The 112,913-nt window shown below is 41.6% G+C and overlaps 1 protein-coding gene across 3 annotated transcripts; it reads left to right on the top strand.

The window, feature by feature from the left end:
* The first annotated feature begins 11,992 nt into the window (after window positions 1-11,992).
* Window positions 11,993-97,510, top strand: PID1 (phosphotyrosine interaction domain containing 1). 3 transcript variants are annotated; one of them, XM_027740115.2, is made up of 3 exons: window positions 11,993-12,065; window positions 45,666-45,812; window positions 95,539-97,510. In XM_027740115.2, the coding sequence occupies exons 1-3, from the start codon at window positions 12,036-12,038 to the stop codon at window positions 96,013-96,015; spliced, it is 654 nt and encodes a 217-aa protein (XP_027595916.1). In that variant the 5' UTR covers window positions 11,993-12,035; the 3' UTR covers window positions 96,016-97,510. The 3 variants fall into 3 exon arrangements, with proteins under 3 accessions (XP_027595916.1, XP_039240888.1, XP_027595943.1); XM_039384954.1 differs by lacking the exon at window positions 11,993-12,065 and adding an exon at window positions 12,405-12,418; XM_027740142.2 differs by lacking the exon at window positions 11,993-12,065 and adding an exon at window positions 13,215-13,237.
* Window positions 97,511-112,913: the final 15,403 nt, after the last annotated feature.

Genomic DNA, 112,913 nt, shown 5'->3' with positions numbered 1-112,913 from the left:
CAGTACTTTCCAAGTTTGGTTATTTTTTTGTCCTCTTCCATCTGTAAATAGGAGAACATCCCTGAGTGTGGCCAGATATGACATTCCTGAAGATGTATATTTTCTCCTTTGATAGCAGTAGACACCTGATGAGGAATAAACTCAACACCTCTGGATATTATCCTTTGTGGGGATGGCTGAGGGGAATTGAAGAGCCCCTCCCCACATGTGTTGCCAGGGGGAACTTCTTTTTCCCTTCACGTGGCTAAATCCTTCTTTGTCCAAAATTTGAGATTCCCTTCTCGTGTTGCCCACAACCACCCAGCTTTCACAGAGCAGACAGGCACATTGCATTGGATAGAGCTGCGACCCTTCCTTACAGCTGAGCAAATCCAGCCCCGTCCTCCCTTTGGGTTCCTCCAATCTGGTTTCTGTGTCAGGTGTTTGCTGAGTGACCAGTTTTGGGAACCCTTTTTTGTTTCTCTACTGCCACATTTCTGCAGTTCATGTGCTGCTCAGTATTGGCTGGGCTGAAATTGCTATTTGTGTGTTACTCTGTTCTTATTCCTGACCTTAGAGGGGATGCAGAAGTAAGAACTTCTGCTTCCTCCTTGATCATGGAGGGTAGATGAAAGCCAGAGTAATTCAGCAAAGGGTTTAGTCTCCCATGCCATTTCCTGCTATGAATAATCAAAATAATTAGTGTATTATCAAGAGCTAATGAGTTCATGTTCCAAACATAAGAAATGGGAGTGTCAGGGCAGTCCAGTGTATGTCCAAACCTTCTCTTCAAACCTACTGAGAGAGATGTGCACTGGGTTGTGATTGTCAGGCACCTTTTATTTTATAAGAAAATATAAACAAAATTTTTGTTTAAAATATATTTTATCTCTCAGCATCCATCAGCGTTGTGAAATGCTCTCACGAGCAGTGGAGTAGTGAGAGAGAGGTGAGGCACACAGCTAATGCCAGATGAGAGACAGGGAACTGATCTGCTGTATCTCCTCCTTGCATGTTTGTCCTCTGCTCCCTGAGACTTTGGCTGAGCATCTGCCAAAACATTGTAGTTGTGTGGGGTCAGGAGGGTTGGCATAAGGCAAATTTGACTCTGAGACACTTTTATGTGTACATTTTAAACATCTCATCAGGGAGATGGGACCAGCCAGAGTCTAACACCTAAGCAATCAGAAAACTGCTGCTCCCTGAAAATGCTGGAGATGGTTCCAAAGATGGGCAGACTGTGATGTGCTCTCAGCTCTTTCTCAGGCTGATGTGCTGGTCACTGCAGAGGCGTCGCTCAGAAGTTGTCTTTGTACTTCTTGACTCCTTCTGCTGTTTTCATTAGAGGTGATCCCTCTTGTGTAACTTCTGTGTTGCAGAGTCCCTTTAGTGGACCCAGCATCTGAATCCTTTATATCCTTTTTCCCCTCTCATATTTTGGAAGAGCTCCAAATAGGTGAAGGTGATCCCTTCCGGCAGAACATGGGTCACCCAGTGAAAACAAACAAAACTTCAAAGGGGTTATGCCACAGCTTCATCTGGGCTCAGCTGGTTTCATTTCTTCTACAGTGCAAAATGTATAACAAATATGACCTCCATGGAAAAGTCAGATTTCTCTGTTATTATGAATTCCAGTTTCAAATCCTCCTTTTAAGAAGTTTATGATAAGATGATTATTGTAAATAAGCTTCCCCTTTAGCAAAGAATAAATCATCAAATAGGCTTTGTTTGGTGAGATCTTTGGCAAAGGAATGTAAATAAATAAGCTAACTGAATAAACTTCTTTATCTGACACTCAGAGCAGAAAAGGCAGCAAAGTTAATCATTTAGGAAAATAAGCTTGTCTGCTGTGCTTTCTTCAATAACAGACCAGGAATAGTTTAAGGGAAAAAATCTGCTCTATATCATTGACCCTAGGCTCTTTGCTAGCATCCCACAGACCAGAAGAGATCATGTTTATCACTCTGGAAGCAATGCTATCTTCTCAAGGAGATGTCCTTCACTGCAAAATTTTGACTTATTTCTTTTCCTGTGGACTGGTCTACTTCCTGTCAGAGTAGCTCCTTGCAACAGAACAGAGATCTCTTATGAAGCCAGCTGGGACTTCTCTTCCATCTCCTGGGAGTAGTATACACATGAACAATAATCAGAATCTGCAGTGTCTTAAACTTTGAATTCCATTCATGTTTCCATATGAGCAAGTTTGCATGTGCCTATACATTGATGTCAGTCCAGCACCGCTCAAGGAAAGCAGAGTGTGACTGTTCTGATCTTCACTGCAGTTCTTTACTCACTTATGTGGGTTTGAAGTAATGTGAAGTAAAGCTGCCTGGAGTCTGAGCCTAGAAACCAGATACAGATTGCACAAGGTAACAAAAATACGTGTAGCTTCTGTGGAAAGAGAAAATAGCCTAATGCAATTTATATTATTTTAGCATGTAGAAGCTGCAATAGCAGTTAGTTTGTCAGCAGAATACTTTGTTCTCACCCTCAATTGTAATGGTTGGTTATGTGATCATTGCTGTAATGTATCTCACCATCCTTTGCTTTAATCCTTTGATCGTGCAGTATATTCTGCCTTACTGCTCTAGGGCATCTTATGGAGAAACTTAACCATTGGCATCATAGCTGAAGACAAGCAGGAAAAACAGCTGTAAATTGGTCAATGGAGAGTTCCTGTGTCTGAAACTCTTTGGCCAGATAGAACAGGATGAACTTATGACACTCTCCTGACTCATCCGTCTCTCTAAGTCTTTGATTAATTCAATCTCTTCCTCCCTTCTCATAAGTGCTTTGGTTGATGAAAGACTGCATCTAATATTGCATCAGGACAGCAATATCACAGCATGGCATTGCTCCACCAGGACTCTAGTAAGATCATCAAGTCCACCTTTGACTGATCACCACCATATCAATTAGAATAATAGTATATTTTTTTTGTCTTAAGCCTATGAAACCGAGAAAGAGAACCTTTGTTCTTACTCCCTTTCACCTGCACACCTGGCCACTGTAAGCTTCAAGAAAACACTTTCTTAATGAGTATGAGGACCATGAGGGCAATTTCATGCATGATAAAGCTTCATTTACCTCAGCCACCTGCCGGAAGGTTAACTTTAACTTCTGGTTTGGAAAAAAATAATGGCTCAAGTGTACAGTTTCTGTGCTGTCCTAGAAGCCAGCTTATTTTCTATACTGTATTGAGACAGAGAGAACACAAAGGTTCCAATTATTATTCTTTCTCCCTGAGAACAGTGCAACTCATGGATAGGTTACAGGGAGCAGAAATCAGTATTAGCTTGCTGAATACTGTGTTTGTAGATTCCCAGGGTATGGCACTGATATTTATTCTACAGAGCAGTCTGTGGTTGTTTGAGTTGTTATACTGCATCTGTCATGTGAAGAAGGCAACCAGGCAATAAGTGTCATGATGCAAAATAATTTATTTCAAGGATTTTGTACCTAAAATGTGCTGTCCGTATTGTCTTATTTGTGGTCTGTACCTGACACCAGTTCCTCCTACTAATTAATTTAATTTGAACATTTATTTTAGTTGTTTGCCCTTTGTATGGCATTTGCTAGAAAGGTCTGTCAAAATGAAACTGGCAAAATGTCATGTAAATAAGGATGGATCTGCTTTTGCATGTGCCTGTAATGCCATTCCATTTTCATCTTGCTGTGAATTTGAGCTTGAGATTGTTCTCCATATGATGACCAGTTATTTTTATCTCCAGTACTCAGCACACTGCCTCCCCTCTTTCCCTGTGCCCGGTGTTGTCTGTGTGTGATAAGGACAAAGATGGGATGAGATTTTTAGAGCATTGAGTTACATACAAAATTTATCAGTTTTTCTCTGCCTTTCACTTGTTTCATTTCCATGGGGAGAATATTTTACAATTCCATGGAGATGCTTTAATCCCTGGTAGCTTTGAAGGGTTATTATATTTTAATACATGTGAGATTTAAAATAAGGTAGTAAGCTAGCAATATTGACTGACGTGTCAGGTTTAAATCAAAAGTGTCTCACAGCTGTGATTTACTTAGTGATATATGTTGCTGAATTTTGAAAGATTTCATTTGGAATAGATTATTGAATGGAATAGATTATTGAACGGCAAATATGGTGATGCTTTGATGACATTTTAAAGTTTCATGCAATAAACCAGGAAATTGCTGTAAAAATAGTTAATACCATCTAACTTTCCATCACTGTAGTGGACTACTGTCTGTAGAGAAAACTAAAATTCCCAGCAAAACCACTGCCCTACCCTGGCATTAGGGCTGGCATGTTTTCTCAATTGATTTTCGAGAAGCCCTGATTTTGCATATGCAATATAGTCATCTTCTCTTTTCCCATCTGGCAGTACCTTTCAAGAAGGGCAGAAATTGTGGGCAGAGAAATAATATCAGACTTCAAATCAACAGTTAAATGTGCTCTTTATTCAGAAGCAAGTCAGCTTTGAGATTTCTGAGAATTCATTGTCTCGCTCTTTTTCGTTTATGTGTTGTCTCTGATTTACATCCCTCTTCTTCAAACTTCAGTGTCAAGGGTGATTTATGAGTGCAATTTTCTGTGTAATATTCTGCAGCAATAGTTGGCAAATCCCTTCCCTCAGTATAGGGATGTATTCTCTGTTACACAACAAAGAGGAACACAACCCTTAAATTTCTTTAAAAAGACAATGCTTTTTGAAAGAACAAATGCAAATCCTATCTCATAATAATTAATTTCATAATTACTCATAGATATGTTACTTGCACAAAAACTGCTCTATGTGGCATTGGCATTTTATGTGAGAGACCCATCGAGGGTCCCTCTGACTGCCACAGGTCCAGCTATTTAACCATCTCTTGCTTGTGGCTTGAAATAAGCTCCTGCAGGGCTCTGAGCAAAGCATGTAAGTCCAGCTGCATTGCCATGCTGGGGAATGCTCCTGGTTAAATTTAAACATGAGCTTAATGAAGAACTTTTGAGCTTTGTTAACTTTCTGTTATGTATTTTTGCCTCTTCTAGGGTTGAAGACATTTTACATGTTTAAGACTTCATAAAATCTTAGGTGAAATATTGATGGTGTCAGCCTTATACCTTCTGTGAGGGCTCTCTGCATTCACTCTGGTTCCCAAAAACTTAGAAAGGACTCAGGTCCCACTAAATTACTGTACACAAGAGGGTGATTCTTGTGCATTTCTGGATGATTTGTAAATCTCTATTTACAACCTGCATGGGTATTTGGCAGAAAATCAGTTCACACCCACCCAACAGCAGATGTGTTAAAAATCTTCCTGATAATCGGTGCAGTGCCCAGGCTGGGGACCAAGAAGGTGGCTCTTCCCAGCTACCTGTCTGCCTTTTCTTAACTGGGACTCTGGTGAATTGGAGCATGTTTTCATCCCTGAACTCTGCTCTATTCTCTGTCTCACATTCTACAGTCGAGAACCACTGGAGAACAGAGAATATGTGTCTCTTGTCCTACGGTGGTTTTGGTTTTCTGCACCTTTATGTGCCTGGATGTACTCAACCATTAGGATTTTATTGGTAGCAGTTGTTGGTTGTGAGGGACAGTGACTACATTAAGCAAATGACACCGGTGCTGTTACACACTCTGCCAGGAACATCTCAGCAGTGTAATTCGAAAATTATCTGGTTTTAGCCCTCAAACAATGTTTGAATGCACAGCTGCTTCCAGGAGAATTTGGGCTGCTGTAGCAGCGGCTCTTTACCTTCCTGTACACAAGTGGGGGAAGGAGAAATATCTCCCAGATTGCCACATAGCTGACCAGCCTCCTTAAGCTTATGAATAACTACTGGGTACGTGTCACTGAAATAGGAAGTGTGGCTTCTAGTAAACTTCCTATTTCAGTGGATCAACTTGAGTAGCTGAAAATTGTGAAATCTAGATGACAGATTGCCAAACCTCCTTCTTGCTGTAGTGATGCTCTGCAAACAAAAATTTTGATTGGAGACTGTAAAAAGTCTCTTTTCTTGGTAAATTTTCTTAATCTGCAGAAATACCCAGTGCATGTAAAATTGCCCGAAGTGTTATTTTTCACTCAGCATTCTTCATTCCTTTTTATAATTTCATTCTCCTCAATGCTCACTCTAAAACCAGCTTCTCTGTATAGACATAATTCTTCTCTCATTTATGTTGTTAAAAATCAGATGTAATTTAAATTAAATTCATTGAATCCCATCTGCGTGACTCAGAAAAGTGTCATGGACAGGAGCTATGGAGATGCCATGGATTTAGCTTAGTGTAAAGCTGGTGTAAGGGTTGTTGTGATCTCTGTACAGATTTGTGGAGGTACATATTTCTGTTTATCCCAGACAAATAAGTATTTAATAATCATCAGGAGTAATTGACAAATAAAGACAATACAGTCAAAGGTGTACAGGGCTGACAGGGGTCTTAACGGGTCTTGCTTCAAGTACTTCTGGGCCTAGGAGAGAAAGGTATAAGCATCTGGCACATGTCAAAACGAGAATTTTATGCCAGTCTTTTTCTGCTGCTTACAAGATTAATTGGTGCATTAAGAGCTGGACTTGAGCTTCTTTGGTTATGTTAATGCAAGATTTGCTGTTAGAGGCTGCCTGGGAAATATCAGTGTTCCTGCAAGGAGGTGTCTGGCCAGCAGCTGTGTCACTGCTGACACAGTGGGAGCACTCCTTGAACCTCGGGTTTTCCCCCTTCCTCATCCGTGCTGCCTCTCTCCTCAAAGTCCCGTTTCCTCCCTGGACCCTGGATTGCTCACCCTCACCTGGCACCACAGCGGGAGACTGGTGACACTCAACATTTCTCCCCGTGCCCGCCCTGCCCTGTCCCTCCCCATGCCCCCGTGTCCCTGTCTCTCCCGGGGGCTGGAGACCGGCTGCATCCCCTCCTCCTGCTCTTTCCAGGCTCTTTTTTCCTGACTCTGTGGCCCAGATTCAGATGGCCTGAATTCCCCGCAGCCCAGTTCTTCCTGCCGGCTGGCGAGAGGCCGCCGGGGCGTGGAGCCAAGGGGCCGCCTTCGCCCGGGGAGCCGGTGCCGCCGCAGCCCCCGCAGCACGGCCACTGCCAAAATCCACACATCCGCCCGTCCTTTCCTGGTGCTGGTTAGGAAAAAAGGGGCATGGTCGTTACTGCTCTGAGGGGGTTGGCATCTCCAAAAGACCGACTTTGTGTTTGCTGGGAGGCTGACGTGCCCGCTCCCCTCGCTCACCCAGGCTCCTGCCGGAGCGATGGAGGGGCTGCCTGGCAGAGGTGACGGGAATACTAAGAGTAAAACTTGCTTGCCCTTTTAGTATCATATATTTTGTCCTTCGCAGAAGTGTTGCACCCCTTTAAATCCATGCAAGACCTCTGCAGTAACCTCCCTTCTGCTTTTATTGACCTAACGTGGCTTTAGTGCTTTATTTTTACTGCTGCTGTGAGCAGGACCAGTACAGTGCCATCACAAAGGAAGGAGAAGTGAGACCAAATATTTGCCTTTCTAAAGATGAGGCCACCAGGTGACAAGAAAAAAGGAATATCACATTAATATGACCAAATAGGTCTCTGCCTGTGCATTGCATGCTTTTATTTAGTTCAGCCACCTTCAAAATCCAAGTTACTTTTGGAAGAGGAAGAGAAGTAGCTGTCCTGGTACTCAGGGAAGGCGGTGGAGTAGTTATAGCTGAGGAGGGAATCAGAAACACAACCTCTTCTGGCATTAAAGGTCATTAAAGAGACCTGGTCACTATGGGAACCTCAGCAAGAGCTTCTCAAGCAAATTGGAAATCAGGACTTCATTATCTCTGGCAAGCCCAGCCTGGATAAGTGGGAAAATATGGTATATTTGAACCTGAATTATCCTGCTTACCCGGGATACTTACTGCTGCCTCAATTTCACAAATCATTAACACCACATTGCCTCGGGTTATAGCATCTCCTGATGCCATTTTAAAACACCTGTGAAGGGGATGATGAGCCAGATGCACTGTGAGCAGAAGTGGCCTCAGCTGAACCACCTTTGGTGGAGCTGCACTCCTGTGTCTGCACAACAATCTCAATGCACCTACACAGTCAGAATGGAAATGATTACTTAAATAACATTAGGGATTATACGCTAAGCAAGTATGTCAATAAATTTCCCTTTCAAATTACCAAAACTCAATACTGAAAAGAAATCAAGGACCTTTGGAGACAACATGGTCTGCATTTTGCCAGTATTTTAATGAAATCCGTAATGTTGAATTGCTGCTGCTTTGACAGTGACCATGCTTGAGGCAGCTCCCAGGTAAAGAGCCAGATCTTTAGAGGCTGCTGTACCTATCAAAGGGAATATATCTGCCAGCAGCTGTAAATTTAAATTGCTTCTCAATAGTCTCTGAACCCTGCAAATGATTGAGTCCCCTCAAAACCTACGTTTCTGCTGTCAGCATTTGCAAACTGCTGATGCTCTGATGCTGCCCCTACCTACCCTTGCCTGCATCCCATGGCTCGATACTGGATACTGGAGACCCAGGCTGACTGTGTCCTTCCCAAGCAATGCCCACTCTGTGGCTCCCTGATACCAAGACTCCAAAGTGCACACCCTGGATGGGAACTGGAAATCTCTAACTTGGGTATTGCCTCTGATACATTTCTGTGGCATAAAGTTGAGATCATGCCATCCTATCCAGCTTTGTCATCTTCATGAGATGAAGTTCTGCATAAAAATATGTTTATTGTTAACTTCAGTGTTAAAAAATGTGACAGTTGTCAAAGAAAACAGCTTGAATTACTTGGGTAGTATCTTTTGGGTTGCTTAGGCACTAAACATTTTTTCAGAAAGATATTGGAAAGCTCACACCTTGTGTCTGGTGTCCTTCATCTGTGCAAGGAAGCTGCACTTGCTTTGAGTGATTTGACAAAGTGTTTAAGAATAACAAGAGTATTTAGAGTTTGGAAGTATGCTATTAATTACAGCACTTTACAGAACTTTAAATTTGTTAATTAGGCAAACTCTTACTCTACAAAAGCAAATCCAAGGTAAACTGAATTAATAATAATAACAATAAAAATGTGGTTAATGACTTCTGTATGCTTTTTAAACTTGTGTAACCAAAAAGAGGATCTTGGAAACAGGACTTGTGAAGTCTGCAAAATATTTGGGGAAGCAGCATTTAAATAACGGACTGACTCTTCTAATCATGTTTCAGTGAGAAATAATAGTGCTCCTAAAGTTAAATGTAGCTTCTAAAGTGAAAGAATTAATTGGGGTCAGCAATTGGATAAGTTTAGTTAATTAAAAGGCAATGTTAGAGTTAAAAAAAAGTTTATTTTTGTTTTCAAATGCAGAGCAGCTATGTTGCTATAAAGACCTTACATTAGGGGATGAGATAGTACAAAAGGAAGACAAATTCAACAGCTAAAAGTCATTAAAAGAGGCAAAATATCCTGGAGTCACTGGAAATGCTTCAAATTTACTATGTGAATGGAAGTGAAATTGGTCCTATTGCATCAAATATTCCCTTTTGAAATGCAAGATCTCCCCTGGCTCCACTATTTCTGTCCTATGAGCACTGGAGTGAAGGAGAGTGAGAGAAGTGGGACCAACCTGCATAATGTATTGCAGTCTTTGGAAAGAATTGTCTTATTATTAACTCATTCCGAGAAGAGAAACTCCACAATTTGGCCCAATAAAAGGAAAACTGGTAGAAAAAACCCCTTCGTATCTTCTTACAGGCACATTCTGGAACACAGTACATCCTGGAAATAGGATTTCACACTATTTATTTAAGTGAAAGCTAAAGATCTCTGACTGGCTTGCAGCAGGACTTACCTAATGCAGAACAGCTTAAATACCAAATAAAAAATGATGCTTGGATTAAAATATTAGAAAGTCTAGGTAAAAATTACCTCATCTTAATGAGATTGTGACATGAAGTCACCCAAGTTTAATGGATCATTTCCTGAGCCGGGCTCTGGCTGGTGCCTGGCCACCCCAGCAGCACCCGGCATGGCTGGAAACTGAGTTTCCTGCTGAGGGCTCGTGGGGCATGTCCAAAATGGCAAAAGCAGCTGGATTTACTGAGGCAGCCCAAGTGATGCTCAAGTACACCTGGAGGCTAAACAAACACAAGCAGAATGACTCTGTAGCTCTCTTGTCCCCACAGTGCCACTCGCTGCCTTGGTGAGGGGTAAGGCTTGGGGAAGATGCTGCTGGGGCTCAGGGACTCACAGATTGCTTTTTAATCAGCCAGTTTGATTTCAGAAATTTGCAATTGAGCTGCTCCTCCCCACGTGTGAGCATATTTCTACCTTCCTCTCATATAACTGCAGCCTACAGCATTCATATTCTCTTATTTTCATATCCTTTTGGAAATTGACTGGTTCTGCTTGTTTGTTCTCATAACATGCCACCCATTTTGCAGCAAATGCAGATTTCCCTCTTCAATTGTTTTAGTTAAAAGTCGTGTAAACTAAGAGAGAGGCAGCCTCCAGCCACAGGGTTGGTCTCCTCCTGCTAATTGCAGATCCTGAACTTCCTTTGTGTGCCCTGCTGCTGACAGCCTGGGTTGTGCCAGCTCCCAGTTGGTTCAGGCAATGATGGTGGGTGGATTTACCCATAAGGGAAGGATCAATGAAACTGCTCCAGAGCTCCCTTGAGGAAGATCAAGACTTTTAGAAAATGCCCTCACTCAGGAGTGTAAGCATCAGTTGGAAGAAATCAGAGAGTGACAGGGACACAGTGTTGGAAGAGCTCTGGTGAGCATCTCGGCCAAGAGCTGGTGTGGGGTTAGTGCTTGCCTTCCTGGAGAGAAGAGGGTGATGCATCAGTAAATGGAGCTGCAAAACCTGAATTGCTTTAATTAGGCCATCACTGCCAAGGGATGTACTGGTGGAGTCTTTTCAAAAACAGTTTAAAAGTTCACGTTCATTGAGGCCTCTCTGATCACATACAGCCTCACCTGGATCCTGCAAAGTCTCTCAAGGGGTTGGTCTTTGAGAGAGACCCCATGGCAGAGCTGCTCTGCCAAAGGTCATGGTTTCTCTGCAGGTGAGCCTGATGCCCGGCTGTTTGAGAAGATTCCCTTTAGTATTGTTTTGCTTTGCTGTCTAAAACACTGACAGTCAAAGGATACCACATGTGCCCCTGGGGCTTGTGCACCTACAGCAGGTTGAAGCCTGGCTTGCAGGCTGTGGGGTGTGGTGGTCAATGCTCGGGACAAGCATGACACAGGCTCCTCTGGGTTTTTAACTAATCCTTCCTCATCCAAGCATGAGGTGCTGCCCAGGCAGCCCCAGGTCAGCAGGAAGGGCCAGGGACAGCTTTTGTGCCTGGGAAAAGTGTTCTTTGGTGTGGCTCAGGAACCTGCAGAGACTTTCACTATGCCGTGGCATTTTTGTCTCCACAGGGAAGAGCAATGCCTGCGCAGCGTTTGCGCGTCCTCGTAATTGCCGGGGCACAGCTGGTCGTCCTGCTGGGGCTGTCGGTACCCAACACTGTGAAACAGCTGAGTATGGCCTTGATGCTGGTGCGGGCCCCCCGGAGGACCACCCCAGCACTGACAGGGCTGGGGGGCTCCTCACCCGGTCGGTGGCTCCCTGCGCTTCACGCCCCTCCACTGCCACCAGCAGCCCGGGCATGGGCACGGGCAGGACCTTACAAAGCCGGGCAGTGTCCTGTGTGCAGAACAGGAGGAGAAAGTTTTAGCTGTGATGAGGAAAGCTCCTCAGGGGAAGGCTCCCATCGGAGGGGGCCCCCGATCCTCCCAGGCGGCGCACAGGGAATGCCCGCGGGGACGCCGGCGATGCGGTGGTGCGGGCAGTCGGGGGTAGGCGCCGTCGCCGTCCCCGCAGGTCCCCCGGGGTGTGGTGTCTCCCGGTCCCCGCAGGTCCCCCGGGGTGTGGTGTCTCCCGGTTCCCGCAGGTCCCCCGGGATGCGGTGCCTCCCCGTCCCCGGGATGCCGTTCCCGGTCCCGGCGGGCCGGCGCGTGGCCCCGCGCGCGGGCGGGGCGGGGCCGCGGGCGGGGCGGGGCGGGGCGGGCGCGGGGGGCGCGCGCCCGCAGAGCCGCGCGCGGTGCCCGCTCGGCAGCGCCTCCCGCCGCCGGCACCATGTGGCAGCCGGCCACGGAGCGGCTGCAGGTACGCGCGGGGCCGCGGGCTCACCGGGGGCCGGGGGGACATCACCGCCGTGCCGGGAGTTTGTTGCAACTTCTCCCCCCGCCTGCGCGGAGGGCGGCTGTGCGGGGGACACGGGACACGCGCACACACATTCACGCACGCACACACACACATACACATACAGGGTGCGGAGGGGACGCTGCTCCGGCGGCATCCCGGGTCCCGCCTGCCGCTGCCCGGCGGCTCCGGGGCTCCCGGCGGGGCTCCGGTGGCGGCTGCAGGCAGCGCGGCCCCGGCTGCGGGGGGCGGCGCGGCTCGGCGGGGCTTCGGCGGGGGATGCGCCGTTCGGGGGCTTCTCCCCTCGCCCCGCTCAGGTGAGCGGCGCCCCCGACCCCGCTGTGCAGGAGGGTCCCTCGGAGCAGGGCGCGGGGCACAAAAAATTCCGCGGGAGTCCTTTGCCACCTCCACATCCATAGGTCCGGGTGTCTCGGGGTCACGGGCGTACCCCCGCGCCGCACCCTCCGGCAGCGGGTCGGGCTCTGCGGTGCCGGTGTTCGTGTGCGCTTGTACGCGTATTGCATAGTCCGGGGGAAATCCGAGACAGGCAGGGAGCGAGGTGAAATAAAACTCACTTTGTGGTTCCACTGCGTCGGTTTCATGTAGTTTTCCAGAGCAAGTGTCCAGTGAGAGAGAACTGGATATTTTAATAAGAATCAATGGGCTTAGCAGATGACAAGAAAAGGTTATTACTACTTTTGCAGTTCAAATTGAAAGTTTTCTTTGATGTCATCAAGCCGAAAATTCAGGGGTTTGATTGGAGTTGATAGTAGAGCCAAGCTGAGAGATTCGTGAGCTTTAATCTGCACCAGCCAGTAATAGGAATAATTCCTGTTCTTAAGAAGCCATACTTTTCTCTACAGTAAGAAACTTGATTTTTAGTGGATAGAAATTATGTACCACGTCCGTAGTTGGTGGACTCAAGGGTAAAACCATGTGAGCGTATTATTATTTACTTGTTTCCCTGTGTTAGTCAGAAACCTCTCTGTGCTAGACACAAGTGGCAAGATCACCTGTCTGAGGGAGTTAATCGTCTTGGGCAGGTTGTGGAGGTGGGAGTGTTCCCTGGGGAGATGCTGCTGCAGGGGGCAGACCTCGGGTGAGGCTGCACCCAGCAGCTGGGGGCAAAGGAGAAGGTAAGTGAAGGGAAGGAGAAAGGAAAAGCCGAGGTTAGTAGTGTTGTGTTGATCTGGATTGTGTGGAATGGTTACATGTCCCCTTTGTAGAATTGGGAGGTGTTGAAATAATAAGATACTATTATCACAGATATCTGATACTGCCTACAAGAGCATGCAAGGCTAAAGACAGCTAAATGCTTGTGTTTTGCAGAGTAAGGTTTTGAGTGTGACCTTGTTTAGCCTTGTCTGGCTGTATCCCGTGCACCATTAGAAGTGTTGCCTTAGGGAGCGGGTAGGAATGGCTGTGTGCTGTGGGGAACCAGGCTGCCTGGAGAGGGGGTGCTCTCTGAGCCTCTCACCTGTTGCAAAACAACACAGGCCTGTAGTGAGGGGAGCCCATGCTCCTCCCTATTGCTGAAGAAGAGCCACAAGCACCAAAGCTTTCAGCAGTGGCCACTAACTTTGTGCAACCCACTGTTGATTTCCTCTAGCTGGAGGCTCCAGGCATCCTTAGGCTCCCGAAATGCTGAGTGCCTGTAAATGCAGTTCTTGCCAACAGGAGTTTCTTGTGAAGTACATGAATTGCTGTAAGTGCTCTAAAAAACAGACCGGGGGGCCCAAAATTGCAGAATTAAATGATCCTTTGGACTTGTACCAGCTCTGGAGAGATAGGGAAAGCCTTGGAGAAGTTGCAAGAATCCCATAATAGTTCTGTGTTCACACAAGGGGTTAAATAACAACACAGTGAATGGTAGACAAAATGAGTGCAGTGAGAGGAAGGATTCCCTAGCTGAGAATAACTAGGATGAGACCCTGTATTCGAAAGCTGGATCCTAATCTATACATGTGTGAGCCAGAGTTACGTGGGCAATATCCCCAACCCCTCTGAATTTTTTATCTCCAAAAAAATGTTGAAGCCTGTTCCTTTCAAGTAGCCTGATCTTCCCTTTACATGTTGTGAGTCACCAGCCTGGCCAGAGCTGCTGGCAGCGCTCCTTGGCCCCCCAAGGAGATCTTGTGCAAGGCATAAATGCATTTTTTTTCCCTTCTTTCTCCCCCTCAACATCTTAATTCAGTTTCAGGTGTCCCATGTTGCTCTCTTGTCCCAGGCTCCCTCTGTCCTGGCACCTGGCTGCTATGAAACAAATGTTGGTGCCATTGGGGTGTTGAAGGGGGCCCTCTGCTTGCCCCTGGCATTACAAGTGCTCACCCTGCCTGACAAGCAACTGTTGGGAGGGTGCTGGGCATGGGATTTTGGTTGCAGCAGGGTGGTGTTTGGTCACTGGGTAGAGTAGATGACGTCTTGTGGTCTCTATTAATATATTCTGGGATTACGGGTTATGCCAAGTCACTGCTGTAAGATATTTGGGGATCTATGATGGCAGATGCAGCCCTGTCTTTTATGTGAGGCTGATGTATGGATGCAGAAAGTGTGGAACTGGCGCTGCTTTCTTGATAGTCTAATGTGTGCGTGGTATGTGGCTTAATTTTGACCCACATGTATCTTGTGTTGATATCCAGCTGTGGCGAAGTGCAGGTCTGTTGTTAGTCCGTGGTGTAGCTCTGTACTAAGTAAATGGCAAAGAAAATATTTTCATCTTTCAGAATATTTCTTTTGGCCTGGTTTAGTAAGGGAAAGTATGAACTGACTTTGGAAGTGGATGCCTGTTGGTACAGGTCAGTCCTGCACTCATTGCTGAGACAAGCTGTGTATGTTTAACTTAAATGGCAGCGAGCATCACGGTGTGAAGGCTCCTGTTATGTTCTGACAAAGAGTGCAAGGGTCATCTATTCTCATGAGTCTCCTTTCCCAGTTCCACACAGTGTATGGAAAGACTGCACATTCCTGGTCTGTGGCCATTCATTAAAATCTGCTTTTGTTCCAAATGTGCTCAGTCCTGTCAAGTTTCATAGTTTGTGCTGAAATTTTTGGCGTTGACCAGATGGGTACAATTCCAGTAGTGAGGTCAGCAGCAAAGCTCACGCATACGCAATAGGAATGAGGTGTCATCAGCAGCTGGGCTGCAAAATGCAGTGAGCTGGGGCACGAGCTGGACTTGCCCCCACTGCTGTCATGGCCACTTGCTGCTGAAAGCTTCATATGCTCCTAAAATATGCCCCCCTTCCCAGGGCCTTGCTTTTTGGCTTTGCTGGAATAAGATGTGATCATTTGGTTTTTAGTTTTTTGTTGTTGTTGTTGTTGGTTGGTTGGTTGGTTTTTTTTGTTTTTTTTTTTTTGTTTTTCTCCTCTCAGCCTGTTTTGTACTTCCCTCTTATCCCTCTGATGGAAGGTTTTCCTGTTATCCTGCTGCTTAATGAAGAAGCCCTGCTGTTTCTGGAAGATACGTTGAATTGAATTAAATGGATTAGAAGAGTAAGCTAGAAAAACGTAAATATCCAAGTTTCTGGAATTTTCTTGAAAATATAATACAGTGAAGCCTGCTTTTCACTTATAGCAACGTTGAAATTTCGTCCATTTTCTCCAAAGTTAGTGGGACAGTCAGTTACAAGGGAAACCACACAGCTGGGATGTTACAGGAATAGACCACAGGGATCAGCAAGTCTCTGGTGTGGTAAGAAGATTGTGATTTTGCAGGTAATACAGGATTAGCGTTATTCACACTTAATGAATGAGGTGATTTGGGACTGGTTTTGGGAGACTTTTTCCCTTGTAATTTCTGTGGTGGCATTCCTGGTTCGTGTTCGGTAAGACGTGGGTGAATATACCAAATGTGTGTGTGCCTTCTAGTCTTTAATTCAGGTATTTAAGGGTTGTTCTCCCTGCAGGGAATGCTGGGACTCCAGCCCGGGGCTCACAGTACCTTCCTGGTATGGTTTTCATTGCCGTGTTTGCAGCAGACCTTATCGATGGTTATAAGCAGTGTGCGCTGATTTGTGGCTTGATGCTCGCAGCAGCGGCACTTGTTGAAATGATGCTGAAAATATTCCGAAATCCTTCTTTAAAATGATTTCCAAATGTACCCTCTGTGCCTGGTTCAGCAGCCCTCGGCAGTGCAGCTGGGATTTTGGAGCTGTTGGCCTCACTGATGCTCCCGTGAGGACTCTGAAGTGATTTTTGAAACCAAACAAGGTCTTCACACGGTTTCGTGTGCCTGCCTGAGAGATGGCTGCTGTTGGCTTTGAAACCTACATTTTCCTGGAAGCTTGGTGCCAGACATTGTTTCTAGATAATAAATCCCAGTGAGTGCATAGTTTCCGAGGTCATGCTGTTTATAAGCCCTGTTTATAAGTTTCTCTGCTTCTCTTAACACATGTGGGTAATAGGGATCGCCGTGTTCAAATACGTTTTGCCCTGGAGCAGAGGTGCTGCCCAGCCTTGTGCTGCATTGCCAGGTGTCCCTGAGCTGAGCCAGGCCCATGAGCCCTCTTTTTAGAGAAGCTCCCACTTTTCTTCTGCAAGTGGTACAGGTGGTGGGCTCACATGGGCGGGGGGTGAGCTAGACAGGAACAGACAGGCGTGCTGTGTCACAGATCTTTGGGGCCGGATATGGTTTGGTGAAGTAGCTCCATACGGATGTGCAAAAATGTTCACAGTAGGACTTCAGTGATTCTCTGTCTGCTCATCTGGAAATTGAATATTCTCATTGAAACCCACAGTTTTGGGCAAGGATTTAAAAATAGATGGCTGTAGTGTATTCTCTAGAATTTATTTCTTTTGTAAAGTAGAGTTCCACATCTCTTCTAATGTGCTGTGAAATACTATGCAGGAGAGCTGCGGGTGGGCAAGAGGAGATGAAGTGAAGTGGGTGATGGAGGGCAGGAAACTTCAGGTCCTTTACTGGGGCAAGTTTGATTTTCTGAACCCTGAGGCTTACTTCTGCCATTGTGTAACTTGTGCAGCTCCTCTGAAGTCCATGAGAAATAAGTTTGTGTAAGGTTGCTTTACATAGTCTTTGAGTTGCTGATGTAATATACCTCCACATCATTAAGATATAGCAGTAAACACACAGTGTAGCTGTTAATGGAAGTGAAAAAAGTGAGAGCAGCAGTACTGGGGTGTTGCTCTCCTTCCAGCTGGCCTGTGAGCACTGCTCTCCAAGGCTTCATAAACATATTGCTTGTTTTGCTGGGATTTGTTACTGTACCCTCTAACCTTGCCTCTTCGATCTACTGATACATTTGGATTTTGGGATCATTGACTCTGTTGCTAAATTCATGTATATTACATGCATCTGCTACCACTAGTATACTCATCAGATGTCTTTCCCATATCAGGAATATTGGAAAGTTCTTTCACTAAAGAAAAGTCAGCTCAGACTTACACATGTGTGATGGCTTTGAGGTGATCACAGCCACAGTAGTTTTATGACATTTGCATGTGTTCAGATGTAGTGTGGCTTTAGGTGCTATTGGTGCTTTCAAAATCAGATCCTCATCCTTCTTGTTGTTCAGATGCATACGTGTGTTAAAAATGCAGCATACGGTCAGTTGAAACAATAGTTTTCCAATTTTTAAAAGCATATGGAAAACCTTTTTAAACCAAACACAAGCAAGTTGTAAGCACTCAAACAGCTGTCTAGGCAGAAACCACTGCAAGGCATGTATAGCAGCACTGATACTGCTACTGCACTCTGGTTTCATTAAATATTATGTCAGAAGGAAAAAGTGAAAAGTATTTGAAATTTAAGCCTGAGTCATGTGGGTGCAAATGTCTGAAGTCTTACAGCCCAGTGTTTTGGCACTGTATAGCTTCAGGATATCTTTCAAGGCATCAGAGTTTTTGCACTAGTTTTCTGCTATGACTTTACAGCAGTCAGGAATCTTTAAAACAAAGCCCCGTGATTCCAGCAGGCTCATCTGGCACCACTTAGCTTGGGCAGTTCCTTTTTTCTACATTATTTATTCTTTGTAGAAAATGAATGGCTCTGCAAAAATGTTAATTTTGGGAAGCATTCTGTGACCAAAAGAAAATCAAAATCAGTGAGTGCCTTGTGGAAAGTCCCCTGGGAAATGAATCTTCAGGGTTCGTTTATAGTGTACTACTAGTTTGTGTTTATGAGACTGCCAGCCTGTTTGATGACCAAGACAAAAAATAAAGCAGTGATTTCCTTGAAGGAAGGCAAACTAAAGCATTCAGTCTAAGTAGTTCAGCATTTTAACTGCCTGTTTCATATTTTCTGCGTCCCTGGTGTCAGCCAGCAGGACAGTCAGCAGTGGTGTGCCCTGAGCGTTACCGTTTCCTTCCGAGCATGGCTGTGTTCCCAGCAGACGGACCTTTGGCTGGGGATGGGAGGTGTGCTCTGTGCTGAGGTGTTGGGCTGGAATCCTCACCCAGACAGGAGCATGGTGGTGACTTTGTTCGTGACTAGCTCTCTGTATAGGCAGGGTGAGAGTCTGGCCCAGAGACATGTAAATATGTAGCTGAAAGGTCCCTTTAAGCAATATTTAGTACTTACAATTTTTTTCCCTCACGCAGTGCTTTCATGTATGATAATTGAACTTATTGACACTTCAAATAGTAGCTGGAAAAGTTACAGGTGATAGTGTTAGTCTTCTGAGATGTTTCTCAATAAGTGCATCAGAACTCTGAGACCAAAGATTTTAAATGTGGGTGATTGTAAAAGTGTCCTGACAAGACCTAATATAACTTTTTGTGATTGGTTTTTCCTGCTGAAATACTGAAAATATGGAGTGGTAGATATAAATCTTAGATGCATATTATCTTAAGGAAAAATAAAAAGTTTTGTATGGCTGCTATTTATATTTTTGTAATGATGGTGCATCAACAAAATTATACACAGCCTCAGCAGATTAAGTTAATCTCATTGCACTGACACTTACCTTAGCAGTTTGGGGATGACTTCTGGAGTGTTGATCTTTCTGAAGAACCTCCATACATGTTTTCTTTGGGAACATTTAAATAAGTGTTCCTCTCACAGCTTAATGGCTGATTTTGCTTCCAGGCAATGTGAACTGCTGCATTTCTAACCTGAGTTGTTGATGACGTGTTTTACTGACTGAGCCATGCTGGGAGCACAGTGGTGTTGGGTTTGGGATCTCTGTGCTATAGCACCAGTGCTGTCAGTGTTCTTGCACCATACCCCTTTGTGGCACTAGGCCTGTGTTATGCCAAACAATTTTCAAATGTCTCCTCATGTGAAAACATTTTCTCCAGATATATTTGATGGGAACTGCCAAGAACACTGAGAGCAGATAGAAAGTTAATTAAGTGTCCTGAAGCTCAGATTTGTGGCCACCTCTTTCTTCTCATTCCAGGTTCCCCTCTGTATTTGAGAGGTGGTTATTCCATATGTCTCATGGGAAGCTTTCAGAATGACCCTGGAATAAGTTTACAAGTATTCAGAGCTTCCATTTAGGGCCAGGCTGTTCCAGAGAGTGTTTTACCTGGTGGACTGTGCTATTCTGAAAACTCACCCACTCACTGAGTGCCTGTAGAGGAGAACTGATATTCAGTCTGGTCCCACTGGTGAAGTAGCTGCTCTGAAAATCTTGCAGTGGAGTCTGGTCCAAACTCCACTGGGATCAGTACCAACCTTGAGCCTGGTGATTGTAGGGCAGGGCAGCAATCCCATCCTGGGCTGCTATGGGAGATCCACAGTGTTCGTACAGTCTCATTTGAAATGAACAATTCTCCCTGCTATGGAGCTTCTTCCGGAGACTGACTGCTGGGTGGGAGGCAGGATAAGAGTTTAAGGTTTGTGGGGGATCAGTGGCATGGGACCTCCATGGTGATGGTGGCAACATCAAATACATCATCTGAGCCTGCAAGTTTCTAGCTCTCCATTCCTTCCCTGAGCCCAGGTGTTGGGAGACAGGAGGGATGGTTGGATGCAGCGTTTCCTCTCTCAGTGGCTGCAGGGGGAGGCTCTCCAGAGCAGGGACCAGCTTTTCCTGCTGTCAGGATTAATCTGTGCTTTCTGAGCTGACCACGATGATACTGACCTGAAAATGGTATAGTTTGTTGGAGAGAGAAACCACCCCGCCCTCCAGTCATTCTGGTTAAAAAACAGGCAAACAAAATTTCTGTTATTATTTATCAAAACTGTCCCATCCAAATTAACATGCTGCACTTGGTTTCTAGTGTCATATTAAAGAATTTTGTCCTTTGTTTTCTAGTATTTCCTTCTGCTGGGGAGAGGAACATGATGAGAAGAGTTCTGTTATCGTGTACTGGTTCTTCTGCTTTCAGCTTTGAGCTGGAGAGCATAAAGACAAGCAGTAAAAGTGTTAGAAAAAAAATATGCCAGACTTCAAAAACAGAGTTTTAATCCTTTTTCCCCTTATTTGAGGCTATTTATTTAACAGAACCCTTTGTCCAATTTTAGCTTTTCCATATGGAATTTATTATATTTTTTCCATTTTTTGACCAGAAAAATACTTTTTGGAACTTAAGCAAACACCAAGCTACAGCTCCCTGAGCTGCCTGGGTGTTGGGGCATAGCGTGGACCTCTGCCCTGGCTCACTGCACAGTGTGCCACCAGAAGACAGCAGTGAATTTCTTCCATATTTGAGAAAATTGTCAGCTTAAGCATTTTTCTCTTTTCCCTAGTCCATGGGAATTTTCTGTGCCTGACTATAAATCTGAATCAGAAAATGTAGAAGCTTGAGTCCTGTCCCAGTGCTTTTAAGAAAGAGCCTGTGCAGTGCAGATCTGCACAGGCTTCAGTTTTCACAGCTGTGCTCTGTTGTTTGGATTAGAATTAGAAGGAAGGATATTTTGAAAATTTTACATCGGTCCTCTTGATAGTGTGGCTGAAAGGGCCTATTGAGCCTGGTACTGCGTGTTTGAGAAAATCCTGATAGTAAAGACAGCTTTGGTGCCTCCTGCTAAAATGAACTGCTGGAGAGATGTGCAGTGCTGTTAAAGAGTGCTGGGTGCTTGTTTTTCTGGTAGGCAACGAAGAGCAAACCCATCAGTGATTTCTGAGACACTCAATGCTCAGTGATCCTCCAGTCAAGGACAAGGCACAGAGGCTGACTACGCTCTGAGCTGGGGTCAGGTTCACCCTTCATGAGCTGGGCTGCCTCTGGGAACTGTGGGTTTGGGGCCCTGGCTTTTTTTTTTTGCCACCAACAAACCTGCCTGTTGGAATATGTGGTTGGGGTGATGGGGGAAGCAGAATCCTCTCTGCCACGTTCATGTTGATGGAGCACCAGTGCTGAAGTCTGCAGAAGGGATGTTACTTTCTATCAGATTGGATAGTTCACTTTGATAAATGTGTGTTAAATCACTCAGGTTTAGGCATGCAGCCTTATCTCCGTGCATAGGGATATGCCTTTGAATTCATTAACTTTTATCTTGCCATTTGAGATGGCAATGTAACTTTTCTGTGGTGTATAAGGAATGTTAGGAAGCATTTGTTTGTGAGTGACTTTTGTTTTGATCTGGTGTTTAGAGGCTCTTTTTTCATTAAAGAGCCTGAAGCTTGTTATTGGGACATGTAACATTTTCAAAGGGCAATGTTTTAAGCTTGTAGCTCTAAAATACAGAGTTGGTATGAAAGGGCAAGTTGCACAGTTTGAAAGGTTACAGGAGCAAACGTGGGTTCTCATGTTGCCTGTTCCCACAGATTACTATTGCAATATTCAGTTCTTTCTCTTTCTTGTAGCTTTGAGGTCGTATGTGACTCCTTGTACCTGCCCTGCCCAGTCCTGCAGCTACTGGCTCGGTAACAGGACACTGGGTTCCCAGGACTTACCCCACTGCCACGACTTGGGATTTCGTTTCCTCAACAGCTATCACACACAAAGTTCAGATCATTTCCTTGGGGCTGTCCAGTGAGAACTGGGGCTGCCTGGTGTAGGAAATAGCCCTGTCGGAAATACCAGACTTGCTGCAGGGTCTGCTGAGGCAAAGGGCAACCTTTCTGGGCATCCTGGGCATCCTGGGACCAGTCTCTAAATGAATGAGACCACTGCCTTTCATAATCAAGAGTGATGATAAACCCTGGCACTTCAGAACAGTGAAAAATATTCACTGAAATTCTACTTAGTCACTGCTTAATTGTTCCTTTTGTGAAGCCACTCTCCCCCATCCTGCTCGCGTGTAAAACGCTGACAAGTTTCAGGCTGCAGAACTGGTGGAGCTCATCTCCCCTAACTTTTGAAGAGATGTTGAACTGCAAGTGTGAGCTGAAATGAGTGATGGCCAGATCTTCACCTGTAAAGAGACAACTGCAGCTTAGGGGTTTCACCCTTGTGGCCAGACAAGCTCCCACTGGTTTTCTGAGCTTGGGACTGGACTCCAGCAGGTCAGAGCAGGGTCCAGCTCTGTGAGGCAGTGAGGTCTGTCTAGGTGAAGGTATCTACAGGTGTTTACCAGAAAGATAGAATCTAAGGAGGACTAAGTTAAGTGCTTTGTGGTGGTGTAGAACTTTTGGGGGTAGGAGGAGCAGGTCATCAGCTGGGGACCCAAGAGGTCCATGAGTAGTCAGGCATGACCTGGAAGCCACATCTGCAGAAACCTTGCACCGAAACAGGTCACTTCTGGTTGGTTTAAATTACTTTCAGAGGGTATTTATATTGGGTTTTTTTCAGTTTTTTTTTTTTTTTTAATTGATTTATCAGAAGTTATTCATGCTGCTTATTCATGATATTAGAAAAACAGCCAGCTGGAGTGGGCAGCATTGACCAGGGAAATGCCCATGTCTTGTTTGTTTTATGTTTACTGCATTGGTTCTGGAAGTAACAGCCTGATTTTTCATTCCTCTTATGGTCTGAGAGTGTTGTTACGTGGATGTGGAGCTTTCCAAGACAAATGGAGTGAATGTGGTTTGGCATTTAAATCACTAATGTTGTATCAAGCTAGAGAGTTTCAGAAGCATTAATGTCTACAAGAGATGTCATTTTGTTCACCTGGGGATAAACTTTGCCCTTGTCTACATGTGGGTCTTGTTTTTGGTCCAAAGTCAGATCTTGGGAACGTTGCTGTAAATCTAAGTGCCAATACTAATGCTAGTGGAGTTACCATGTGTTTCTTTTACGCTGATTGAGTAAAGAAACTTCATGTGTTTTTAAGAGTCCAAATTTTACCTGATTTTTTTCTTCTTTCTCCTTTTTTTGAAGAGTAGATACATGAGACAGGATTTAATGTCTAAGAAAGCTGAACTAAACTTTTCTGTATGACTCTTTTTGGAAAGTGTGTGTTATTGAAGTCATTCTGGACCAGGCTCTAATGCTGTTTGGATAAGGGGCTGCTCTGTATCCGACAGAGGAACGTCTGTGTCACGCAGTGAGTGCGCCGTCCGCTTGCTTTGGGGTGGGGGGGAAAACCGCTTTACAAAGTATTTCTGGAAGTGTTAATAAGCCTCCCAGTTGCTAGATTCCTCCCCTTCTTAAGGTGAAAAAGGGAGTATGGGTCCCTCACAGGAGGGTCGGTGTGGGGCCGGGGTGGCTGCCTGGCAGTGGGCTCAGAGCATCACCAGCCCCGGTGCCCCACGGTGGCCGCAGCTGCCTCCTGGCACAGCGTGCAGCCACCACACGCCCTCAGGGCTTCAGCAAATATTTTCAGTTTTCAGCCGAACACCTTACTTCTTAGCTGTGAATCCAGTCAGTTTCTGAGACCTTTTCTTTTCATATTTTCTTGTGAAAGCTTCATATATTTGTTTCTTCAAAGGGTTTAAAATGCCCACTCTGCTTTTTATTTTTTTTTTTTTAGCATTTCTCAGGAACAGACAAGTGTTTCTTATCCAGCAGTCAATCCTCACAGAGCTGAAGTTAGAAAGCAGTCTCTCTCATCCTGGGAAAAACCCCCATTGTTCCCAACATTTTGTTATTTTCAAATCCATACGTGTATGACAGGAAAGTGCAGTCATATTCTTCCTCATTTCCCCAAAATCTATGTGGTGATTTTTAATTTTTAATTTTTTTTTTTTTTTATTTTTACACAGCTTTCTGGGAGGTTTTTAAATCTTGCCTCCACTGAGCTCTACGACTCGGTATAAATCTGCATAAAATTAGTCTGGAACATTTGCTTTGAAATGATCTAGTCCTTACACTGCCATACCAGTGCCATATATGACTTCCCATATTGATAGTAAGGAAATGTTGTATATTTGAGGAGTTCTAATTGAGAAAGTCACTTTCAATAATTGCACTTATGCTGCAGAGCCACAGGGCAGGGCTGCTTTGGCTGTGCTACATAGTTTCCAGAAAAGTTAGTCTTTGTAGCATCCCAGTTAGTAGGTCTCCTCAGGCAGCAGTAATTTTATTTAAGACAGTTTTATTAAAGCCCTTTTATTGGGACTCTGCCTAAAGGAGCAGGTAAGGGCTCCCTTTGCAATGCAAGCAGGCTTGACTGGCCAGGAGGGATCAGGGCTGTTGGGAGTGCTCTGAGGGAATCGGTGACTATTTTGCAACAGGGACAAACTGACACAGCACAATTTGTCCGTCTATTGGAGGTATGGAGGGGAGTGACTTTTAAGCATATCATCATGTCCTTCATGTGGTTGGTTTTTCCACTCAGAAGAAGGTGATTGCAGTACCAGCAATGCCAAGGTGACTGGATCCTGTACAGTGACATTATCCTGGAGAACAGAGGGTGTGATGCTGCCTGCACCAGGGTAACACCACTTGCTTTGCCTGGGTGATTCACAATACCTGATGTTGTTGTTGCACTCTTTGACCCTTCTAATCCTTCCTGACTATGGGTACAAACAGGGTACAGAGATGCCCAGATCTCCAGAGGAGTAGGGAGCTGAGCTGCCAGCGCACACCATCACGGAGAAATGGGATGTAATTTTGTGCTTTGTAAAATTCTTGTGTATGTGGTAGTTTGTACAGGTCCAGCCTTCAAACAAGGCTTTGGAAGGGAGTTTGGAGACAGGTGTCTGCCTGAGACTGCCATGACACTCAGTGCCTGCCTTGGTCGATCTGACGGGGAACTGGCAGGCTCCACAGTGAGAGTTTGTGCCGTAAATGCTGTGCAGTGACTTGCTGCTGGGGCTGCTTATCCCACGTGGTGTTTTCTGCACCGTGCGTACAGATCCAGAGCTTGCTTTAGGAAATACTTAATGCTGTTCTGCTTTGTACACCTGGAGGTCAAAAGGGAATGTGGTTTTTCTAGCTAATCATCATCTTTTGCCAGCTAATTGTAAGTAAAATAAAGCAAAGGGAAAGCATGTGGAGTCTGGCCAGCATTTAGTAACGTCTGAACCAACTAGTCTAATGTGGTGTTATTTTTCTGACTTGATTTTACTGACCTTCTGTGGGAATTTGGAGTTTTATCCTGAAAATCTCAACTTTTACTGTGTAGTTGTTGTTCTTTACGCTTTCTTTAGATTTTTTGTTTGTTTGTTTTTCTTTTTCCTAGTGGGTCAATATAAGGAGTTACTTTGAACAGTGGGTGTGAGATGGCTAAAAGAAAAACAGAAAGGTTTTTGCTACCAGCACTTACATTATAGATGCTCCATGGAAGTTAACAGTGAAGGGTCTGATGGGCAGAATGCTCACTTACAGGGGTCATATTTACAAAGATGTGGAATATATATCTTCCTGGAGGGTTGTGTCCTTCTCCTTTGGACCTGACACAGGATCAGCAGGACACTTTGGATGGTGGGGAGGCTGCCCACTCCCTGCTGTGCAAGTGAGCTGTTTCTTGGTTTTCTCCCTGGACTGCTTTGCCCTCTTCTCCCAGATCAGCCAGACCTAGGATGCTGTGTGTCTGTTTGCTGAGACACTGTGTGGACAAAGGCTGAGCCCTCACCTGAGGAGCTGAAGAATTACAATGGGGAGCAAGATGATTTTGGTTTCAAATGTTCATGATTCAATTAATATCTTGTTAATCCTGTGTTAACGCTTAACAGCATGTGGTTACTAGTATAAATATTTGTCCTTGGTATGTAGCTACAGATATGTGGTAGGATTAATGCTAAATTGTTAACAGTTTGTACCCAGTTTAAGTAAAATCAGTTTTTCAGACTGCTTTCCTTTTTTTTTTTTTTTTAAATTTGGCAAGAGTATTCACAAATAGGGTTCAGATGGCCAGAGCCTCCAGAATCTCATTATCTTAATTGAAAAATGTCACCCCTTGACATTAATAAATGATTTAGCTAGTACATGATTTAGTCATTGGGGAGAAATGGAATTGACTGTTACAACCATCCTTCACTTCTAGATGCTAATGATAAACTACAGCCCACAGTTTTAAAAATTAATAGCTCTGGGTTTAGAACAATATTTTTGTATATTAGAACATCTCAATTCCATTATATTTGATAACATTTTATTATGGAATCCTTTCACTTATAAAAAACTGGAAGGTGCTCAAAGGACATCCTCTAATGTTTCTCTTCAAATTTTTACAGCCTCCAGATGTGTTACCAGTGTTCTGCCTCTTCTTTTTTAAGAAAATCACATTGTTTTGCTTCATTTGACCATTCCTTATTGGAGGAAATAAGTTGTTTAGACAATGTGTGGGGATTTAGCTGTGTAATGAACTACCACAGTAAACAAGTAATTAATTCTCATTGAAATGTAGACTGTTCTCTGTACATGGATTTTATGGCGTCTTCTGGAAAGGAAAATATTTTTCTGTCTAAAAAGCATTTCCTACCCAGTGACTAGCTGTAAAAGAAACAGCTTGAAAATGTTTCCTGGCCGAAGGAAAGGATCGGTACATCCCTTCAGTTTGCCTTTGTGGTTAACATCACTGTGTGTTTTTCTAGCCCTTCTTTTTCTCAGTTTTATGTACCTGGTGTTAATAAATATAGGTACAAAAATAACAGCCTATCTGAGCCAACTGATTTGATCTTTTCATTTGCTAATGCTGATGCTGGGGTTTTGCAAAGGATAATCTCAGGATTCAGGCTTGGCTTTGCTCCTGTTTGAAATCACTGTTAAAATACAACTTTGCTGCTGGATCAGGGGCCTGTGGATTGTGCCTTGTTTTTTTTCCTTTTTCTTTTTAAAGAACTAGATCAGTGGGCAAAATACAGCATTACTGTATTGAAGGAGACAAGTGGTAGGTCAATGTGGCTGCTGGAGCCCCGTGCGTGGGGTGTGCCCTGCACATGGTTGTGCAAATGCAAGCTGGAATTTACCGTGAGATGTGTTTCGGAGCACGGCCAGTGACAGATGGGTTTTGATAACCAGCTTTTGCCTTTAGAAACAAAAGTGTAGTGTTTATTTCGGCTTCTAAACCAGGTTAGTGAAGAGCTGTTAGCAGTACCAGGTACTGTGCTGCTGTTGGTGTGCCGAGCTTGATGTTTTTGATGCTGTTACTGGTCGGCAAAGGAAAGTTGGGGTTGGAGATATTGGTATTTCCAGAAAACAGGCAATCAAAGGTGGCAAACATGTATGTCATCAGGATTTCTGCTCAACCTCCCTGTTAATTCAGGTTTTTTGATGTTGGCTTCTGGCTTTGCCTGCTGCAGTTCTCCGTGGGTCAGCATAGTGGATTTGACACTGCGTGGGCAGAATTTCACTGGCATCAATCCCTCTTAGCAATCTGCCCTGCAAGCTCTCTGAGCTACCCTAACTCAGGAGGATTAAATTGTTCCAGATTGTGAGGACTCCATTGAACGCCCTCTGAGTTTTTTAGTATTACTTAGCTGTTTCCATTCCTGCCATTTCCTGGCACCACTCAGCAAAGTTGTGTGGTGCATGTTTCCTAACCGGGGGTGGTGGCTCTGCAGCATGGACATTTCCTTCGGTGACCTGACACTAAGGTTTCAGTGTAATTTATTTGGCTGTTGTATCATACTGCAAATGACTGCTTAACTTGTCTGGTTTTCTTGCTGATTCCCGGCAGAGCTGTTTGCCTTCTTTCAAATCATGCATCACTTTAGCCTGACCCCCACAGTCTGGGATTTCTGCAGCGCCTCATTTTCTATAGACATGTTATTACATGTGATTTTCTGTCTTAAATTGTTGTTGTTACTTTTTTAAAGTTGGCTTTTATCTGTTACTGTTGCAGACAACGTCTAAAACTGTGATTGAGATGCTCAGAAAACCTGGAGTCAAATGAGAAGATTCCTAAATTTATTCATCCCTTGAACTCCTTCACCCGTGATGGTTTCCATACTAATGGATATGTTACAGCTTTGGGAGACCAGGGGTGAAAGCAAGAGCTGTTAGGGATGGTGAGCTCTGTGATAGCAAAAGCCAGGTTAGAATACCCCAGTGGTTTTTTGGTAGCTGTGTTCTCTGGCAAAAATAGGTTTGAAATGTTTTCAAAGGCTGGGTACAGAGGAAGACCCATAAATAGATCCTGTAAACATGCTCTCCTGAGTTGCAGAACAACCCTCAGTAGTCAAACCTAAAGACCACAAGCTATTCATGCTTGTATATATTCATACATGAGTGTACTGCTATGAAATTGTCACAAAACTGGAACTAAGGCAGGCTAAAATGGAAAAACCATGCCAATGGAAATAATAAAAAGAGGGGGCATGCTCCTCAAAAGTGCTGCAGTGTAATTGTTATGAAAGTCTGCCTTTATTTACAATAACAAAGGTCTAATTTCTGCAAAACTTCAGCCATATGCATATTTTTATGTCCTGTGAGCAGCCCCCAGTGCCCACAGGCCTGTGCTCTGTAAGTAAGGGACTGAGGCTTTGCTGAGTATTCAGCATTTCAATGCTCATGTATCTTTTCCGGAATTGAAAACATCTTTTATTCCCCGGGCTGAGCTGGCAGCCTGCACAGAAGGCAGTCTGCTTTATGTTTATCAATCCAGGGAGAAGTCCAGCTCTTGTGAGCGTATTTCTCATCTGCCAAGAGCATCAACAGAAACTTAACTATCTTCCACTCTATTTTTTTTTAATTTCTTAAATATGGCCATTCAGGGAGGCGTTTAATTCTTTAAATATGGCAAGCAAGGCATTAGTGAATTAAGGGTAGAGGTTTAATCTCACAAGATTTCCACAGCTCTGCTGGTGGCTGGCCATTGGCGATGGCTGGGTGCTGTGTGATGATGTGTGATCTGTCCTGGGAGGTGCTGTGGGAGCATCCTCCCTTCTGTGGACCAGCCCTGAGCAGGGAATCCCATCTTGCCATGTCCTCCATGCCCCTCAGTACAGGGGAATGCTATCTTCATGACAGACCCTTTTGAGGATTTACCTGTGGACCGTGTTTTTTCGGCGACAGCCTGATTTTAAACTATTGCCCTGTGTTGAATATATGGATTATATTCAAAGGGAACAAGAAGCCTGGTCCTGTTGTATTCATTAAGCTATTCCATTCATTTTAATTACTCTGATTTAAGTTGTGATGTACTTATTTTGGGGCTTGGCTGAAATCCTCTGATCCAAGGCTGTAAATAAACCCCTGGCAGTGAAAGAAAGTCGAAGGGCTTTAGAAGGGTCTTTTCAGTGATTCTAGTGCCCATGTGTGGAGGAATGGGGATGTGTAAAAGGTTTCCCAAGTAGCTGAGGAAATTATAAAAGCCTGTAATGATGTGTTTTACCATCAGAGTTTCTTAGTTATTAGAGTTTTTTAGTTATTAGAGTTCTAGCAAGAAAATTTCTTGCATAAATTGTGACAGCCCATTTCACTGACTGAACAACAGGTTTGTTACTGTATGAACTTGATAATTAGTTTGTAATTCGTGCATAGGCATTTCATCCTGGTGGTTTTCTTGCAGAGAATAATTTGCCTTTTATTTGTTCAGAGTGGTTTTTTTAGTGAAAACAGAACTCCCATTCATGATGGGCACAGCAAATGTAGTAAAACACTATCATAGCTGGGATTTGTTGTACGCTATGGATTTATGTCAAGAATGTTAATGATTTGTTTATGAATAAGTGAGCCTGTAGTATTGTGAAACAGTATCTGGCAGGGTTGCTGAATGGACATTTTGAGAGCAGAGGATTCTTGAATTGAGTAAGCTGTAAATATTTGTGTGTCTCAAGCTAGTCATAAGTAAGCTTATGTACCTTAAACAGAAGTGTTTATTTAATGCCTTATCAACATCTACACTGCTCATCTGGCGTATATGTATGGAACACTTGATAACAAGCAAAGAGGTTAAGTATTTTTTAAGGGCAGTTAATCTCCTTCTAGTGGGCTTCAGTTTAAAAATAAGGTTTTCTTCTGGAAAGCAACACAAATCCTTAAGCAGAACAGTGAGATGTTTGCAGAGCCAGTGTGGATCAGGAAGGTACAGGTTTTGCAGTTTCTCACTTGGGTGTACCACCTAGTTTAGCAAAACCATTTGAGTTTCCTGATAAAGTTATCACGTGGCTGCCAACATGTTGTATGGTCCCAAACACACACCTTCCTAATTAGAGCTTGGGAAGGGTTTACGGCTTTCTTCTGATCCCTGTTTTCTTGGAAGAATACCTTCCAATGGGTATGGGAGGTAGTTCATTCCCATCTTACATGAGACCAAAGACCGATAGACATTCCTATATGTTGGGGAGTACTTGTGAGAATCGAAACACAGTCCCTCAAAAGAATAATTTGGGGGCTAAATTGAACCTCATCTCAGGTAATTCCTTGCATTGCCTGTTGAAATTTGCATTGTGAAGGTGTCAGATCTAATCACTGCTCTGTCAAATCAACTAACCAACAACGGATGTCCAACAGCATAAACTGAGAGTTCTGTCACTGTCCTTAGTCAAACTAATGTGTGACTTTTCATGCTAAAGTTTAAAAAAATTGATTGCAATTGATTATTCATCTTCTCTCCAATCATCCTTCCTGTAATGAGTTTTGTAGCTGGTTATATGGGTGCAAATGCTTAACCTGAAGAATGAGTTGTCACTCGAGTAGGATTCGTGCATTTTTAAATGTCACTAAACCTCTTGAAAAACTGCAGGTAGAAGATGACACTGTAGCAAGAAGCTTTGCTCTGTGACTTCATGCACCATGGGCATGGGCAGCTGAGCACGAAGTGGAGGGACTTCAGAGCTGGATTCAGAAGTGTCAAAGGCGGTTGGTGTTGTGCATCCAGGCTGCTGTGTGGAGCGTGACTAAACTCTGCCTGATAAATTATGGCATTTCTTGAAATAGTGCCTTGTACTTTTTAATGAGCTGGGCTATCAGCTCTGCATCAGTGGATGGTTAAAATGAAGCAAGAATTGCTTTAGCATTAAAACTGTGCCTGGAGGACTTTCCTGAGAAATTGCTTATGATTATTAAGTGAATATAATACAGTGAGACAACCTTGCTTTTTTTGCTGTGCTTTTTTTTTCATACTGAGTGCAGTTTTGGAAGTTGAAACATGTACAGATGGAAAGTAATGTTTAAATGGGAATGGCTTTGGAAGGTGTGCCGTGCTCTCTCCCTTTGAACGTGGATAGGGAAGAGAGGTAAGTCACAATTTATTGAGATACAACTTTTATAGAAGAATTGGATTTCCTCTAAATATGGTTTGATTGTGTGCCAAACAGAAAAGAGGCTGAAGCCAGAGCACCTCATATGCTGAACTGGAGAAGAATATCTTCCAAACCGAATGGGTTAGACCAAAATGAGCCTTATGTTGCTCGTTCCTTCTGCCATGCACGTACACTTACAGCTAAATAAATAGAAAGATACTCACCCTCTGTGACAACTGATGATGAAACAGCTGTGGGAGACAGTCAGGCCGGCTACTGCCCAACCTACTACAGGGCAGCAACACTCTGGGAGTGTTTTATGCAGCCTGGGGCAGGTGGCATAGGTTGCCATAGTTAGCTCTGCCAAGTTAACACTGAGAGTTACCCCTGTGTCCTGCGTACCTTATTTCTTCAATGGTGTGCATGTTCCTGCCACTGTTTTCAGTTACCTCTTGTTTCTTTCTCAGAATTGTCTCTGAGATGGTATTTCAGCAAATAAATAGCCCACAAGCTGCATGTTACGCCAACACAGCAGCACACATTCAGGGAGGAAGGTAAAGAGGGAAACTCAGTGGAAGCTGATGAACTAATTTGTTCTTTAGATAGATGCTTGCACCCTTTTTCCACTCAGATACATACTGCACCATTAAACACTATTAAATATTGGCAGCTTCACACTAAACTGCATTTGTGATTTGTCTACTGCGTAATCAGAAAAGGCAATCCCAAATCTGCCTCAGGAATGGCTTTACTCTGCCAGGTTAGGAACATCAGTGATAGCCACCAGAGCCTTTTAATTTCTGACTATAATGGTGATAAAACATGAAAGTGGAAGTGCTCATGTCATAGAGCATGAGTTGGAACTAATCACCTTCCTACAGATGCTACAGGGAAAATGGATCATAGCACGTAACCTTGTTTTGTGTGCTGGCTGAAGCTGTTTCCCTTTTAATCTATACCTTTATATATCTTTATATTGCAGTAATGGAGTACTGTGTGGAATATCATGGTTTTCAAATTATTTCTAACCTATATTTCTACAAATTAATTATTTTAAAAATTCTATGTTTAAGCAGATACCCTTGTCATACATTTTTTCATTGTGTCAAAGTCAAAACCGATGGTCATCCTGTGTGGATAACTACTGCTTACACTCCCTTGGCTTGAATGAGAGAAAGTGTTGGTAGTTTGTATTCCTGTTTCTGCAGGGAGTCACTGTAGCTCTTCAACCTCTGATTTTCTCTGCTGTGCTGTGGATGACACTGAGATGTACGTGATACCCAACAGTGAAAGCAGAACTGGGAACACTTCAGTTATGGGGGTTGTTGGATTGTACCCAGGAGGGAACTGGCTTTGTTGCATGATCAAAGGTCCCCTTCGCTCATCAGCTGCTGGGAATGGAGCAGACAGATGTTTATCTAGCCGACTGTCTTGTAAAACTGTAGAATTGGCTTGTGCAAATAGCTGTCCATGCAAAACTTGACTGTTGTTGTTTCGGAGGCTTTTCTAGTGTCATCTGAAAATCTGGTCCAACCAGAGAACCTGGAATCCAAAACTGGAAAAAAAAATTCAAATAAGGATACCTTCTACTCCTAAAGCCATCTAACACTAAAAATAGTATAGTTGGATTAAAGGTTGGTCTGTTGGAGGGGAGTTAGTGGTGATTAATTGATGTGGAGCTAGTCTCTTCTGAAAATCTGTGACTTCAGTTAACAACTTGCCCAAAACTTTCCACTTTTGAGGTTATCTGTTTCAAGCTTTGCATCTGGACTGAAATGATATACTTTTTTAAAAATAAAAATATTTTTGTTGTGGTGGTCTCCCAAGTAACTTACCAACAGTACAAACATTTTTGTAGGCTTTGCTTTAAATAATGGTAATGCTTGAAAAGCGGGAAAACAGCCTTCTGTCATCTAGCTCAGAATTACCACTCAGCAAGAGAAATGCTCATTTTGAGTGTTCCGCTCTGACCACTCTCTGACTTCCCAAGTGGAGACCTAGAGGCAAAACATTATTTTGTGCCCACATGGAACATTTTGTGCTGAACGTTCATGTTTAGGGTATAGGCAGAGCAGCTTTGCAGGGGGCAGTCTTCAGGATCTCAGCAGCTGAAATGGAAGCTCTGATGGAAGTGTGTGGTGGTGAGGCAGAAGTCTGGTGAAGCTGTCATCCTGTTGTGCCCTGTTTGCTGTGTTGCTTCACTGATGGATGCACTCCACTGTGGTTCCCTTCTGATGATGATGCTCTGCCAGGGTAGTTGGTCTTGATGATCCCAGCCTTGGGTTGGTGCTCACTTTAATTACTTTCTAAATGATCCTTGCTTTCCAAAGGTAAGAAACCGCAATAAATATCTGGAGCTAGAGAGTTACTTTCCTAAAAGGATTTGTGGAAGAGACCAGGAAACTTGACAGACTCCCTTGAAAAGTCTTCTGTGGATTCATCTTTGATTGCACAATTGGGTCTGACCCATACAGAAGTGGCATTGGAGACTCATATTGAATCCCTTTATGCATGCATCCATCTGCCTCATATTTACAGTTTGTCTGGTTACTACTATATCAGAAAATGTTCTGAATTGGGCTTTTTTTCTTTTTCTTTTGGCCAGATTACTGTCCTTGACATCACTTAGTATGGCTTGGAGATATTTTGAAAGAACTGTATGACCATTATACATGCAAATACCTTAGATAAGCAGAGGTGAGAAGCCATTGGCAGAGCTGCAGCATGAAGAATTTAGAGTATAAAAAATATGAATTATAAGATTGATGACCTTTGTGCTTAGTGATCAGAATGCAAATAACAAGAGCTGCAAATCTGGGCAGAAAGGCATGCTGTAAAAAGAATTATTGCAAGATTAAGCTGTGGAAGACACATTTTTTCATGGTAATCTACTGAATTTATTTTGACAATTATTTATTGGTGGTGGCGGTTATGAAAGTGGAATTTTTAGCAGTCTTGGTATAATTATAGAGGACTGAATTTGTAAAGCTGCTCAAACATTTTGTATCAGGGTTGAGTATTTTTTTCAGCCAAATACGTGCCTTTTTTTTATTAAATGAAATATTTGTCTTGATACTTTTTTTTCCCCAGTGGAATGACTAATATGTATTCACAGGATTCAATGCTTTAATATTTTATCAGAGGCCCCTGAATTCTTTCACTCCCTTCTCTTTCAGGGTAAATAATTTAGATTTCAGATGCATTAAGTTTGATAAAAGCCACCTTGTTAATGTCTCCTGTAGAATTACAGCTCTATGTGCTTAGAGGGTTTCTGGAATAACTGCATCAGTAATGCTTCTAAGTTAAATTGAATGGGGCAAACGAAGAAGACAGTGGGGGAATGCTGGGCAGGCAGTTAATTTATTTTAATTTTGTTGGTTCTTTCACATCTGTTTAACTGGCTGCCTGACACAGGTACACAGGAGACCATAAATGTAATGGGTATTCAGAACATTTTCATCATGTTGTATTACAGGAATATGTATTAGATCTGCATCTAGAGAAGCTCAGGGCTTTAACAGCCCATGTCCTTTTCCCTGGATCTCTGTATTATTTCTTTTCCCCTAAGTCTGAAACATGTTAAAATATTACTTGGAATAATTGACAGGATTTGCATGAACAAACATTTATTAATAATAACCCCCCCAAACAACCCTCTCATCTACGTTCCTTTTTCTTTTGCAACTTCGTTTCTTGAAGTTGAGCCAAAACTTGAAGATACAGAATTGATTAGTTTTTTTTCAATGTAAAATTATTTAAGTTCTAGATTGGCTGAGAATAGATGGTGTTTGTGGTGGTCAGCAATCAATGGAGGAGGGAAGAAATTTGAGACTACTGAGAGTAAGGGTGTTCCTCTTTGTTGCTGTGTGGAATTCTTTATTCTCTAGCTTTTTTATGTGTGGAAACTTGCAATTGATTGCTGTGTTGACCAGCATTTGGAGCAGATTGGACAAAAGCAAGAGTATAATTACTGGAAACAGAGAAAGTAGCTTTCACAATGTAAAGATGTTGAACAATGTTCCTTGTACAGGTGAAGTCTTCCTATTTTGCTGGTCTTGCTGGAACAGAACATTTGGATAGTTTTGAACTCCTTTGTTTCCTTTAGTTAAACAATTTAATATTTCCGTAATTCTGTGCACTTAATTTCATTGGCAATGTTGAATTATAAGACTGAGATAGTGCTGTAAGAAGTAGTAGCAAGTCTTCACGTAGGTGCATGTAGTAGCACATGTAAAGCAGCAGTAAAGATGAGGATAGTTCTGTTCCTGTTGAACTTCAGATTGTATTGCCAGACATTTCTGTGGAAGCAGAGTTGTTTTGTTCATGGCATATGAGATTCCTAAAGACTGGGATTTGGTTATGAATGAGCATGTGTTTCCAGAATGGAATTACTTGGAATGAGTTTGTTTAATCGATTGTGGATTCCTCCAGAGTGACGCTGCAGCGCCTGTGTGAGGAGTTAGCTCTTTTTAATTGGTCCCATATGTACTGGCAGATAGTATATTAACCATGCCTTGGGGGGATGAGGGCATCTGGTTGAATATCATAGTGCATATTTTATTTCTTTTCTGGAGGGATTTGCTTTTTTTCCTAGGGTTTTTTCCCCCTCTTTGTTCTAAGAACTGTGGATATGTATGTATATGTATAATCACCAGCATTTTGGAACTTAATACTCAGCTGAGGGATTAGTTAAGCTTCTGCAAAATTATCTGAACGTTTCTGACAAGTAAAGAAGAAGAAACTGAGGTTATATAGAGAAGCTGGAGTTTCTGAGTATCTCTGGGTTTGAGCGCTTAAATTGCAAGAACTCAGAAGCTTAATCTCCCTCCTGTCAACTGCTAAGGACTTGTCCTTTGAAAACCAAAAAAATGGAAGCATCACAAAAGATTAATTACTTTTGGAAAAACCTTGAAAACACCATGCAGATTTAACCTTTATATCTGGAGGATGTGGATGTTGGGGGGCTGTCCTACCTGTGGATGCTTTTTGTTGGCCCCAGCAAAGGGGAACCCCATCCTCAGCCATTTTACTTGAGTCCCTCTGAACTGGAAGAAGCAGAGTAATTTTGCATCTGGCTGTTTTGGCTCGGCTTAACCAGTAAGGTAGCTGCAGCAGAAAAAGGAATGTAAATGAGTTGGTTTGATTTTCTTTTGTAAAGGTTTCTTGGTGCAAATCCTGTCAATTATCCAAATCTAAAGCTCTGCTGAATTAATGAGACACTTTGTAGAAAGGTATTTTTGATCACTTTCTGTAGACTCCCTTATTTCTGATGTAGGCTCTCTAGTGTGCTGCTTCTATTCACGGCTTGAAGAACTGGGAGGACCTACTGTGTGAAGTTGCCCCAGGGATAGTGGTTATGCATTTGCACTACAGTGGGACCCAATTTTGGTCTATATTCTGCATTATCTGCTGAAAGGTTTGTATAGCTATAAATCCTGGCAGAGTTTCCCCACGATGAATAATTTGCTAGTGGAGGCAGAAACGGGATAGTATTACAGGAGGTGAAATGCCTGTGAGTGTAGTTAGGGCTGGGGAAGTGTCCTTAGCAAGGTGTATGGGACAGAACCAGACATGGTTCACCTGGGAATGCTGTGGGGCATGTACTCATAGTGCTTATGGACATGTGTGGAGGGAGGGACCACTAAAGCCGCCAGGCTTCTTTCTTCGCACCCTGCAAGGTTTGAGAGGATACACCTTCATGAAGGCTTTCTGAAAAGGCTGACCTGCTGAAGACGCAGGTCTATTCATTTGGAAAGGGCTTTTGTCCGTGGGAGATAGGAGGACCCCCTCTCAGAGACCCTCAGGAATGCCAGGCTTAAATCTTGGACTGATTCTGACCTTAAAAAGACAGTGATGTAAATTAGCATCAGAGGACTCAGTGATAAAATGGACAGCTTTAGAGGAAGGAGTGGATTCTCATTATCTTGTAGTTGTAAATAGAATAATTCATTAGACCAGAAGTTTATTTGGTTTATGTTTAAGCAACACATATCACTCTTTTGTTAAGAATTTGTACCCTTGTTTCTCCATAGTATTAGACACACTGTTACCTCTAGCAAATTATTAGGGCAGATTCCCTGTTTGCAGGAGGTGCCTTTGTCGTCAAGTTCCTTTCCCTGTCTCAGAAAATGAGTCTTAGAAAGGCAAGAAAGAGGTCACTGAACTACTGCTTACGAAGTTATTGATTTATTGCAGAAAATTAAGGAGAAGAGTGACAGAGTGAAATGCTGTTTTTGAAAAGGCTGTACTGGGGAATGCAGTGGCTGTCTGGCAGGTATTGTCTGAGATGGGCTTGCTCTGCCAGGCACAGAGTGAGGAGAAAGAACTTTTTAAAGCATCCTCTGACACAGAAATTATTGGAAAGCCTCCAAGAGCAAATTGAAAAAGCAACAGCCGCCTTCATGCTGCAGGATTCCATTGTTTTAATATTGGGCCAACTATACCAAATAATACATCTACTGGAAACTCATGTTAGGAGAAAAATATGTTGGAAAGCAGCTAAGGGGTCAGCTCAAAATCAAAGTGAATGAACTTGACATATCTATGCTGCTGCGTGTTCTATTTTGTTCTTTCTCTTCTTGTCATCTCCTATTTCTTAATTTATTTCCACTCTTCCTCTTTTTTTAAAACCATTTGTCTTGTCTTGGACTTGTATTTTGCCTGCCATTTGTCTTGAAAAATGCTGGAGCTGATAAGTACCTCTGCTTGCACTGAGAAATTCTGGCATACTGGTATCTTTGAAATTGTAATCTAGTTTAAAATTCCAGTCTTGCACACAGATATGGTGCTTTTGGGGAGGTACTTCTGCTCTGGTGATGAGATGATGAACAGCAGATAATGTGAATGACTTTACTTTCCCTCTGTGCCATGTAACGGAGATGTGCTTCCCAGACTGGTTTTGTTTGCTGGACTTCTGCGCACATTTTGAAATCAACATCATCAGGAATGGGATGGAAGGAAAATGCAGACTTGTTACTGCAAGTGTAAATGTTATTTAGAATGATTGCGTTTAATAAAATTTGTAACAAAGTTATGTTAATTGGGTTTGTTTGTTACGAGAATTAGTTCAGTTGTGACAAAGCTATTAAAATTTGAGAATTAACAATGATTTCTATGGCCAAAATAGTGGTAGCTGATGTCTTAGGAACGTCTTATTTTATTTTCATGATTATGAGTGTCTTTGACTCCTTCCTCTGCTGTGAATCTCTATAGTGGGACTTCTGTTTTTGAGCAATTCTGGCTAAACTAGAAACTTAGTCTCGGAATATCCTCTATATTTAGGTTTGTTTAGGTCAGGATTTAGTTTGACTAAGTATAGAGAGATGTTAGAGGATCAATCATGAAATTCTCATCTGTCTCTGAAGTTCCCTGCAGTTTGGAGGGTGTTTGTATCTGGGATTGTGTTTTGTTTGGGCAGCAATCCTGCTGATTGGAATCGCATAAGCTTGGCAACAGAATGAAGGCATCCAGCCAGAGCAAACTCAAAGTACACAGGGTCTGAGAACAAAACGTTTCACATGAATTAAATTGTGAGGAAACAGACATTCTTTAAACTTGTAAGAAAACAAGGCAGTGTGAGCACCGTCACACAGGCAGCTGTGTGATCAAGGCTATTGATAGGGAGTGCAGGTTTTATTTATGAAATCTTGATAGTTGTGCACTTATATGTCTTATCACTGTAGGAAGAAGAATATTCCCTAACAAACTGGTATTAGAGTAAGATGGAATAACTCTCAGTGCTTGCATGCAAAGATTCAGTAACATCTTTGCTGAAAGGCCTTTTGACACTCAGCTGATCTTGTATTTCTCTGTACCTTGTCATGCTTTTCCATCTGCAGTATTGTGTTCCCCCTTCCTTCCATCTATCCATAGTTTCTGTATATTATAGGTTTTTCCATCATAGCTTTGTGCTTGGCAGCCTTGTTACATTCAGTAACAGCAGGAGAAGTCCAGGAGGGTCTCTGCCTGGCAGCAGCCAGCATTGCCTACGAGCCTCTCCTGGTGCTTTCCTTTCCCCAGTCTCATGTCCCGCTTGCTTTGATGCCATCTTCTGCTTGCTGTCCTGTCATACAAATTAGAGCTTACCCTGGCAAATGCAGATCACTCTTTTCTATGCCCAAACTATCCCTGCTGCCCCTATCTCTCTTCTGTGCTGTCTACTGAGGGGGTTGGTGGGAGCAGGGGGACATGAGGGGGGAAGTGATGGCAGGCACTGGTTCAGTTTCTAAAGCAGAACCATGCAGGGCGTGTGGAGGGGTGACAAAAGTTTGTGTGTTGCTGGGGATTTTGTTTAGTGTGGTGTTATAGTGGGTTTGTTTGGTTTGGTTTGGTTTGGTTTTGGTTTTGTTATGTGTGTGGAGCAACATTTCCCAGGTGCTTTGTCCCAAGATCCTTGGCGTGCCATGCCCTCAGCCCACTGAGTTGCACCAAGTTGTGCCATGGGCCTGTCCAAGCTCCTCTTCTTCCAGATTGTGTCACAGGGTGCCCAAAGGCAAGTCTGTCTTACCACTTGTGCATGTTGCCATTTCTTTGTGATTGAGAGATGTAAAGTCAGAGATAATTATCTGCTTTTTCCCGTAAGTACCATCTGTTACCTGAAAGAGATTGAATGGATTTGCTTTGATAGGGTGGCAAAATATAGGTCTTGAGATGCTAGATGAGAGATGCTTTTAATAACCAGATTTCTGGAGCTGGATTGCTTTCAAGATTACTTGGGCTGGATCTGCTTGAGTATAAAAAGTCGTGACATGGTCTTGGGTTTGTGCATGCCAGTCAGTTTTGTGTTACAAAGCAGGTTGCTGATGAAATGATTTCTGACTTTATCATGACAAAGTGCTTCCATCCCCTCTGTAGTGGGTTTTATTGTAGTGCTCAGTACAAAGTTTATATGGACTGCTAGTAAAGAATAAATAAATAAAGCACTGTATAGTTTAATATCAGAGAGGAAAAGCATTTAAATTGTATTAACAGTATTTGTTTAACAAGAAATGGATCAGATGTGACATTAATCTCTACTGGACAGCATTTACTTTAAACAAAACAAAGCGTTGAAATGGATCAGTTTTCTTATGTATCAGAATTCTTCTTTTCTTGCTGAGAAGCTGGAGGCTTGGGGTTGGGTGGTCCTCTGGTCACAGCTGTGCTCATGTCACTGAGGGGGTAACCATATTGCTAAAGGTCTACTGTGTTGTCATCTCCTCTGACCATGAGTAAGAGTGAAGCCTCGTATCTACAGACTGGAAATAGGTGAAAAGGAACATTTGCATTTTCTAAAATTCTCTTGAAATTCAGTGCACTTGGTTGTGTCTTTCCCCTCCTAGGCTGCTTTGTCTCGCTGTAGGATGCTGTTGAAAAATGTTGGTTTCGTTCCAGAACTAAATGTGTTTCAAAGGTAGAGAAGTACTTGCACTGAGGCAGTAAATTATAGAGGTTATTTTTGAATTTCCCTGGGACTGATCTTTTGCTGATGCACTAATGTGGATTTCATCTGGGAATTCCTTTGTAGGTGCTGTAGAAGGATTGCCCAGAGGACTGCTTCTCATTCTGGCAAATCGGTCGTTCGGAGTCTTTGAACTTTTAGAATAATTCTTTTTGAAGTTAACATCCTGTCATTTTCAGGTTTGAACCCAATGTGCATCTTTGGCAAAATTGGCCAAATACAGGTCATCTGGAAATGTGATGCCAGGTTATTGTGTATTTATTGTAATGCTGTCATTAAGAGAGAATGGGGGATGAGGGCTAAGGTGCTGAAGACTTTCTTACATTCACCGTGTTGCAACCCAATTAGCCTGTAAAATGTGTTTATTTTGCTCATCTCCTGTTGCTGGATTATAGATTACAATGAATTACAGTCCCCTCTTTCTTGACAGTTATTTTTATATTAACATCCAATATATAACCGTTTCTTAGATTTTTGAATTTGGGTCCTTGTTTCATTTCCATCATGATAATTAAAAGATCTGCTAAGCCCAGGCTTGCTCAGTATTGTGAACAGCAGTGACTGTTTTGTTAAGACCTGAAGATGAAGGGCATTATTATTACAAATTTCAGTGCATGCTTTTCTCCTCCAAGTCACGTTTCCTTGTATGTAATCACAATTGTTTTCTCCGAGACATTTGGCGTGAATTTTGGAAGTGACTGTATTTTTGCTGACAAACTAAACCAAAACCCAAATGCTGTTAATTTTTAGTTTTAACAGCAACAGAAATTGTGCCTGAACTAAATATATAGCACCTAAAATTTGCAAATTGAATGTTGTGAAATACTTAGTCTAGAGCTGGTGTGTGACTGTTGATCTAATAACAAAATATATGTTGAAAACAATTTAGAAGTTCTTGATTCTTGTGTTTAATTAGCTGGTAGGTTAGAGATTTAGTGGTGGCAGGGGTTTCATTGAAATAGGGAGCACTTTGAAGGTCACCACGGAGGCAAGAACCTCTGCAGTGACAGTCTTAGCCTGCTATGGGTTTGGGCTACCAGTTATACACCCTTCAGTTTTCTTCTGTGGGGGGAAAGGATGCCATTAAGATTGGTAAACTAAGCAAAATAAACTGATAAAACTTAAACTCTTGAATAAGCAAAACTAGGGTTTTGAATTAAGATAATTGCCCAGTGTTGTAGGGGGCTTTACTTAAATTTTGCTCTGAATGATTTAACGTTCAGCAAATAGGAAAATACAATGCTAATTGCAGCTCTAATCTTTTCTGTGGCATTTCAGTATTTTTGTTTGCTCAAGGCGTTTTAAAACTTTCTGCTAATTTCTTACTTTGATGTTGCTTGTTGGATTTCTTTCAAACATAAAGTCATATCGGTAACATCATTTAAATGGATAAAGAATGAATGATGTGTAGTTTTGAACTATTGTTATAGTCACGCCAGCTAAAAATATCTTCTTCTGATGGTTTTCAGTGTAAGAGCCACCACATGAACCTAGGGGTTCTGGCACATGAAATGTGAATGGTATAAAGTTCCTTGAACCTTTATTCCCTGAATTGCCAAAGACATGCTTTTCAAGAATTTTTTGAACTTAAAGCACTTTAAAGAAATATTCTGGGTTCACATCACAGAGAGCGAATACCTCTTCTCAAAAAATATATTGGCTACTGTTATAGGTCAGCTTTTGCCAACAGTTTCCGCAGGAGATGCCAGTTTGGAGTGGAAACCTAAGAAATTGGTTCAGCAAAGCACTTTATCCTGTTCTTGGCTTAAAGCACATGAATAATCCCATTGACTACCCACGTGTGCTTTACTGGGACTGCTCACATAGTGAAAGTTAGGCATGTGTTTCAATAATGTGCTTATTTGGGGGCTCCCTGCGTGGTGTCTTCTGGCAGAGATTTGATTTTCTTATGGCAGCCGTCATATGACCTGTGTGCAGGGAGCACAGTGTTGTCTGCATTAGCCATGAACTCCAAAGCAAGAGGCTATTTCTGGGTCCACCCCCAATCCATTCTGCACTTCTCTGGCAATTAATCATCTGTTTGCTGCCAATTGTGCTCTAGTGTTTTTGGCACCCAACCACTCCAACTTGCTGCTCATACAAGTATTGAATTGCCTTTGTAAGGCAGAGAGTAGTCTTTTCCTTGTTTAAGACTGTATATGTGGTTGTTACAACATGAAAAAAGAAGTAGATAATTATAATAGTTTTCTTCATTTTGGTCAAATTCTGCTCTTTCTGTCAGTAGTCCCACTGAAGTTTATAGAGATGCCAGCAAAGGAGAACAACCATTTTGAAAGTCCAAGGGAAACTCAGAGGGGCCAGAGGGAGTTTTTCCCTCTATTATCTAATAAAAGCAACCTTCTTTATTTGAAAAGCTCTGTAAACAGATCATCTGTGGAAATAGAGCTCTTTCAGCACTGAAGAGAGGGAGGAGTTAAATGCTAGGACAGATTCTTCTTCAATTTGATATTTTGCAACTATTGTCTCTGGTTTGATTCAAAATTCGAGTTAAGGATACATTTCATAAGTTTTCCATCTTTACCTTCCTCTCCCATCCCCTGCACCCACAAGAAAGAGATAGCTTTGGATGCAGCATTTCCCTGTGCTTGAAAAGGGATTGGTCACAGGTGGGGAATCTCTGTGACCTGCGCATGGCTGGGCCTGTCCTCCAGCGCCCTCTCCCTTCTGCGTAATTTCTTCTCCAGAAACACAACCTCAGCAATAGGTTAACAAACCTAGAGCCTATATACAAAACCAAGTCAAGCTGACAGAGCTACAGTCGTAGTAGACAGCAGTTAGTTAATGGGACCAGCAAACCCAACACTGCAGTTGGTAATTGATGGTGCTCCTTCAACCTCAGCATCTCAGACCTTCCGCTTGCTTTATACTTGTCATGGCTGTTTATCTGCTGTTTAGCCTTTGCTAACAACTTCACTGCAGAAGCCTAGGAAACTCCAAAAAAAAAAAAAGGCTGTTAATCACAACTTAAAGGTAAAATGAAGTAGATTTTCTCAGTAAGCTTAGTAATCCTGGCTGTCAAAGAGCTCTTTTATCTTCAGAAACATGTCAAAGAATATTCTTTAGTGTATAATCATCTTAAATGGAGTACTTCTTTGCTGGAGCTGTGTTAGGGAGAGTGAATAGGAGTGTAATATGAGCCAGATGAAAAATAATATGAGTGGATTTCTTTGCTGGGATGAAAATGCTTTCACAAACACCGCAGAGGCCCTGAAGTATTGCTGTTAACAGGCTGTAAGTTCATGTGTGAGATAGGTAAACAAGTACTATTTTCACAAATTGTTAGGGTATATGCCTTGAACATGCTTCTAAGAGTGTTTGAGGTGCTGTAGTTCCAGTATCATAACAATTATTAGATCTAAACACTGATGAACTAAGGACTAAACTGTTTTAAAAGTGTATTAACAGGCTTTCAGTTAGCTGATGGTAAAGTATTTATGAATAAAGTAGGAAGTTTAATTTCAATGGAGTAGTCATATGTGCAAAAATCCATAGAAAACCATCATAGTATCTAAATAGTTGATTTATCCCCTGTGTATAAATAAAATGTTTAATAGACACTCTTCATCTAAAGCACAGGACTGAACAGCAAGGATCTGTGTTGATTTTCTAGCTCTGGTAGAGACTTCTTGCATGGTTCTGGGAAATCACTTAGCATCTCTTTTGCTGCTTGTCTGCCTTGCAGAGGGGAAGGGGAGGCTGAGAAAATGGGTGACTGCAAAACAAGTTAAGAATCCCTCATCAGAAGTCAGAACAAATGGTTTAGTTTTGATGAAAGTAGTCTGGAGTAATTGCACATATGTCTAATAACTGCTGACTGATAAGAGTTGAGTTATGAAGCTTTGATAAATTCATATTTCATTAGATGGTGCTGCAGTATGTTACTAGGTGGGAGTACTTCATTGATTTGGTTCATATCTATGTGTTTCCCCCCTGAGATATGTAGTACCAAGTGAAAATGTTCAGTTTTTCAAATGAAGGTCAGTACAAAGAAACATCTAAATGTTGAAAAATTTCTCTGACTCCCCTGATTCCACAAAATTGATTTGGAAATCTTTCAAGGATTCACTTTCTTCAGTCTAAGCAATTGCTGAGAAACTTAATTTGATGACTTTACTCTGCACTTGGATAGTTCTTCACCTAAGCCTGAGGAGTCTGTTATAGAAAGTGACACATTTTGAATGACATCTATTCGTTAGTACTGTAGTGACATTTTCTTTGGAGACTACAGGAACTATTGCTTACAAAGGAAGAGAATATAAAATTCACATGATAAAGGCAAACCAATGAGGCATTTACTTCAGTTGGAATGGTAATGTCTACAAAGGTCAGTGGGATGAGATTTAAGTATAGAGGAAAGAGAACAAGAATGAATAAATCTATAGTTCTTTGAATGCTCTTTGATCCCCTGTTATTCCCTCCCTGTGGACATTAGTAGAGGAAGTGGGTCCATGAACAATTTTGTAATATGCCTGTGAGTGATCAGAGATTGAATTTAGATCCTTTTTGGAACACATGTGGATTGTAATAAATCCTCTCATTTTGTGTGTGTATATCTTTTTTAGTTAAAAGCAGTATCCACGTTGTTGACAGTAATAGTGAATGCTCTTAAGTTATAAAACTTGTTAACTTTCCCCATGAAAACTTCCAAGGCATTGAACAGCAAATGAAACTGCAGGCACGTCCAACTATTAACTCTCATTTTTCTACACCATAACTGGAGATAATTTCTTTTCTTTTTCTGTTTAGCACTTTCAGACCATGTTAAAGACTAAGTTGAATGTCCTAACTCTCCGTAAAGAGCCTCTCCCAACAGTGATCTTCCACGAACCAGAAGCCATTGAGCTGTGCACCACAACTCCCCTCATGAAGACCCGGACTCACACTGGATGCAAGGTACTCAGAAGTATAAACTTAAGGAATGAGAACACTGTGGAAGTGTCCCATGTGTTTGTGAAAGCTCCAAAGAGCCCAAAGTAACCAACATGGTCATTGTTGTTGTTCTGGACTATAAAGCTTCTGAATCAAAAAAGAAATTTAGAATTTCTGACCAGAAATTTTGGGTTTCAGGAGGAAAAGATTTGGGTTATGTGCCATGATGCAAATTGTGGAGGATTTCTAACAGCCTGTAATGAGCGTTGCTTGTTTTAAACATAGGTGTTATTTCTGCAAGAGCTAAAAACTTGAGGTTAGTTTTTTTGGGGGTGTGAGCCTGTTTTTGTTTGTTTGTTTGGTTTTTTGTTTGTTTGTTTGTTTTGTTTTTTTAAGTAAGATAAAAAAAGAAGTGGGAGACTTAGGTCTTGATTTGGTTAAGCAACAAGATGAATTTGCCCAGTTACATCAAAGCACAGCTTCTGAAAAAGCTATTCCTCTTTTTAAAAGTTTAATGGCTTAAGAGCTTTCAGTGTGTTCTTTTGTGGTAAGAAACCATATAAAAATAGCAAACAAATCTGCTCTGTTTGCATCTTCTGTTGGAGCCATTTTCCTTGATTGCAGAGCTCGCCCAGCCTTGCAGAGCTGTGGGCGGCCTTGTAGACTGAGCTGGGTACCAGTTTGGCCTGTGCTGCCCGTCAGGGCTTGGCAACTGATTCCCCTCATCCAGCCTGACCGTCAGTTGTAGGGAGTATCCACCCTACTGGGATATATGCCCTTGAGGGTCTTATTAAAAATGGAGAGAGCTGGGCTTCAGCCTCCACTGCTCTGTAAAGTGTGAACTCTAGAAGAGCCATTGCCTGCTGCTGCATGTACTGGATAAGGTCCACAGTGCAATTACATGTCCTAAACCCCTGCCCTGGCAGTGTGTATGCACAAATGTGTGCACACATGCTCTTCCTTGCTGGGGGATCTGATGTGAGATGAGGTTGGAAGAAATTGCTTTATGGTGTGTTCCCCTGCTTCTCTTGGCATACGGTACCTGGGTACTCCCAGGTTTGGCACTTCCTCAGAAAAGTTTCTTCTTGGGAAGTGTCATTTTTGTTTGACTCTTTGCCTGTCACAATAGCCAAGAACAAGACTGCTGCTGGGTGTTGGAGCAGTGCTTCCCTGTGCTGATGCAGAGGAAGTGACCCTAATGTGCTTTGTATGGTAGCTCGTATCATCTGCTTTTCCATGGTGATGTCTTTTGTCCTTTATGTTGACATCTAATGAATTTTTAGAGAATATTAGCTATGATCAAAATGATTCACAAAGTATCTGGCTTTCACCCCTAGTGAGAGAGTTCAGACATAATAATGCTTTCTGAAATCAGTTTATCTTTGTGAATGTGTGTAGAATTTAAATGAACCTTTTTACTTAACCTACAGTCCTTCGATTGGAAAAGATGAATTGCAGAGAGATGTTGAACGCCTCAGTGAAGAGAATCTCATTCTATATTTAGATCTCTTTTATTTATTCATTTATTTTTCCTGCAGTGTAACATAGTAGTTGTGACTAGGGAACATCTGCTACCACAACATTCCCATTTTCCTTCTTACACTGTTTTGCCTTCTCCTCTTCCTCTGTAGCTTATGTCAATGCTGGAGTCTCATGATGATGTTTTTGGGGTAGTGGCCAGCCCCTCTTCAGGTGATTCAGCAGTTGTGATTTTCAGTACCCTCCTTAGGAAGGTGGCTGCACGTATATGTTGTTGCTGTGGCTAAGAAATCCTCTCCTGTTCTAAGACTTTGATTTTACCCAGTTTCTGTAGTCACAACCTCTTTCTTTCTTCCCTCTCTGCCCTTTTCCTCACTAAATGTGTTCTTCTCTTATGGGGCTTGTATCTGCCAGCTGTTTATAGGTAATTAGCCTTCCTCACCTCTTTCTCTTCTGATTATTAGTTTCTTACTGAGTGATACAATAATAGTGTTGCTGTAACAAAACTAGGATTTTATAATATGAGATTTTTCTCCATGGGATCTGATCTACTCCTGTTATTCCAGATGTAAGGGGGTAGATGCTGTGGTGTCACTGGTACCACCAAGCCTCTTTGGTTCTGAGACATGGGCTTCTCAGGCAAGAGTGCAGCATCCAGTTTTTACTTGCTTTCATGAGTCACATTCTTTTGATCCTTAATCGTTTTATTCCTCTTGACTGAAATCCCTCCAATTTTTCTATGTAATCCCATTAATGAGATAGCATCATTCTTCTGACAGAGGCTCCAGACATCTAATTTTATTGCACAGTTTTAACATAAGCCTCAGCTGGCACCATCTTGTTATGGGAACTTGACACAAGCAATTGCTTTGCTCTTCAGATGTCTGGGCACTGGTTTCCTTCTGTGATTGCTCTTTTCCTTGTCCTTTCATCAGACTTCTCTTTTTGCTTTCATTTTGAGTTAACTGTTGAATCCTGAAGAAACAAAACTTTCTTACTGACATCTAATCTCATTCTCTAATTGAATGGGATAGTTTTAAAAATAGCAGAGAAATGTCTTGCTTGAAGTAACCTAGGGGGAACCCCCACCAAATCTGGAAAGTTAAATAATTGAACAAATTGAGAGCTTCTCTTTCCTACTCAATTTCAGATCTGACACAACTTTTTTGCCATCATGTTTCCTAAAATATATTTTTTACTTACAGCAGAAGGCTTAAGACTCATTCCTCCTGGAACTGCATGTCTGGATCTGCCTGCTTGGGTTGTCTGTGCTGTCGCCGTTCCCACCCTTCTAGACGTGTGGGCATGATTTCCCCAAGCATGAGAAATGGATAGTATTAGCATAGGTTTGCAGCACAGAGCTTTAGGCAAAAATATTTTGGAGTTTGCTCAGTCAGACAGGCTGACTCGAGGCTGTAGTTCCCAAAGGACACCTTCTTGCCTCCCTTTCCCTCCTTTCCCTACCAGTCCTGCTTGCAAATGGGGAGAGACAGCTGTGCACCCTGGGGTTTGTACTGTTGCAGCCCCACTCAGCCTAAACCAGAGCAGGATTTCTAGGTACAATAAAGCACTCAGACTCTGTTTTTCCTTGGGGGTCATTTGCTTTTCTTTGAACCATGGTGAATGTCAGATGAGAGGCAGGTCTCTGGCCCCAGAGGAACTGCAGCTTCCTGTCCTCTTTCAGCCGAGCCTGCCGGGGCAAGGGGGGATGCAGTGCCCATAGAGTTGTCATCTCTCTGGGAGTCCTAGTTCATACTCTTGTGCATCCTGCCTTTTCCCTGCAAGAGACATGGCATTTGTGAATACTGGGCCACCAAGTGTTAAGGTTGGCAGCTGCTCTGAAGAATGAAAAAAATCAGCTGGTTTATTGTATATCTGTAAATGGCAAGACTAAGCTTAACCTAAACCATCCATTGCTGGGGAAAGACTAAAAAATGTGAGAATAAATCTTTTGTTCTCACTACCTGGAATACACTTTCAATCCCAGGTTCCTAATTTGATTTTATTTTAATAGAGCATGTTTTCTATATGGGTATGAGTATGATTTAGATGTCTGTATATAAAAACGTGTCCATAATTGTTCAGATCCTAAGGATTTTGATTAGTCTGTGGCTGTCCTGCTTGTAGATCTTTCATATCAAATGTGTACTCTTGTGTTTCAGCTGATAACTTCCTCATCCCTTATCACAGTAAGTTCTGCCAGATGGAAACCCAAACTCTGGATTATCTCCAGAAAATAAGTTACTCTCTGCTCAGAAATGCATGCTTTCTCCATGCCTTTTAACAGATTTTGTTTAAGTTCTGCATGTTTTATTCTTACTTAATGTCCTAATTGGCTTACACTGATTCTAATGTTTCTTGATTTCTGTCCCTTTGAGCCATGGTGGTGGCACAAAGGGAGCTGCCTAAATGGCTCTCTCTCTCTCCTGCTTTAGCTTTTCCAGACACTGCTGCAGTAATGTAAAAGGACAGAGGTTAAAAATACTGTCTGTGATTTTTGAAGTGGTGTAGTAGGTTTTTTTTTCCCTTTCTATTGGAAGGCTCCTCAAAGTGAAGTCAGTGCTGAATAGTCAGTAGCTTCCCTGGGTCAGGCAATCTCATTCCTCCAGTTCCCACCAGTGTACAAGCTTTTCTCAGCAGCCTGGGAGGCTGAGGTGAGAGGAACATAAACAGTGCAAATAATTGCATTTTTAAGAGTAGCTTTTATTAAGGGTGAAAATATATTTTAATGATATGGTGTTTGCAGGAATGATACTTGTTACTTGCCTGTCATATTGGATTGACTTGGTGAAATTATTAATTCAAGCTTTGTGGAAGGTATGATGTTGAAACTTCTGTCATGGTGTGTCTTAGGTAAAGGCTGATGAAAGTCTTGCTTAAAAATTTGTATCAATGGCATTAGAGTGGTGATGGTGTTTTAAAATCAAGTCTTGCACATGCTGATACAGATTTAAAAATAGCCAAGAAGTAATGTAAATAAATGGAGTTTGGTCTTTCAGAAAAGCTTAATAGCTTCCCTCCTGAGGCAAAAAGAAAGTGGTTCCTGTACTAGGCTGGCTGCAGGCTGGTGACCACAATGGGGCTGTGCTGCAGCTGGGCTTCCCTGGCACCGTGTAGCATCAGCAGTTGGACACCCAGCTTTGACCATTGCACCTCTGGGGTACGTCTGGTGCTGCTACACTTATGTCAGTCTATGAACTGGATTCGAGGTGTTTTCTGGGAGAACTGGGAACCATTTGAGGGGCCCTTCCTTACCTGTGTCTGCCCTTGCTCTCCTGCAGCTGCAGCTCTGGCCCCTTCAGGAAAGCCAGTGGAGCAACCTGTTGCCCTTGTTGCTGCTCTTCTCCTGGCCTTGCTTGCTGCTGCCAACAATTTTCATTTTCCCTTTGTCTCTTTTTCTCCTATTTTTCTTCTTTTCTCAAAACTCACTTCCACCATTAGAGACAATTCCATCACCTGTGGGCCCCACTAATCATTCTCCCTGCATGTGAAATTGTCCCAACGTGCTTTGAGCAATGGGATGTACCCCAGCATAGCAGAGCCTGGAAGTTAGTCTGCAAGGGAAAGGCTTGCAATAAGCTTATAGGGTGAATAGGGAGTAATGTTGATTGTGATTCTGTTAGGATCTATAGAAATACAATGTTTCTCATTGGGATACATATTAAAGAAATAAAGCATTGTCTTAAAATTGCCCTGCTAAGCCTGATTCTAATTCCTTGTGTAAGAGAGTCATTTAGGAATAATGTCTGCTTGGATATTACTGCCTGTTTTTGGTTTTCTGCCTTGTTAATTTTGATTGCAAAGGCCTTGCAGCAGGACTCTCTTGCTGCATACTTGCAAAATACCCCATTTCTACTCTACCCTAGATGTCTCTACAGCAAATTTAGTAATGCTGTGTTGTTGCTTTTATTGGTCATTGCACTTTTAAAATTTAGTGTTGTTCTTTGGCTTTTTTTTCCCTCTAGATCAGACTTTCCCAAGATGTTTTGCCAGCATTTCTGGCCTATGCAACCTCTGCCACCCTAGTGCCCCATCCTAATCAGCACAGCCATGGCAGTGGCCAAATATGTTGTCACTTTAGCTTTCAGGGGACAGCATGCTCCCCATCTACTGCATCTGGAGGCCCTTCAGCATTCAGCAAATGTCCAAATTGAGGAACCATCTTTCCAGCTTCATGCAACCCAGCAGCCTATGCAGCACGGTTTTGGTGGTGACAACACCAGCCTCATTTCTCTGCCCCTTTGGTGCTCCCCAACCCCTAAATTCTTGTTCTGGCCAGCTGACCTGTAGACAAATGGCTCCCCTCTGCTGCACTGCTACTGTGTTGCTGTTATGGGTTGGTTTTGTGTGTCTTGATACTGAATCAGACAAAATTAATGCAATCAGAAGGCTGTCTCTCATTTCAATACCCAGAGACCGAGGTGTTCTTTCCTGTTTTTGCTGTCCTGTTGACTCTAAAGGGCTGAAAAATGCGTCCATAGACTTTCTGGGATGGTAAAATTCAGATGACAGAAATGGGTAGTTAACAATCTACCGTTTTACTTAAATTTCTGTAAGTAATTTAAAAAGCCTACTTCTGTTGAACATTTATTACTCTTTTGGCTACTGAAGCCACAGCTGATTGGAAGCTGCACGTATTCTTAAAACCACCTCACTTTATCTTTATAAAGCTTATTAAAAATGTTCTCTTTGCATCTACAGAAGGGTCAAGAATGATTGTTTTGAGTGCAGATTTATCCAGCTGTACATACAACTCCCACTGGCTGCCTGCTCTTCATTATCATTTTGTAGGCCTGTAATATTAAGATGGCCATTAACATCAATAAAGAAACAATTTAAACAAGTGAGACAAGCTGAACTGTACCATCACTCCCGAGCCTACTGTTTTCTGCCTTGTTTAATGTGAGTGGGAAGCACAGAGCTTATTCTTGCTTCATTAAAGGCCTTCTATTGTTATCCTTAAGCATTACATATTTTGTACTGTGAACTGAGAGCTCGTTTTCTTCTGCTTTTTCCCCTTATGAAATGAAGCAAAAGGATACATGTGAACTCTTGCATTGGGCAAATCTTAGTAGCTTCAGTATATTTAGATATAGTTCTAATTGGTGAGAGATACAGATGCTCAAATGACACGATTTCCAAAGGTGAAACTAATGCCCCAACAAGTATGCTATGAAGATGAAGTATGTTATTTAATTTTTCTTTGTGTAGTGTTACAGAAATGAAAAAAAAAAAATAAATCCTGAAGTTGTGGAAGAGTAAAATGCTTGCAGAAATCTTGCACGTGATTGTATTGGTCGAATATTGTTCCAATGTTGAAAATGGAGAGTTGCATGTGCTCATTCGTTTCCAAATATGACTGTATGGATGGTGAGGTCTGCCTTGCACCTCTGAAGCTAATGAGAGCTTTGCCGTGGGCTCCACTGTGCGCACGGTGGGATGAGCCATGCTGACAGCAGAGCCCTCAGGCAGCACGCACTGCACAGGGCTTGGCACTGGCTGCTCTCAGCTTCAGAGAGAGTCTCTCTTGCATATGATTTTTTTTAATTTCATGCATGGAAAGCCCATTTATATCAGTGAGAATTTATACCTTAAATGTGTGCAGAGGAGCTAATAGAAACATGAAGGGTAGATGCAAGTGCAGAATATTGTTAAAAGCTATCGTAATGCTTCATTTCCTGAAGTCCAGGAGTCTTAGGTGGAGAATATAAATTGGGTAAAGCAATTGAATTAATATTTAACTGAGCCTGCTTTAAACAGGATCTTTTACAGTGTTCAGTTTTGCTGTATTGGATGTATTTTGGCATAATTTTATTTACTTACTGGTCAAGTGGCATTGTAAGAATAATGTATGCTGAGAGCAGTGAAAGTTATGTCCTATGTTCTGTCAGATATGTTGATGGTATTTGTTTTTTTCTTAGCATTTGCACTGGTGACATTTTTCAAGCCATGGTTCAAGTAAAGGGCATTTTGTTATTCAGGAAGTTCTTACATCCCATCTAAAAATGATCATGTATTGTAGTCAACTTCATGTTTCTGCTTTAACTATCTTTTATAGGAGAAAGTATATGTCTGTTTTCTGCATGTGGTGAAGTAACTTTGCTCTGAATATTTGTATATTAATTAAAGGAAAACGGTTTTGCCTATTTCCGTTTACTTTTTGATTTTCTTTATGAAAATGTGTCTGAAACCATTTTAAAGAGTTCCATAGAAGGAATAAGACCATCACCTTGTGAGGAGAGCACTGGTGACAGGGAGGCCAGAGGGATTTCTGGGAGCTGCCCTGTATCTTTGTGGCCAACATGCAGGAACTACCCTGGGTGCAAGATCTTCTCCCCGTGGTTCCCTTTAGGATTACCTCAAGAGGGAGGGAGCTGGACATTTTGTCAGGAAAATTAGGGAATGAGTTGGGTTTCATAGAGATGTGTGCAATGAAAATAGTTGTGTGTGTGTGTGTGTGTGTGTGTGTGTGCACCATCCCAGGACTAGAGGATTGTGTCCCCTGATCCTTGGGCTGAACGGGAAGATTTCCAGTTATTGTGGCCCCTGCAGACCTGTCCCCTGGGAAGAGAGATCTCCCACCAGGACCTGACAATTAGTGTTAAGCAATTCTCCTCAGTTGTTCCTCAGAGCAAGGCTTGAAGTCCCAGACTTTGCATGTGGAGTTCCCAGCACTGCTTTGTCTTGCTTGAAGAAATAGGAGCGGAAATGTTGCACCAGGTAAGCCAGACTTTGCTCAGATATATGTGTGTCCAAGCCTGTTTTGCTTGGCAGTAAACTGCAGAAAATAACCCCTAAACAACACAACTCCCTTGAGGATGTAAAGATACGAAAAATCATAGTATCTATTAGCATGTTGTGCTTTACTCCCCTTGGTGCATGTATTGTATTGCCTGCACAACCATTGTGTACCTTACATTTCTGCTTATTTCTGTAGTTATGTCCAGGTAGTGGATGCAGTGTGTCCCAGTGAAAAAAAAATGGGTGTCAATGCATGATATGGAGCCTGGGAAAAAGTTTTTAACCTAAACAGAAATCCCTTTGGTTGGAATCTAGCACTTCCTTTAGCTTCAGAGCTTTGACATTATTAGTTGTCTTTGATTCAACAAAGGCTTGAATTGGAAATCATCAGCCCTTAATTTTGTTAGCAAATGGTGTTTATCAGTAGAGGTAACCTAAATCAAACCTCTTAATGTAAAAAAAGGCATTCAACCATTTGTGTTTTGTTTAGTTATGGAGGAGAGAGTGACTGATATTCAAAGAGCACAGTGTAAAATGCCACCATATAGGAATTAAAAATCCTTCTTGTGGCTTGGTGGAGAATGAGCACTGTCTGTTTCTGAATTTCCGCCCTTGCTTGTAAAAGCAACTGTGAAACTTGAGAGGTACTGAGGAACCAGGCACTGTGTGCTGGTGAATGCTCAGTTGCTCTTTACTGTGTATCATTTGTACTTCTGGAGCATTTCTCAACCAGAAAGATCCCTGAACACCTTCTAAACAGCTCTGTTGTCCCCTGCTGTTCAGCTGCTGTTCTGTGCCAGCAGCCCTGTTTGCAGAGGTCAGATCAGCTCACCAAAGCTCAGGGGAAGGCTTTGGTGTGGGCACACTGTGCTGAGGATAGAATACACTATAGAGGAAAACTGAAAAAGATACTGAGAATTAAAATGCATGCTTCTATTAAGTAGTAATGCATTGAATGAAGGTACTAAAAAGCAATATATATTAATGAAATTCCATGGAATACTTCGGTATCTTGAAACACAAATGGAAGGTTTTTTGTCAGTTCTAGAAATACCACTTTTCAGGGTACTTGGAGCTGTTGTTTAATTATAGCTGTCTTTGTAGGAGATAACATACCAAAATAGTTTTCTCTGAAAGAATATTTAAATATTCAAAACCATTTTAATCTCTTTACAGCAGGAAATATTTAAAATTTGAAATTCTAAATTTATGGAATACATTAGGAGATAATCTTCAATTACATAAATATACAATGTCATATAATGTATGCCAATAAGTTCTAGCTTTTGTGGTCTGGCACAAAGCCAGGATACCAGTATGAAGCACAGTGGCAACTGTAAGGTCCTAGATAGTCACAGATGTGTCAGGGTATTTATTATTTATGCTGTAGAAAATATTGTGCTCATCACAATTGCTGAGGCAAAGCCTTCTGGTCACAGGAGCTAATTGCTTCCCTAATAAGGTTCAAATATCTAAGGCCTAATAGCTTTAGACACATAAAAATTAAAATTAGATTGAAATTTATTATGTTGGTTACGCTGAGCAGATGCTGCAGTCACTGTCAATTGTTTTGTTCTAGGGTGTCCTTGAGAAATATTTCCATCTTGGTGCAGCTGTCGCAGTGTAGGGATGGAGCTGTGATTTGTGTTGCTGGAGAGCACAGGGAAGCCGGTGCTTGTCCCTGACCCTTGGGGAATACAGAGCCTGCTGTGAGCTGACTCCCAGGAGGAGGAGGCACCCTTCCTTCATAGCACATGAAGTTATTCCTCAACAAAATCAAAGAACTTCTGGTTCTGTGGCTGTTGCTCCCTGGTATTGTTGCACGTGAAATGTGCTGGGAGAGGTGTTGGCAGATCTTTTTTCTTGTGCTTTTTCACAACAAAGACATGTGTGCTTATTCTGTGAAGGTATTCTGTGTGGCTCTTCCCCTGAAGCCATGGATATTGTTTCTTTGATTTCCATTAGAATACTGCAAAATTTGCATTTGGCACTGGGTACCCACTGCTCAGGCTAGCCTGAGCCAACATGAGCCTTCTTGGGAATTTGTAATCTCTGTTTACAGCTGTACTGTGCCCAAACCCTGCAGTTCTTATTTTGGGGCCAATCCTGTGTGCTGAAAGCTTCCCACTGGAGCAAATGACGTTGGCAAAGAAGGAGGCTGAAATTGGATTACACATCCATTCTTCTGTAGATGAGGTACCATTGGCTATGTTCATATGTGCACAGGCTGCTGGAATGTAGATTAATGTTGCAGTCGAAAATACATTATTTCATCAGAGAAAAGAAGGTTCTCTGTGCCACCTCTGTTTCAGCTGGTCCCAGAAGTAATCCTTGTACTGCTGCAGTATAGTCTGCAATGTAATGTGATGTATAAATACATTAGCTCAGAAAAGGAAAGAAATTTTTCCATTCTGAGGGTTGAATGTCAGCGTCTGAGATTAATAACATCTTTTTTTATTTCATTAAAGGATCTTCTTTTTGGATAGTTAATTAAAAGTTCATAACAATAACCATTACAATGCTCCTGGGCAACTTTACGGGTTGGTGTATATTATCTATTGCTGATTTATTGTAAACTATCGGGAATATTTGATTTCAGGCTTGTGAAAATTCAATAAGCTTTCTTCTCTGTGATTCTAGGTTGCATAGGGATAACAACTGCAACAGAAGTATGAGGGTGGTTTTTTGTTTGTTTGTTTGTTTTCTTTAAGAAAGGAGACATAAATTTTAAAGTTTACAGTCTGGTTTGGAAAATGAGTGAGTACTCCTCAGTTAAGAACTTCCCTTGTACTGCTAACTCAAGAATCTCTGGTACTCAGTTATAGTAATTTCACAGCAAGATCCTATTAAATGATAGATATTGCCACAGAAGTAAGAAACTGAATTTTGCAGCAATGTAAATTTGGAATTAAGTTTATCATGTTTTATCAGTAAATGAAAAACTAATGTTGAATTGGTAGTGTCTTGTTAACTTTGATGGAACAGAATACTGTTTGATACCCACCGAGGGTATGGTCTATCTCTTTTAGAAAGCTGGTGTTCATTTGCCTGTTAGATATCAGGGATGCTTTCTGATTGCTAGAGCATAGCACACTGAGGAAAAATAATTACTGAGTTAATCAGCTAAGAGATGGTCTTAATTCATTATGCTCTTCAGGTTTTTTTCACCTCTAAAGCCATGATGACATGATCTTGTGATTAAAGTGCTCTCAAGATTTAAATGGCATGGCAGTGACCTGCACTTTATAATCCCAAACTTGGGATGTAGATGATCTTACATTTAACAGATGCCCATACACAAACATTTAAAGTAGAAGGAAGCTACTTTAACTTAAATGAGAAAATTTTGGAAGAAGAGCAAGTTGAAAATATTTTTATAACTTCACTTTAGAAAGTTCACTGAAGATTTGTTGAACTGTTTGCTGAGAAAGATTTGTGAATGAGTCGTTATTCAGTGGGATTTTTTTCATCCTCGGGAACTTGTTTTATTTCACTATTTGTTGTGTGTTTCCCCTGTCCCCCAATTTATTTTTCAATAGCAGAGAGAAAATAGGAGGGGGAAAAGAAAACTTCAAGCCAGAAACAAAATTAAATTAATATCTCCAAGATTAGAGAAGGATCTTTGTAAAGCCTGGTATAGTTGAGTAGTAAATTGGGAGAGATGATAAGGAAAATACAAAATGAAATAAGGTAAGATAATGCATGTGTGTTGTGATTATTTTGAGAATGTCATTGAAGTTGATTCTGAGTATCTTCTGGGACAGGATGGGCAGAAAACAGATTGGTTCCAGTTCTTTATAGAAGCCCCTTTTTTGACTGAATTATTTGTAGGCTGGGAGTAATTGCCTTGTGCTGATGTCTGACTCATTCTTACAAATAGTGCAATAATGCACTTCAGCTTTGTCAGCTATTTGTAACCACAGTGGTCAGAATCCCTATGGGAATCATCGTTAATGGGATGCAGTTCTTGAGTTGGCTTTGCAATGGTATAAATTGGCGTACTTTCTTTGACTGAACTGCCATGTTAAGTTATATCATCTAAGAAACTGGCCTTCTAGTTTGGCACGTGGCTTGGAATTCCTAATGATTGAAAGCAGTCTGTTAATGAAATCAAAGTAATTGAGTACAACATATGGGAACTAGTGCTGTTTGTCATTTGTTATTAGGCAGAAATGCTAAAAATATTAAGTAATTCTTGAAATTATTTTTTTGAAACAGCTTATAATGATTTAAAGAAAGGTGTGTTTTCACCCCAGAGCTTTGCCTCAAGTTGCATTTGAAGGTCTTCATACAAGGCCAAATAAATGGTGTCACTCTGCCTTCTCAAGTGGGAAATATATCTAAGATAGATATACATCTAAGAAATATATTGTATATATAATTTAAGTTTGGAACAGTTTACAGCACTTTCTTATACTTAGCATAAACTGAATAACTTTAATTTCCAGTGACTTACTGATGAGCTGCTCTAAGGTTTTTGTTCTGCAAGGCTTTCCTAATCTGTGTATATAGATTTTTGTTCAATGTTGTCAATTTTATGCAGACAGTGTGTGTCTTCAGGGTGGAATTTGTCCCCAAATAAAGGACTGGTGTATGACTGTTGCTGTAGCTGTGCTCTGAAGGGGGGTTTAACACGGGCATTGGGTGAGTGTTGGCTGGAGTGGGAGGCGCATCTCTAGTGACAGCTCCATGCTGCTCCACCGCTGTGGTTGTGCATGTCTCTGCATCCCAGCTCCCCAGCCTTGCTGGGGACAGGTGAAGAGCAGGCTTGGAATGTTTAAGAGCCCCACTTGACATTTGCACTGTGAGGCAAATGGCCAAAGGAGGGGCATCTTTCAATTAAAAATTATAATACTACTTTGCAACATATTTTATGGTATTATTTTTTTCCAATTAACTCCTCAGTGAGACAATGAGTTTTATTTTGAAGTGAGACATAGAGATGACGATTACAGAGATATTTCTGTAATTTTTCCCCCCTCCTTGAGTTAGGTTGCATGTTTGTTCTCTGTTAGCAATTACCTTCATGTCCGTATAAGTACAAGAGGTTAGAGAAGTTCATGATGTTTCTCACATTGTAGCAGCTTTCTGCATACCAACCCCTTTGCCCTTTTGACTACATGAAAAACTATAAATGTGTCATGCAGTAAGATTTAAATGAGTGCTGTTAAGGTCCCAGACACTCATTCCAGAGCTTCAATTTCTTAAGAGCTGTCTGAGCTTTACCTTACATGCAGCCATCACAGTCATGCCGACTAAAATCCTGCTAATTATTTTGGAGACATTTTTGTATGATGTGTCTTGAGAAAAGAGTCTGAGCATCTGTAAAACAGATGAAGTGAAAATTCCTCTGGTGTCTATCAGCAAACATAAACAGGTGGAGCACATCCAAGTTTCTGCAGCTGAGGGAGGGGCTCCAGAAAACACGGTTGCTTGCAGCACAGAGGGAAAATCAAATGAAAAATAATTACTTATATATCTTTATTTCACGCTGCCTTGTCATATAAGGCCAGTCCAGGAACAGCAGCTTTCTGCTTTGTTTCAAGGGCCATTGTAAATCGATTGTCAGGTTTGTATAGGAAATGAACAGGACACTGCAGACTCTCTAAGATGTAAATTGCTGAATCTAGAGCTGTGCACTGCAAATAGGGCTCATTTCTCAGTTTGAAGGGTGTTACAATGTTTACACTTATTGCCTGTGCAGGGTTAATCAAGGTAATCGCTGAAATACGTTATTGCATCAATCTCATAATGCAGTATTCCTGAAAATCAAATGGTTTGTGTGTTTTAAGGCAAACCCCAGGAATTTAGAAAGGAAAAAATATGCCGCTGGTGCCCACTAAAGGAAATGTGTGTGGTAGGAAGCTGCTTTTGCTGCCCAGGATGAAAGGCCAGCTGGCATCGATTAGCACTTTATGCATATGCACTTTTATAGAAATAATTTTCACTGAGCAGGTCTCAAAGCCTTTCAGTGTCACTTAGTTAATCCTTCTAACAATCCTGGGTAGAGCTGCACCATTATACACATGGGCAGACTGGAAATCGGGGAGATTTAAGTGACTAATCTGTAGCTGCAGAGCGAATCAGTTCTGTCCCATCCTATCTGTCTTTGCAAGGCAGCACTACCTTCTCTCAGAAGGGAACCTAAAATAAAACATAAAAATTACAGCTATGGTTATGTATTACATTTTAGAACATCCTTTAAACAGTGTAGAGGATAGACATAAGATTGTTTATTACGTGAAGGACAACTACAAAGGATTAAGTAATTTGTATATTAATTGACTTCTCTACTTCAAGTGAATTGTTGGTGTTCTTGTATAAGTGCATAGACAAAGAGTGACATTTCATAGTACATGAGAGAAAGCCTTGCTGCCTTCTCAAGAAAAAAGAGAGACTGGATTAGTTTGTTTGTTTGTTTGTTTTAATAAATGCTTTCTTCTTCTAAGAGCATGACTGTGCAAAAATGCAGGCGTGCCAAATTTGACCCAGTGTGTAAAATGAGCAAATGTCCTTCACTACTTTCTCTGAAGTGTGCACCCACTTAAAACAAGCTGCTGTCTGTTTTCCATCGTAGTCTTTAAAGGCCAAGAAAGTGCAATTAAAACATGCAAATATGTGGCTAACCCAGTAGTTTCTCAGTGGTGTGATCTGACCCTTGGATGAGAGCTCGGTGTCTTGCTCAGTCCATGTCACATGTGGGGTGGGAAGGAAGTGTGAGAGAGTGCAGGCTGTAGTTGAGAGGGAGGTGTCAGAAATGTCATCCCTAAAGTACAGAGCCTTTCTCTATAAGATTCCAGGGTGATGAGGACTTGTACAAATTTTTTTCCTACTCAGGAAGGTTGTTGAAAGGGGAGCGGGGAATTAATAGGAAAAAACTGCCTAGTTTCCTAGTATCTCATTGCTGCTGTTGAAATCAGACAGTATATAGACAAATTATTCTGTAGTCATGCCTGATGGTAGCCTCAAGGTATAAAGAGTGTTTCTTTATTTGCAGCTGACAGGAGGTATAAATGAGGATCATCATTGTGAATGAGCTGGAGATGCCCTGTGGTTTAACCCTCGCGTTTGGTTAAGCTGGTGTGTTGGTTCACGTCTCAGGGCTATCTTTTCAATTAATTCTCCCACAGCTGACAAGCTGAATAACATGAAAAGTATTAGGGTGCATGTGTCAGGTGATGGTGAAAGTGCTGCCTGACTATACAGATATTAAAAGATATTTTTAATAGAGTGCTGTATATGCATAAGCAAATTCTCTATCCATTTTATAGCAGTATAACTCCACAGCAACTGCACTAAACATGTAGAATTGCTCTGATATCCCACCACTGCAATATAAAACACGGTTATAAGTTCCTCCAAGATGAGAGGAGTGTTACATATAAAGCCAGCTGCATTTCGTGTAATATAGGAAACATATTGTTCATATTCTACCAAGTGAAATCTGTTTCGAATTTCTTTCGCTGAGGGTCCAGATCATATAAATGATTGTGGCCATTGCTGTATAGCACAAAGCAAGCTATATGGTCTTTTCATGTCTGGAACAGTTTGACATAATCAACATGTATATAAGATATTTAAGATGCTTGTTCAGCATCTAAAAAAAGATATGGCTCAGGCTGCTATTCCCAATTGTCAGATTGGATCTTAGTAGAAAATGAAACTCCCCAAAACACCATGTGTTCCTCACAGATAATATGTATTAACTTTATCCAGTGTTTCATTCTCTCCCTTCGAAACTTAAAAGAAGGGTAAGATAGTATTGGCCGCTGTTGTTCTGATGCCCTTATAAAGTGAATAATGCCTATATCCCTGATTTTTCCCTGTGTCCAGTTATCTTGCACACCCGTCAGTGGTTTGGGCAGGAGATGGGTGTGAGGATGGTTGCAGGTTTCGCAGTGTTAAAAGTGTGTCCCTACAAATCTTCTGTTCCAACCACTTCTTGCATTTAGATTTGAGACTTTGCATTGAGGATACAGACCCTGGCCATCTCTGCATTATTTTGTAAAGATTGTACAGAAAAACTAGGAGAGTGATTATGCTTTTTTATACTGGATATATAGCAGTACTCTGGTACTGATACCATGAGTAAATCCTCATGGTTTCCTTGTGGAGAGAAATGAAGTTATTTCATTTTACCAAAGTTAGAGGTAATCAGAATAATTGATTTACCTGCTTCACTTCAACATGGAGGGATGACAGACGTGGACATTGCCCCCTTCTCCCCCTCTTTTTGTTTTTTTGATAAGACAGATGATGTTATATTTACCTTTGCCTACATTTAAGCACAAAGTTTAATCAGGTTTCATATAGTTCCTGGGGGCTTGATATAGACATGAAAGATGGTATCCACACAAGAACAATTTCAGTTTACTAGGTGATATTTTTAGCATCCTTCAAGACAACTAAAATGGGCACCTGCCTCAAAGCAGATCAAGACATTTTTTGCAGGACTGTGAGCAATATAGATTTGTCATGGGCAAGTAGCATTGGCTGGAGATGTTACTTTCATATTTATGAATGGTCCTTTAACAAGTTCTCCAAAAGTTTGGCTTAAACAAACAATTTTCCAATTTATTTTGTTTTAAAAAACCAAAATAAACTCCAAACATTATAAGGATCATTTTCCTTTTTTCTTTTGAAGCCCACAGAAATAATACTATCTTGGTGACCTCTTGTTCCCCTTTGCAGAGCACCATGAAGAAAATTGGTTATTGCATTTATTTCACTGTCATTTTCTTTAGATGGAATTGAGATTGATTACTCTTCTGGGATGAGAAAAAACAGTCTATATCGTTCTGTGATATTCTGCACTAGCAGAAGCAGAGAGTATGAAGCAAGCATTTTAATGGTGATCTTGGTTATCAATGAATGTAGATTCAATTAAGTTAATTTGCTTACGTTTTTTCCTATTCATACAGTCAGTTCCCTTTCTCTATCAATGTCTAGAAGCTGCTTGTTTTAACCATAGTTTTAGATACAATTTTTATTCCTAATTGAAGTTCATGATGAATATTTCTTTGATATTGGTAGTAGTTGGATTTGGCTGAAGGGTACTACTGCATTTTATGACTCTTGTTTGTTTTTTTCCTTTTTTATCCCTTAAATAGCTTACCTTTGACAAGCAGATTGCTGACCTTGGCTGTTTTTTTTTTGATATTAAAAGAAACAAAGATAAATTGCTTATTAAAGGTATCAAAAGAAGAAGCTGCAAAGCTGAGAAAGGCAGTTTAAAAATTCATGGTGATCAGATACTTTTCGAGGTATTTGTTTATTTTTTGATATTTGTGTGTGCAAAGAGGCCAACCAGGCACAGTAGTGGTTGTTTACTGGTGGAAATACTCCCTTGCAACTACAGCTGGGCAACTGCAAATACAGGCATAGCCCATTGTTGTTCTGTGTGTTGCAAGTCCTGAGTAGTCTGTAGAACAGAAGTTATAAAAATGACCTCTTAGGAGTTTGTTTCCAAAGACTTTTCTCACTCACAGGAAATGTTTTTATTCTTTTGCTATATATTTTTATACTTATTTACTTCTTGGCATTCAGTTCCTCATAAAATCAACATCTATGTTTAAAAATATGTTTTTCAAGACAGGTTGTCATAAAATGCATATGGATGTGATGGTATTAATTTAAAATTACATGTTCCAAAAAATCCCACAGAGGTGAACTCATTTGAGAAACAATCTATCTCCATACAATGGAACATATGTTTACCTCAAGAATGTTACTAACTATCTCTAGGGATATTACCAGTGAGAGAGGGAACAAAAGTGAAGGATCATTCACATGTTTGGAGGAGTGCTTTTTGTTTCATGTAAGCCTGTGGTATGTGTTTGAGATATATGGAGAAGTACAAGCATTTTGGCTAGTCCAGGCTTGTCTCCCCATTGTCTCTGCGTGCTGAGATATTTGTGTCTCATCCACACCTCGCTTAAATGGGGTAAAATAAATGGGCCTGGGTCGTCATCTTGTTCTGTGTTTGACCTCCAGCAGTGGATGCCTTGAAGAAGGAGAAGCTGAAAAGTAAACAAAAAGACAGGACCTTCACCTGGCCAATTGCTTGGTGTCTAAAGGGGTGTAGGATAAAGTAGCTTGTGCCTGATCTCAGCTGGTGATCATCTTATGAATCCTCTTATCCTTCAGGCATGAGATTTGATTACCTCAGGTCTTTCTGTTCATGCTCACATTGCTGTAAATATAACACCTGCTGTGTTATCTAACTTTGTAAAATTACCTAATTTTATAACCCTTTGACTGAGGAAGTGTGCTTGGTTGAAAGAGGGAGCCTCTTTGTCTCAACTAGTAATGTCAGACCAGACAAAGCAAAAGAGATTTTTCCAGCTGTGACCTCTGCAAAAACTCACAGACTGTTGTCTGCTGTGCACTCTTCCTCAGGTAGAGGTATCCTGCTCTGCCTGTGCTGTTCCCAGTATAGTGTATGATGCATACACGGCAAAACAAATATATTCTAAGTTCAGCAGACAAAATGACTGCAACTGCTGGTGGTCTTGTAAGTAGTTCAGTCATGCAATCTGGAGGGTGAGTGTGAATGAGAGATGCATTCAGATCGGGGCTGATATATTTGAAATACCTCTGAATCCTCCATGACTAACAGAACATGTAGAAGGATACTGTCGACCATAGGAAATACCTCTGTGTTGGTACTGAGTGCTTAGATTATGTGTTACAAAATAAACGTTAAACCCTGCGCATTTAAAACCCTATTCTCTGTATCTCTCCTTGGATTTAATACATATAGAAAATGTCATTTGAAATGCAAGGCAATTACAAAGTTTTGCTTGCAGAAAGGAATATTGTAAATTATTGATAAAGGACTGGTCTATAGGCATAGCAACCCTTACTTCCAGTGCCAGTCCTGAAATGCAGCAGCACAGTTCTATTGTATTGTGCTGTAAATTTATGCAAATTAATTGTCTTTCATACTGATGAAAGCTGTTTTCACTCTGGGCAGGATGAACTGACTCTGATGTTTCATCCTGTTTTTTCCTCCCCTTTTCCCTCCACCCTGATCTCTGGGCACGCGCGCTCATTGTTTTTTCTTTTTTCCCCCTGAAGTTCCTCTCTGTATTCCAGACAAAGGACCTGTTTTTAATTTTCATGTGTCATGTCTGTCTCATAAAACACACACGCTGGATCATATGACTGTTGTGCAATATTAGAGGGCTGTTGAAATTAATATCACATAGAAGGCCTTGTAAAGTCATCTTGAAATAAAATGTACTAAGTTTCAAATTTTAAAGGGACAATAATTCCACGCAGATGAGAGAAGTTAAGATACACTGACTGTGAATAACACGTACACTTAAAAATAATCCTTGTGGCTTTGATTCCAGTCACTGTCACAACCCTTGCCCCACGTGGGCAAGTGGGTTAGGGGTGTGCTGTCTCAGCCCCTTGAGGGGAACACGGCGGGACAGTCCTCCTGCTCTGCCATGGAGCTCTATCCAGCATGGTGGAGGCCCCTGTGCTGTGCATGGAAGAAGTTGGCCATCCAGCATTGACCCAAAGCATCACCTTTTGATGACAGGCAGTGTCCAGTTATGAAACAGCTACACATAACTTAGTTATGTTGTTCTGCCATGTCCTAAGACTCTGTGTGACTAATGATTTAATAAGGTTTTATTTTCACATGCAGGCATACCTTTTTTAAACAGTGTATGAGTTCAGTAATGCAGTTTCAAGAAGTCTGTGGGAATTAGACTAGGGAAGAAGATCCTTCATAGATGTCAGCTGGTTTCTCTCTAAGGCCTGTGAACAAGGGTCACCACTGTGTATTTCATTCACTTTTGCAGTCAGTGCTGCTGGAATAATTATAGGAGTTTAAACAAGTAACCCAGATGAAAACCTGTTTTTGCCCCCTGTCATTCAGACAATAATACGCTTCCTAACATGAGACACCAGAGGCAGACATATCTCTACTGATTATGTGGAAGGATGGGGGGATTTTAATGATGCATATTGCTGCTAAGTTGCCAAGCTGATCTGGAAAGAACTTTTTTTCTAGAACTGCTGCAGTGTCAATTCCACAGCACCTATAGCAGCAGGACCCAAACTGTTTTCAGGCTCTTTTCTCTGGAAAGGGTGAATTGGAGCCAAACCCAGACCTTCTTCTTCCACCCTCTTCATCCCCCTTAGCTCAAACAGCACAACAAAGAGTCAAACTGATGATGAAGGGTGAGTGAACAAAGGATCCTACAAAACATGCAGGATTTTATAGAAGCAAAAGCAATTTTTTCCACAGAATTATGAGCCTGTTATGCATGTGCTTTAGACGTGATACAGAACAGGAGAGAAGCTGTTGAGTGCTCACATAGAGGGAAAGGACTGTGCAGCTACATGACGACTGACAGGACATCATCATTTTGAGATGACTGTTTCCTTCAGGTTAATTTTGTACTCCTGTCTTACAGACGTATGAATAGTGGCAGGAAGAAGTTCACAGAGAAGTCTGTTAACCTGGAGCACATATACACAGTCTCCTCTTGTTACTGCTGTTATTAGGCACATCTGTCTCATTTGAGAAAGTGTCCTTTGCTTTTCTCTTGTGCTGTGTTTCTTGATTTGCTGTCAACTGGGTGTGTTGAATTATAGGTAACTCTCATCAACGGACTAACAAGGGATGGACAGCAAGGGCACCCACACTGTCATGTTGCTTCATTTTTTTCATGAGTTGGCTTTCATGGGTGTGGGTTGGGAGAGGGCCTGAAGGAACTGGAACTGAACCGAATATGCCTTTCAAGTCTGACATGTCTACTGACTTTTAGTTGGCTCCTGTACTCTTACAAATTGCTTGCAAATGGCTGTTAGGCCATTCCTTGCCCCTCTCCTTTGGAGCTTGTCCATTCTCCATTCATGTTGCTTTCAGACTGAGAGCAGAGCTGTGAAAGTGCCCTTTTCTTCTTCTGGACATGCAAACCAGTAAGCAAGAGAAACATCATGACCTTCCAAGTTTGTGTAAGAGATCACTCATTTACTGCAGAATTGCAGTCCTGAGGTACCAGGGCTGAGAGCATCATGCAGTGACACATCTTGGAGAGGCTGGGGCTGCCTGTCCTCAGTGCACTTCTGAGGGCAGCTGCTGCTGTGGGCTTTATAGAGAATTTGAGGTATTTCTTCCTGGCTCGCACCAGCTGGGAGGGCTGAGCTGTTTGTCTCCATGTCTGTCCCTGCCCAACACTGCTGTTGCCAAGGTTGGCACCCAAGCAGACTGTGAAGCCAGAGGCAGGAGGTTTATAAGGTCATATCTCATGGTCCTGAAAACCTGTTTTTAAGCCACTAAATTTTTGGTAGTTCTTCGTGGGCAGATTTTCAGGGGAGAACAGTGCTCAGTGAAAAATATTGTCTGGGCAGAAAATGCTGATTAAAATACAGCTTGCTTTTGGAGCTACCTTAGTAAGGAGGAGACAGTCCTTCTTCCACTCCCTGTGCCGCAGGGTGGAAGCAATCATTTGTCAAGAATAGGAGTTTTCGGTTCTTGACATGCAGTTGATGTACTGTGGTCTGAAAAGCCAAAAGCAAACAGAAGGGTCATGACTCTATCTTCTCTCTCCTCTCCAGGTTCGGGAGAGGAGGAGGGAATGCAGCACACAGGTTTCTATCAGACCAGAACAGAGTATGGCAGCTGCAATTGCTTTGCTTTTGGTGGAGAGGTAATTTCAGCACTTCTGTGTGCTGATGTTTTGCAAACTGCAGTTGTTTCAGAGGCACTTTTTCCACATGTGCATGCTTGGACAAAGCAAAATATTTTTGCTCAGGATTCTTTGAGCCTCTCTTGCTGTCCAAAGATTCTTGGAGTTCTTCAGGTTTTTTGTAGAGTTTCTTTGCACTGACTCAGAGGAATATTTCATATATACGGTGGCAAATTGTGGTCTGACAGGATGGTGTAAACCTGGAGTTGTTCCATGGCAATAACTGAATCAAAATCTGGAATGGAATTACACTGCTATTTCTAGATCCTGAACTTTCCATGATTTTGTTCTAATTTCCTTTATCTTGCACTGCATTGTGTTTTAACAATGCTCAGAATAAAACAGATTTGTTTTTACAGTGAATATTTTTAGAAAAAATATGGCTTTGACTAACTATTTTTACTTATGTATTTTTGTTGCATATGGAATACTTTCTCCATTTTACTCCTACATATAACCAAATACAGGAGTATGGATATGGCACTGTGCACATGGCTAGAGCTGCCCATGGATAGAGCATCTGTGCCTATTCTTGGGCCTCTTCTTCATTTTTCTCTTGCTGAGAATTTTTGCTTTGTAGGATAAATGGCCATCATATACCCAGAAGAGGTGGTGTTTGCAGGCTGCATGAATGTGTGTTAATGCAAACGTGCAGAACAGCTTCTTTTTGGGTGCCCTCTATTATTCCTATTTCAACACATTCTGGCTGCTGGAAAATGCAGGTTGCAAACATGAGCTCAGTCCTCTGTGTTCTTTGGCATGCAGTTTTGGACCAGGGTAACCAATTGCAACCACATTTAGAACTCTCGGTTTTTAGTATTTTTTTTCCTTTTCTTTTATTTCCTTTCTTCTTGTTTCATTTCCCCAAGCTATGGCTTAAGTGTGGCCATAGATCACAATTGGAATTGCTTCATCCCAAAGCACCAGGATGATGTTATTGAGTTATCTGAATGAATAAACCCTGGTTGGCTTGACTGTAATTTTGCCTTATTTAAGGAGCAGTTCCTAAACAAAATACTGATAGTAATTAAATATTTAATTTTAACATTCTCAGTAGTCTCAGAAAGTATCAAAACCCTTCCACAGATTCAAAACTACCATAACTAGAAGGCCACAAATCTCTTCACTCAGTGTGGGCTGAGATGAACTCTTGTTTCTGAGATCTTTGCAGCTGATTGGCAGACAGGTCCCTTTGGATCACTCTTTTTCTCGGGTGACAAGTAGAAAAAAATGTGCTCAGCCCCACTGGCTGCTGCTAGCACTGCTGGATGAGAGCCTTTTGGTCTTAAGAGGTGTCCTGCTGTGCACAGTAAGGGTATGGCAATGTATTATTTTAATGTTGTATTTCAAAATGAAGAGGAATATGGTTTCTGATGTCAGAGTAGGTGTTGCTCCATATGACCAGATGGCTTTCTGGCTCACTGGGTTAGAAAGGAGGTAGGCTATCTTTCTTTCTAACAGATTCAGAAAAAAGAAAAGTGGTAGAAATGGGAGTATTTAGCAGATTAAATGAATTCTGGAAGAAATTTTGAAGTACATTAAAAAATATGTATTTACTTGTTTTTTTATTTCTAGAAAATTAATTTCTATTTTGGTAATGATTTAGGGAAAATTTGTTATAATGGCTGATTTTGAAGATTTAAAAAAAAAATACATGTATTTGTGTTTATGTCTGTATGTAAATATAAACACTTTAAACCTGTTTCAATGGCATGAAATAATCATTTAGCTAGTGATTCTTCCAAACAAAAGTCTCCTGCTGAAGACAATAGAAGTTCTGTGCACAGACCCACTGGGGGCCCGGGCAGCAGCCTCAAGGAAAAATCCTAAATTCTTTCATGATTACGTGTTTTGACTATAATGTTTCACTGTTGTCTTTGTAATTTAGCCATTCTTAGATCAAGTTAACAGTGGTTTTTCTGCTTGGATCTCTATAATGATTTCTGCAAAGCTCAGTGAGTTTGCTTTCCTGTGTGGTTGTGTCCCATGTGGGGTTTTTAATTTTGCCCCAAGCTCCACCTAAACTGCTTCATTTAAATGCATTTCACATCAAAGTCATGGCAAACACAAATGTTTTCCTTGGTTTTTAATGACATTATAAAGTTGGTAAAACATTATTTAACCCTGGGCCTGGGTTCCCCCACCTAAGGAGAGTTCCTACCAGTTACCTGAATTTGCAAAACTTGGTGGATAAAGTAATGTTGTTTATGGAGATGGAAATAAGAAAAACAGGGATTTGGGAGAGGAAATTCATCAGGGAAAAGCTTCAAGGCCTTCTTGAGGCAACTCCTGGTTTTCTAATCCCTTCTACCAACAGAAGTCCTTTTGATGCACAGTAAATGATGCTTATCAATTGAAATGGAAATCCATTATTTCCGTTAGGGACTGATGGTTATCCAACAGGCATCTGTGATGAAAGACCTACACTTCAAGGAGCTCATCTCCAGCAGCTTAGCCTCCAAGCATTGGTGGTTTTCTTCCTAGTGCCAGAGAAGACTGAGGGTGTTCCTGAGGGCACCCCATCTCTGCTGTATTAGCGCCAGTGTAACATATCCCTGAATTTTCCACCTTTGCTAGTGTGGAGTCAATTACTTTTCCTGTCTGTGCAAATCTGGTGCTGTTTGAAGGGCTCTTGGAGGATTTGTGAGGCATTCTGATAATTGCAAGGATAAATTGCTTCCCTGCTTAGCTGGGAAATCCTTTAATTATGCTGTTGGAAGCTTAGCAGGGGTAGAGCTTCAGTTGGCTGCTTGGGACAGACAGTATCAGCTGGTGCTTGGAGGAGGAAAGGATACACTCTATTCTCTGTCCACATCTAGCTCTGTCCAGTCAATGCCAGTCACAGCAGGCAGTGGGGAAGTAGATAACCACAGTCAAACCAAGCTAGACTTTAAAATTTTGAGTAGTAGGCTGTAGGAAAAATCTTAATCCCAGCAGATTTCTGTTCTACCTTCACTACTGTGTAGGGAGTATGTTGTGACTGGAGCATCAGGAGTGCAGTGCATGTGGTCTGGCTGTGGTCCTTGCACAGTGACTTGTCCCAGCAGAAAGGGGAAGCCTGGGGCTCACCTCTGCAATGCACTATAGCAGTTCCTCAAGCCTGAAAATGAACAGGCTGGTAGTCTGCCTCTGTAGCCACAGCCCATGGCAGAATGTATTCCTATTTCTGTGTTATTCTTCTAAAGGCATTATCTACTGAGTTAGTTTCTCTCAGTAGGAGCCAGAGGTTTTTGTGTGTAACTTCTGCAGTCTCATGAGGAAGATGGAAAATATTTCCTACTTTCTGCAGAGTTTCTTTCAGCCTGCAATTGCTGGTAGGCAGCTCTCCTGCCAGTTTACCTGCAGTTGCTGCCTGGGAAATGCCCCTCTGCCCTGTGGCACATAGCAGGGGGAGCACAGAGGATGTGACCCCCCAGTGAGTGCCTTGCAGCCAGACTGTGGGGATCCAGCCAGGCCGGTGGGTGCTGTGCTGCAGAGCATGTGTCGAAGGGCAGCAGGGAGGCACCTGGGCAGGGCTGGTGGGCAGGAGGGGAGGTTGTGGCCTGGTCGTACCAGTTTTCTTGGCTGGGTGTCAAAAGCTGTGCAGAGCTTGTCAAAGAGCATGAGCCAGACTTATTTAAAAAAGACTTTTTCTATTTTTACTTAGTCATAATGCATGTTTTACTAAGTCATAGCAATGCTATAAATTAAGTCATCTGCCCACTTGAAAAATGCCCTAGTATTGATTTTACAATATCCTCAGTTTTCTTAGCCATGATTCTCCAGAGAAATCCCCGAGGAATCTCTGCAAGCCTAGGGGGTTTTATTGATTTCCACAGGATAGATCTCTGATTCCTCATTACGTGCTGTATAAAACATCTTCACCTACCTGTGCTGTCAGAGATGTTGGCCAGCAATGAGATTATACACACTTGTGGAAACAGATTTATTACTTAAAGCTTTGAGAGCAGGAGGCAACTATATTAGTTGCTATGATATAAAACAGCCCATATCAAAATGTTTAGGACTGCTGTGCATTCTTTAAGGAATGTGTGGAAGTGATGAGCTGGGCTTAACAACTTTGTTCAATAATTATAGTATTGTTCATATTTAACCAAGGTGAATCAAATCACCTGTAACGATGAAATAGGAATGGGACCATTTGTGACAGTTGCAGCTTTAGTTTAGCAGGTTATTGTGCATGAAATTAGTTAGTAACTAATGGGTCTCTATGCTGTGATATGCTACAGTAACATCTGGTTCTGTTTTTTCTGCTTGCAGTTCTTGGCTTTGTCCCAAAAGAAGATGCACCTTCTCTGTGACAATCGGTTGGATTTTCCAGCCGCCAAGTCACAGAGCAAGTTCATTTCAGACTTTAGATTTCTGTCTGTGAATTGAAAGTAACTCAGCTGATTTCAGATAAGCTACTTCAGATAAGCTATTTCATATATGTTTGCATATATATCTGATGGAAAGGTTCATCCTTTCATCCCATGTAAAGAGATCTGTCTGTCTCCCCATATATTGTACTGTATGAACTAATCTTGGCAATGGAAGTTTTATCTGTTTCAATGCAGACTTAGGAAATGATGACTCCCATGATTTTTTTGCAGTTATCTTTCTCTCTGACTTTCCCTCAGGCATTTAAGTACTATCTCTCTAGAGGAGACTTCAGCAGCAGACATTAGGAATGAGAAAAGAGTCGCATGATATGAGTCATTAAATAGCAATAAAGAAAAAAAATGATAAACTAGAGCTGTCTCAGAAGAGGAACCACCTATTGTGAATTTTTAGGATTTTTTTTTGCTTATGCTAAATGTCTGCTTCTCTCTCTAAATGCAAAGCTGAAAAATGGCTTGGTAAATGGACATTGCACACTTTCATAATTAGTAAAAGCTTTGGTCATGTCACGGAAGTGACTCAAATGTTCCTATTTCATTCCTTCCACATTTTCATTTCATTCATCTTAGGTTTCTTGCTTACCAAGATAAGAATTGCATTTGGGAGGGAAGGAAGGGCTGTACTAGCAGCTTCTTTTGACAGCCGGCTTCAGTTGCTAGAGGAAAAAAACAACCCCCTCTCCCCCTTAAGATCTATCTGTTGCAGTGAATTATTTCTGCTGATTCCAGAAGGCTGTGATGTGGAGGGCAGAGTTGCATTCAGTCTCTGTTTGGGGCTACTCAGAGGCATTTGAGATGATGGTTGAGCTGTGTCCTGGGAGAAAAAAATACAGGTAGCTTATTTGCAAATGAATTTGAGGGGTAGATTAGGCAGAAGTTGGTCTGTGGGGACCTGTTTTCCTGCTGTGACAGGTGTGGTACAGCCATGTGCTGTGAGCAAGCTCTCCATCTATCACAGTTGCAGTGAACAGGCCTTACTGCACAACAGCCCTCAGAATGTAAACATTTAAGGGGTTCTATTGAAGAGTAAAGCTCTTTCAAGAGCCTTCTGTTTATAATCATTCACAAAAGTAAATGTTTTCTATTATACAGAGAGCATGTGGTGGGTTCCTGTGCTTAAGCACTTTGATGGAGTCCTATGAAAAGTGTAAGGAGCTGGTGTGCTCAGTTTGCTGCTACTCATGGGGCACTTGACCAGTTCAGAGCAGCTTTTTGTTCCCATGGCAGTGAGCTCTGCGGGCTTGTCCCAGCCTACTGCTGTCATCCTCCACTTTGAAATGGATTGGACTTCAGCCTTCTGAAATGTGGTTGTGGCACACGTCATATCTCCGGTGAGTAGCTCATCTGCTCTCAGCAAATCACGTCCCTTTTTTTCATTTTCAAATGCTGAATAACACAAAGTTCAGCTGCCTGCAGATGTTCACTGGTCAAACCACATTTTTTATTAGAACACAGGGATTTAAAGGTATTTGGTAACATTGAGGGCAAAACAAGATGAAGGCTTTGTAGCTGATTCAGTGGAAATGTTGGCATCTTTTATGACCATGCTAGTAGCTCCTCTGTGCAAGGATGATGTAGTTTCAGCATCCTGTTGCTGTTTCTAAACTTCTGGTTTAAGAAAATGGTGCTACAAAAAGCCTTCTTCGTGCCAGAGCTGCTTCTCATGGCCCCCCATGCAATGAAATCATAGGGAACACTGAGCTCCCAGATTTCTTTCAAAAATTGTGCAGGTTTTTTTTTGTTTTTATCCCCTGATGACTTCGCCTTGTTTGTTTGGTGGGGTTTTTTTGTTTGTTTGTTTTTTTAAAGAAAGATGTTTGTGCTGCCAAAGAACAGGCACAGTTGTAGTGACCTTACTTTGTATCACTGTAAATATTTCTAGGCTTAGCTGAAGTGAGCAGTGTAAACACACCTTCCAACAAGCTCTGAGGTTTCCTCACACGGGTAAAAGTCTCCCATGTAGCAACTTCTGGCTTTACAGGCAGTTTCTTGTTCCCATAGACTGATGCCCACATATGAGTCAGGGCAGGAGCCTTGCCCACTGGTGTGGATTGATGCAGGATGAGTTAATGTCTTGCTGAATTAAGAATGCATTGTCTTTTCCTGCCTCGTGTTATATTTGACAGTTGTTTATGGTCTGATGTCAAGTTATAATAAGATAGTATTTTTTCATCTGTTTAAACCAGTATGGATGGGTTATTGAGAAACGCTGAATACTTAGCTAATTTGATCTAATTGGGATTTATTCAGATAGCAATATAAAAGTGGACTCTGATTAAATTTCTTAAATGTACCATGAGACATTTACCCTTGAGAGAAAACAAGAGGTAAAAACGCTCTGGGAGGCTGGCTAGCAATTTGGAAAGCTTACAGTAAAAATAATAATGGACGTTTTACATTTTTTAATATAATGAAATCACATTCTTATAGTTAAGATTCTTCATCCAAGATATTCACTTCTGCTCTCCATTTCCATATATTGTATTATCCAAAAGGAAAAGAAACAGTGCAACTAACCCAGGTGATTGTAAGGAAGTTCTTTAATTTTGGAGTGAATTTTTTCTTATCCTCTGAAGGATGAAAGATGTTGGTCATGCATAAATTAATTTTCTCCATCTTTTCTTTACCACTTTCCAACTGTGTAGTGCTTATGCTGAATGTGAGTGCTGCTGCTGTAAAAAAACCCAAACAGGAACACAAAAATCCCTGTTGCATCTCAGTGTCTGGGAGGCAGCTGAATAAGAGGAAGTGAAAGTTTTCTGATGGTACAGGGAGTACTTTGCCCTTGAGACTGGCCAGATCAGAGTGATGCAAGTTCAGCACTGGCTTGGAGTGATGAGATACTGGAAATAAATAAAGAGTAATTTATTCTCCTGTGATGGCAGTGTACAAGTGGTACCCTAACAAGCTGCTATTTTCCTGCCCCACCCTAGTTTCTGATTCCTTCTATGTTTAAAATACGTGTATCGGTTTATGTAAAAAAACTTGATTCCTTAGGTTAAAAAAAAATAAATACAAGCTTCCCAGTGCTAAAGATTCAAAGTTACCCGCTGGTGAGGATGGGTTGCAGGTGCTTGATGCACAGAGGACATGTTTGTTACAGCCTGGCTCTGAAGCTGCACTTTTTGTGAAGTGAGATGTGAGAGGATGAGCTTGTAGAGTTGGAGGTTCTTTAGTTCACTGAGGATGTGTTGACTAAAACCAGAGTCTCATGACCACAGTTTATATGAGGAATAAAAATTTTTTTTATTGTGTTAGGCTGTCATATGAGTAATGGCAGAGTGACTGTTTCCATATCCAGTATATCCCAAACTCTATGAGATGGCTTGACTGGTGTTAGGTAGGTGTCTGCTCCATGAGAGTGTCTGTATTTGGCCACCGAGTGGCACTCCAGATGCAGCAACCTAAGAGGGAAAGGGTTTATTTCTGCCATCAGGTTTCAGGGATGTAAAATAAAATTATTTGCAAGTGTGCAGACACCATTGAATCAAATTGAATTGCTGAAGGTTAAATTACTATCTTCAGAAATGTTTTTATAATATCCATCTTGACATTTCATTATCCCAGTACAATATAAATATCAAATTTGATTAACTGTCTAGCAGCAACAAAAATAAACCAACATATTTCCATCATTTTTACTCCAGAAAACTAGTAGGAGGAATCATAAAAAATAGCAGGTTGCCAAAGGTAGATTAAAGCTTAAAAATGTCTATTGAAAATGGTATTTGGTTGGGTTGCTAGAATATTTTTTTCCCTAGAAGGTGCCATTATGAAGGATGTTGGTGTTGGAGGCAGGTGTTCAAGCTGCTGCATCCATTGCTGGATATAACCTACTGCAGTTTGGGCAGTGCTAGCTTCTTCATCCAGCTTTAGTGATGCTTCCAAGATTCATTTTGACACATTGAGGTTGCATTTTGTTTATAGTACTAAAACCTCTCAGTAGCTCCCAAGATTCGTTTTTACTTATACAGAATTCAAATAAAATATCAAATTGACCTTGTTGACCAAACCATTTGTGGGTGATTGGCTGTACCCAAGATGCTATAGGTCAAGCAAAGCTTTGGTGTGAATCAAATTTGAGTTACCCTAAATTTGGATATGGTGCTGTGTGCTGGAATTTAAGCAATGCAATATTTAAAACATTATTCAGTGTCATAACAAATCATCCATCATACTCTGTGGATCTAGAATTGTTTGTAACAATTTTTATTACCATGAACAATTTCTAGTTCCTACTATAATTACTATTCAAACTATGTGACATCAACCTAATTCTCTTTTGTGAGATTAATTGGTAACTCCAGCCTACTGTTTTGCATATGTAACTGTGATGGCAGCTGTTGGAAGAAGAACTTTAGCAATATTTCTGAATAAATGCACTTGATAGAGCTCCAGTTCCCGATGAAGATGAGATATCTCTGCAGCTAAGGAAGAATTACGGTTCCCTCTGGAGCCGTGTCTGTCACAGAGCATTGTTATGTTTAACGATTGTTTTTGAAAAAGTGGGAAAAGTCGGCCCCATCCACATCAGATCATTTCCTTGTTTCAAATGGTGTCTGGTAGTGATCACACAGCCCCAGGCAGGACAAATGATTGCGACTTCACTGACATCTGTGTGGCTTCAGATTGGCTTTGGGCACAGCCATCACCCTGCTTTCTCTAAACAGTCTTTTAAATGTCAGCTTCCCGTGATGGGAGGCCACATCAGACCAGGACTGAAATTTTGGAGTTTCAGAATTCTTTCTTACTTTTTTTCTTGCCTGCAAATGTCAACGGTATTTTCTGTCAACTTGATATTTTCAGGAATCTTTGATTCTTTTTAAGTTATGTGTAGGTTCATCTCGCAGTCGCTGTGTCTGTACATGGATACCCATGGGGTGACATTAAGTACTTGAGGGATTAGTATGCAAACACTTCAAAACCAAAATGTTTTTATACTTTTGGTTTGTACTCACATGCAAAGTAGGCCATTACTTTCTAGGCTGTTGCTTAGTTGGGATAAAATGAAACATAAGCTGAAGTTATAAAATTTAGAAGGGATTTGTACTACATTATAAACTGCATCCTTAATGGCTGATAATTGCAATAATTTTGTAAGTGTGATGTTCCTTTTTCCTGGTAGTGGAACTATAAAACAGATTTAACAGCAGTGCAGCAGAAATAGTCTATCCTCTAAAGGCTTAAGATGAGAAACCATTCTTCATTTTTATCTTAACAAATGAAGAAAACACTATATTTTCTTTCTAAGTAGTAATGGACTGTCATGGGAAAATGTATGACTAATTTCTCTTGAGTTTCTGTTCTAGAATCTGATTTCCAGTGATGATTTAGGGCTTGAAAGAGGTATTCAGGAAGTTAAGCCAAACATTTTGGAACCTTTAAGGCTCTATCTATTTAACCTGGTGCATTCCTTCACTACTTTGTCTTGAGTTTTGATTGCTATTGTCTGACAATCACGCAACAGAAAGGTACATTTACATTTTAGCATTTAGCATAGGTTGGTTATAAAATGCTGAGCTATTACATACTTTGATCACTCTGGATCTGCTTAACAAACAAACAAAAGGTCTGATTCTCTGCCCCTGGTCTGGAAGAGGCGCTCAAAATCACCTCTGAAGGAGCAGATGCTGCTCCAGCCCATTTCCTGGTGACTGAGGAGCTCTGCCAGCTGGTGCTGAAAGATGAGACAACCGTGTGTGAACTCCAACTCTTGGTAGCTGGGTGAGCACCACCACAGGGTGGGTGTGTGGACACTCTTACTCCAGCCTGGTTTGGTCAAAGGTGGCACAGAATGGAATGCTGAGGAGGGTGTGGGTGGTTGGGTTTGGGGTCCACACTGCCACCTCTTCCTGGGGTAGTGCTTACCCACCCACACCATCCTCCCTGACAGGCCAGCCCATGGTGGTTAGAATATTTCCTGGGCTGTGACTGGGAAGGTCACATTCACAGTACAGCTGTGTCAATGCTGTGGTGATGGTGAGAACTTTATGTGACTTCTTGGGATTTCCACATATTGTTGGCTGCTCTGTCTTAGTATACAACGTCCTTTTCCCTTCCTTCTCCTGTCGACCTGGAGAGACCATGCATGCCTTGCACAGTCACTTCTCTGATCCTAATTCACTAATCTAGCTTGTCCAAACAAGCGTGTCATCTCCATATGACCATGAGCTTTCCTTCCTAATAGGCTTGATCATGCTGGAAGACTTTATGAGCCAGCAGAGTGAATTTGGATCCCTTTCCATTTTGGTGCAATTACACCTACTACAGCGGTGCCTGAGCTACATCAGGGAAAGGCACAGTATTTATCTTGGCTTCTGGTTCTCACTGAACCTATGGCACCATGACTTCACTTTCATCTGTTATGGAGATGCTGTAGTAGTATCCCCACATTTCCCTACATGACCTTGATGTACTACTGCACTGTGCATAAGCCTGGTGTATCAGGTATCTAGTTGTATGTACTAAACACATATTTCCCCACAGAAACACAGTTTATGAACCCTTTTTTAGTTTTTTGTCAGGTCTCTTTGAGCTTTCCAGATTTGTGTTTTGGTCTGAGTCCTTTAATGGGAGTGACTGTGGATTGTGCTGCTGAAGATGGAGGTGAGGGAGTAAACATCTAAAAGGCTTCATCATTAACAGAGATTGCTTCAAATAACAGACATCAGTGCACAAGAGACTGTGCTGGCGTCTGTATTTCTACTTTCTGTGCTCTGTGCCAGAGGTTAAAATCGTGTTTGTCTCTTCCATTTCACAAATGCTGGTGACCAAGTGCAGAGCAGGTCAAAGTCCAAACAACCTTCCTCTTAGGCAATGGCTTAGAAATAACTTGGGGCAGTATGAAATACCTCAGACTGACATCTGTATGACTACTTGGTATTCAAATAATGAACAAGAACCTGGGCTTTGCAGTTGCTTCAAGTCTTTTAACTGGCTAGTTTGTCTTGGTTTGATAGATCAAACAAGACCATATCATAGGACTCAAAGTTTTTTGAAAGATATTACTACTGCTGTTGCTGAGGGGAGGACTTTTTTCCCTCTGTGGCATTTGTTAGCAGGAGTGTGTGTCTTACCTCATGCGTGTTACCAGGGCCCCCAGCTCTGTTCTTGGTTTTCTTCCTGACCAGCTTTTACACCTTCTCTTGTTCAAGGGTGTCAAAATTCCCTTTTCCTTTCAGTTGTTGCTGTTTTACATGAAGTCACTCTGAGGGGAGTGGAGAAGACCACTGCTGTGCTCTGCTGCCAAAGCACACAGTAAATTCACATGGGCTGACATGGAGCACTGGGGACCCCAAGGTCAGTTTTGCTCTGTGACCTTGCTGAGTTCCTGCTCTCCATTGCTTTGCTATTAAAGAGTTGGACACCAGCCTATCTTTTTAGGTTTTAACTAAAAAAAAAACCCCAAAAAACCAAAACATCTCAAACCCCAGTATTAGTAACTTCAAACTGATCATCTGTTGGAAAAGAAAAGAGCTAAAGCTCCTTTCAGACAGGAATTCAGTGGGACTTCAGAATAGGAGGTATTTGGTTCTTTTGGCAGTGCTGTGCATGTGATAATGTCCTTCAGGGGTGATCAGGGCTTTGTTCATCTGAGAATCATCTGCTGAGAAGTGCATAAGTGAGTGGAAGAAACTGATATTATGAGAATTTGCATTCCCTATCAGGTCACGGAGTGATCAAGGAGAATGACTGTACACGTACCTAAGTAAAGGTCTTTAAGTGTTATGAAAGCCACTCTGTGTGTCTTTAGCCACTACAAGGAAGGATTTGTGTTAGTCCATTGTTGATTCTTTCAGAATTTTTCCAGCCCGAAGAGGATTGTGCCATTTGGCAAAGCCCAGAGCTTTATCTCCTTTTCCACACTTGCTGGACACCCTTGGATACAAATTTCTGTTTTTACAATGTGTGTGTTTTCTTAATTTTCCTTTCAAAAACAAGTAGGTGCCTGAAGGTGACAGCTTAGTTGCTGGAACTGGAGAAAAACGCAAGCAAGATGAAGCCTGTTCTTGCTGTTACATCCTTGATTTAATTAGATTTTGGTATATTTGACATTCTGTTGTGTAAGAGTTTTAAGTATTAGCTTGAAGGTGTGAAGGACATTATGTGTCCTTTGCCTAAAGCCTAAAGAGCATTTTCCTTTTAACAAGAAACTCTAGAGCAGTTTGGACTCTACATCAAAGAGAAATGTTTGGTTTCCTGATCTCTTCCAGACAGTTTTTAATACAAGTCCAAACCTAATCTATATGTAGTAGCCAAAGTGATTTTTGCCTTCTCTAAACTTAATCATGCTGGTCATGTGTTTTTCCAAAGGGCAACAGCCTTATATAATGGAGAGTAGATTTTGCTTTGGCGTGTGGTACTGTGCTGTCATCCTCTTGGACCACCTCCAGGAGAGCACAGGTGGCAGTTCTGCTGGGATCTCACAGCTTCTCTGTTTTTATTAGCCTTTCTGGCTGGTATCCTCTGCTGTATGACCCACCCTTGAGATGCACTGTTTTTTTGGACCACTCCATGGAATTTCTTCTGTTCACCTTCTGAAATTTCATCCCAGTATCCTAAATTAAAAGTGCCTGGGTGAACCTTACAGTGTTCCTTCTAGTCATTGGTTCATGATCACATTAACTATAAATGAGTAAGGAGCACAGGAGTAACCTTATGGATTACTCAGGGACATCCACGCACCCCTATGACGGGTGTGCTCTGGTTTGCAATCCGCCCTGGAAACAACTGCTTATCCCTCAAGAGCTTTCTCTGGGTCATGTTGTGGCTTGTTCTCTGTTCCACACATTTCCAGTCTTCCCTATATAAACTTCCCACTTGCCGTAATTTTCATAGTTCCACACTCTACCTGGGCTCTGTCCCAAGCTGCTCACACCTGTTTCCATCACCTGGCTGGCACAGGCAGTGCCGGTGGGGCACTTGTCCGTTGCCAGGATTGTACTTTCCTGGGAGCAAAGGAAGGAAGCAGAGCAAATGGCAGGCAGGAAAGAAGGCAGATGCAAAAAAATAGTGACGTTATCTTGCTTCATGTATGCCTGTCCTTTGTATTTGCTGATTCTCGGGTGTTTATGTAACAGAACCTGCTCTGCACTGTGCTGTGAATGAGGCAGTGCCCCAAGTTCTGCAGTCATTGGAAAACTGTGTCTTTTAACAAGAGTAGCACTGCCTGTGGCGGCTAGAGCCCAATTGCTGTTTCCATTAATTGCACTGCTTGCTCAAAAATCACCCTTGCAGTTTCCCCCAGTAATACCATTCATCACTTCTTCTAAACTCCAAATCTGGGGTATACAGGGGCATGTAGGTAGCTGCTGGTTATATTTTAATGATACAGCTTGCTAAATGCTTCTTTAAGAAAAAAGGTGTTATAAATAATTCAGTGGAACTATTTTGTAGTACATACGTGTGTATAACATAGCCTGTTAAAATGACACAGTGTCACTTTAAGGATGCAGATGGGAGTCTGTTTGCACTGTTGACCAATTTGGGCTCTTGGGAACCTAAGGCAGGGACAGGCATTGTGATGCATTACTGCCATTTCTGGGTGTTGGCCAGTCCATCCCCAGAAGGGCTGTGCTGCAGTTCACCAGTGCATATTGCATGATCTTGCTGCCATGGGAGGGGCTGCCTTGTTTTTGCTGCAGTTAGTTTAAATGTGGAGATTTTTATAATCTCTTTGGTGCTTTTGTGGGAAGGGGAGATGCAGTTGTTCTGTATCTACTTTTGAAAATTAAATTAAAAAGCTTACCTTGCTAATGACAAAATATGAGGACAAATTATGATCTATATTGTCTGCCATAGTACTTGGGTTTTCAGATGGGGACTAACCTTTAATTCAGTTTTTTATCCTTGGAAAAGAAAAGGTAAATAAGATCCTCCAAAGAAATGTCATGTGCTGGCTACCCTTGCCTGGAGTAAGAAACACTGCAGAGTTTTTTGTGTTGTTTCTCCCCCGCCCCCACCAGGACTTTGGTTTAGATGCAGTATGTTTTCTTGTAAATAAGATTCCCTCCCAGGAATAGCTAAGTTGGTCTGTTCAGATTTGATTTTTGCATACATGTCTTGAACTTCAGTGCTCTTTGTGGGTTTCGAGGTAATTAAAGAATCTTCTGCTTGGTTTTGGCCCCGAAAGAGGTACCAATTTGTTTTGATGAGGAGACAGCAGAGGAAAAGTGTGGAAGTCTAAAGGCAGATAATAGGGGACAAATAGCATAGTGTGTGCTTGCACTATAAATATCTATATTTTTAGCATAAAGTAAATTCTTTGTTACCCAAGATGCCGTTTTCTTTCTGTTGTGCTGTCATACTTCAATTATGCTCATGCATAAATAAACCTAAAATGTATGTTATTCTCTATTTAAAACTATTTAACCAAAATAATAACAGCTTTGGTAAGAAATGAGGCTGTTAACAGAAACTTAGCAAGGGCTGTAATCCTTGAGTAAAAGTACAATTGTGTGTTGTATCAGGCTCCCTGGGAACAGGAGCACTTTGCCTTTACTTGCTTCGGGCTACATGGAGAAAGCTACAGAATTTTAAAAGACGAGTAATTCCTGATTTGTTAATGCACACAACAATTTCTCTTGCCAAATTTCTGCCTGCATTTTTAGATACTGAAAGAGCGGTCAGCTTTGCTTAGAATGCTTGACACATGTTGCTGTCTGCGCTCTTTTGAAAGTCTCTCTGTCAAATCTCAAAGCAAAGGCAGAGAGCACTCTAAACCCATGGACTTTCTTGAAATGCCTGGAAATATTTGGTTCCTGCTCTTTGGGGAAGAGAAACCTTCCCCTGTGGGCAGTTTATTCCAGTCTTGACCGTGTGCTTTGTCACTTCAAACTCTGCTTCTTTGTTCTTCTTGTCTATCTGATCCTGGAAAGTGCTGGAGAAAGTATTACGCACTGGTTGGACTCTTAGTTTGATATGATCAAGAAACTATTAAGCTCTCACAAGATCTGCTCATTCTATTAAATAATTTTATTAACTATATGAAAAATTGTAACTCTAGGATGGTAATGAATGAGACTGAGTATTTACTTGTTTCAGAGCTGTGGAACTCCTTGTTGGTGGAAAATGTTAATTATTTATGTAGAAAACAATAATTCGACTTCTGAGACTTCTGAGATTTTTAGCAGATATATATTGCAGTCATAGTTAGCAATATGTTGATTTTTGGGTGGGGAGACCTTGTTGAGCTTATTATGCAAAACAGGAAGGCAGAAAATAGGAATGAGTGGAGCTCCTGTTGTGTTTCTTTTACCCTGACTTCTCCTAAAGCAACATTGGCTATGGAGAGTAAATGAATTTGATGCTCTGCATGTTCAGTTGTTGCTCTGAATCAGTATTGATCCCACCACTGTGTTTTCCTGCTCTATCTTTATATCCTTTCTTTCTAACTATTCATACAAACACATAAATCCTTTGCAAATATAAACTGGAGCAATTTTTTAAGTCCAGATGGCAGTTTTGTTTGGCTAAGAACTGCAAGACTGGGGCCTTTTTATAATGTTATTGATTATTATATTTTAACTGCAGGTATTCATTGTTGCACAGAGACAGTAAATGTCAAGAAAAACAGTGAAGAGTTTATTTATTTTCATCATAAGTAGTTTCTTTTTTCCTTAGATCCCTAAAATTTGTGCCGGTTCGGTCTTCGTCAAACAGATCAACATCAGGGCTATTCAGTATAGATTTTGTCTTTGCAAAGTCAACTTCAGGGCCAGTGGAAACCATGAAAATTAATTTTCTGCCCTTTGTAAAAGCCATGACCTCTGTAATACAGAGAGGTGAACTGTGGATATGAAGGGAGCTTCTAGGAGCTTGCTGTACTGCTGGTGTGAACAGTGATTTGTCTGACCTGCAGCCATCTGAATTATACTGGGGGCAAGCTGCTGTAATAGATGACATAAATTGCAGCACTGGTAAGTAGAACTGTCCCCAGAGAAGAGGACCTTTGCCCCCATCCCGTTCTTTCCTCCAGACAGTCCTCCACTTTGGAGTGCTGCTTTCCAGGCTCTCCCATCCTAAGCTTGGTCTTTCATCTTGGCTGAAATTAGCACCGTGGAAATCTCCACATCTCAGTTTTTGCTTCAGGCTGCTTTGTAGGCTTCTCACCCTAGAGCTGAAACATATGCCAAGAGAATGGGTTGGAGGCAATGTGGCATTTCTGGGTGAGGTGCTTAGGTAATGCTGTGATTAAATTAACCAGGAAAGGAAGGGGGCTCCCTCTGTAATACTGTAAAAAACCTCCTGATGCCTAGAGAAATCCCAGGAGATAACCATCTCTAGAGCCCAGACAGCCTGATGAAGGCTAAGGATCACTTTCAGGTCTTTCTGTGCTGGCTGGAAAAACATTATCCAGACAGAAAGTGACTGTATTGAAGACAGAGGCAAGCACTAAATCCATTGTGAAAACAGGACCTTGGAGGAACTGTGAACCATGGCTTTGGAAATGAATTAAAAACTGTATGGCCCTATTGTCTTTCATCATTATACTCTTTGGGACATATTTGTTCTTTAAAAATCTTTTGTTTAGCCTGCTAACATACTGTGGCTGAGTGAGAAATTTCTGGTTAAATTGTAATATAGTGTCATAAACCATAGAAGCAGTGAGGTTGTATTCTTTCTGGTCTGTGGAGAAGCCTGTGTTGCTATGGCCTTGATACAGAGTTTGATAACACAAAGAAATGATAAATTAGGCATATTTATCTAAGGGCTCATTTAGCAATAAAAAGAGTTGTTTAACTGTATTTTCTTCTTAATAATGTATTTAGTGTTTTTTATTAATTTGAAATATGCAAGGTCTGTATTTCATTGCTGCAGTGAAAGAGCCCAACCCAAGGTAGGCACTGTATTTCTTCTTCTCCAAACTTCGAGTAAGACTTTTCCTGGAGATGCTAAAACTCGTGAGAGCTGGAAAAATCTCAAAGGGTTTTGCTAAGTCATGGAGCTCATTTCCCATAGTGATTCATTAAGGAGATGCAAAAGTAATGACAGGGTATTTTCATCAGAGACTTTGTGGATGTGGGTACAGTTACATTTGTATGGGGGTGATTTTTCTCTGTTTCCTCATGCTCTTCAGGGAATGTGTTTCATTTGCAGTGTGTGGAGAATAGCAGAAGGAGCAAGTGCTGCCATTTCTGGGAGTTTCTCGTGTTTGTGCTTTGTTTTGTAATTTTTTCTTTTTTTGAATGTTACTGATCTTACAGCACTCAGGGGAGGAAGAACTGAAATAGTTTTATTATCATTGCTTTTCTTCTGTTCTTTCTGCGATGTAGGCCTGACACTTCCATTGAAATACAAACCAAATCTGTAGTCATCTTCAGTGGTTCCTGAAGCTGGCTCCCTTCCCTTTTGCTCTTAATTTCAGGTGTTGTCAAGTTGTGCCAGGAAGTGAGTGCAGTTGAGATGTTTGGTCTCCTTAACTGAATGTCTTAGTAACAGAGGCTTTGTTCAATTTTATTACTTGGCATCTTCTTTTGAAAGGAAGAACTAAAGGGGAAATACAAAGATCTCATGGGGAATGTGCAAAGAAGGGAACCTTGAGGACAGATCTTGTACTCATAAAAGATGGTGAAAAACATGCACTCTCTGTGGCTTTCTGGGAGTACTTCAGTGTCCAAAGTCTTGGGGAGTATGTAAAATGCACATGCCTTGGTGGAAGACGTGGCCGAGGATACAGCCATTCCCATACTGGCTGTTTGTGTGCTCCATCAGGTACAATCAAAGTTTTTGTAGGACTGGTGCCAAAGTGAACTTTCTGTGGGTTGGAAAGGAAGGGGGACAAAGTAAAAGCAAACAATCTGCTCCCCTCTCCACCCGTGGGCTCTTTCCCTCTGCTATGAGACAACAGCTGTGAGGAACCCAGTACTAAAAAACTTTCTGAAACATGATGAGGTGCTTAATCAGATTTCCATGTTCGGTTTCAACCTCATGTAAATAAAGAATGTGTAGTGAAAAGTCTTGTGTGTAATTTGAATATGAACGTGAAGGTTGGTGTCTGCTTGTGGGGAGATCATGATCATGCAAATTTACGCCACTTTCTGCTGGCAGAAGGGATGTTCTCAGTATGAGGCTTTTGAGGTATTAGAGGAAAGGTTTTGGAAGGACTTTGTGTGAAGGAAACTTCAAGTAATTGCAATAGTTACTACAGGGTGGATTGGGTTTTTTTCTCGCTTCACTGGCTTCATCCACATCTCTCTTTGCTCTGTGAAGACTCCTGAAAGAAAATGGGAGATGAACTGGCTTATCCAAGAATTAATTTCAACCCAGTGGTAACTGGATACAGAGAAAGGAAGTTATGTGAGGCAATGAAAGGAGACAAAGGAGAAAAGTGCTCTAAATAGCAACATAAAGAAAATATTTGGGAATAAAAATAATCATCGACTTGTACAATAGTGTGTCCAGCAGCCCTGCTGAGGTTGTGTGTGATGGATATATTTGTTCATTCAGTTATGTCTTGCACTACAACGTTTTTAAATCACTGCTAGAATGAAATTGATTTCTTGAGTTTTAAATAGTGCAGTGTAAATCTTCCACTCACACCAGGACTTGAGTCTCTGACTGCAAGCTCACTGCAGTTTGCCAGTTCCATTTGATTTCATTTCAGATTCATCCCCGCAAGCCAAACCACAAAAAGAGCTTCCTGTCCAGTGGAGAATGAAATGCAAGATGTGATCCTTTTGTTGCTAACGGGAGGCTGCAGAGAGCAGAGCTGGCTCTTGCTGAGGTTGTGTTTGGGCTTGGTTAACCATTTTGGCAATGAGGCAGAGACTCCTGGTCACTGGATATAAGTTAGATGCTCTTAGGTCTAACTGAGGGCAGTTTATAAAAAGGCTTACTAAGCAGCAGCCTGATGTGATGAAAGGTGAAAAGCCTGGATCGTTGTGTTTCTCAGGGTTGTCTTTCTAAAGGAGAGGTTTGCTTGCTGCCTTATTTACCCCACACTGGCTATTTGGCCTGTGGACTCAGTGGGCTTTTTCTTGTTGGCTTTTGTTCCTCTCAGAGCTTATAAATTAAGCTGTCAAGGGTAACTTTTTTTCTTTCAGTACATTTATTTACTAAATCTTAAACTTGCCAAATGTAGATGGGTTTTCTCCTCTCCTTTGCAGGCAGTGGGATTGCTGTTGGTAGTGGGGCTGATCACACAGGGTAAGGCAGACTCCACTCCTGTGGGCATGGCAGAGGTTTTTGTCTTCTGTTCCCCTCCCCAAGTGGCCTCAGTGGGAGGCCTGGCAGAGCTCTGCTCTGGAAGGATGAGAGGTTTATTTGGCCATGAAGAGGGGCTCTGGGATTTCTGTGTGATTGTGAGTGTCTCACTCAGAGCTGGGACAGGATCTCAGAGATGTGCCCTGTGCTTTGATGTCCATTGTCTGTAGTCCCTGGGGTGTTTGTCCTGCATGGTGTCTGAGGAGTGAGAGGTTCTTCATGGGTGAGCTCTGCCCTCAAAAAAACACCAATGCCTGAGATGCTGCCCTGGCAGATGTGGGACTGGGCATTGGGACACCCACCCTGGGCCACAGTAACTCTCTTGCTGCCACATTAAAGGGCTTTCCTAGAGGCTATCTCAGAAGCAGCAGCAGTGAAACTGGTAATGTGTCTTTCTTTTACTGGGAATGAGCATTTTTCAAGGAAAGGTATTTTCACAATGCCCCAACTCTTCCTTCTCCTTCACCTGTTACAGCTACCTGGAAGCATGGAGGCTGTAAAACCCGAAAGGACAATGATGGGCGAAAAATAACTGGAGCTCTTGCGTCCTTCAAAGACATTTAGTTGGAGAATTATATCCAAAGTGATTATCACTTTACACCTTACTTGTGTGGTGAGCCCTTCCAGGGAGGGAGCTAAGGCAGGATCTGCTGCACAGTCACAACTGAGAACACATGGGAAAGTAAAGGCACCTGTGGAGGGCTGCTGTGAGTGTGGCGTGGGGACAGATGGACTGAGCAGTTGCTGCCCAGCGGTTGTTTTTCCTTAGGAGTTCTGAAGATGTAAAGAGTTGAATGCACATCTTGCTGAGCTTGTTTATTGTTTTTGAGGGGGAATTTTAGCATTGTTTTTAGACCTGGGTTCAGCTTTTTTCCCATTAAAGGAGTCAGATGCTGGCTGTTGACTTAACTGCTGAAGAGGTGCTAACGCTTCCAGCTTTTTCTGGAGCTTCTCTTTGATTCCTTGGAATAAATCAGACCTCAACTACTGATCTTTTTTTCTCTCCCTCCTAATCCAGTGGGCAGTTGTCAGAGTTGATGGTTATTTTCCATTAAACATTCACCCAGCTCAGTCTGTTCTCCCTCTGAATTTTGTCTGAAAAATAAAACACTTTTTCACATATTTCTGTAAGCCACATTACTACATTTACTGAGTATTTCTGTGTGCTGAGGAGCTCTGCTGTTCCCACAAAGACCCTCGTGTTTGTGCTGTGAAGGCTTTGGCTGGACATGGGCGGTGTGGGTGAGGAAACAGTGACAGGCAAAGGGAAACTGTGCAGCCTTTTTACTTAACTGAGTTATTTTTTTGGATCTTAAGCAAATGTTTCTTGAATGCAGTTCACGGTATTTGCTCAGTGATCCAATGGAATGTCTGGGATATTTTTGTTTGTTGTTTTTTTTTTTTTTTTTTTTTTCCTCCAGGGCCAAAAAGCAGGTTTTGGCACTAAATCCCAAAGTTGCCTGTCTGGGGCTGAGTCACTGCACTTTAGGGTTAGGAGAGCTAAGCTGGTGCAGTGGCATGGTGAGACAGGCACCCTGGCCAGCACAGAGTGCTCCCGCTGTGCCTAGAGCTGGATGTGTTATTTAATGATGTTGAAAATGACTCTACAGCTAGATCTGGGTTTACTGAAATGAAAGCTGTGCCAGGACTTACCGAGCTGCTGGGCAGCATGCTGCAGGCCTGTCCCACTCGTATCCCAACTGTACTGTGGATAAAAAAATCCAGTTTCAGCACTCAAATCTCTGTGACCCTCTGGTGAGCCCTGCTTTGCCCCAACTACCCAGCACAGGAGGCACAGTGGGCTTTGGGCATTCTGTCATTGCAGTGAGACCTGAGCACAGGTTTCCTGAGTAGCAGCGTCTTGCAGTGTTTTCCAGACCTCATGCTGATGTGGAGATGAAGCTTGCTGTGTTCTGGCCTCAACAATACAGTGTGGAGTCTGGGTGAAGCTTGGACTTTCTCATCCTGCATCTGCTTTTGTATTGCAAACCCAGAGAGTGTCTGCGTGTTTGTGTTCCAGCTGCAATCTATCATAAGACATGCACACGTCCTCCCAAACTTGCTTTTCGCCACTCTTCTTCAAATCTCCTCTGTATTCCTCTTAAATACTTCTGTGAGTTTACTTAATCTTTAGACTGGTGGTTTTTGCTTGACTGGGACAAACTGACAAACTTCAGGCTTTGGAATAGGTTGCCCAGGGAGGTGGTGGAATCACCATCCCTGGAGATGTTTGAGGCTCTTGGATCTGGTGCTGGGTGATGTGATTTAGTGGTTTAGGTGTTACAGTGGTAGTGCTGAGTGGAAAGTTGGACTGGATGATCTTAAAGGTCTCTTTCAACCTTAATGATTCCATGATTCTGTGACGGTTTACTTGCTGACTTGTGCATCCTGACACAGACCCTTCCAGTCACTTCTTCATTGCCACATATCCTGAAGTTGCCACAGAAGAAATTCTGTTTTCAGAAAGAATGTCATTAACTCTGCTTGCCTCATCACCTCTGTTTGCCTCACCTTTAAGTGAGGAATATCTTGCTGTCTCTATCAAATAACCAGTTGAACCTAGACCAAATTTGGGGCTAAAGGGATATTTACTTTAAAACACCGATGGACAAAAGAGGCAGTGATCTATTACTAAGATCTGTACAAGATTCAAGATCCTCCAGAGCATCCTGTGGTGACTGCAAGTATGCAGAGTAATACCTGCTGGCTCAAGTTCAGTGCTCTATTTGTTTTATTTTTTTCATTTTCTTTGTTAATTTTGTTGACAAAGAGCCACCTTATTTGGTGTGGAAGAAATAATCATATTAAAGAAATAACTAAGGAGTTAATTTTGCATATGGTCTTTTGATCATAGTCTTGAATAGTGCGAGAGCCCAGAGTCCTGTGTGTGTACATGTTCCCATGCCAAGTTGCTGTGCCAAGAGAGCATCTGTCCTCGTGTAATACAGTAATTATGGATCTTTACAACTTGGATCTGCTTTCTTGGAGCAGTGATAGTCTATGGACTGGGAATAGGGAACAGAAGGAGGAAAGGTCATTCAGCTGCCTAGCTTTAGTGAGGCTTGTGAGGTAGGAGCAGTATGGACATGTGGTCCATTGAGGAGTTGGATCCGAAGTCAGATCGACACAGGCAGGAGCTGTGACTTCTGACAAATCATGCTGTGCTAGAAGTGTAAATATCTATGGCAGCTGCTATAGTGGTCTTTTTGAAGCTGGTAAGTTCTCGAACATAGTTATTAAAAGATATTTTAACTATACATTATTGCACTGAAGGGGCTGAAAACAACAATGTCAAAGTACTCAGATACTTTTGTGTTTCCAGGACAGTGCATGAAATTATTCATCAATTATTCTTCATGCTCTTTGACATGAGGCATCTCTACATGTCAGATGGGTGTAACTGTGTTAAAAAAAGGGCAAAGGCACAGCATTTTTCTGTTGAGGGCTGTTTTGTCAGATACTGACACTGGTGTTGGCAAGTCTCTAGGGTGAAATAAGGAGCTCTTCAGAACATCTTGGCTTTTACTAAAGGTTTGAATGCTTGCAAGCACAGAAGTGCTGAAACCTCAAGTGTATTTTATGTCATGGTTGTTGACAGTGGCTTGTCAGTGAGTGAAGTTTGCCACAGGAAGGCTGGAAAGAATGTGGATAATTTTTAACATGCACAAGAAATTGTTGTGAGGTGTATCTTCCAGAAATTTGTGGGACAGAAGATATGACAGGAAATGCCTTTACTTCTTAAGATTAACACAGTGGCACTGAGCTGGCTTTTGCATTACTTTTCTCCCTTAGAATAGTGTCCAAGGCAAGTAAAGGCTGCAACAACTTGATCATAATTTACTTGTTACAACCAACCCGTAGCTATTCTGCCTTGAACTGCTGCTACAATCATAGAATCATTAAGGTTGGAAAAGACCTCCAAGATCACTGAGTCCAACCTTTGAACACTACCTTGTCAATTAAACCATGGCATTAAGTGCCCCGGCCAGTTGTTTCTTGCCATCACTTCCAGGGACGGTGATTCCACCACTTCCCTGGGCAACCTGTTCCAATGCTTAACAACCCTAGAGGGGAGGGCCCACAGGTACTGGCCTTACTGTGTATAGGATGACACTTGCTATAGGATATGCCATGCTTTCACAAAGAAGTCATTTTCCTGAACCAGTGTTTGCTACCAAGTGACTTGCAGTGTTTCAGAGGAAGAAAAAGCATTATTCAGTCTTGGTGAACTTTGGCTGGTGGTCAGAGCTGTATTATCACAGATGCAGGTTTCAGCCTTCCCTGTGGCTTTGCCCTGTCTTTGACAATGATTACTCTCTAGTTAGTAAGGCTGTACAGTTGATTCTGTTTAGGCACTTTTCCAGTGTGTGTTTGCATGTGCAATAATAACTGTAACAATAACAACAACAACAATAATAAGACTACTGCTACTACTAATGTCTTTTTGTGCCCTTCACATGTGGTTCTTATGAGTATTAAAGATGAAATTCTCTTTTGGATTTTTTTTTTTTGTACTCCCCTGCTGGCTTCACACTGATAAGAGATCAACAATTTTAATGGAAAAGACCACCGCTGGGAATTTTTGCCTCAAAATAGTTTTCTTCTCCATCTGATAATGGGAAGAATCATCTGTTCTTTGACCTTTGATTGGCAGACTTGGAAATTGAAAAGCAAGATGGTTGTACTGTAATACCTTTACTCTAATGATGTGTGTGGTCAGTGGTTTCTGGGCATTTAAACAAAAGTGGGTACACTGTGAGATGTGTTGAGGTAAGAACTGAAATTCAGGGAGCACTGCTTGTGGAATAACTTTGTAACTGAGAGCTCATGAAGAAGTAACCTAAAAATCCAACTTTTGCTGGTTTTAGTTCATACTGGTACTGTCCCTGCAATTATGCAAATGTTAATGTCTAAGTTAATAAATTGGACAGTTTCAGTAGGATTAATATTTAGTGGATAACATGTAGATGATACTTAATCATGGAGAAAACTTTCTTCTGAACAGGATACTGCCATTTTAGGGTCAAATACCTTTTTGTGGGTCAAATATTTGAGGTGTCTTGCCACCTCCTGTATCCCTGTTCTCTTTTTGTCAGGGGACCATGGTGCAATGAAATGTTAGACATCTGTCTTCACTAAGAGCTTCAGTGATGCTGCTCTTGTCAAATGCTTGTATCTCGACTAGGAAAAAAATAACAACACTAGTAGGTGTAGATGTTTCTATGTAAGACACAGTACAGAAAGACTCTAAAGCAGAGGCTTTGTTTATTCTGTCTCCTGTGAACTGCTTGTTGTAATGGCTAAGCACCTCATAAATACTTATGGATGTGTCCTCAAAGGAAAATCAAATTTATATAATGAAAATGCAAAGTGGTGTTAAAAGAAGTAACTTTCCAAAGGTTCCTATAAGGTTATACTGCGATAAAACTGGAACAGTAAATCAGACTAGTATATCCCCTTTTTGTAAATGAGCCATCATCCCATCCTCCTTATTAGTTACTTTTGCATTGGCTGCTTTCAGAGTAATTCAGTGCTTTTCTTCTTAAAATAAAAATACTTTACTTTAAGGAAATACATTATTTTTTGCAACTTCACCCTTAAGCAGGCCACTCATGGACTGATGGCCAGCAGGGGTTTGTAGTTAGTGTCTGTAAAGGAACAGAGAACATTAAATTCAATTTATGCTGCTGTGTGACAGCTTGCTCTGATCTTGCTCCTCAGCTGCTGGAGGTGTCACGAGCATCACTTGGGAGTTGCCTGTGCTCAGAAGCTGATGCTGTGTGCTGGGGTGGATTAGAGAATGTTGCTCAGCAGTGCCGACTGCCTGGGAAGGCCTGTAGTAATGCTGCCTAACTGGGATGGGGCTGCCTTAACTTTCCTCTCCTCTTCCAACCCTCATGCTGCTGCTCAGGGCAGCTCACATGCTGTCAGCAGCTTCCTCTTAAGGGCAAGCCAGTAATGGAACAATTCCCTGCATGAACTGCTGTGCACTCATGAGAGGTGCTTATTTCTGTGGGCTCCAGCTGACACTGGACTTCTACGAACAGTGACTGGGGGACAAAATGCTGCAGTGGTGGCAGCTCACTCCTGCAGCCAGGGGTTCAAGGCTGTCTTTGGGCAGTGACAAAGTGTATGAGCAAGAGGATATTTTTCTGTTTCTCAGAGTTTAAAGCTTTTGTGCAAATCTCTTTGAAGTTAGTGAAGGACTTGTGATGTTGCAATGGGCTTTGAATTTGACCCCAAATGTCAATTTACAGTATGTGTTTTGTTTTTTGTTAGTTGACTTGTGAATATGAAACAATGCTGAGCGAACCTTTGGAATATATTGAATTCACCATTCAAACACAATATATTGGAGAATATATTGAATGTGCAAATTTGCCCAATGATCTTGATCTGTTCAAAGCAATATGACTGTGAATATATGTTGAAATACCCTCCAGTATATTGCAGACACATTCCTCTTTGGTCCTGCGTGTGCTGTTTGTATGTGTTTAGTTGGCACTGTGAGCTCTGAGGTTTTCTTTTAAGTTATTCTACAGTACTTGAGGGAACTCAGCTCTCATCACTAATAAAATAAAAAAAGGCAAAACACTGGTAGGTCTTGCCTTGTTAACTGTTCTAGCTGTTGTGTTTCCCACTGTTCAAAAAAAAACCATAAAGCTTTATAAGATTTAGCATATTTCCTGTGCAAAGCATGAGTATTTATAGGCAAAGAATAAGACTTCCCATTTTGAAATGTCAGTGCTATGAAATTGCTTTTTTGGCAGTCGTGATTAAGCCACACAGATTTCCAATAAAGTTTTGTAAACTTTTTCCTTAATTATAGCTTAATTTAGGTCTCTGAGTTTAACAAAACCTATGAAGCTTGCAGCAAAATATTTTTCTTGTGGAAAATTTTGTTTGCATGGATTACAAATCCTGTATTTCTTGTGGTTATGATTTTTTAAATGTGCTTAAATGTGAAAATTCCATATTTTTTTCTCTACGTTTCTTAACACATTTACAACAATAAAATAACTGATACTGTGTGCTTAATACAGAATTTTGAAGAAATTAGTTTGGAAAGTGTATGTGATTAATTTTTCGCTGCAAACGCCTTGAGTAAAATGTACTGGAGGTTATAAGACATCAAGCAAGAGGCACAAGGTTCTGTCTCAGGCAGTTACTTCTGCAAGACACAAATAGGAAGCAATTTTGCTTTCATATAGTTGTTCTTAAATGCACCATTCTGACAACAGCGATAAATGGAATAATCTGCATAATTGTATTTGTGTGCCATTGACCTGTCTTTTCTAGAGAAAATCCCCTTTTCCCAGATCAAATAATCTCCCATTCAACTGTAAGTGAAAGGAATCCTTATTAGCAGCTGCACAGATTTAGGGGAATATTTCTGCACAGGCTTAACACAGAATTTTGATATGGACCTCTCAGTGAATTTGATATTTGGTGAACAAAATACAGTAAGGGCACTAAAACCACCTTGCTTTCCTGTGCTGTTTGGGATTTGATTTTCTCAAAAGAGCTAGACAGAAAAGCAGAGAGATGATATGATTAAACTAAGGTAGATCTATTACTAGATTTTTTTTAACAGCATATTTTTTAAATTGATGTAATAAATGTCTCAGCCCTCTTTCAAAGATAGAGTTTTGAACAGCTTTGAGCTATTCCTGGCTTAATACTTAAGTAGAAACAGCAGAAGCGGTGGAAAAACAGGATCATTTTGAAAAAAACCCACACATTCAAACTGTTTAAATCCTCTGCTGTGATCATGCATTTCTGACCCCCTGCAGCCTTGCATTATCAAACTGAGAATGTCTCCATCTCCCTAATAGTAATGTTCAAAATATGATGCAAATAAATCATCTGAATAAAGTAAGGAGGAAAAAAAAGCTACCTGGGGCCTGCTCCACCAACACTTGCACTTGGAAACATGAACTTAGAGGCAGTCAGGGGCTCTAAAGGTGGGCTTTCTGGGGGAGCTGACAAAAGTGAAATCCCTTGAAACTCAGACACTGACCATTTTTAACTTCTGTGTTTGAATGGTGAATTCAGTGTCTGGAAAGCAAATATTTGGAGAGCAGTTTGAAAACTGTTTTACTGAAAGTGAAGGGGAGTTTTCAAGGGGAGGGGGGATGTTTTTATTTTCCAGTAAAGAAAAGTTCCCTGGGATGGCAGAAAGTAACATCCAAGTCTGCCATCTGTGTTTTCACCTATCTTTGCTCTTCTTTGCAGGTTACGTATTTGGGTAAGGTTTCCACAACAGGAATGCAATTTTTGTCAGGCTGCACAGAGAAACCAGTCATTGAATTATGGAAGAAGCACACGCTCACCAGGGAGGATGTTTACCCAGCTAATGCCCTTCTGGAAATTCGCCCTTTCCAAGTCTGGCTGCACCATCTGGACCTCAAAGGTGAGGCGACAGTCCACATGGATACCTTTCAGGTAGCACGTATAGCCTACTGCACTGCTGACCACAACATCAGCCCAAACATCTTTGCTTGGGTCTATCGGGAGATCAACGATGACTTGTCCTACCAGATGGACTGCCATGCTGTAGAGTGTGAGAGCAAGCTGGAGGCCAAGAAGCTGGCCCATGCCATGATGGAGGCCTTTAAGAAGACTTTTCACAGCATGAAAAGTGATGGCCGGATCCACAGGAACAGCTCGTCAGAGGAAATGTCTCATGAATTTGAATCTGACGATGGCTGACTGGACTCATTCACGGTTCAGCAGAGGCAGAAACGGCTTAGGGAATGAGAGCTGATAGAAGAATAAGCAACAATTGAAACAGGGGAATGAAAGGACTGCCAAACACTTGTCTGACCAGCTTTTTAAATCAAAAGAGCAATTTGGTACCTACAGATTACGCATCATTAAAGTAATCATGTTACATTGAAATCTGCTGCTGTTGTAAAAGTGAGGAAAAAAACTCTCCCCCGTCTCTCCCACCCACTCATTGCTGCCCCTTTCTCATCTCTGTAATTCAGGTGCATACCATGAAGTACAGTCATTCCTGTTTTTCTTATAAGACTGGTCAGGTAATTTTATTAGTTGCTTCTTTGGCATTCCTAGCTGCGGGCTGATGCTGATGCACAAGAGCAAGTAGACCTGGAAAGCCCTAATGGTTCCCGAAGAATCTTTCTCCACACTGCATCACAAAAATCCTTTGACTGTATGTAGGCTAAGACAGCCATACATAGCCTTTTAGACTAATGGCCTGGCATTCTGCAGTTAATTCACATTTCACAGATAAAAATGAAAGATGCTTGTATGTACACATTATATCATATGCTATCCTTTATTTTATTCATTGTACCTATTTTCTTAATATACCTGCTGCCACATCTTTCACCCAACACCAGTAGTTGCAGTTTCAGACTGTGTACTGCAGGATACCAAAAAGGGGTGGGCAAAAATATTCCCCAATGGCTGGGGGTACAGCAAGTCAGCACTGCCATCTGTGCATTTTCCTACCCTGATGTGCTCCACAGGAGGGGGGCCCACTGGGAGTAGTTGAGGGACACTTGGGTCTGTCAGTGTTTGAACTGTGACTTCTCATCAACCTCAGGTCTGAAGTGCCACGAGCACGGGAGCCACGAGTCCGTGTTACCGGACATTGCTGGTCAAGTGGCCCTGCTGGGATGGAGCTGGCAGTGTCTCATCACACAGCCAGGGCTGTGTTACTGTAAAGATCAAAGGAAATGGTCCCTTAGGAGCCAGGTTTGAACATCTGTTCTGGTTGAGAACCTCATGTTAAGATTCCAGTATCTTTCCTTGTTCGCAGATATGCAGTCATGCCTTTCTTAAATGCAGATGTTTAATAAAACTCAAATAAAAGGAAAAACTTGTTTCACTTGATATTTTTTAAGGCTGAGAGCAGATCAATAGTTTGCAAGTAACTCTGCTCCTTTGTACGACCTTGTTTGTAATTATGGTAATGTTAGGGGCACTAGGGCACCTTACAGAAGCCTTAAAAGAAAGCTAATCCAAGCAGATAGCTCTGTGTCTGTGTTTTGTGCATCTACGTGTTTGTATGTGAGAGTGTTTGTGTGAGTCCAGTGGTAAAGCATGTACATTGTGCATGGAGATATATTGAGGAGGGCCCACACCTCTTGAAAATATGCTTGTTGCTTTATAATGTATGTAAACTGTTCTCCAGCATAAATGCATTCATACTTCAATAAAAAAAAAGTTTTGAGTTAAACTCTTTTAGTTTTAAGCTGTCTTTCCACTGTAATCTCTGTGGTTTTATGTGTTTGGGTTTTGTATTCATTTTGTTTAGTGGAATGAAAATGTTAATTTATTTCCATTTAAGTATTACATCAGTTTTCATGAGAATTACCATTAACATTCTAAAATTATTTTCTTTTAAATATTTAGGTTAATTATTGCTGTGAGGTTTTGTTTTGGGGTTTGAGTGTTTTTGTTTGGCTTTTTTGTGTGGTTTTTTTTTTGATTTTTTGTTTTGTTTGTTTTTGTTTTTGTTTGTTTGTTTTTGTTTTTTTTTTTTTTACTTTGTTGAGGGTGGACATGATCTATAGGTTTTGTTTATTAGGATGATGCAGTGATACCACCCCCTCCCACCACCTGACTAGTTGAAATGAGCTCTGCTGAGTGGGAGCAGTCACCTGCTGGGGTGGGTTAAGCAAAGAATACCTTTGTTGACAGTTTTGGTTTTGTCTTTTCTTATACAGGACAGTCTACATTTCTGTTTTACAGATGTACTGATTTACAGTGGGTTGGGGAGTGCTCAGAAAGGATATTTGATATTGTGGTGTCTGCAATAATTCCTCATCAATTGGAGGCTATGGATTACATGAGAATTTTGTATGATAAAAATAAAATATGAAGGAGAACATTCTAGTCCTTTTTATTGGAAAGTCAGACCCTTTGAAACATGAACCAGCTATTTTCTAAGGGTTCAAACATGCAAGGGAATATGAGGGAATGTGAACTGCAGTTTGTCTTAGAAAACATGAGATTTGAAAAATAATCAGTATCATGAGTTTGGATCCTTAGATAATATGGAATTCATGCCAAATCTCTCTTTATTATCAATACCAAATGTGTGATGCCATTTGCATGAAGGAGAAAAGCTTTCAGTCCTGAATTGCAAGCATAGCAGTTATCGCTGATTATCGGTTGCCAGTAGATACTGGAATGAAACATCAAGTTAAACTTTTCCTTCAATTAATCTGTTGGAAAAGAAAAATCATGAAGTTTCCATCAGAAGTCACTTCCAGTTGGCTAAAGGCTTTTCTGTTCAACTACAAAGAGCCCAGTTTTGGATCTCACTGCATCCCGCTGTGGGTTGATGAGTTCCTTCAGTGTCAGCCAGGAAAACATGTAAAGGATTTCTTTCCCTCTTCTGCTTGTAGGCAAGAGTGGAAAAGTTTTGAATATCTAAGTGTGTTATTAGAAGTGTGAAAAATGTAGAGAGCATTTTGTTCTTTACACCTTGACATCCCTATGTAACGTCACTGGGGTTATGTCAAAGTGATTTTCATAATTTTTCTAACTACCTTAAGAAAGAGAAAGTAAGTGTTACTCCATATAGAGTAAGTTTGTTCATTTTTCAAGCTCTGAAATATGAATTTCCTTTGTACCTACCAAATCTTCTCTGGAGCTGTGAGGATATGATTGCTCAGGAGCAGTTTTGCTATGGGGAGGGCAACACTCTGCACTGGCAAGCACAGATTGCGTGAGAATTGCTTAGATGTGCGTGGGGTTTTAGCCCACGGGGATGGAGAAAGGCAGAGACTCATGTCTTTCATGTTTTAAACTCAAAAGCCCCTAAGAACAGCTGAATGTTTTGTTTTTAAAAAAAAAGGGAAAAGAAAAAGAAACAACCCAAAACGCAACCAAACAAAAGAACCCCTCTGCAGCTGGTTTCACTCCCTAGCTTTCCAGTAGTGAGTGACTTCATTTTCATATGAAAAAGGGTTTTGCCAATGACTTGCTTTTAATTTTCCTAAAACCTACAAATAAATAGCATGTGATTGAGATAAAGAGGCAATCCCATATCAGTCTCTTAGAAAACTTTACATATGTATCTTATTCTTGCAAGTTTTGAGACTTCAATATCAGTGAATTCACATTTAATTTTATTTGAATTGTAAGGTTCTCTATTTGTCTGTATACACATATATATATGTACACACACACAGTAACACATGTTACTTGTTAAATATTTTCTGTCTGATGGACATATGTAACAGTAGGTGTCTATGTGAAGGCCATCTTGCATGTTAGTCCTGAGATAAATGGTTTACTTATTAAAAATTTTTTTGTTAGTGGGAAGCAAATTAACTTGTCTATCTACATGCAAAATTTGATGTACTATATGCATTATTTACCATTTACCACCAGAGCTCTCCCTTCCATGCCCAATTAGCTACTGTAAGAATGATGTATGATTGGGCTCAGTTTTCCCTGTGGCAGTGAATTATTAATTTGTGTGTAATTGGGAAGTGATATCTTAAATGTATGATTGTTATCCTTGTAGACTGGAGTGTCCAGTCTGCCAAGAGTTTACAGTAAGAGAACATATCCTTTCCTGACAATAGGGACACTCATTATACCTTTTTCCTAATGTAATTTTAAACAGATACAGGGGATTTTTAAAAGCTCCTTTTTTGTTTAATTCCATTGAAATGCTTCCTCTCGTTCATTGTACCGTTGATCATCTTTGGCTGGGGAAAATGGGTGTTGTCCCTCCCCCTCCCAGGGCCCAGACACTTGTGCCCCTGTGGCTGCACCCACAGGACGTCTGTGTGCCTGTGTCAGGGGCATGGCATGATGCTTGCAGGATGCTGGGCTGGGATGGAGGAGTTGCTGATACCTGTGGGAGAGTGTAAGACAGTTGGATTCAGCTGTTGGTTTGGACTTTTATAGCTAAGTTGCACAGGCTAAGCTTGAAGTTTGGGAAGACCTCTCTTGTGTGGCAGTAATTCATTGTAAGTGCCATGAGAATTTCTTCAGTTAGGATTGCAATTAATTTTGGTGAGGGCTGTTAAAGAAGATACAATAATTCGTTGAAAATAGTTGTGTGTTTGGAGAGATGTTATCCTGTCTGCTGCAGTGCCTTCCTTGAAAAAGGGTTGTGAAATATGTTGGAAGCACAGATGTGATGCACATGCTGAGTCTGTCCTGCAAATGGGTGAATACTGCAGGCTGGTAGAGCTGTGGGGAGGGGTGGGAGGACACAGCAAGGCCCCAGCCAACAGGGACAAGTGTGTCTACAGGATAATGAAGATGGCCAGGCTGGGATTTTTGGTATCTGAGCATGAACTGGAGACGTGAAAAATGGGGAGTAGTTCATCTTTCTCTGAAGGGCTTGCCCAGACTGAACAGTTCAGGGAAGATTGAGGAGTGAGGATAAGCTGTTGGAGAGCTTTTTCAGTTTAGTTCAGCAGAGATCCCTGGCACAGTTGTGTTCTAAGAAAGTCTTCTCTGGAATGTGATGTGCTCAGCTCCCACAGTGGTGACGGGGTTAGGGATGCTCTGGTGTGGCCAGTGCCTGGAGGTGGTTGGGTTTGTGTGGGTTGGACCCTGCCCAGTGCTGGGACTTCACAGGGTGGTGCAGCAGCAGAGGGTTGCTGCCTTCATGTGGGACGTGCCAGCAGCAGGGTGCTTGATGGGCTCCTCGGGTGGCACCAACTCTGTCCGTTCTCCTTTTCCATCAGATAGTTGATTTCCTTTGCTGAAAGAGAAACTTCAAATTCTGCATCTCAGCAAGAAATTAGCATTGCTGCAAGTTCTTTTCAGAAAAACTGGAAGTAGAAGATCAGGTTGCTAATGCACAATTGAGGAAGTGTTAAAAATGCTCAAAGTAACAATCTCTATCTACTGAGCAGCCTTTGGGAATGCAGTTGAAGATAATCCTCACACTGTGCTAACGGCATGGGAGCATTTTAGAAATAGGTCCTGTAGGCAGTGGGCGTGATTTCCAGTTATTGCTAGAAAGATGGGAGCAGGGTGTTTGTTTTGGTTTCTTTTATGTCTCTGATGGAAGGTGTACGTGAAAAGGCTGTTAATGTTTTCTCATGAGGAGAAAACTGCTCGCAGTGACTCGTGCTTACCTTGGCAAGGTGAAAACACCTGTTGAAAATATACCATTAGAGATAGTTCAGCTTTGATGGCAAAGGAGTGACTCTTAGTTACTGTACATGTTACATGGTGCAGAATCAGTGTGTCCCTTTACTAGGGGGCTGTTACTGTGCAGACTGCAGCATCTCTCCTGATTTCTCAATCAGAATGGGAAGATAGTGCTAGGTAATAACTTTTATCTATTGTGTTTGATTTGCATTGTGCTTTGCATTCTCTGTTATTTTCCTGTAAATTGTATTGCTCTTGGAAAGAGAGGAAACATTATTATCCTATGAATAATGCATTGTGTCACTGGTATGTTTTTTGATGGGAAGTATAGATTTTCTGAGAACGATGGACAGGAGTGGATTTCATTCTTAGAAAGTAAATTGTAATTTTATACAGTTGATATGGGTCATGTGCATGTGAAAAATGAGTTATTTCTATTTCAGGTTAGTTATCTCAAATTAGTTACCTCTCATTTAGAGAGTAGAAATAGTTTTAGGCATAATTACTGAGGATATAATTAATCAAGGTTTTCTTGCACAGTTGGGTTAAATTGTTGTGGCTGAGTGCTCAGTACCATGCCGGTGCTCCCTGGCTCAGTCTCATCTTTAATGGATTCCAGATCTGGTGGTTTCAAGTAACAACAGCTTTTCCAGATCCCAAGACAATAATGAAATACGCAGAGGAACTTCAAAGGAAACTCCTCTAGAAAGGAAAAATGAGGTTAAATGATGATAGTCAACTGTGGGATATTTTTGTATTCATAAAATATATCAGACTTATTCCAGTGCAGAAACAGGTGAAATCTGAAACTGTGCTTGACTAATAGCCCATGCTTCACATCTACCCAGGCTCCCCTAACTGGTTTAGGACCTGATTCTCTCTGGGGTTTTCAGGTATATTTCTTTGTGTCTTTTTCAGTCAGCTCTGGCCACACAAAGAAAAGACATTTGTGCCTCCCTTCCCTGTTTCTAATAGTCTTTGCTATTCGGTAGCGAAGGAGTAGCCTGGGATGAGCTGGACACAGGTCTGCTTTGAGAGGAGCTATGGAATCCCTACACCCACTCCCCTGACCCAACTCAGCTATCCTGCTCTGCCTGTCCCTGGTGTCCCTGTGAAGAGGTCACTGTCACTTCCAATGAGCTCTGCTCTTCTCCCTGGGCCATTGCAGTGTCTTCTGCAGGTAGTGTGCTCCGATTAATTTTGTGTGACCTGTCAGAAAAATACATTATTCCCTACCAGTGCTGTAGAAGTGTATATATGGTAATGCATTGGGCTGTGCTGAGTAGAGAAGGAAAGGCTCCTTCCTTCAGTTTGCAGAAGTTTAAACAACAGTAATTGCCCAGTGTTTACTAATTGTCTCATTACAGATCTCTGCTGGTGTACCTCTAGTCTTTACTGCCTCAGGTCATTGATGTCTTGATGTCAGGATGGTGAGACTGGTGGGCATGGAACAGGTGGTCCTAGTTGGCTCACGTGTCTCTGGGGCATCAGTCACCAGTGGGCACATGGGAAGACACTTGGGGCCAGGGCAGCCCTGTCCTCGCTGGCTGTGGGGTGCTCTCAGCTTGGCCAAGCCCTGGGCTGGTGTGCCTGGCAGGCTGACAGCACCTCATCTGTTTGCAGGACAAAGTGATGCCGAGTTGTACTGAGCTTTCCTAGGGCAGCACAGTCTCATGCAGCAGGTCACAGCATTCCCTGTGCCTTACTTACAGAAATCCTAATTTATGCCATTAGAAAGGTTAAGAAAGAAGAGTTTCAGCACGGTTTGCCTTTTGCCTGCACGCTGCAGTGGGTCTCAGCTAATTCAGCAGCAGTGGTTTGTTCTGCTTGAAATCCTGGAGAATGGCTCCTCTCCCGAGGTATTTCTTCTGACTTAATTGCCAAGTTATAGTGAAATATGAGGTTCGTTGTTGTCTGCTGGAGCACTGGGGATTCTGTTTTGTTGGCACATTTTTCATGACCTCGTGTCAGCAGCATAACTAGGCTATGAGATAATTTGTATGCTTTAGATGAGCAGCTGTGTGCATCTTAGCTGGAGAGAGAAATAAGTGTGATCAATTCAGTGGAGTTAATCAGGTAAAACAGAGAATTAACTCTAATCTTGCAGATTAAGTGATGTCAGACCATGCAAGATGTATGTAAATTTCATGCAGGTGGAAATCAAAATGGTCTGAAGTGGTATATACCCTGATTTAATAGAAAGGAGAGAAACAATAGCTGCAAGCGTGGAAAAAAAAAATCTACAACCATTCAGTAGCTGAAAAGGGTGGTGTTGTATCCTTTTTTGCCTGTGATGCTTTGGTTCAGCAATAGCTTTCCACTCATTTCCAATTTAAATTTTGTGATCATAAGGAAGGAGGATGCTCGTCCCTCTGCTGTTGCAGGTGCCACACAGTTACCACAGGGTTTTGGAAGCTATTGAATTTACTGACGTTTTGTTGGCAACAGGGCTGAGGATTAGGAAAACCAGAAGCAGCAGACTTGCCATGCTGTCTGGTAATCCTTAAACTGCATCTCCTGTGGCAAATGTGTGAATTGCTTCAAGGAACAATGGAGGACAGATTCTGCACTGGCTTTTGCCCTGCAGAAGCCTCTCTGCATGGCAGGTAACTGATGCTTTAGCATTAGACTCTGAAATATTACCCTGAAGAGAGAATTGTTAGACATTAGCTCTGTCCCGGTAATCAAAGCATTTTTCTTATGTATTTCGATAAAACTAAATGATTGTAGTTTTAGTGTGTAATATTTAGGTAGAGAAGTCTGGTCTTATCTGTTTTCTGGTAAACTGGGAATTACCTTGAGAAAAAAAAGATTTAGGGCTATTTATCATTTGTAATTAGGAAGAGCAGCAAAAGCGTGCTATTAAACCTGCTTTTATTGAGTTTTATTGAGTTACAGCATGTCATCCTGGGCATCCATGACAGCTCACACAGTTTGGGTGCTTCTGTGGAGGAGAGTGAAAAATACAAGCAAAAAAGCTGCTGTAGTTTATTATAACAATGTAATTATTGTAGCTAATAGTGTGTGATGAGATGTTACCTCACCTGGTCCTTCTGCCTTGTGCTCTCAGAGGAGAGAAACATAGTGGGGGAGGCCAGCTCCCTGTCCACCCACCAGAGGTGATGAGATAGGAGATGGCTCCACTGTCAAATCTAAGCCATGGTACAAATCATCATAAATGGCTTGGTTGACGAAACCTTAAATATCATCTCATTCCAACCTGCCTGCCTTGGGCAGGGATGCCACCCACTAGACCGGGTTGCTCAGGGCCCCATCCAACCTGGCCTTGAACACTTCCAAGGATGGCACATCCACAGCTTCTCTGGGCAACCTGTGCCAGGGCCTCCACCACCCTCACAGTAAAGAATTTCTTTCTAACATCTAATCTAAGTCTCTCCTCTTTTAGATAAAACCATTCCACCTTGTCCTATCGCTATCTACATGTGTAAAAAGTTTCTCTCCTTGTTTTTCATCAGCTCTCTTTAAGTACTGGGAGGCTGCAGTGAGGTCTTCCAAGAGCCTTCCCCAGGCTCATTACCTTGAGGAAATGGAGAGTGGTCATTGCATTAGCATGTTGTTATGTACTTGAAAATTTACATGGGATCGTCACATCGTGAACCTTTTTAAACCAAGTAGAGATTGCTAGATTGTGTCCAACGGAGTAATAAATGAACATGTGGTAATAGAGAGCACATCTCAGGAGAAAACCAGCAGAAATTAAAGGCTCCATTCCTCAAAAATATCACTACCCAGTTCTTGTTTGTTGGTACCTGTTTCTAAATTCAAGGAGGCCCACTGTGAAGTGTTCAGATAGAAAATCTCATGATGCAAGCAAAAGAAAAGGAGTTTAATGACTGCTGCATGTTCTACATTCCATAATTTTATCGGTAGGCTCTCAGACTTCCAGAAATTGCTCTGAAATTGGCAGCCCAGACTTAATATCTTCTTCCATTTTGCCATCACATGCAATTTTAGTTCTCAAGTGACTCCAATTTTAAACTCCCAGTGATTTAAACAGCTGCATTGTGCAAAGGCTGCATTGAGGACATGCTTTTGTAATCAAGCAGCCGAACTCTAAATTTTATGGTGTGATGGTTACTGTGCCCCATTCAAACTATGCCCCATTACACAGAAGTGCATTCCTTTGATTTTACCAAAGAGACCATAAATATGACAAAAAGCATAGCTGGAAAACATGATTTCATGCCTGGATTTTTCAGCTACTGCAAAGAATAAATGAAGTGGTCTCTGAAAGAGGCATATCTTTGCAGTGAATTATGCTTGTATCATTTGAATGGCTAGCAGAGCTCATCAGTGAGATTACCAGAAAATACATGCCTGCTACAACATTTAGAGAAACAGGGAACTCAGATTTCAAATTGAAATAATAAGAATATAACTTATTTCATAAGTTTGATACAGTAGAGACTCAGGGTGTGGGGGGAAGAGATATATTCTCTTGATATAAGACTGTAAAAGGTGTTCCATAAATGCATAAATAAAATTAATTGTCAGCAATCACATGCTTGGCAAACTATAAGGCTCATTTGCCTTAAAATTCCTTATTGTATCCTTTCCCTTTGCCCCCAAAGTGATGTAATGTTTTCATCTCTGAAAACCTGGTTTTGAGAAAGATTTGGCTCCAAAATGGAAATCTGCTTTTGATTCAACATTAGAACCTAGTAGACAGCCTCATTTATTTGATCACTGCAGCCTTTCTTCAAAAAAAGTCCCAGGGTGTGTTGCCAACTGTGGCTGGCAGTATATAGCCTGTGTGGTTTCTGTCAGTAATACTAAAGCTTAACCAGGTTCTACCATTAGTTCACCACCAACTTGAAATACCTGAATAAATGCAGTCAAAATTTCAAAATAAAATTGAATAGCTATACTATCTGGCATTACTGAAGCAAAAAATAAAACAGCATGCACAGGTACAATAATTGAGAATTTAATTTGGGTAATTAAGTTTAATACATAATAAAATTTTATAGTAAACATTTTAAATGCTCCTAAAAATATGGAGGCTTATTTGTTCAACGTTTTATAGAAAGGTAGTTATTACAAACAGTTCTATTGGGTAATTTTGTGCTGTGAGTTTTTTATGTAAAGTACTGACTGACGTGAAAGTGCAAGCCCATGGGCAAGTGGTTTCAGCTGGCATTGGATTAGATCCTGCGGGACAAAGGGCAGGCTTCACGCTAGCTTTAAAAATATAATTGCTCGCTTGCAAACCTCAAATCAAGTATTTTTCTCTGCCGACATATTTGCTTTTAATTTCCAAAAATAGATATTACTTTCCCCTTCCTCCCTCCCCTTCCCACCTTCATCTTCCCTGGTGCTTCCTTGATTGGTGGACCTGGTGGCCAGGCATGTTCCAACAGCATTTGCTACAGCCAAAGGCAGAACAGTACTGAGCTGGCTCCTGCCCATGTCCCACCAGCCTGCTGTCCATGGGAGTGCCAGCAGTCACCAGTCCTCCCCATGCCACTGCGCTGTCTTGCTCAGGGCAGGGTGGATGCCTTTGGTGACAGAGAGACAAGAGATGGAGAGATGAGCCTTGTCTGAGGTTGCAGTCAGATGGACTGGTGGGTCTGCAGAGCAACAGGGTTAAAGGCTCCTTGCAGCTTCTGTCCCTGCTTCCTTCTCACAACATCTTTGGATGGGCTGGTGGCCATACAGGTATCAAGGGACATTGGCAAAGGAGATCAGAAGAAAGGTTTGATTTTTTTAGTCCCACCTCTGATTTTCAGGGCTCAGGTTGATAGCCCACGGACCCCAGTGAAAGCCTGTGAAAAAATGGTCTTCAAGGCACTGGATTTTGGATGTTTCCAGAGGTAAGGTAATGACAATAATGCTGGGCTGAAGATTAATGCCATTCAAAATTTTGAGATAGTAATAGTCATTTCCTGAGTTGTTTCCGTGTTAACCACAGCTTCAAGGCTCAGTGTGTTGTGCTTCACCATCAACTCACTCCAGTGAATCAGAAATGCTTGTCTGGAAGCAGCTTAGGGGTGCCAGGCATGGGCAGAATGATGCCAGGAGAAAACCCAAGGCAAATTGTGCAATTCTACATTTATGTGAGTATACAGCCAAAAATTCTTGTGTTCACTTCAAGGATAGGAAATACTTTTTTTTTTCTCAGGTGTAAATGTAAGAAGACACAGTAAAATGTAATATGAGTCTCTTCAGTAACTGGGTATTACCCAGGCAGAGCAATGCTCCATTTTGTTCATTGTTGGATCTTTGGAAGTGGCTTGTGCTCCAAGGAAATCTGAATGTTTACATCTTTTTAAACCTACCTACCTCATTAGGGCCATCTGATGTTCTTATTTTCCTATGTCTAATTTATATGTGAACCCTATTAAACTATTGAATGCTAAGATAACATGTGGCAAAGAGTTAATAGGTTATGCACATGCTGTGCAACTTTTTTAAAATCAGTAGTAAATCTTTAAAGCTGTTAAAATCTGTTTGCTCCCCCATGAAGAATTCTTTACTCTAATACAGTGATAATGGGTAAAATCACCCCATTCTTTCTTGTTCTGACAGTATTTATGCAGCTGAATATATCTCCCTGTGGTTGTGTCTACCCCAAATGGAAAACTTAGCATATCATGGCTGATTTTTATTTCCTTCCTGTTGGTTTCCAAGTTCTGCTGTGTACTGTCTGTAATAGAGAGCAGTCACTCAATGAGTTGAAATAAAACTGTCAATACTTAGAATGGTGCTTGAATTTTGGGCAGATCCTCTACCTTGGTACCAGAAAGACTACAGACTTGCACCAGTAGAAACATTGAAAATCATCCAGAGCATTTGAAAACCTGGTGGTTTGTTAGCAGTTTCTCATGCTCGAAGAGCATCAATACAAGAAATATGGCTTCAAGCACCTGGAGACTGATGGGCAACATGTTTTGGGGCAAGACTGGTTCCTGAGGCTGGCTTAGAAAAGATTCCTCATGCCACTGTCCCTATCATCTCCTCAGAGAAAGAAACAGTCCTGCTCACCTTTTTTGGGCCATCTTTCCACAGGTATTGGGTTTAGGCCTTCTACTTCCTGCTGAATCAGCAACCCAAGACCATACGAGAACAGGAAAGTCTGGCAGGGCTTTGCTGTACGAGGGTCATTGTTTGGAGGTATATCAATACAGGGCAATCAGCTCTCACAGGTGTACGTATATACAGCTGGGAATTGGGGCTGAAGGAAAGAGTATGGTGTCAAGAGAAGAGGAACCTTTTCTGTCAAGGTGGGCACAACCTTTCCTAGCACTTTATCTGCACCTCGTAACTTAAAAGACGAGTGTCAGCAATGGTCTAAATAAATCTGTGTAACACACACCATAGAAACGTGCCAGAATGCTCAGCCAGAAAGAGTTCTTGTATTTAAACTGTTTGAAGCTTCCCTGGGGGTGTCATTTAATGGTGACAACACTTCTGTAGTACCTGTGTACTGTTCAGGGGAGTTCTGCATATAGTACTGTTCTTATGAATATTTAAAAAAACCCCAAAGCACAAAAATTTCAACATAGTCTCCCAAACAGTTTACAAGCCTCTGACTTTAGCAGAACACAGGAATCAATCCTGAAAACTGTAAAACAGTAAAAAAAGCTGCTTGGCACAGGTCTATTTAGAGAGGGAAATGAAAGCACTCTAATTTTTAGAACAGTGAAGAATATGGGGGGAAAAAATTATGGCCATTGAAAGCTGTGGGAGATTAGCACTTCTGAGAAGCAGCTGGTTTATTACAGTTAGGGTTATTACATTAATATTCAGCCCTAAGGCCTACATTTTGTCAGCCTGTAAATAAATCATGTCTGTTGAAAATGCTTTCGCCCAGCAACGGGAGGGTGTCTGGGCACTGAGCTGGTGAGCAGCACCCAGCACAGCCACCGAGGGGCAATGGCCTTACACTCACACCAGAAACCCACCATGGGGTTTTCAAATAGCTCTTCATCACAGACATAAATAAAATCTACTGTCAGGCAGGTAGAAGGTTGCAGTGCCATCAAGGCCACTGGCCCACCTCAGAGAGGCACAGGCACGTGCTGGGGTCTGCACAGCCAGAGCTCTGTGTTCCAGCTCAGCCAGGGCTGTGGCCTTGCTGGCACCACCACTCCCTTTGCCCATATTTCCAAAAGTATGATCAAACACAAGCAGTCAAATCTTGCCACTCAAGGAAGTGGCAGGCAGGAGCAATATAGCAACATGCTGCCTGCTTTAGGATAAATTAATATGATGTCACTCCAGCTTTTCTGAAAGTTTAAAGGTTTAATAACGTTGCGTTCTGCCTTTGCTTCTCCTACTTGCTTTGTTTCATTGTGTAACTCTTGTAAACCGTACAATTGCCTTACAAGATGTTGATTAGTATGTGATAAAATATTCATCAAAGAAGAGCAGTAAAACAGCAGATCTTCAGAAATATATTGATTGAAAAGACTTGAAAACAAAGGCAAACGAGAATAATTAATTAACATTAGTGGAATTCTCAAGATAATAGAAACCAGACTTTTGTTCTAAAATCCTATTTGTTCTGTGTCCTACAAACTCAGATTTTAAGAGGTATGTTTTCACAGCAAACTTAAAGTGCACTGCGGCTTACATTTATGAGGCATAAAACTCAACAGACTTTTTTATGAGTGCCTTTGCGTTTTCAGTCACGAGAATTGTTATATTGTCTTGTTGTGAAATGGAAAGAATTAAGTGATTGCGATGGTGCTACATCCATACACTTACCGTGTCTCACTGAGGAGAGGGCTGTGGCTAGAGAACTCCCCATGGATCTGACTTGGATCCCTATGATCAGCACCTGGAGCCACGCATGGCTTTTACTAAAGGTAAAGGTGGCTTTACCTGCCCGCGGTGACAACTAATGCAGCAGCTCCATAAGCTGGAGCAAGGAGCTGTTTAAGAAACTACCTCAGTTTTCCAAGGGTAGGATCTGGGTCTGCAGCATTAATGGTGTTGTTAAGAAAGTGCAGAGAAAGGACAGGGCAAAAAAACCAAAATTGCCAAGATCTGCTGCACCGTTTGGGATGAAAGGTAACAACAAAGAGGGCAGGACACAACCTCTAATTAAATAAACCCTAATAATTGACTCTTTAGGTACCCACGAGGCTGTAAACTATTACTAATATTATTATGCCCCAGAGACAAAGAATAAAATGATAGAGGTTAAACAACTCGTATCGAAGAGAGGAGGATAGGAGATCTGTGTTTTAAACAGTACAAGGAACTAGTCACATGTAGTGCTGAGCATCTGCAGTCTTCAGTAAGACTGAAACCTGAAGATCAACCCCATTTCTTATCATTCTTTCCTACAGCAGCACCAGTCCTGTAACGGGAAACCAACATTGGTTTTTTTGGTTTTGGTTTGGGTGGGTTTTTTCTTGGTTTTGTAAGTCTATTGATACTGTATAAAGGTATAGCAGATCTTACCTAGAAGCAGCCCAAAATCATCTGCTGCAATCGCCAACCATGTTGCTTCATCATTAACTTGAATAATGCCACTCTTGTTTTTAAGAGCTGTGAGCTTTGATGAATTGTATTTACTGCAGTTGAAATCTAAAGTACCCAATTTCAGAATAACATGCTAATATGCCATTACAGTAAGTGTTCCTTTCCATTGTTTGGGTGGTTTTGTTTTGGTTTTTTAATGGACATTTATAAAATAACTGCTTTTTGATTATCTAATACTCCAAAATGAAAAATATCATAATTTTGAGCTATGGAAAAGTGGAAAGTCAAAGGAAAGATCTTCCCATAAATGTGTTAGTATTATGCAATTTAGTGTGAGTCCTGATGAAAATCTAATCAATGGCAGCTTTATAGAGGTGAAGTAAAATCAACATGCATATGTGTAAAATGCAGTCACCACTTCTTTTAATCATAACAGTCCACAACCTTTCCTGACATTGCTTGAAGGAATGACGTTTATAAATTGGTCTCATTCTCTCTCTGTAGGAAATGGGGAGAAGGACAGACATGTTCTGATGTGCCTGTTACCTCTGCTGGTTTGGAAATGGGGGAATAGCAAGGTAACAGACACTTCAGTAATCTTTTTTCCCTTTTGCAACAAAAAATAGTAAATTTTAGCATTTCACCTCTGCTTTTCTGAGGAATAATTTTTAAATCTCATAATTTTTCTACTGATTTGGAAACATTGCCTGTGCTTCGCAGAAACAGTAGTAGCGCTCCAGTCATAAGTCTCTATTTACAGAAGCACCTCTGGACCCTTTCAATGTGTTTATTTTCTTCCCAAATAGAATATAATTTTGGTTTTATCATTAATTATCCAGCCTGGGTATTGTTTTCCTCTTTCTGCCCTACATCATGATTTTTCATAATTTGCTATCTTCCTAATAGACTTTCAAATAATCCCAGGAGAGGTCCCTCATTAATTGCTTTCAGTGTATGCACTTTGTTACCCTTCCCGTAAACTCATTTGAATTAAGCCTGTTCCTGCATCCTCTTGTTAAGCAATAAAAATCAAATACATTCCAATTATCCCAAGTATAATTTGCCCAGTTTTAGGACTGGTTATAGACACGAGCCATCTGAATTCCTTTTGACACTAACCCAGATGCAACCACAGCAAGAAGAGTCTTTGACCAGGGGCAGAATGAAAAACAGACAGGATCAGCATTTTTTCAAGATTTGGTGCACGGGACAACCCCCCCCCCCCCAAAAAAAAAAAAAATCTAAACCCCCAAAAAGTCAAAATCAAAAAATTAAAGATAAAACCAGGTCCACTTAAAGGCAACTGTGCTATTGCTGAGCCAAGGGACACTGCTGGTACCTTTGCTCACCACAGCCAGTGCCCTGCTGGCCGTGAGGAGCGAGTGGGGAAGCTCTGAGCATCAAGGGAGGGTGACATGGGGCCACCAAAGGGGACTGAGGAGCCCAACCCTTGATGAGTGTCCTGCCCCATCACTGAGGACGGTTCCTTGCTTTGAGATCCACAACTTAGGAAGGCAATGAACTGCATGAGAAAAATGATTCATGACAGAATTATTGCCTGGTGTCCCTTTATCAACGTGGGCAGGTGCACTCATGTGGAGCAGGTACAGGAGAACACTTGGATTGATTCAATCCTCCCTCCAGCCACGGCTCGACACAAACCCCAGCGAGGACAGACAACCACTGCCGCCAGCAGGGACCCTCCAACCTCACTGCAGCTCTTCCAGACGCTTCCCGGCTGGGGCAGGCAGAGTGTACGTGTCCAGCCACTGCTGGTATCTATTCCAGGACTGCAAAAGGTACAAATTTGCTTCAGTAACAGTGATCTTGGCAGACAGCAAAGGCAGCTCCAGCACGCTTTTTTATGCATACATATTTTGGACTCCCACTGAGAGTTATTAGTTATTAAAAAGCAATCAAATGAGGCTGGTTTTGGAATACATTTGTTAGCCATATGATATCAATTAAGCCCCAGTCTCCTGACTGCAAGGAATTGACATTACCTCATACACAAGCAGAATTAAATTCCTTCTCTCCCTCTCCCCCTCTTTGAAGTT

This window comes from Pipra filicauda, unplaced genomic scaffold, assembly GCF_003945595.2.
Source record: "Pipra filicauda isolate LSUMZ 115617 unplaced genomic scaffold, ASM394559v2 scaffold387_size670060_pilon, whole genome shotgun sequence".
Taxonomy (NCBI): Eukaryota; Metazoa; Chordata; class Aves; order Passeriformes; family Pipridae; genus Pipra; species Pipra filicauda.
Note: the sequence above shows the minus strand (reverse complement) of the source record. Positions and strands in the feature narration are given on the sequence as shown.

Coding starts and splice junctions, on each gene's coding strand:
- PID1 (XM_027740115.2), top strand. CDS start 12,036: ATGTGGCAGCCGGCCACGGAGCGGCTGCAG. Junction 12,066..45,665: donor CGGCCACGGAGCGGCTGCAG/GTACGCGCGGGG, acceptor TTTTCTGTTTAG/CACTTTCAGACCATGTTAAA. Junction 45,813..95,538: donor GGACTCACACTGGATGCAAG/GTACTCAGAAGT, acceptor TCTTCTTTGCAG/GTTACGTATTTGGGTAAGGT.